This window comes from Oncorhynchus masou, chromosome 5, assembly GCF_036934945.1.
Source record: "Oncorhynchus masou masou isolate Uvic2021 chromosome 5, UVic_Omas_1.1, whole genome shotgun sequence".
NCBI classification, from domain to species: Eukaryota; Metazoa; Chordata; class Actinopteri; order Salmoniformes; family Salmonidae; genus Oncorhynchus; species Oncorhynchus masou.
This window is the reverse complement of record NC_088216.1, coordinates 34,738,070-34,857,991: the sequence shown is the minus strand read 5'-3', so window position 1 is coordinate 34,857,991 and position 119,922 is coordinate 34,738,070. Positions and strand designations below refer to the sequence as shown.

Below are 119,922 nucleotides of genomic sequence, written 5' to 3'. Positions count from 1 at the left end.
CCATGGCCTCTATTATGGTACACCATAATCTACACAGACGATTAACAGATCACAGTCAACACTAAGTCAAACTGAGATCAATGGACATGTTGCTGCCTAAAATGTAAAAAATATTTCAAGATTAATTCCAGTGAGTGCAGTTTAAAAAAAACTATTATCATGTGCAGATAAACTGTTTCTATCATTCAGAAGTGGGCATACTGTTTCCACATAATGGAAGCTGCTGCTGTGATGTGACATACCTCCGTGGCTCTGTCGGGACAAATGGTGGCTGTAGGGCATCTATGGGTGGGCTCTAATTAGGTGCGCTTGTGGTGGATAACCAGAGGCGGAGGGGGGGGGGGGGGTCCTCTTCTTGATGCTGCTACTGGTGGTGGGGATGATGACATCACACAAGCCCTCAGGTTGGCTGACTGGGTAGGAGGGGGAGGGACGTTTGGACCTGGAAAACACAAGTTACATCTTTATAATATATAACATGGTTTAACATTGGCCATCCGTAAAAGACAGAGACCATCTGGATATACGTTAAGAAAACTGCACAAGACAGTTTTATTTAGAGGCATTGTTGAAGTGCATTGTTGTTGCGCTAGGAGCTAAAAGGACTTAACCCAGTCATTCACATAAAAGAGTGTCCCATTTGTCTATGCCCTTGTGACTGTCCAATAATATTGCTGTCAAGGAGTGTCTCCTGTCAAGGAGTGTCTGTCAACTACAAGGCCATGCTAGGTAAAGCTCCGCCTTATCTCATTTCACTGGTCACGATGGCAACACCCATCCGTAGCACGCGCTCCAGCAGGTGTATCTCACTGATCATCCCTAAAGCCAACACCTCATTCGGCCGCCTTTCGTTCCAGTACTCTGCTGCCTGTGACTGGAACGAATTGCAAAAATCGGAGACCTTTATCTCCCTCACCAACTTCAAACATCAGCTATCTGAGCAGCTAACCGATCGCTGCAGCTGTACATAATCTATTGGTAAATAGCCCACCCGTTTTCACCTACCTCATCCCCACAGTTTTTATTTATTTACTTTTCTGCTCTTTTGCACACCAATATCTCTACCTGTACATGATCATCTGATCATTTATCACTCCAGTGTTAATCTGCAATATTGTAATTATTTGCCTACCTCCTCATGCCTTTTGCACACATTGTATATAGACTCCCCTTCTTTTTTTTTTGTCTACTGTGTTATTGACATGTGTAACTCTGTGTTGTCTGTTCACACTGCTATGCTTTATCTTGGCCAGGTCGCAGTTGTAAATGAGAACTTGTTCTCAACTAGCCTACCTGGTTAAATAAAGGTGAAATAAAATAAATAAATAAAATAAAAACTAAGCACATTGGTGTATTGTCTAGATCACGGGTGGGCAAGTAAGGCCCGTGAGCCGAATAAATGTGGCCTGTGGTGGCTTGATATATTTATATTTTCTGGGCTACAATTGAACTTCTAAAACCAGATAAAAGTATGAAGCCTTTTTCCGGCTGGCAAACTAATCGGTCCAAAAAATGTATTTGCGTCCGATTTATTTAATTATTGCCCATCCCAGGTCTAGATCTATTTTCTTTTTATGCATCTCAATGGTATAGACAGTCAGTTCCTAAATCCTAGAAAACTACAGTCTGGGTTGAAGGAGAGAAGACTGAGTGTGACTCACCTTTGACTCTGGGAGGGAAAGGGGGAGCAGGTGAGGAGGGTGAAGGTGACAGGGAGCTGTCCATGCTGCATGTGTGAGCGCTGGGAATGGCGTAAACTTCACGCTTCTGATCACGGACCAGGGCCAGCCTGCGACCCACACTGAAGAGTCCATCTCCTCCTCCTCCTGCTAGTCCTCGGTCCTGGCTGGAGGAGCTGGTGTGGGTCTGGTACAGACTGAAGGGCCGGATCCATCCTTCTTCACCGGACCCGTCTAAGAGAGTCACAAACAAACACACTCTAAACAGCAGACATAACAAACAATCTATTTCTGATCAACTAACACCTCCCAATCAGGATCTCACCAGATACCATAGAGTTGTGAACGACTGGGTTGATTATTAGAGCATGCAACAGAAAACATTTTCAAATGTTTTGTAACAAGAATAAAAGTGTTTCTTATTGGACAAGTTCAAATAGTTCCTCCCTGTTTAATCGGTGTTCTTCCATTTGGTGCCTAATGAACAAGATCGAGATGTAACATAATGTTGCTGACCTTGTCGTCCAGGTCGTCATCACTCTCGTACAGATCATCCTGATGCAGCTGTACTCCACGTGCATGTTGAACTGGGACTGGTTGATCTGGTACACAACACACAACAGGAGAATTGTAGTGTGTCAATCATCATATATCATACAATATAGGGAAAGGAGGATACCTAGTCAGTTGCACAACTGAATGCATTCAACTGAAATGTTGATTATGGCAGCCCCCAACACCTCTCTGAATTAGAGAGGTGTTGGGGGCTGCCATAATCGACATCCACGTCTTCGGCGCCCGGGGAACAGTGGGTTAACTGCCTTTTTTCAGGGGCAGAACAACAGATTTTTACCTTGTCAGCTAGGTTGATTTGATCCAGCAACCTTTCGGTTATTGGCCCAATGCTCTTAACACTAGGTTACCTCCCGCCCTAAACACAGAAACGTATAGAAACACAGACAGTGCATACTATATATCATAGTTGATAGCATGAACTGGGACTGGAACCGTCACTGCTTCTGCACTGAGCACTTTTCATTTTTTGTCTACGCTATGGAAATCTATTTATCATTACAAAATAAATCTGCTTAAGTTCGGTGTCCACAGACGAGGGAGCAAAAAACTATACTGACAAGGAGGTGCTGCTGGCTATGAATGACAAGTGAATTGGTTTAGTTGATTACTTTAAGTGTCCAGTCCTCGAACAGTCTAGCTGTGAGAGAATGACATCCAGCTGTAGGCAGGTGTGTTGTCAGGTGTGTGTTATTTAACCTCCAAGCTATGTTCAGCCCTGTCTTACCCACCTCATTCTCTGAGAGAGAAACAAAAACAAAACAGCAGGCACTAATGTCTGGAAAACAAACTTCACACATGCAGAGCCAAAATATGAAGCTCTCACGATCACACTGTGGCAAAATACAATACAATTACAACACTTGCTTAATTGGTCCATTTGTACAGATATTTTAATTATTTGCAAGATTGATGTTTATTGGGATGAGTCTTGTCCTTGAGGCAGAACTGAGGGATTTCCGCGAGATGGGCCAGCTGCAAAAAATCATGAAATGAAAAAAATATTTAAGTTTTGAGTTAAGGCGCCTGCAGACTAGGTTCTTGGGGCCAGATTCAGATTTAAGAAATGTATGCCTTTGCTATGCACGCCTTTCCAACGCACATCTCAGTGGTTGGTATTCAGACTTACCTTATTCAGGCTTTGCAAGCGTGGTTCTAATTGAAAAAAATAAACTCGCGTTGAATAAATTGAATTAAAGCGCTGAAATACTATGATCTTGTAAATTATTTAGGCACATTTCTGGGTTAGGAAATCTGTGAATCATATAAAAAAAACTAGTTTGGAGAGTTTTACGCACAAAATATATTGATTCATTTAAAAAATACATTAGACGTTTGATTCATCCTAAAAGTTGTCATATTCAAGTTCAATTCATGAAATATTGGAAGGTGGAAAAAACATGTACAATAGGGGGTTGAACAATAGTCCTATAAATCTACCCTAATCCTCACTAATCATGGAACTGACAATGGATCAGTCGTTGCGAACCGTGCGCCAGGCTCTAGGTTTAGCCTAGTATGTGAGTTCCATAATGAAGGCTACATGTCCTAAATTATTGCACAACGTTAGCCTAATATGATCCATTAATGCTTAACAACCTTCAGGAAAGTATATGGACATGACAGTCTAAAGAAAGGTAAAAGGAATGGAATAATGCAAATTGAAAGAAACAAACACTGAAGTGACAGTTATAAATCTATATGGGTATTACTGATGGCGGCTCCCGACATATCTAGACATAACTGATATGGATTTATAAAAATAAACATGCCAAATACATTAAAAGGAACAGAGACAAATTAACATGGATTAGGCCATGACTAGGCTACTTTGATTGGATTAGAAACAGTGCGGTCTTAGTCAGCGACACACACATCGGACATCAACACCTCCCTCCGTTAGGGTTAGCTAACTTGAAAATGTATCAATAATCCAATTAGGCACATTTGGGCAGACTTGATACAACATTTTGAACAGAAATGCAATGGTTCAATGGATCAGTCTAAAACTTTGCACATAACCTGCTTCCATCTAGTGGCCCAAATCGAAATTGCGCCTAACCTGGAATAATACATTCAAATCAAATTTGACTTTTCGCACATGTGAATACAACAAGTGTAGACCTTACAGTGAAACGCTTACTTAAGAGACCCTAACAAACAATGCAGTTTAAAAAAAATACGGATAAGAATAAGAAATAAAAGTAACAAGTAATTAAAAAGCAGCAGTAAAATAACAATAGTGAGACGATAGATAGGGGGATACTGGTACAGAGTCAATGTGCTGGGGCACCGGTTGGTTGAGGTTATATGTACATGTAGGTAGAGTTATTAAAGTAACTATGCATAGATAATAACCGAGAGTAGCAGCGGTGTACAAGAGGGGGGTGGGACAATGCAAATAGTCTGGGTAGCCATTTGATTAGATGTTCAGGAGTCTTATGGCTTGGGGGTAGAAGCTGTTTAGAAAACTCTTGGACCTAGATTTGGCGCTCCGGTACCACTTGCCGTGCAGTAGCAGAGAGAACAGTAGTGTCCTCTTCAGGTCTCTGACTTCCACCCTATAGGCTGTCTCATCGTTGTCGGTGATCAGACCTATCACTTTTGTGTCATCGGCAAACTTAATGATAGTGTTGGAGTCATGCCTGGCCGTGCAGTCATGAGTGAACAGGGAGTACAGGAGGGGACTGAGCATGCACCCCTGAGGGGGCCATGTGTTGAGGATCAGCATGGCGGATGTGTTGTTACCTACCCTTACTACCTGGAGGCGGCCCGTCAGGAAGTCCAGGATTCAGTTGCAGATGGAGGTGTTTAATCCCAGGGTCCTTAGCTTATTGATGAGCTTTGAGGGCACTATGGTGTTGAACGCTGAGCTGTAGTCAATGAATAACATTCTCACATTGGTGTTCCTTTTGTCCAGGCATGAAACGGCAGTGTGGAGTGTAATAGAGATTGCATCATCTGTAGATCTGTTGGGGCGGTATGCAAATTGGACTGGGTCTACGGTTTCTGGGATAATGGTGTTGATGTGAGCCATGTCCAGCCTTTCAAAGCACTTCATGGCTACAGACGTGAGTACTAAGGGTCGGTAGACATTTAGGCTTGTTATCTTAGTGTTCTTAAGCACAGGGACTATGCTGGTCTGCTTAAAACATGTTGGTATTACAGACTCGGACAGGGAGAAGTTGAAGATGTCAGTGAAGACACTTGCCAGTTGGTCAGCGCATGCTCGCAGTATACGTCCTGGTAATTAATCTGGCCCTGCAGCCTTGTGAATGTTGACCTGTTTAAAAGGTCTTACTCACATCAACTGCGGAGAGTATGATCACATAGTCTTCCGGAACAACTGGTGCTCTCGTATGTTTCAGTATTATTTGCCTCGAAGCGAGCATAGAAGTAGTTTAGCTCGTGTAGGCTCGTGTCACTGGGCAGCTCTTGACAGTGCTTCCCTTTATAGTCTGTAATGGTTTGCAACCCGTGCCACATCCGACGAGCATCAGAGCTGGTGTAGTACAATTCGATCTTAGTCCTGTATTGACACTTTGCCTGTTTGATGGTCCTTCGGAGGGTATAGCGGGATTTGAAAGCAGCAGCTCTAGCCTTTAGCGCAGTGCGGATGTTGCCTGTAATCCATAGCTTCTGGTTGGGGTATGTATGTGCGGTCACTGTGGGGGCGACGTCATCGATGCACTTATGTATTGATGAAGCCAATGACTGATGTGGTGTACTCCTCAATGTCATCGGAGGAAGCCAGGAACATATTCCAGTCTGTGCTAGCAAAACAATGCTGTAGCTTAGCATCTGCTTTAACTTTTTTTATTGATCTAGTTGCTAGTGCTTCCTGCTTTAATTTCTACCTCAGGCGAGCAATAGCTTAAGACTTCCTTAGATATTGTGCACCAGCTGATATTTACAAAAATAAATTGTTTTCCGCACCTTGTCTCACCTGACGCCGCTGTTCTATCCTGCCGGTGCAACGTATAACCAGCCAGCTGTATGTTGATAGTGTCGTCATTCAGCCATGTCTCGTGAAGCATAAGATACAGTTTTGAATGTCCCGTTGGTAGTTTAATCTTCTGTGTAGGTCATCTATTTTATTTTCCAAAGATTGTACGTTTGCTAGTAGAATGGAAGGAAGTGCGTGTTAATTCGATTGCCTACGAATTCTCAGAAGGCAGCCCACCCTTTCGCCCCTTTTTCTCCACGCATATCACGGGAATCTGGGCCTGTTCCCGGGAGAGCAGTATATCATTCACGTCGTGCTCGTCAGACTCATTAAAGGAAAAAAAGTATTCTGCCAGTCCGGGTTGAGTAATCACAGTCCTGATGTCCATAAGTTATTTATTTTCGGTCATAAGAGACGGTAGCGGCAACATTATGTACAAAATAAGTTTAAAAATAAGTTACAAATTTGGGTATGTCATTTTAGGCCATTTTTTATTTAAAGGGTCCGATCCTTAAGAGGTTTTAAGAGAAATAAATAATAAGGGGGTCATTATAAATTGTCCAGGTAGCCATTTGAATAACTCTTCAGCAGTCTTATGTTCAGGTGCCTTTTGGTCCCAGACTTGGCACTCCGGTACCGCTTGCCATGCGGTTAACTAATCCCAGGGTTAACTAGTCAACATGCCCCATTACAGAGCCAGGGGGGTCAATGTTGTTTTGAAACCAACACGCTGTCACAGCTGTACCAAACACAGGGACCTTAAAGACTTTTACTGTTGTTACATCCAGAATCATAATCTCTTGTCTCTCTGTCAAAATCCAAATGGTCTCCAACTAATGTGATTTGTGATGGCTAATGTGATGGCCCATGGGAATTCCTGTTCAAAATCACAAGTTTTCTTTTCCTGTTAGCTTGAGTGTCTGCGTAATAATTAACAGAATAATATCCTGATTGAGTTAGGAGAGGGCCATCCAAAATAGAAACTTGTCAGTTTGCGAAACAAGGCGAATGGTTCATGCAGCAGTCTGGACAGCGGGACAGCTGGAATTGGTTCCGACCAGACCTTGGGCTAGATTCAGGGCTTCATTAAATCTGGATCACAGAAGTTCAGCGTTATAGTGCGATTGAAATGTAAAGGTAGTTTATGATTAAGCCGACAAATGCAGCGTTTACCGTGAATGCAGTCTCTTCTAATGCGGTAACATTGCCTTTAAATTTCTATTGTGCTATAACGCTGAACTTGGTTTATGAATGTAAAATGTGGTCCCGGTGATTCACTATAGGAAGATAAAAAATGTGCACCCGTAATATGGGTCTTTCACTCCATACATTTTCCTTGACACCCCAAAGTACTTGTTACATTTTGAATGCTTTTAGCAGGACAGGAAAATAGTACAATTCAAGCACTTATCAACCGAACATAATGGTCCTCCCTACTGCCCCTGATCTGGCAGACTCACTAAACACACATGCTTTGTTTGTAAATTATGTCTGAATGTTGGAGTGTGCCCCTGGCTATCCGTCAATTTTTAAAAAACAAGAAAATGGTGCTATCTGGTTTGCTTAATATAAGGAATTTGAAATAATTTATACTTTTGATACTTAAGTATATTTTAAACCAAATACTTTTAGAATTTTACTCAAGTTCTACTCAAATTTGACTGGGTGACTTTTACTTGAGTAATTTTCTATTAAGGTATTTTAACTTTTACTCAAGTATGACAGTTGGGCACTTTATCCACCACTGCGAATTGGACAGATAGGCTGGGCTCTAAATAAAATAAAACAATTGGTAGCACTGGTGCTCTCAACTCAAAACAGTTAGAAGAGCCCCAGCAATCCACTATAAGAAGATAAAAATGTTGCACCGGTAATAATATGGGTCAGATCTTTTAAACTGGTTGGGCCAGAAGCAAGTTTTCACTGTGGTAATGGTGCAACCATGACGCTATCGAATCTGCACTCACTTTGTTATCTAGGGCACTCGGGAACAACGCTACTGCGAAGCCTTAACATTTATACAATTATTATCTGGGAGATTTGTTTTCATAGTCTCACAGTGCTCCAGAAATAAAACTCTTGGTCGCACTCAGAAACATATTTCATTGCACTTTAGAGACCTGCTGATAGGCCATAAATCCCCCATCTAAATTATGGATTGGATTCAATCCATATCGCAGATGATCAGCGTTAAAATGTAAAGGTCATTTCTGATTGAGCCGACATATGCAGCATTTACCGTGAATGCAATCTCCGCGACCGTGGGAACATTGCCTTTTATTGTCAATAAAAGCAGGTCTTAGCGCTATAAACACTGTTCTTCAGCGCTACGGATTGAATAGGGCCCCAACATAAAAAACATGCATTAACCTAACATCAATGGTTTGACTTGTGAGAGTCATTATTTCTAAAATCGATAGAGCCTACACTTTCTAGCACCACTTTGAACTAATGCGGTAGGGATAATAAGGAGGCGGTCTGTGACGCACAAGAGCAGCCGCTCACCGATATGTCAGGTCATACTCAGTTACACTTCTAACACCTCCAAAACATCTGCTATGTGCTCGATCTGATTCAATCTTGGCCCTTGTTCCATTCAGTCTCCATATCTGCATCAATGAGTCACCCACAACCAGGCCCTGATCATGATTTCCAGATTAGGTTTTTACCCTCAACAATATCCCTCGGCAGGCCCTGGCCAAGACGTACATCGCACAAGATGTAGAGCAGCAGGGAGAGAGAAAGAGAGAGGTAGATAAGAGTATGAGCACAGTGAACGAGTGAGGGAGAGCAAAGTTACTTAGGAAAGAAAACAATGGAAAGGAAGATGGACAGACAAGTATTGCGGGTCTAGTCCAACCTAAAGATTCCCTTTTGTACATGATATCATGTGATATAACTATCCCAGAAACCCAACGTGGGGGGAGGGGGTGGAATAGTAGTTGCACACACTACACAGCCTTTGTAACAAGTCAAGTTTTGCCCAAAGATATTGTGTCAAATTACACTGCCAGTCAAAGGGGTCACTGTATTTACCTACACAAGCATTTCACGTTGTTATAAAAACGTAGGCCAGGATTCAATCCGTTTCAAAATTAAAAAGGGAGGCGGTGTGGTGATTGTTCAGTATGCTTTTATTTAATGATTTTAAAGACACCACAGCTTCATCATAGTCAATCACACACATACTCACAAATACAAAAAAGGTATGATTTCTTATGTTTTATTAAAAGTATTGTATTGGGTACCAATCTACTTTTGTTTTAAAAATCCTAAATGGTTTTGAGATTTTATTTAAAATAGGAGCCGACTTTGAAACAAACAAACTTAATGTTTAGTTAATGATGATATTAAAGTTGCATTCATTGTTTCTGGTTTTAATTGAAGGTGTTCATTTTTACTCATCGGGTCACAACTGTCTTATCAGTGGTCATAGATCATAACTCTAATAACAGCGGGACTCAGTCTTTGACACAAAGGTTCATACATCCGTATAATTTTTTTTAATAAAAACTCCCTGTTAAACTGGCTCAGAAGGCACATCACTGGAATCGCTCTTATTGAAGTGTAAGAGCGTCTGCTAAATGACTTAAATGTAATGTAAATGTGTTCATTCTTTTTTAGAAATTAATCAAAGACATCTGGCTAGCCCGCCCCGCATCCCCCCCAAACAAGAATGTGGTATCATAGTGCAACATTAAGCAGACTGTTAATGACCACATCGTGTGTTCCCTCCATACACAGCGTTCAATATTTGTATTCCTTGGGATGGCAACACAAGTGACATTTCCATAATCTAAAACATGTTATTAGATCAAGTTCAGAGCAACATAATAATAGGCAACATAATTGGGTGTGAAAGCTGTACATTAATATGGTTTCATTGACTATTATGGCAGCTCAAAACTGTTTCTACAGAGACATTAAACCAATCCTTATAGTTCCAATGCAGTATCAAGTATTGAATAAATTTGACTCTAACTGTGCCCTTTTCCATCATCGCAAAGAAAAATACACGCAGATGTGGTTTTTACACCCTTTCAACACAGGGCTTCTGTCCTTAATGCGGATTCTGTGGTTTACCCCTTCAGTCAAAGGCTCTCAGGTTCTTGAAGGGTTCTTCAGTATAAGGCTATTTCGGTGCAGCATGCCAACACGTACAGAACAGGGAAGAAACTAAATAAACTGGCTCAGCGTAAGCCGCTCCGCATACTTTCTATGTTCGTTTTAATGATCTGTCTAAAACGTGCATGTGTGGAGGTTATCCGTCCCTGTTAAAATGTATTTTCAGCCATTTATTATGCTGTTGACATGCAGCGCATGCTCAAATGACATGATTCAAGTTCTTGTTTTGGTCTGAGGACTTCTGTTTGTGGTTTTGGTTGTATGTGTAGCTCACAGTGCTAGTTTCAGAGACCAGGGCGCATCACAGGTTTCATGTCCCTCTTTGACGGTCTCTGACCACCACACCCAACACTAATGGCTTCGTCCTGTACACACCACCCTAGCTCATTCTCATCTCTTGTGCAGTTTAATTTTGCCCTCTGTGTCCAGCTTTTGGATAACCTCCGTCTCAAAATCAGCATTGTGCACCCCAGTTTTCCTAAACGCACCAGCGTACTGGTTGTCCTCCCAGTAGTGGTGCCAGTTCCCCTGTCGGTCAGCTCCATAGCCAAACACAGACACCTGGAGAAGGACGGCAATGTTTAGCATTACTAGTGTTATTAGCATTCTGTTTACTTTCAGCCAGCCTGATACTAAAGAGAAGTCCATTTCCACTGAGAATTTATCCCCCCAAAAAATCTGACCGTTTCCACATCTATGTCGCAGCTCGAGTGATTCATTGGGCTATGGCCTCAGTGGACCTGTTCTGACAAGGCGAGGCTAAATATACTTTTCAGCTCGCATTTACATAACAATGGCTTAGTATGAGCTTTTTCATTTTATTTTACCAGGCTAAGTTGACTGAGAACACATTCACAGTTACAACAACGACCTGGGGAATAGTTACAGGGGAGAGGAAGGTGGATGAATGAGCCAATTGGAAGCTGGGGATGATTAGGTGGTCATGATGTTATGAGGGCCAGATTGGGAATTTAGCCAGGACACCTGGGTTACACAAAGGCAATGTTCCCAATCACTGGGGCATTGGGATATCTTTTTTTTTAGACCAGAGGAGCTAATCACCTTCCACGGTTAACACCATCTCACAAAGTAACTGTGTTGATATTGCAAAGGTTGTTGATTCTGCTCTTCACAAGTCCTCAGTATCAGCCCTGGTTATGAAAACACAGTTCCCCCCCAAAAATGACACTAGAGCTTACATTAACATAATCACTGATGCTGCTATGGAAAAACCTCTATTGATGTCAAAGGATTACTCACCTCATCGCAGATGTGAAGGGCAAATATAACTGCCAGCATGCCCGTGGAAGGGTATCTGCCATGGCGCTCTGTCCACCGGTCATGGGTGTACTTAAAGAACGCTGGATTCACCACTATAACCTGCAAACGAGAGGGTGATTAGCTTTAACACACAAAACGAATCAACATTCATTCAATAGTTTTGCCCACCATGATAAGCCTTACCCTGTCCTTGTCAGCCTGTACCCGACCTTTCACCCTCATGTATGTCCTGAAGAAACATGCAGGGAAGACAACTATTTTATTTGACCTTTATTAAACAAGGTGGGTCAGTTGAGAACCAGTTCTCGTTTATAATGATGGCCTAGCCAAGAGGCAAAACATTGTCACCATAAAAACATGAACATTCTAAATATAGACTAAAAGACCATTGTACTTGCCTACGGAGCAGCAAGAGGAAATGCCCCTCCCTAAATTCAGGCTCTGCTTAAAACCTACACCCCAATCCGAGTACTTCGTTCTGCTACCTCTGGTCTCTTGGCCCTTCCACCCCTTCGGGAGGGCAGCTCCCACTCACACTGTGATATGTGGTTGTCCCACCTAGCTATCTTAAGACGAATGCACTAACTGTAAGCTGCTCTGGATAAGAGCATCTGCTAAATGGCTAAAATATCAATGTATAGACAAAGACAACAGTCACATCAAAAACAGACTACGACAAGGTCAAAAAGCTCAACAATGAATTACGCCATCTGTTGTAGTCAGTCAGACCCATACCATGCATTAGTCAGTTGAGTGTTGTTGTGGTCGGCAGATGTGTGTTTGTAGTCATTAATTGTGGTCAGTATTGTGTGGTTGTCGTCAGTAGTTGTACATTTGGGAGTGACAGTGAAAAGCTTGGGATTGGCAAAGAGTGGACCTACGTTTTGATCTCTCCCGTCGAAAGGGCACTGGCCACCCACTGTAGATCGCGGAGTTTAAAGGGCAGCAGAACTAGGTGGACCCCAGGGGCGATGTCCACTGCACTCTCAGGGTACATGAAGTGGTGCGTCGTTCTGTTGCCCACGTCGGCTTCAAACCCTGCTGTGGTGGCTTTATTCATCCTTTACAGCAAAGAGAGAACCATTGTTTCAGTTCACAGGCAGGTCATGAACCAATCTGTGCCGATGTGGCGTGCGAGGCAACAATCAGACACTAAATTAGATTTAACATGGTAGCCCTGCAGCTACTGGACTGTAGTGTATGTGTGAATTCATTCCAGACAGTCAGTCAACCACCTGATTTAATTAAGTATAGTCTTAATTGAATATGAATATGGTAATTGGGTCAGGTGGTTTGACGAGTGTCTGGAACTGAAGCCTGGTCACTGGTTCCTCAGGCTCAGTATGGCCTAATCCTGCCAAGGTGAATTCGTGTGGGTTGTTTGGATCATGGTGGGGTTGTGTAATGCCACCTCCACGCCTTTTAGACTATTGGTGTTAAGGCCATTTTACTGTGGTAATGGCCATCATGTGATAATCATGCTTGTTTGGACTATGTATTTGCATAGAAGTAGTTAAGGTTATTTAATTGTTGTTTTGACTGATGGATTGGTTGTGTTGGGTCTAATGTTGCACGGTATACCGATACGTCGGTGCTTTTTCATACTAGAACATGAAAACCGGTTTGGTACTAAAATTTGTGTTACTTTAGGTACTTCTGTCAAATGTGTCTCACGGATCAAGTCTGTCTACAGCGCACCTAGCCTGCACTGGGAGTCTAGGCTGTATCATGTTAGCTTCTCACTCATGCTGAACCGAAGTTAATACACTTCAATAATGCGACACGGCATCTTAAAACTGTTAACTACTGTTTATAAAACAATGTCCATATAGGCTAGAACACTTTACAATGCAAGATACCGGTAGCTTCCAGCTCTGTTAGGTCAACTTTTCTTGCTATCTTACAGCTGAATCTACTGTAACGTCAATTCACTACCCTAGTACTTTGTGTGCAAAACATAACGCAAAATGTTGGATTTCAAAGCTGATCGCTACCAAAACGTTATTCATTCACTTGGTCTCTAACTTCTCTCCAAAAGACTATCTATTCCCTCAGCGAACTGAAACGGTGTGTGTAGGGCTCTGATGTGCCGCCCCCCCTATTGCCTCATGAATGATGTCATTACTGGTTATAGAGACAGTGCACACTTCTTTAAAATAAGCTACTTCTATGCAAATGCTGTTGATCAGTACAATAAATTAAGTCCCAAATAGAAGGGAAACAGATTGCTTGTCAACTGTTCCTCCATGAAATCAGCCAAAATTAGTTCAATGCATGCACACTCCTATTGAATATGCATGCACCTGTATTGTGAATAGGCCTAGGCTACATCACAATTTACCCTGTTTATCAAGAGGTGTATCATTCAATTAAATTATTACAGTTATGTAGTTATTGTTTTTACAAAAGTCAAATTAATTGTATGATTGTATAAATTATTAATTAATGCATACATACATTGCTGTCTCTGAAAATGTTTTACATACATCTTTTTGAATGTAATGTTGTTGAACTCAAAACATGCCCAACGATTGAACAGAGCAGTAGCAGAGTTTATCTGTCTGGCTCAAGTGCCAGGATGTGCCTTCTTTTTTAGCCGTGGTATCGAGTATTGTGATGGTATCAAGTATCGGGATACTAAACCTGGCATCGGTATAGAAGTCAAAATTCCAGTATCGTGAAAACACTAGTTAGGTCATACCTTATGACACGGTTATGTGAGTCTATCAAGGAGCCGTATTGAGAGCCGAGCAGGTTTCCTGAGTTCCCCACCACTGCACACTTCCTGCACTGAGCTTGTTTGGGTTGGACATCCACGGCAGGGGGAGCGATGACCTGGAACATCTTCTGGATCACGTCATATATCGTCCGCTCATCGGTGGACCGCTGCAAAGCCTGATGGGAATGTTTAAAATTCACTTTAGGTGTGGGGTGACAATGATATCTCACAGGACTAAAGCCTGAGGTCACATTTGGCAAACAAACAAAAACAGAGCAATATATACAGTTGAAGTTGGAAGTTCACATACACTTAGGTTGGAGTCATTAAAACTAGTTTTGCTCCACAAAATTCTTGTTAACGCCACCCGGGGCCTCCCGGGTGGCGCAGTGGCCTAGGGCACTGCATCGCAGTGCTAGCTGTGCCACCAGAGACTCTGGGTTCGCGCCAAGGCTCTGTCGCAGCCGGCCGTGACGGGGAGGTCTGTGGGGCGACACACAATTGGCCTTGCGTCGTTCGGGTTAGGCCGGTAGGGATATCCTTGTTTCAACGCGCAATAGCGACCCCTGTGGCGGCCCGGCCACAGTGCGCGCTAACTAGGTCGCCAGGTGCACGGTGTTCCTCTGACACATTGGTGCGGCTGGCTTCCGGGTTGGATGCGCGCTGTGTTAAGAAGCAGTGCGGCTTGGTTGGGTAGTGTTTCGGCGGACGCATGGCTTTCGACCTTCATCTCTCCCGAGACAAGATAGTAGCTACTAACAATTGGATACCACGAATTTGGGGAGAAAAGGGGGTAAAAATAAATAAATAATAAAATAAACTATAGTTTTGGCAAGTCGGTTAGGACATCTACTTTGTGCATGACACAAGTCATTTTTCCAACAACTGTTAAGACGGATTATTTCACTTAGAATTCACTGAATCACAAATCATATGGGTCATACACTAAGTTGACTGTGCCTTTTAAACAGCTTGGAAAATTCCAGAAAATGATGTCATGACTTTAGAAGCTTCTGATAGGCTAATTGACATCATTTGAGTCTACCTTCAAACTCAGTGCCTCTTTGCTTGACATCATGGGAAAATCAAAAGAAATCAGCCAAGACCTCCAAAAATTGTAGACCTCCACAAATCTGGTTCATCCTTTGGAGCAATTTCCAAATGCCTGAAGGTACCGTGTTCATCTGTACAAACAATAGTACGCAAGTATAAACACCATGGCACCACACAGGCGTCATACCGCTTAGGAAGGTGACGCTTTCGGTCTCCTAGAGATGAACGTACTATGGTGCGAAAAGTGCAAATAAATCCCAAAATAACAGCAAAGGACCTTGTGAAGATGCTGGAGGAAACAGGTACAACAGTATCTATATCCACAGTAAAACGAGTCCTATATCGACATAACCTGAAAAGCTGATCAGCAAGGAAGAAGCCACTGCTCCAAAACCGCCATAAAAAAAGCCAGACTACGGTTTGCAACTGCACATGGTGTAACGATCTGAGTGTAGTGGGTGAGGAGTCAGGCGCAGGAAGCAGAGAGTTCAGGGGAGTGCTATTTTAATGCACAAAGAAACGGCGAACATAAGCCAACCCCACGAAAACACAGGGTGTAATGAACAAACAAACGCCCCAAACAGGGGGACTTAAACTGTCCAGGAAAAACCACTAAATGGGAAAACACGAAACCCATAGACGTGCACACAAGTACACCAAACAGACGGTCACAATAATTAATCCCGCACAAGGAACCAGGCGGGCCGGCTGACTAATAAAGCCTCACTACTATATTACCTAACACAAAACAGGTGCACTCAATAAACACATAAGGAGGGGGGAGGAAATAATCAGTGACAGCTAGTAGGCCGGCGACGACGACCGCCGAGCGCCACCCGAACGGGAAGGGGAGCGTCCTTCGGTCGGAGTCGTGACACATGGGGACAAAGATCGTACATTTTGGAGAAATGTCCTCTGGTCTGATGAAACAAAAATAGAACTGATTGACCATAATGACCGTCGTTATGTTTGGAGGAAAAAGGGGGAGGCTTGCAAGCCGAAGAACACAAGGTAAAACCGTGAAGCTAGGGGGTGGCAGCATCATGTGTGGGATGCTTTGCTGCAGAAGGGATTGGTGAACTTCACAAAATAGATCGCATTATATGAGGAAGAAAAATTATGTGGATTTTTTGAAGCAACATCTTAAGACATCAGTCAGGAAGTTAAAATGGGTCTTCCAAATGGACAATGACCCCAAGAATACTTCCAAAGTTGTGGCAAAATAGCTTAAGGCGAACAAAGTCAAGGTATTGGAGTGGCCATCACAAAGCCTTGACCTCAATCCTATAGAAAATGTGTGGGCAGAACTGAAAAAGCGTGTGCGAGCAAGGAGGCCTACAAACCTGACTCCATTACACCACCTCTGTCAAGAGGAATGGGCCAAAATTCACCCAACTTATTGTGGGAAGGTTGTGGAAGGCTACCCGAAATGTTTGACCCAAGTTAAACAATTTAAAGGCAATGCTACCAAATACTAATTGAGTGTATGTAAACTTCTGACCCACTGTGGTGAAAGAAATTAAAACTGAAATAAATAATTATCTCTGCTATTATTCAGACAGACATTTCACATTCTTAAAATAAAGTGGTGAACCTAACTGACCTAAAACAGGGAATTTTTACTTGGATTGAATGTTAGGAATTGTGAAAAACTGAGTTTAAATGTATTTGGCTAAGGTATATGTAAACTTCCGACTTCAACTGTACACTGGCATGGCATTCTTATCAGACCAACTATGGCAACACAGTGTGTGTATGTCCTGACCACTGCTTTTCAGTGCCACGGGAGCCATCACAATGCCAAGCTTATTTTAGTGTTGCTTTCGAAACCTTGAATGCCTCAAATTATCTTTAAATAAAACATATTGAAACATGCTCAGACTGGTGAACGGCTTAAGGATGGCGAGTTCTCCTTTCTTTGCTCAGTCCCTTCAGGGAGTTTCTTTTGGAAAGTAATCACCCTAACAATTACAGTGCATGGAATCCACCGCAGTAGGTTTTAATGACATTTGGCCATGGAATGATGGTAGTAACAGAGAACATTTAGTTTTCACTGTGCAGCACAGAGGCTGTCTTTTCCAGATGTACTGGACGTTTGCCACGGAAGAAAATGTTGACTTCAAACATTGATATTTGCAGCATGCTTGAGAGATAAGTGTAGGACTACTAAGTCCCTCATAGGAATAAAATGATAACAGATGAGTATGTCTGGGAATACACACATTTCTCATGCATGTCAGCAAATTTTTGCTGGCCACGTCTTGATTTTTTTCTAATGACTGATTATTGAATGGTGGTGAACAGGACATGCAGTGTGTAACGGATGTGAAACGGCTAGCTAAGTTAGCGGTGGTGCGCGCTAAATAGCGTTTCAAATCGGTGACGTCACTTGCTCTGAGACCTTGAAGTAGTGGTTCCCCTTGCTCTGCAAGGGCCGCGGGTGACTGTTGCTGATGTGTGCAGAGGGTCCCTGGTTCGCGCCCGGGTATGGGCGAGGGGACGGTCTAAAGTTATACTGTTACAAGTGCAATAAAAAAAGTATTTACCCCCTTTCAGATTTTCTCTTGTCTTGTATATTTTTTTATACTGAATTTAAATCAGATCTTCAACCAAAACCTAAACTGAGTGAACAAATAACAAAATGTTGATGCTTATTTAATTCATTTAATAAACAACACCCAATGTCCCTGTGCGAAAAGTAAGAGAGTACCACAGTATGTGTCATAATACCCATAAAACTTAGCGGTGAAAAACAATGAATAAATGAGCTACATTTCGTTAAATTGAAAATGCTGTGAACTGTATTGTGCAAGTTTTAAAGTGACACAAAACCTGTTAGCAAAGGTGTCAGCGAAAGATGACGTGCAGGAGTTTGCAGGGATTTGTCTACTTTGATGCTTATTAGAGCACATTGATAAAAGTCACCTTGTCTGAGACAGATAAACAGGGTACATACATAAAAAACAGTTTCTAAAATTCCCTATGGGAAAAATGAATGGTGGAAAAACGAGTGGAACCATTTCCCTGTTTGACCGCTAGGTTTAATGGGTATTATGACACCTCCACTGTTGGTCTCTATAGCCCCCTTACTCTCAATAACTGGTTGTACCACTTTTAGCTGCAATGACTGTAACAAAACGTTTCCTGTAGTTGTTGATCAGTCTTTCACATCGCTGTGGAAGAAATTTTGCCCACTCAGCGACATTTGTGGGTTTTCGAGCATGAACAGCTCGTTTCAGGTCCTGCCACAACATCTCAATCGGGTTTAGGTCTGGACTTTGACTAGTTCATTCCAAAACGTAAAATTGCTTTTCAGGCTTTCTGTAGATGCACTTGTGTGTTTTGGATCATTGTCTTGCTGCATGACCCAGCTGCACTTCACAGTGGCGACCCATCATTCAGTGCTGTTTTGAGCAACACACTTTTAGGTAAAAAAAGAAATAATATTGGCCAATATTGCTCATTGGCCATTGTACATAAAGATTACACAACAAGTTGGCAATCGCAAATTCAACAATGAGCCACTTGGAAGGAATCCGTGGCTAACTTGCAAGCGTTACAAAGAAACCACTAAACTAGCCTGCTATTCAATGGAGTGGTTGTGTTCCCCCCCACCCCAAGTTTCCACCATAAATTCAGAGAATGACAGACTTTGATGACGAAATTTGCGCACAAAGGACCGCTGCGCCACCTTCACAAGGTGAGTCCAAAAATGTATTGTATGTTGCTCCATAAATTATGTAATATGCAAGGGAGAAATCTATTCTGTAGCTAAGAAAGTAATACTAAGTATATATTGTGTAGTAAGCTGTTAGTAGCCCATGTGCCTCACCCTAATGATTTGGTCTATTTTCACCAATGCGGTATTGTAAACACATCGTTCGTGGCCCGGTTTGTGCTTGTTTGGCTACAGCTTTGACAGTGCTACTGATAGTATTGGTGGTGCTTGGATTGCAAGTGCAAATTCAGCATGCACAACATTCTATAATTGAATTGTGTTATTTGATGTCTCAAATTAAAAGCGTATTTAACGTGTCAAATAGTGTTATATGACGTGTATCTTTTTTGACCCAAACGGCGTTCAATGTACCTCACCCTAATAATTTGGTCTATTTTCACCTCTTAAATTTCACCTACTGTTCTAACTTGGTGGTGCACAAATCGCCTATAACCTGTTTAGAGAAATGTAATCATTGAATATGGTAAGAGCTTTCACTGTCTGTTTATATGTCCCAATTATTTATCCTACGGTTCTAACTTGTACAGGGAGTAAACTGTAAGAACGGCCCATGTACTGAATTCTGTCGTTGTACATTTCAAAAGTGCTGACCAAATAGTTATTGACTATGTTCGTCGTCGCTTTCTCATTGTCTTAAATCGAAATGACGGATTTTTGATTGACGTCCCCTTATGCCATAGTTTGTACATCTCAATTGTCAGTAGAAACTACATTTGTTTAAGCAAGTCTGTCATTTCAGCTATGTTTTTTTAAAAGGCATTAAATTAGGCTGAATTAACTGTTTCGATGCCAGACATGGCTCAGATGAAAGCCAGGTGTAGCAGTGGTAAGGTGTTGAGACTGCTGTTGGGACAGTTTTATGTAGGCCCTACAGTTTGTGGGCACCATTTGTCACCGTTATCGTGCAATTAATGTATTGTTTAGTGTTGTGTAGTGGCTTTGCTGGCATGCATCCCACATTTTTTGTTTGTTTGCCCCACCAAGATTTACATGCTAAAATCGCCACTGGCACTTCAGCTCATGGACGGATGGCCTGACATTCTCCTGTAAATTATTTGATACAGAGCAGAATTCATGGTTCCTTCAACGAATACATGGTTCAGAATTCATGGTTCCTTCAACGATGGTCCTGAGGCAGCAAAGCATTCCCAAACCATCACACTACCACCAACAATTGCATCCACAGCGATGTGCGGGACTGATGAACAACTACAGGAAGCGTTTGGTTGAGGTCATTGCAGCTAAAGGTGGTACAACCAGTTGAGTGTAAAGGGGGCAATTATTTTTTCACACCGGATCTTGGGTGATGCATAAGACTGTGTATTAAATAAAGGTAATTAGTATTGTGTTATTTGTTCATTCGTGTTCCCATGATATAATATCTAGAGGGTAGCAGCAGTGTCAGGGGGGGGGGCATAGCAAATAGTCTGGGTAGCTATTTGATTAGGTGTTCAGGGGTTTCATGGCTTGGGGGTAGAGGCTGTTTTACAAGCCTCTTGGACCTAGACTTGGCGCTCCGGTACCGCTTGTCATGCAGTAGCAGAGAGAACAGTCTATGATTAGGGTAGCTGGAGTCTTTGACAATTTTTAGGGCCTTCCTCTGACACCGCATGGTATAGAGGTCCTGGATGGCAGGAAGCTTGGCCCCAGTGATGTACTGGGCCGTACGCATTACCCTCTGTAGTACCTTGCGGTTGGAGGCCGAGCAGTTGCCATACCAGTCAGTGATGCAATCAGTCAGGCTGCTCTCGATTGTGCAGCTGTAGATCCTTTTGAAGATCTGAGGACCCATGCCAAATCTTTTCAGTCTCCTGAGGGGGAATAGGTTTTGTCATGCACTCTTCACGACTGTCTTGGTGTGCTGGGACCACGTTAGTTTGTTGGTGATGTGGACACCAAGGAACTTGAAGCCCCATCAATGAGAATGGAGGTGTGCTCTGTCCTCCTTTTCCTGTAGTCCACAATCCTCTCCTTTGTCTTGATCACGTTGAGGGAGAGGTTGTTGTCCTGGCACCACATGGCCCGGTCTCTGACCTCCTCCCTATAGGCTCTCATCGTTGTCGGTGATCATCGGCAAACTTAATGATGGTGTTGGAGTCGTGCCTGGCCGTGCAGTCATGAGTGAACAGGGAGTACAGGAGGGGACTGAGCACGCACCCCTGAGGGGCCCCTGTGTTGAGGATCAGCGTGGCGAATGTGTTGTGACCTACTCTTACCACCTGGGGGCGGCCCGTCAGGAAGTCCAGGATTCAGTTGCAGAGGGCGGTGTTTACTCCCAGGGTCCTTAGCTTATTGATGCATTTTGAGGGCACTATGGTGTTGAACGCTGAGCTGTAGTTAATGAATAGCATTCTCACACAGGTGTTCCTTTTGTCCAGGTGGGACAGGGCAGTGTGGAGTGCAATAAAGATTGCATCATCTGTGGATCTGTTGGGGCGGTATGCAAATTGGACTGGGTCTTGGGTCTCTGGGATAATGGTGTTGATGTGAGCCATGTCCAGCCTTTCAACGCACTTCATGGCTACAGACGTGAGTGCTACGGGTCGGTAGTGGTTTAGGAAGGTTACCTTAGTGTTCATGGGCACAGGCACTATGGTGGTCTGCTTAAAACATGTTGGTATTACAGACTCGGAGAGGGAGAGGTTGAAAATGTCAGTGAAGACACTTGCCAGTTGGTCAGCGCATGTCCTCGTAATCCATCTGGCCCTGCGGCCTTGTGAATGTTGAGCTGTTTACAGGTCTTACTCACATCGGCTGCGGAGAGCGTGATCATACAGTCTTCTAGAACAGCTGATGCTCTCATGCATGTTTCAGTGTAAATTGCCTCGAAGTGAGCATAGAAGTATTTCAGCTCGTCTAGTAGGCTCGTGTGACTGCGCCGCTCTTGGCTGTGCTTCCCACTCTTTGAAAGAGGCAGCTATTGCCTTTAGCTCGGTGTGGATGTTGCCTATAATCCATAGCTTCTGGTTGGGGCATGTACTGTGTCACTGTGGGGACGACGTCATCAATGCACTTATTGATGAAGCCAATGACAGATGTGGTGTACTCCTCAATGCCATCGGAGGAATCCTGGGAACATATTCCAATCTGTGCTAGCAAAACAGTCCTGTAGCTTAGCATCTGCTTTAACTGACCACTTTTTATTGATCTAGTCACGGGTGCTTCCTGTTTTAATTTTTTGCTTGTACGCAGGAATCAGGAGGATAGAATTCTGGTCAGATTTGACAAATGGAGGACGAGGGAGAGCTTTGTATGCGTCTCTGTGTGTGGAGTAAAGGTGTTTTTTCCCCCTCTAGTTACACATTTAACATGCTGATAGAAATTTGGTAAAATGGATTTAAGTTTCCCTGCATTAAAGTTCCCGGCTACTAGGAGTGCCGCCTCTGGGTGAGCGTTTTCTTTTTTGCTTATTGGCGGAATACATCTCATTCTATGCTGTCTTAGTTCCATCCTCTGACTGTGGTGGTATGTAAACAGATACAAAGAATACAGATTAAAACTCTCTAGGTAGGTAGTGTGGTCTACAGCTTATCTTGGGATACTCTACCTCAGGCGAGCAATAGCTCGAAACTTCCTTAGATATCGTGCACTAGCTGTTATTCACAAAAATACATAGTCCGCAACCCCTTGTCTCACCATCACTCATCCTGCCGGTACAGTGTATAACCAGCCAGCTGTATGTTGATATTGTCATCATTCAGCCACGTCTCCGTGAAGCATAAGATATTACAGTATTGAATGTCCCGTTGGTAGTTTAATCTTCCACGTAAGTCATCTATTTTATTGTCCAAGATTGCACGTTTACTAGCAGAATGGAATGAATTGGGGGTTTATTCGATCGCTTACGAATTCTCAGATGGCAGCCCGCCCTCCGGACCCTTTTTCTCCACCTCCTCTTCCCGCAAATCATGGGGATGTGGGCCTGTTCTGGAGAAAGCAGTATATCGTTCAAGTCGGCCTCGTCAGACTCGTTAAAGGAAAAAAAGGATTCTGCCAGTCCGTGGAGAGAAATTGCAGTCCTGATGTCCAGAAATTATTTCCGGGCATAAGAGACAGTAGTGGCAACATTATGTACAAAATAGGTATTTTATTTATTTATTTACAAACAACGCAAATAAACTAACAAAAAAAACACACTCGGTTGGATACCATCTTACCATTTTGTCATAACCAGACTGACTTTAGTTGCAGTATAACATTAGCTAGCTAGCTAAGATTGAGGGGAGACCTCCAGATTTTTGCTAGCTAACATTATCTTGCTATTTTTGATGAACTTTGCTAGCTAATGACAACATTGCCATCTGTCTAAAGTAAATTTGACAACATGATGATGCTGGCAAAGTTGTTTCCTACGAAATATGTGCCTACTATGTCATAGTATTCCCAAGCCCCTATAATGTAATTTAGACTAAACAGTCATTAGCCCTGTTTAAAGTCATTAGCCCCCGTTCCACATTAGAGCATCAATATGGCTGCGGCGTCTTTAGAATGTTGATAACAAAGACAACGACACGACTGAGTGACCCATAAATAGTGATACAAATGTATTACATTGTACTGATGTACTAATATTAATGTACTGGACAGATATTGTTTGGGAAAGTGACAGATTCATTCATATTTTTGCTTAATTTGTCATAGAATTTTTTGCTGTATAATCCTACACCTTTAACAATTGGTTGACCGTTTTTGGCCACATACAGTATATAACCACACTATTTGGCCCCTCTCATCAATAATAAACGTCTTACCAGCCACCACTTCAGGGCCAGGGGGTCCATGTTGTTGTCTCCGTCTGTGAGAAAGGGCTGCTGCTGGGGGTCATAGTGCTGAGCGAACCACTCCGAGACCTCCATGTCTGCTATGCAGGACGGACACCCACATATCCTGTCCGGGCTGGGCACCGTGGCACTCGGTGGAGCCCATGTTCGGTTAACAGCGTGCCCATGCACAGTCCTGGAGGTGGCATGGGTCTCCATCAAAGTCAAAGACAGGATGTTGTTCTTCTGAATGGTGTGGGTGGCAATCATGACAAAGAGGATCCCACCAAACAGAGCAAACAGGCACAACTTCCTCTTGGAGAGCATGACTGGACTGTTTGAGCCAGTGCCCTGGGTAAAAGGCAACCTAGACAACCTAAAATTAAAGCAGGAAGCAGTGTTGATTTCTTGGCACCACTGCTCTGTGAATATACTTTGTCAGTGGAGTCGAGGGTAAGAACCAGACACATTCAGCAAATATATCAGGAATCTCCCTGTTTTTCCAGCCAGAGGGAAGGTACACTTCTTAAAATTACTGGCAAGTTATACATGTAACAAACATGCAGAAAATTAGTTGATACCAGAGTTTATGAAGGAAAGAGGGGGTTTGCTGGATTGTGACCTTGGCCTAATGTGTCCTATTTGGCCATGCTGGTCTGCCACAGGAAGAGGAGAGTGAGTTTGAGTAAAAGACTTGACCGAATACTTTTGTCTGCCGCTTAAGAAGAGACACTGCCTTGCCCTGCTCAAGGTCGATCAGCGAGGAAATTAAAAAGAGGAAGGTTAAAAATAGAGCCTTCGGTTTCCAAACACCCTGTCCAGACCAAAGGTGGCCCCTCATTGGTTCAACCTCATGTTTCTCTCCAGAGCTCTGGTCTGCATGCGCTGCACAGCTTCCTGCTCCTAGAAGACAAACACATACAGATATCAGCATCTGAAAAAAAAAGTCAAACCAAGATGCTTAGGAAATAAATAAGACGGGGAGAGAAATCAATTACTCCAACAATCACATACTGAACAGTCACCGCAGCCTTTGATTAAACTCCCCATCCATGCAGGGCTCAATACATAATCTTGAAAACATCTATCAAATTCATGCTGTGTGGATGGCCATACTGTGTGAGCCTTCTGTTGTTAGAACCTTTCTCCTGTTGTGGCACAGAAAGATGAAGCCTCTTTCTTCACATTGAATTCTCAGAGCACAACACGATCATCTATGGAGAAGAAAGCCAGAACAACTTGCCTCTCCGCGGGCAGTAGAAACACAATGACTAAGCCGGAGTGTCCGCTCTGCACACACGTTCATGAATAAAGTCACACGCTGGCTCTGCATTAATGCAACTCCTACAGATACACTGCCTGCATAAACTGTAGCTACAGCTGTCAGGAAACACAAATAGAAACCTTCTTGCCTTTGTTAAGAGACCATTAACCATTAAGCAAAGCTTTCAAATTGATGCTAGTCAAACATACCAACTCCCGTGGCTCCCTTCCAGTGGCTTTGAATCAATACTGAGCCCCCCCTTTGGGGCCTGACTCAGTGGTACCAGGGATGCAGAATCACTTGCATTGCAATAAGCCAGCTTGCTTTGGGCTGCTGCTGCCTCTGGAGTCAGACCAAGTTCTGAGCCTGCTCTGGAAGTTGACTTTGCCTGGGCAGCCTGTGCCAGAAGCGTCAGCAGCCTTCTCCAATACTCATAGACTTCTAGGTTGTTTCACAAGTTTGAACATCACATTATGGCAGTTTAGCACAGTACAGGACAGTAGTATTATTCCGTAGAGAAGAGTACAGTACGAAACAGTAGAGATAAATTCAGTGGAATACAGTACATTAGAGTAAAGTAAGGTGCAATACAGTACACTAATGTATATTTCCTTATTCTACTGTGTACTCTAATGTACTTTACTCTGCTGTGCTCGACTGTACTGTGGAAATCTAAACCAAATATAGACGTCCATGTTTGGGCCAAATATAGGCCGATCTGGACCGGATATCTGTGGACGTTGAAAATCAATGCCGGTGTGGACTGTACCAAAAATAAATGGCTGGTCCGGACCAAAAAAAGTCGCTGCCGTCGGTAAATGCTTAGTGGGTTAGGAATATCTCATTTCAAAGCAGGCCATCATAAATTATAATTCTTCACGTTTTACCAGTGAAATGTCCATGTCAATCATTTGATCTCAATCAGTTGCATGGGAATATGCATTTAGATCTTAAATTACTGTTTTGTGAGTGAATAAATGCAGATTGTGTTACACTATAAGCCTTTCTTTGTAAGCCTACTTTGTTTCAATCATCGCATATATCCTGCCTATTGGTGAGCACTGTTCAGTTTTGGCCGCATGAGAAAAACATTGACAGCTTCAGATAAGAAATGACTGAGGATTCTTTGGTGTAACATATTAGAGGCCTATGGGAGACTATATGCTATTATATCAGGTTTTGTTTGGTAAAATACTAATTCATCATTGTGATCTTGCGAGACATTGATTCAGCTTTAATCTAACTTTACTAAACAAGCACCATTGTGAGAAGTGATAATCTTCCACTTTTAATAATAATAATAATAATGTGATGAGTAGGACTATTAGGTGCAGGCAACAGATGTTGATGATGAGGGTTATTTTAAGCGATTTGAGCGCCCTTCGAATTGTGGTGCTGAAAGGACAGCACCATAACCAAGTGATCACATACAGTGGTTCCGCCTTTAAAAGTTGCGAGCTTATGCCGCGGGACTTAGAGGTACCCAGCGTCATGGCTTCATTGCGCCAGACCACAGCAGGGGGGAGTTAGAGCACTCATTATGCATTTGGGTCCCAAGGTTTTTATATAACCAATCATATTGAGTGGTTCCAATGACGAATTATACGTTATGCCACCCGTCACTGTTGACTTTCTTCAGCAAAGATGTCTGACAAAAACATTACGGTGGAAGCAAATGTAAGTAATTATAACGTCATAACGAGTCAAGCAAAACATGTACAATTGAGAGGAATATGTTAGTGAGTGTAGAGAAACTATTGTGCATATTTTTTTGTCAAAAAGTTAACTTATGAAAATTGCTATTTAGCAAGTATTTTTTCAGTCTTATCCAATACCAGGTGTATCAAACTCCATTCTATGAACTATGCTGTGTCTGCATGTATGTATTACAATTATACACTTAAACAATGTTTACCACTACCACACATTAATGATTACACATTGTAACTACGCAATAGACTAGAACCATGATTTAAGTAAAGGCTGATTTGTAATTCATATATACAGAAAAAAACAGTACACTACACTTCCTATGCATATCTAACTCCATCTGCATTAATCCGAGGAGGGTCTCCCAGCCACGTGGACAATTGAAAACAGGGCAGCAAACTTTGTTTGTCACCACAGTGGTTTAGAGCATATTACTATTTGCCTGTGAATAACCAGACCTTCCAACAAACTTGCTATGCTGAATTATTGACGTACAACCGATGGTGCTGCCATATCCTGTCAGCACGCCCACAAGCGAGCCACTCAGATGGAGAATGATGTATGGAAGAGGGCGAGGAACGAGATGGGAATAACAATCCAGGCTATTTGCTCTGAGACCGGCATAACAATGTAATGAAACAAGCAGGGAGCAGGTTTCGAACCCTCAACATTCTAGCCCAAAGACCGGCACGCAATCGACTGTGTCCAAATGTATTAATTGGGGTTGGGGCCGATTGTGGCTAAAAACACTATCAATTGTAATCTTTATCAATGTTTCTAGGATGGGCTATTAGCTGAACAATCGACTATTCAACCTTTACTAAAGAATTGTCTAATAGCCAAGCTAGGTGTGAACCCCCCCCCCAACTTGAGCTAGGTGTGAAACCCCCTCCTCCCCAAGTTGCAACAAATCATTTGTACAGTTGAAGTCAGAAGTTTACATACATTTAGGTTGGAGTCATTAAAACTTGTTTTTCAACCACTCCACAAATGTCTTGTTAACACACTATAGTTTTGGCAAGTCGGTTAGTACATCTACTTTGTGCATAACAAGACATTTTTTCAACAATTGTTTACAGATTATTTCACTGTATCACAATTCCAGTGGGTCAGAAGATTACATACACTAAGTTGACTGTGCCTTTAAACAGCTTGAAAAATTCCAGAAAATTATGTCATGGCTTTAGAAGCTTCTGCAGGCTATTTGACATCATTTGAGTCAATTGAAAATGTACCTGTGGATGTATTTCAAGGCCTACCTTCAAACTCAGTGCCTCTTTGCTTGACATCATGGGAAAATCAAAAGAAATCAGCCAAGTCTTCAGAAGAAAAAATGGTAGACCTCCACAAGCCTGGTTCATCCTTGGGAGCAATTTCCAACTGCCTGAAGGTACCAGGTTAATCTGTACAAACAATAGTACGCAAGTATAAACACCATTGGACCATGCAGCCGTCATAGAGCTCAGGAAGAAGACACGTTCTGTCTCCTAGAGATGAATGTACTGTGGTGCGAAAAGAGAAAATCAATCCCAGAACAGCAAAAGGACCTTGTGAAGATACTGGAGGAAACAGGTACAACAGTATCTATATCCACAGTAAAACGAGTCCTATATCGACACAGCCTGAAAGGCCGCTCAGCAAGGAAGAAGCCACTGGTCCAAAACCACCATTAAAAAAAGCCAGACTACGGTTTGCAACTAGACATGGGGACAAATATCATACTTTTTGGAGAAATGTCCTCTGGTCTGATGAAACAAAAATAGAACTGTTTGGCCATAATGACCATCGGTATGTTTGGAGTAAAAAGGGGGAGGCTTGCAATTTGAAGAACATCATCCAAACCATGAAGCACAGGGGGGGCAGCATCATGTTGTGGGATGCTTTGCTGCAGGAGGGACTAGTGAACTTCACAAAATAGATGGCTTCATGAGGAAGGAGAATTATGTGGATATATTGAAGCAACATCTCAAGACATCAGTCAGGAAGTTAAAGCATGGTCGCAAATGCGACTTCCAAATGGACAATGACCCCAAGCATACTTCCAAAGTTGTGGCAAAATGGCTGAAGGACAGCAACATCAAGGTATTGGCGTGGACATCACAAAGCCCTGACCTCAATCCCATAGAAAATGTGTGGGCAGAACTGAAAAAGTGTGTGCGAGCAAGGAGTCCTACAAACCTGACTCAGTTACACCAGCTCTGTCTGGAGGAATGGGCCAACATTCACCCAAATTACTGTGGGAAGCTTGTGGAAGGATACCCGAAACGTTTGACCCAAGTTAAACAATTTAAAGGCAATGCTACCAAATACTAATTGAGTATACGTAAACTTCTGACCCACTGGGAATGTGATGAAATATATTTCACATTCTTAAAATAAAGTGGTGATCCTAATTTAACTAAGACAGGGAGTTTTTACTAGGATTAAATGTCAGGAATTGTGAAAAACTGAGTTTAAATGTATTTGGCTAAGGTGTATGTAAACTTCCGACTTCAAATGTATCTACCTTTCCACATCTACCTACACACAGTTAATGTTCTGGGGAGAAAAAATATATATATATATATATTTGGTCATGGCTCCCGAGTATCCACTCGGTCTAAGTCACTGCATCTCAATGCAAGAGGCATTACTACAGTCCCTGGTTCGAATACAGGCTGTATCACATCTGACCCTGATTGGGAGTGCCATAGGGCGGTGCACAATTGGCCCAGCGTCATCCGGTTTGGCCGAGATAGGCCGTGATTGTAAATAAGAAATTGTTCTTACCTGACTTGCCTAGTTAAATAAAGGTTCAATTTAAAAACAACTGATGGAAATGCAGCGCAATCATTAGGAGGCGAACAGTGGCTGGTGCTGAAAATGTAGCTAACTTGTTATGCAAGTGTTGCACACCAACAGATGGAGAAAACCTACACCAGTCGAGCAATTCGTTTCAACAATAATCTTCATTTTAATTTGACTTTACATACAACAAGAGGGCTGAATTGGAGTCTATTTCTGCGGAGCCTAGAATATAAAATAACTTAACTGGCTGAGGTAGCCTAATAGAAGTATGATTTTTTTATTTTTTATTACTTACAATTGCAACTTGTCAAACATTTTGCATCCTACATAAAACAATAATTTAAAGAAAAAAAGTCTGCACGTTCAAACTAAAACAATGTAACTAATAATGAAAAGTGCACATTGGTAAATCCCAAAGTAATTGGAAAGGTAGATACAAATTATTTGTGACATTGTGGTTACAAGAAAGAACGTAAACAAGATGCTGTGTTTTTATTTACAGTAGCGATGGACAACTGAAGGAATTTTGAAAACAGGATTACAAACACTTGTTTTTCACATGTGTAGCCCATCATGCAAATGTTTCCTATTAGCAGGACAATAGACTTTTTATAGCCCGGCTACAGTAGTGAAAATCCCTCAACTTGCAATGTATTCGATGCGCAATAACTCTAAAGTGTTACATTTCTAACTCAAAACAGCAGTACAGTATTTCTTAATCAACATCTTTATACTTTTGTTAATAAAATAACGACAAAAAAGACATTCAAATGCGGATGTTTATTTAAACTACATTTTAGTCGCACTTCCACATGTAAAACCTTGCTGAGATGAGCAGCATTTGTGGAGAGTCAGGCGGCATTGGCGGAGAGCCAGGTGGAGAATGACACATTGAAATGGGCGAGGAATGAGATGCTCACAATCCATGCCAGGCCCCCCTGTGAGCTCTGGAACTTCACCTCCGACAGGCAGAGTCAACATACGTGGCGGGTTCGTCAGGTCGTCGGTTCACCCTGACATTTCCATTCCTCTTCTGACAACAGACCAACTGCTCACCAGGCACAGCAAGGGCCACCCGGACCATTATGCTGTTCTGTCATTCCAAGGACGTGTAACCAAAGAGATAACACAAATGGGCACAGAATACAAACTAGGATGGATCCTGAGGCAAATGTGGCTTACCAGTGAACCTCCATATGTTAATCATTAATATTGTGTCTCGGACGTTTCTGTCCATGACTGATGCAACCCGAAAAAGCATTAAAGACGGAGTTAATGAGTGCTTGAGGTCACTGAGAATGTCTGGACATGGCCTGCTCTCCCTTATGTAAGGAATTAGGCACTTTCCCATGTTTACTGCAGTATGTACTGTAAGCTATGTTTACTTGTCTGACTGCACAGTAGCCTAAAACTAATGCAGGTGGCTTATATCTTCAAAATCCTTTAAATGCTTTATTATTCAAATGTAAAAGTACAGTACAGTATGTATACTGTACAGTATTTCTTCAGCATCTATGCTTTCATTAATAAAGTAAAAATACTAATTCAAAATGCTGATGTTTATTTAGTTATGGATTCATAACAAATAACTATGGGAATAAATATCACTGAATGACAGAAATATTGGAAACAAATGGTTGCTTACTGGAAAATACTCTTTCAAACACATGGTCACGTTGTACAGTGCCATTATGGCTATTAGCAGAGCTATATTTTGGCCTTTATAAATATTATTTTGGCCTTTATTCAGATTACAATCACTCACTGTTTTTTAAAACAAAATAACCTCCAAAATATCGTTATATATAGCCTTCCAGCTGACCGCTTTGCGCTGCTCTGAGACAAGCATGGAGAAATTAAAAATGTTCAATTATTATTATTCCTTGATATTATTAACTTGTGTGGGATAGGGGGCAGCATTTTCACTTTTGGATGAATAGCTTGCCCAGAGTGAACTGCCTCCTACTCAGTCCCAGATGCTAATATATGCATATTATTATTAGTATTAGGGTCGACCAATTCATCGGAATGGCCGATTATTTAGGGCCGATTTCAAGTCTTCATAACAATTTTTTTTATACCTTTATTTAACTAGGCAAGTCAGTTAAGAACACATTCTTATTGTCAATGACAGCCTAGGAACGGTGGGTTAACTGCCTTGTTCAGGGGCAGAACGACAGATGTTCACCTTGTCAGCTCAGGGGATCCAATCTTGCAACCTTACTGTTAACTAGTCCAACGCTATAACCACCTGCCTCTCGTTGAATGCAGTAGCCAAGGTAAGTTGCTAGCCAGCATTAAACTTATCTTATAAAAAACAATCAATTAATCATAATCACTAGTTATAACTACACATGGTTGATGATATTACTAGTTTATCTAGCGTGTCCTGCGGTGCATATAGTCGATGCAGCGCTGGGGGATGATTTAACAAAAGCGCATTTGCGAAAAAAGCACAATCGTTGGACGACTGTACCTAACCATAAACACCAATGCCTTTCTTAAAATCAATACACAGAAGTATATATTTTTAAACCTGCATATTTAGCTAAAAGAAATCCAGGTTAGCAGGCAATATTAACCAGTTGAAATTGTGTCACTTCTCTTGCGTTCATTGCACGCAGAGTCAGGGTATATGCAACAGTTTGGGCAGCTTGGCTCATTACAGCAGGGTAGCCTAGTGGTTAGAGCGTTGGACTAGTGACCGGAAGGTTGCAAGTTCAAATCCCTGAACAGGCAGTGACTGTTCCTAGGCTGTCATTGAAAATAAGAATTTGTTCTTAATTGACTAAATAAAAGTAAAAAATGGTGAACTAATTTGCCAGAACATTATGTAATTATGACATAACATTGAAGGTTGTGCAATATAACAAGAATATTTAGACTAAGGGATGCCACCCGTTAGATAAAATACCAAAGGGTTCCGTATTTCACTGAAATAATAAACGTTTTGTTTTCGAAATTATAGTTTCCGGATTCGACCATATTAATGACCTAAGGCTCGTATTTCTGTGTGTTATGTTATAATTAAGTCTATGATTTGATAGAGCAGTCTGACTGAGTGATGGTAGGCAGCAGCAGGCTCATAAGCATTCATTCAAACAGCACTTTCCTGCGTTTTGCCAGCAGCTCTTCGCAAGCATAGCGCTGTTTATGACTTCAAGCCTATCAGCCTAATGGCTGGTGTAACCGATATGAAATGGCTAGCTAGTTAGCGGGGTGCGCACTAATAGCGTTTCAAACATCACTCGCTCTGAGACTTGGAGTAGTTATTCCCCTTGCTCTGCAAGGGCCGCGGCTTTTGTGGAGCGATGGGTAACGCTGCTTCAAGTGTGGCTGTTGTCGATGTGTACCTGGTTCGAGTCCAGGTAGGGGCGAGGAGAGGAACGGAAGCTATACTGTTACACTGGCAATACTATAGTGCCTAAAAGAACATCCAATAGTCAAAGGTATATGAAATACAAATTGTAGAGAGAAATAGTCCTATAAATACTATATTAACTACAACCTAAAACCTCTTACCTTGGAATATTGCTTTCTTACTTCTCCAACATTTTGTTTTTGCATTATTTAAACCAAATTGAACATGTTTCATTATTTATTTGAGGCTAAATTGATTTTTATTGATGTATTATATTAAGTTAAAATAAGTGTTCATTCAGTATTGTTGTAATTGTCATTATTACAAATAAATAAATAAAAATCAGCCGATTAATCGGTATCGGCTTTTTTTGGTCCTCCAATAATCAGTATCGGCGTTGAAAAATCATAATCGGGTGACCTCTAATTAGTATTGGATAGAAATCACTCTGAAGTTTATAAAACTGTTTGGATGATGTCTGTGAGTACAACAGAACTAATATGGCAGGCAAAAACCTGAGAAAAAATCCAAAGAGGAAGTGAGAAATCTGGGGTTTGTAGTTTTTGAACTCATCCCTATCGAATACAGAGTGGGATATGGGTTATTTTGCACTTCCTAAGGCTTCCACTAGATGTCAACCGTCTTTAGAACATTGTTTCAGGCAGCTCATGTGAAGGGGGGCCAGATGGGAGCTGTTTGACTAAGGGGTCTGCCTACAGCCTCGTTCTCAGTCACGGGCTTTCACTTGAGAGGTAGCTCTCCGCTAGTTCCAAAACATGCAGTGATATTGCAGAGAGCCACATGAATTCACAGAAATACCCATAAAAAATGTTGATGAAAATACAACTATTATACATGGAACTTTCCCATGTTTACTACAGTATGTATTGTAGTCTATGTTTACTTGTCAGACTGCACAGTAGCCTAATAAACAAATGCAGGTGGCTTATATCTTATATCTCCTTATATCTTAAAAGCATATACGGTACAGTACTGTATTTCTTCATCAGCATCTTTATGCTTTCTTAACCTGTTGAAACTCTAGGGGCGCAATTTCATTTTTGGATGAAAAACGTTCCCGTTTTAAACAAGATATTTTGTCACAAAAAGATGCTCGACTATGCATATAATTGGTAGCTTTGGAAAGAAAACACTCTGACGTTTCCAGAACTGCAAAGATATTTTCTGTGCGTGCACTAGAACGTGAGCTTCAGGCAAAACCAAGATGAGACGGCATCCAGGAAATGAGCAGGATTTTTGAGGCTCTGTTTTCCATTGTCTCCTTATATGGCTGTGAATGCGAGAGGAGTAAGTCTGCCCTTTCTGTCGTTACCCCAAGGTGTCTGCAGCATTGTGACGTATTTGTAGGCATATCATTGGAAGATTGACCATAAGAGACCACATTTACCAGGTGTCCGCCCGGTGTCCTGCGCCGAAATTGGTGCGCAAAAGTCAGCTGCAAGTATTTTTCCACAGAATTCAGAGAAGAAGAATGCAGGCTTCCACGAACGATATATCAATGAAGAGATATGTGAAAAAACACCTTGAGGATTGATTCCAAACAACGTTTGCCATGTTTCGGTCGATATTATGGAGTTAATTCGGAAAAAGTTTGACGTTGTAGGTGACTGAATTTTCGGTTCGTTTCGGTAGCCAAATGTGATGTACAAAACGGAGCGATTTCTCCTACACACAGACGCTTTCAGGAAAAACTGCGCATTTGGTATGTAACTGAGAGTCTCCTCATTGAAAACATCCGAAGCTCTTCAAAGGTAAATTATTTTATTTATTTGGTTATCTGGTTTTTGTGAAAATGTTGCGTGCTAAATGCTACTCAAAATGCTAAGCTAGCTTAGCATACTCTTACACAAATTAGTCAATTGCTATGGTTCAAAATAATATTTTGAAAATCTGAGATGACAGTGTTGTTAAGAAAAGGCTAAGCTTGAGAGCAGGCGCATTATTTTCATTTTATTTGCGATTTTCAGAAATCGTTAACGTTGCGTCTTGCTAATGAGCCTGAGGCTTTAGTCACGATCCCGGATCCGGGATGGGGAGTTTCAAGATAAAATAATGATACAAATACTCTTTCAAAATGCAGATGTTGATTTAGTTATGGATCCATAACAAATTACTATGGGAATAAATATCACTGATTTACAGAAATATTGGAACAAAGTTGTCTAATGGAGGCAAACAATTTAGAATCCTCCAATCCTCTTATGCTGTAGCCCATTTCCGACCGTCACATTGTACAGCGCCATATTTTCCATTCCATCCTAATGGAAACCCTGAGGGTTTCGTATATCGTTTTTCTAAAATTAGAAACACCATAATATTAATCTAATTAATTTAGCCACATTTCTTAATAATTAATCCCATAAACTATGTTATTACAAAAAAAGGTTTTAAATTCTCTGGTAATGCCAATATGGAAGACTATCAAATGCTTCTCAAAGATGCCCTCTGGTGGTCAATAATAAATAACACGCAACCACTATCGTTCTGGGTTCCACTGCACAAGAGGGGGTCCATAGACCTTTATGAACATCAAGGCAGACACTGTGAATTTGTATCCTAGATCGCATTGGTGTGATAAGGTTCATGCGGTGGATGTTTCTCTTCATACGCAATAGGAGGTGTTATGTTTCTGTAAGCTAAGTACTCGGACAATTGGGCGAGTTCAAGTGTGTCGTACATGAGTCCCAAGTCCACAACAAACTGTTTTGAGGACAGCCGTTTTAGCAGCCCCTGGGAGTTCCGTCTTTGGCAGTTCTTGCTACGTCGGATTTGGACCGCTCAAAGTCAACGGGCCTCTGCACATGCCTACTGTTATTCATCATTCATGGCACCAACAGAGAGAGAGAAGAGGTAAAAGGTGGTTTCTTCCCTACCTATAGGCTACTATAGCCAACATATTTACTTTGTTTCTCATTCTACTGTTTTTATGACATTTTTGTGGTAATTAAATCAAATTTAAGATGTATAAGAATACATTTTCCAGAAATATTTTACCAGCTCTGTGTATTCTCTAATTGAACAAATTGAGGGAGTGCTGCTCCCCCGCGCTACTGATGCACTAAATCCCTGCTCCCCACCTAGCCTCTGGCTGCCAGGCTAAAGTGGGGTTGCAGGGATAATTCGCAGAGATCAGCTGATCCTCAGCTGATGCAGTGGAAGAGTTCTGTTAGATGAGATCATATCGGTTTATGTCTGTCCTCTCTGGTCCTGCTGGAGACCAAACTCCTGGAGATCTTATCCTCAGAAGAGGAGCAAAAGTAACCCAGTCAGCAAACCAGCAGGCCCACACACTTCACAGGAGGTTGGTGGCACCTTAATTTGGGAGAATGGGCTAGTGGTAATGACTGGAGTGGAATTGTAACAAATACATCAAACAAATGGTTTTCAGGTGTTTGATGCCATTCCATTTGCTCCATTCCGGACATTTTTATGAGCCTTTCTCCCTTCAGCAGCCTCCTGTACTTCACATTCATTATGCAATCAAATGAAGGCAGGAAACCCTGAATTACAGGGCCAGGGCAAGAGAAAACACCCACATGGGCATCACAGCAGTCTGCTCTCTATGTGCCCAGGAATATACACTTATGCTTAAAAGCAGTAGTTACTACAAGATTATAGGATATAAAAAAATACTATATACAATTCTGATTATCCCTAATCTGCAAAAGTGTGCTTATTTTGCAGACTATGTTGGAGTGGCAGCTATCATACAAATGTGTGTTTTGTAATTTGATCTGTTCCACAGAAAAGCAGATATGGGGAACGTTTTCTCTCAGTCTAACAATGCTGGTGATAACTAAGCACTAAGTTCCCAGTGTAGGGTAACGTGTCTGGTGCGTAGTTATCAACAGTACAGATCTGCAAAACTTAATCTAGGCTTCTTTTGCAGTTGTTACCAGGGCAGGATTAAGAAATCATAGGCCCTTCCCGGCACACCATTTTCTGTAAACAAATCTGCACACCCAGATGCAACTCGATGGATGGTCAGGTTACTGTTGAAGAAAAAGGGCCTTTATAATAAAGCCATAATAACATTTGCCATGTGGCAAAGGCTACAGTTGGGCAGAGGCGATTTTATGATTTCCACACATGGGGAACATTTGTTAGCATGGTCCGATATTTGTTTTTGGCTTTAAAAAAAACATTTCATGCAATTCTACATGAAAAAAGACATTAGCCAAATCTTTTTTAATACCACATTTGACCAACATTTTGACACTGACGAACTGAGATCAAGCTGGTCTTGAATTCAAACAAACACTCTTAGCTATTGCCCATGCCAATGAAACACATTCTTGTGGGAAGCTGCTATAGATCACCAAGTGCTAAGAGTATCTGGAAAATGTGTGAAATGTTTGATAATGTATGTGAAATCAACAGAGAGGTATCCATTCTGGGTGATTCAAATATTGACTGGCTTTCATCAAGCTGCCCACTCAAGAAAAAGCTTCGAACTGTAATCCGTGCCTGCAACCTGATTCAGGTAGATCAGTCAACCTACCAGGGTAACCTGATCAGTCAAACTACCAGGGTAATTACAAACTGCACAGGAATGAAATTATCAACCTATATTGATCACATTTTCAGTAATGCTGCAGCAATTTGCTTTAAATCAGTATCCAAATCCATCACATGTTGTGATCACAATTTGGTAGCTATATCTAGGAAAACCAAAGTTCCAAAGGATGGGTCATACAATAAGTTTTGTAGTGATTCCTATGTTGTTGATATAAAGAATATTTGTTGGTCTGTGGTGTGTAATGACCAACCAGATGCTGCACTTGACACATTTATGAAAATGATTCCAGTTACTAATAAGCATGCACCCATTAAGAAAAATTCCTCATCAATCCCCATGGTTTGCCTCATCACCATGAAAGGGATGAGGCAAAAGGAATGGCAAATAAGTCTGTCTGTACAACCGATTGGCAAACGTACTGCAAATTGAGAAATTATTTGACTAAACTGAATAAAAAGAAGAAGAAACTATACTATGAAACAAAGATACATTCTATAAAGATTGACAGTAAAAAGCTTTGGAGCACCTTAAATGACATTTTGGGCAAAAAGACAAACTCAGCTCCAGCATTCATTGAATCAGATGGCTCATTCATCCCAAAACCCACTGATATTACCAATTACTTGAATGATTTTTTCATTGGCAAGATTAGCAAATTTAGGCATGACATCCAGCAACAAACACTGACTCTACACATCCAAGTATGACTGATAAAATTATATAAGAAAGGCACTGTAATTTTGAATTCCGTAAAGTGAGTGTGGAAGAGGTGAAAAATGTGTCTATGAACAATCACAAGCCACTCTTATTTGCCATATCTTCAATCTAAATCTACTAGAATGTGTGTGCCCTCAGGCATAGAGGGAAGCAGAAGTTATTCTGCTACCCAAGAATAGTAAAGGCCCATTTACTTGCTCAAAAAGCCAACAAATCAGCCTGTTACCAACCCTTACTAAACTTTTAGACCAGATACAATGCAATTTTACTTAAACAAATTGACAACAGACTTTCAGCATGCTTATTAGGGAAGGACATTCAACAAGCACGGCATTTACACAAATGACTGATGATTGGCTGAGAGAGAAATGTTATGTTAGAGTTCAGTGAGGTTTTTGACATTATCAATCATAGTCTGCTGATGGAAAAACGTATGTGTTATACTGTGGATAAAGAGTTACCTGTAACAGAACACAGAGGGTGTTCTTTAATGGAAGCCTCTCCTAGATAATCCAGGTAGAATCAGGAATTCCCCAGGGCAGCAGTCTAGTCCCCTTACATTTGAATCTTTACCAAATTTACCAATTTGTGTAAAGCCAGTATGTCTGTGTATGCGGATGACTCAACACTATACACGTCAGCTACTACAGTGAGTGAAATGACTGCAACACTAAACAAAGACCTGCAGTTAGTTTCACAATGGGTGGCAAGGAATAAGTTGGTCCTAAATATTTCAGAAACTAAAAGCATTGTATTTGGAACAAATCATTCACTAAACCCTAAACCTAAACCCTAAACCTAAATCTTGTAATAAATAATGTGGAAATTGAGCAAGTTGAGGTGACTAGCACGGCTGGCCCTTGGATGTACACAGAGAGCAAACATTAATAATATGCATGTCAACCTCTCCTGGCTCAAAGTAAACTGTCAAAACATGGTAAAAACATGTTGATACAACAGTAGCTAAGATGCAGAGAAGTTTGTCCGTAATTTAACAACACTATCAACAAGGCAGGTCCTACAGGCCCTAGTTTCTACCTTCTTAACAACACTATCAACAAGGCAGGTCCTACAGGCCCTAGTTTCTACCTTCTTAACAACACTATCAACAAGGCAGGTCCTACAGGCCCTAGTTTCTACCTTCTTAACAACACTATCAACAAGGCAGGTCCAACAGGCCCTAGTTTCTACCTTCTTAACAACACTGTCAACAAGGCAGGTCCTACAGGCCCTAGTTTTGTCGCACCTGGACTGCTAAGATTGTATAACTGCCTTAATTTTGCTGGACCCCAGGACGTTTACAATTGGCTCAGAACAGGGCACCCCGGCTGGCCCTTAAATGTACACGGAGAGCTAACATTGATAAAATTATAAAAGAGACGGACTTCATCACTACTTGTTTTTGTAAGAAGCGTTGACTTGCTGAATGCACCACAGTGTCTGTTTAAACTACTAACACAGCTCGGACACACATGCATACTCCACAAGACATGGGTTGGCGCCCCCCCCTTGGGTTGTGCCGTGGCGGAGATCTTTGTGGGCTATACTCGGCATTGTCAGGATGGTAAATTGGTGGTTGAAGATACCCTCTAGTGGTGTGGGGGCTGTGCTTTGGCAAAGTGGGTGGGGTTATATCCTTCCTGTTTGGCCCTGTCCGGGGGTGTCATCGGATGGGGTCACAGTGTCTCCTGACCCCTCCTGTCTCAGCCTCCAGTATTTATGCTGCAGTAGTTTATGTGTCGGGGGGCTAGGGTCAGTTTGTTATATCTGGAGTACTTCTCCTGTCCTATCCGGTGTCCTGTGTGAATTTAAATATGCTCTCTCTAAATCTCTCTCTCTCGGAGGAGGACCTGAGCCCTAGGACCATGCCTCAGGACTACCTGACATGATGACTCCTTGCTGTCCCCAGTCCACCTCCAGTTTCAACTGTTCTGCCTGTGATTATTATTATTTGACCATGCTGGTCATTTTATGAACATTTGAACATCTTGGCCATGTTCTGTTATAATCTCCACCCGGCACCACCAAAGGTCTTTTCACAATCCCCAAGTCAAGAACAGACTATGGGAGGTGCACAGTACTACATAGAGCCATGTCTACATGGAACTCTATTCCACATAAGGTAACTGATGCAAGCAGTAGAATCATATTTATAAAACATACACCTTATGGAACAGCGGGACTGAAGAGAAAAACACACACAGGCACAGACACACATACACATGATAAGACACGCACTCTACACATACTTACACCTGGATTTTGTATTGTAGATATGTGGTACTAGAGTAGTGGCCTGAGGGAACACGCTTAATGTGTTGTGAAAAGTGTAATGAAATGTAATGTCATGTAATGTTTTAAATTGTACACAGCACAACTACCTTAATGTTGCTGGACCCCAGGAAGAGGAGCTGCTGCCTTGGCAGGAGGGCTATATTAGGTTGTAATAAATATACACTGCATTCGGAAAGTACCTGGACTACTCACACCTTCACTTCTTCCCCATTTTGTTGCGTTACAGCCTCATTCTAAAATGTATTAAATATATTTTTTCCCTCATCAATCTAAATACAATGACATGGTGAAAACAGTTTTTTAGAAATGTTTGCTAATTTCTGAAAAATAAAATATCCTGGGAATATATATCTTATTTACATAAGTATTCAAACCCTTTGCTATGAGACTCTTAATTGAGCCAGGTGAATTCTGTTTCCATTGATCATCCTTGAGATGTTTCTACAACTTGGAGTCCACCGGTAGTAAATTCAATTGATTGGACATGATTTGCAAAGGCACACACCGGTCTATATAAGGTTCCACAGTTGACAATGCATGTCAGAGCAAAAACCAAGCCATGAGGTCAAAGGAATTGTCCGTGGGAACAGATCTGGGGAAGGGTAAAATATCTGCAGCATTGAAGGTCCCCAAGAACACAGTTGCCTCCATCATTCTTAAATGGAAGAAGTATGGAACCACCAAGACTCTTCATAGAGCTGGCTGCCCGGGCCAAACTAAGCCATTGGGGGAGAAGGGTGTTGACCAAGATCCCAATGGTTACTCTGACAGAGCTCAAGAGTTCCTATGTGGAGATGGGAAAACTTCCGGAAGGACAACCATCTCTGCAACACTCCACCAATCAAGTCTTTATGGTATGGTAGAGTGGTCAGGAAGCCATTCCTCAGTAAAAGGCACATGACAGCCAGCTTGGAGTTTGTCAAAAGGCACCTAAAGGACTCGGGACATCAGACGGGGGCAAAGGTTCACCTTCCAACAGGACAACAACCTTAAGCACACAGCCAAGACAACGCATGAATGGCTTCGGGACAATTGTCTGAATGCCCTTGAGTGGCCCAGCCAGAGCCCGGACTTGAACCCGAACATCTCTGTAGAGACCTGAAAATAGCTGTGTAGTGACGCTCCCCATCCACACTGAGAGCATCTGCAGAAGAGAATGGGAGAAACTCCTTAAATACAGGTGTGCCAAGCTTGTAGCGTCATACCCAAGAAGACTTGAGGCTGTAATCGCTGCCAAATGTGCTTCAACAAAGTACTGAGTAAAGGATCTGAATACTTATGTAAATGTCACATTTCAGGTCAGTATTTAAATACATTTGAGAAAAAAAATCTAAAAACCTGTTTTTACTTTGTCATTATGGGGTGTTGTGTGAAGCTTGATGAGGGGGAAAAACTATTTAAATAATTTTAGAATAAGGCTGTAACATGACAAAATTTGGAAAAAGTGGGGTCTGAATACTTTCCGAATGCACTGTATGTGTATTATTTTTATTAATACAAATAGAAGATTATCACTTCTCACAATGTTGCTTGTTTAGTAAAGTTAGATTAAAGCTGAATCAATGTCTCGCAAGATCACAATTTATTAGTATTTTACATAACTGAATATAATAGCATATACTGTAGCATTGTATACCTATAATATGTTACAACAAAAACACCTCCTCAGTCATTTCCTATCTGAAGGTTTCAATGTTTTCCTCATGCAGCCAAAACTGAACAGCGGGCATCAATAGGCAGAATATATGCTTGGATTGGAAAAAATAAATAAAAATAGGTCTACAATAAACTATTATAGACTACAATAGGCTACTAAATACAATTTCCAGTGGCACACTGACTCACCTAATGATGAAGACATAGGCTACTACTCACGGTGATGGCCAATAGGCTATTAGCAAGTGCGGCGTATCTCAAGATGAGCGAGCTACTTTGACAAACAGTGCTGCTTTTCGGAAAAAAATTGAGAGTTGAGAAGAAAGAATTCTATTGGTTCTACAGACAGATTAGTCTTCTCTTTCCAGCAGTAGGCATTTGCTTTCCAAACTCTACGTTTTCCCACGATTGTATTTTGTATTTTGACATTTGAAAAAGGCAAACAGACAGCCACAACCAACCATAGAAATAAAATCTATAGATAGCAGTTCCCATTCAAGTGCACCCATTAGTTTAACACTCAACTTGGCAGGGTAAGAGGTTACAAAATCTTTTTATGGACTATATGTCTACGGCCACAACGCAACAAGCTGTATATTTGGCGCGCATGCTGCCCAAATTGCAGCCTCCCCGACTGCAGGCAACCGGTAACTGCCAAAATAAAAAAATAACATGCTTGAGTAAATGAGGGATACAGAGTTTGTTGTGTGGGGTGCATTTTCCTCCCATACCATAACTTCACCGCCACTATGGGGCACTCTGTTCAAACATTAACATAAGCAAACCCCTCATACCCCCTAACACTCACACACACAACACCATACACGCTGTCTGCCATCTGCCCGGTACAGTTGAAACCTGGATTCATCCATGAAGAGTACACTTTTCCAGCATACCAGTGGCCATCGAAGGTGAGCATTTTACCCACTGAAGTTCGTTACGTTGCCAAACTGAAGTCAGGTCAAGACCCTGGTGAAGATGACAAACACGCAGATGAGCTTCCCTGAGACAGTTTCTGCAAAAAAGATTCAGTTGTGCAAACCCAAACTCATCAGCTGTCTGGGTGGCTGGTCTCAGACGATCCCGCAGGTGAAGAAGCCGGATATGAAGGTCCTGGGATGGCGTGGTTACACGTGGGCTGTGTTCGTGAGCCCAGTTGGACGTAATGCTAAATTCTCTAAAACGCATGGGAGGTAGTTTAAAAGCTCTAGTGGACATTCCTGGCGTCAGCATGCCAATTGCACACTCCCTCAAAACTTGAGACATGTGGTCTGTGACATAACTGCACATTTTAGAGTGGCCTTATTGTCAGGGGATACAAGGTGCACCTGTGTAATGGTAATGCTGTAATTTGTGCACAAAATTGAAGAGAAGTACTTTTTTTTGCATATGGGATATTTATTTTGGCTTATGAAACATGGGACTAACACTTTACATGTTGTGTTTATATTTTTGTTCGGTATTCTATTAAAACCTCTTATGGCTGCAATCCCCGTGCAGGGATCAACATCAGGGTAAATTTCAGAGGGACAACTAGAAATACAACGACATAACATTAAACATTCTTGAAAATGCAAGTGTCTTACATCCTTCAAACTACGTTTTCAGATTTAAAATAGCTATTACAGAGAACATAGATACCATGCTTTTGTTTGAGAAGAGCAATCAACAACAGAAACATTTTCCACCATGACAGTTTTTACACATTCACATCTGAAGGTAAAATTATGACATTCTGATATCTTGCTCTTGTTTCTCTTCCTGAGGGTCCCAGTGATCAAATGAAGTGCCGTTTGCTTTGATAAAATCAATTTTTATAGCCGAAATCGAAACATTTTGTAACCCGTTTGTGCCGTGAATTCCATTTCTGTCAATTTTTTACGGAGCATTCGACGTAATTACACACAGTAAACCATGGTTTATCTACCGTAATTTCCGGACTATAAGCCGCGACTTTTTTCCCACAGGTTGAACCTCGCGGTTTATACAATGACGCGGCTAATTTATGGATTTTTCCCGCTTTCACAAGATTCATGCCGCCAAAAAACTGAGCACCGTCACATAATGTGACGTAAATCGAGCACGCTCAAACTTCCCATCATTCTGATTACGGTAGTCATTTTGTCACCCTCATCATGGCAAAGACACGGAGAAATGCATATGATGCAGCTTTCAAGTTGAAGGCGATCGATCTGGCTGTTGGAAAAGGAAATAGAGCTGCTGACAGCGTGGAGCATTGTCAAAAAATCCACTATCATCAACAGGTTTCGAAAGGCTGGACTGCTGCGTGTTGAAGAGGGCAGCGATCCAACATCGGATGAAGCAATTCTGAGGCTATTCAACTCCGACACCGAAGGAGATGACTTCAGTGGTTTCAGTGCACAGGAGGAGGAGGAGGAAGATAGTGACCAATGACTTTCTTGGTAGGCTACTGTTGTAACAAAAATTAAAGCCGTGTTTCGTTAAAGCCTATTTATTTTTGTTACAAGCCCTGTTTCGTTAAAGCCTATTTATTTTTGTTACAAGCCGTGTTTCGTTTAAAGGCTGTGTAAAGTTAATTTGTTTCAATGTACCGGTAGGCACCTGCGGTTTATAGACATGTACGGCTTATTTATGTACAAAATACATATTTTTTTAATAATTCAGTGGGTGTGGTTTATATTCAGGTGCGCTAATAGTCCAGCAATTACGGTAGTCATGGTTGGTTTCAGTGCATTCCTCTGGATGTTTGCAACACAGCCAAACGTCAGTGTTGTTTTTGCGTGGAGTATTGACTGAAGTGAACTGATTTGAAGACAACGAGCAATGACTACCTTGCGCACCAATAATTTTAGCCAAGCTTCGTTGATTGACTGTATTTCTACCCCATGACCACTGATCTACTTGAAATCTAGCTGGGTAGATAGCTAATGAGCTGAGGTAAACGCCAGTATGTAATGGTTTTGGGTTGGACACGTAACGAACTCCATTCTCGCCTTGACTATCAGAGGAGTTGCTGTGACGCTTGTTATGCACAGCAGTATTTTGTAAAGTTGTATTTTCAACGATTTCATTGAAGATATCATGGCGAATAAATCAGGAAAAGTGAAGTCAAAGTCTAAGTATACAGATTTGCACCAGATTATAGAAGAGATTGATCTGGAAAGTGAGACAGATTTTTTGTTTGAGGAATCTTTGAGTGTTATGATTAAAAAATATATATATACTGTATTTTGCAATTTGCAATGAGATGTGTGGTTTGTGTGTGTGTGTTTGTTGGTTTGTTTGGGTGTGTGTGTGCATATATATGTATGTGTGTATGTGTATGTGTATATATATATATATATATATATATATATATATATATATATATATATATATATATATATTCATACACTGCTCAAAAAAATAAAGGGACCACATTTGGGCAACTTGTGTGGAACACCTGGGTGACTTCATGCTAAATGTCATGTAGCTCGCCCATTCCTGAAGTTATCAGTTTGAAACTTTGCACACCTACAGTTGCCCTCTTGTGTTATCCATCAAAATTATCGCCAGCATCCTATCTGACTGTTTGGCTATTCTAGTACATGTGAAAGATGATGCTACAACAATACAAAACAGAAAACGTATGCTCTTTCTTTCTCTTTTCTTCCACCAGATCTACTGTGTTATATTCTTATATTCAATTAACATTTCCACAAACTTCAGAATGTTTCCATTCAAATGATACCAAGAATATGCATATCCTTGGCTCTGGGGCTGAGCTACAGGCAGTTATATTAGGGTATGTCTTCAGGTGGAAATTGAGAACAAAGGGATGCAGCCATAACAGGTTTTAAGGAGATCCTCCCCTACTTTTGTCCACGTTGGCTTGTGAACCCACAACCGTCTGGGCGCCATAAAAATTCCTGCATTGCCATGTAATGCTTACAAGACCAATAAGAGTTTCTAAACAGCATATCTAAGGCTCTAGCCTGTCCAGGAAGTGAGGGTAAATGGTAGACATGTTCTCTGCTATCCACTTTGTTTTAATTATTATTTTGGGTATAGGAGAGGGTGTTCAGGGAGGATTTAGGTAAAATATATTTAGCTGAAGGGAGGTCCATCCATTTCATTTCAGAAAAGGTCCGATATTCTCCATGTAACCCTTATTATAAAAAACGTTCACTCCCTTATAATTTCCGTCCTTTGTTAGTCAACTTGTCTATAATTAGACACATGCAGCTTCTCTTCTTCTATTATACACTGAATGTACAAAACATTAAGGACACCTGCACCTTCCATGACACACAGACCAGGTGAATCCAGGTGAAAGCTATGATCCCATATTGATGTCACCTGTTAAATCCACTTCAATCCATGTAGATGAAGGGGAGGAGACAGGTTAAAGGAGGACCGATTTAAGTGCCTTTGAACAGGGTATGGTAGTAGGTGCAACGGTTTGTGACAAGAACTGCAACGCTGCTGGGTTTTTCACACTCAACAGTTTCCTGTGTGTATCAAGAATGGTCCACCACCCAAAGGACACCTATAGCAAACTTGACACAACTGTGGGAAGCATTGGAGTCAACATGAGCCAGAATCCTAGAAGACTAAAACCCTTGCTCACCTGAATGTCATAAATTGATAGAATGAATGCTTCAATCTAGTTAACATCTGTAAAGTTATGTCATCCATGCTTCTTTTATGGAGCAAAGACGTTTGGGACCGGGGAGAAAATGCAATTAAAAACTTTTTTTTTTATGAAAGATGTTCTGTGCATGACAATTTGATCGGTTGGAAGGAAATAGAATGCTGTGAAAATGACCCAACATCTGAAAAGATTTCAGTTTGGCTTGGATGCATATTTAGTCAGTGTCCAGAGTTCAGTTTCCATGATGTGCCATAGGCCTATTTGAAGTCCACATCTTTTGACTCTCGAATTTGTATAGCTCCTCACAATCCTGGTTTTTGGTTGATATCTGATTGAACTACTGACCAGTTATCTAAAAGATACTCAATTAATAGACACCAATCTATATAAACATGTACATAGTGTTTGTGGCCCCTACATGCATTGCATAGAAAACATTAGAACCATTACAATTAAATGAATGTTCTTTTTCAGCAGGGGCTGCATGATTCAGCTTAGCACAGTTGGCAAACAACAGCTGGCAGAGCACAACAAATTGCGTTAGGGTCTCGTAGCATATTGTACCCAGTCAACTCTCTGGTCTCCGGCCTATTCCGTTTGAGACTCAGGGGACTCTGATTTGGGGGGCTTCTTGCGGGCCAAGTCTGGCAGAATCATATTACTCCGGGATCCGGCTAATTGTACTCAGGCCGAGGTCACTTCAGGTAATGTCAGATTAACTTTTCAGGAGTAGGGCCATTTTATTCGGCAGGTGATGAAATACCAATTTAAAAAACTAAGAATTTGATATTTCACCTCCAAGTCAGATTTTGATAGGTAATTAAAAGCTATAATTTGTGACTGTCTCTGCAGTCATATAGCTATCAGAGATGGTCTCTAATTTAGAGAATCTCCGAATCTATGCTTTTACTACAGGCTATGGCAATGTTTTCTGTTGTTGCAGTCCACCACAATTGAAAAGTGCACATTCACTTCCATTACATTTGTTCTAGGCTACCAGCCTGTAAAATAATCATGCACAATAATACAGGATTCCCTTACAAAAATTCACTGCTGTTAAAATACAGTAAAACTGCAGTACAATTAAATAATGGTTGTTTAATTAATGATATCTGGTAAATTGCTGTGTGTGTTGGCTTCCAATGACCATCTTTCGTTGATGTTAATTTCTCAGTTTATTGTGTTGCACATTTTCTTCTGTTCCACTGAATGCAATTTTGATGTTCTATTAAGTCCAACTACATTTGTTTTCTGATTTTTTTAAATTATAAGTAGGCCTGTCTTTTATTTCAATATCATATTACAATCTACCAGAATTTACAGAATCCTATTTTTATTCCATTTATTTCCATCAATAATTTGTACAAAATTATTGCACCCGAATTTGACCCCGAGAATGACAATTATATTTTCCCTTAAAGATTGTAATGAATTAACAATGCCTGCAGTAATTATATTTTACATTCAGTAGCTAAATAAGGAGGTAGGCATATCAGTTCCAGCTAAAACTTGTATTGGAATCTGTTCCTCACACAACAATAGTTCTTTGCTCGCAAGCAGCCCGCTTTTATCAACATTCCATACAGCATGTCGGGACAAAGCACCGAGTAAGCTACACAACACTGCTGGGAAACAACACAGTTTCTTGAAATGTATGTTGTTGGGTTTTTATAGATTTGACTGCTAAATGGTAGTCTCTGTTCTCCAGCATTCTTGTTTTATTTTTTGTAAGTAAAGTGCCAGTTTGTTGGGGAGAAGAGCATCAAGGAAAGTTTTGCTAGCTGGCTAATTTTAGCTAGCTAACATTAGCTCTCTGGCAAATCCTCCACTTGTTAAGTTTTCATTTTTACCTGTTGTAACTTATTGACATTTTGATCTGTTTAGTTAATGACAGTAAATATGTGTGTTTCTCTCTTTCTGTGTGTGTGTGTGTGTGTGTGTGTGTGTGTGTGTGTGTGTGTGTGTGTGTGTGTGTGTGTGTGTGTGTGTGTGTGTGTGTGTGTGTGTGTGTGTGTGTGTGTGTGTGTGTGTGTGTGTGTGTGTGTGTGTGTGTGTGTGAGGGATGATCATAGCTTCTAGAAAAGATTGTGACCATGTCAACATTGTGTCATGCTAGCTACTGTATGTGTGTGAGAGAGATGGTTAATGATTACACATACACAACCGTTCAAAAGTTTGGGGTCACTTAGAAATGTCCCTTGTTTCCCATGAAAACATACATGAAGTTAGTTGCAAAATGAATAGGAAATAGAGTCAAGATGTTGACAAGGTTATAAATAATGATTTTTAATTAAATAATAATTGTGTCCTTCAAACTTTGCTTTTGTCAAAGAATCTTCCATTTGCAGCAATTACAGCCATGCAGACCTTTGGCATTCGAGTATCAATTTGTTGAGGTAATCTGAAGAGATTTCATCCCATGCTTCCTGAAGTTGGATTGGCTTGATAGGCACTTCTTACGTATCATACTGTCAAGCTGCTCCCACAACAGCTCAATAGGGTTGAGGTCCGGTGACTGTGCTGGCCACTCCATTATAGACAGAATACCAGCTGACTGCTTCTTTCCCTAAATTGTTTATGCATAGTTTGGAGCTGTGCTTTGGGTCATTGTGCTTTGGGTCACTCCAATTAAGCACCTTCCACAGGGTATGGCATGGCGTTACAAAATGGAGCGATAACCTTCCTTCTTCAAGATCCCTTTTACCCTGTACAAATCTCCCACTTTTACCACCACCAAAGCACCCCAGATCATCACACCATGCTTGACAGATGGCGTGAAGCACTCCTCCAGTATCTTTTTTCTTCTTCTGCATCTCACAAATGTGTCTTCTTTGTGATCTGAACACCTCAAACTTAGATTCATCTGTCCATAACACCTTTTTCCAATCTTCCTCTGTCCAGTGTCTGTTATTTTGCCCATCTTAATATTTTATTTTTATTGGCCAGTCTGATATATGGCTTTTTCTTTGCAACTCTGCTTAGAAGGCCAGGATCCCGGAGTCATTTCTTCACTGTTGATGTTGAGACTGGTGTTTTGCATGTACTGTTTAATGAAGCTGCCAGTTGAAGACTTGTGAGGCATCTGTTTCTCAAACTAGACACTAATGTACTTGTCCTCTTGCTCAGTTGTGCACCCGTGCCTCCCACTCCTCGTTCTATTCTAAGTAGTATACAGTATTGTACGAGATTTTCATTTTCTTGGCAATTTCTCACATGGAATAGCCTTCATTTCTCAGAACAAGAATAGACTGACGAGTTTCAGAAGGTCTTTGTTTGTCAATTTTGAGTCTGTAATCGAACCCACAAATGCTGATGCTCCAGATACTCAACTAGTCTAAAAGCCAGTTTTACTGCTTCTTTAATCAGGACAACAGTTTTCAGCTGTACTAACATAATCGCAAAAGGGTTTTCTAATGATCAATTCACCTTTTAAAAAGATGAACTTGGATTAGCGAACACAACGTACCATTGGAACACAGGAGTGATGGTTGCTGATAATGGCCCTCTGTACGCCTATGTAGATATTCCGTTTAAAAAATCTGCCGGTTCCAGGGACAATAGTCATTTACAACATGAACAATGTCTACACTATTTTTGATCAATTTGATGCTATTTTAATGTACCAAAAAAATTGCATTTATTTCACAAACAAGCACATTTCTTTTTTTACCCCTTTTTCTCCCCAATTTCATGGTATCCAATTGTTTTTAGTAGATACTATCTTGTCTCATCGCTACAACTCCCGTACGGGCTCGGGAGAGACGAAGGTTGAAAGTCATGTGTCCTCCAATACACAACCCAACCAAGCCGCACTGCTTCTTAACACAGCGCGTGTTTCCTCCAACACATTGGTGCTTACGGGTTAAGTGGGCATTGTGTCAAGAAGCAGGGTGGCTGGGTTGTGTTTCGGAGGACACACGCCTCTCCGTACGGGAGTTGCAGTGATAAGACAATACTGACCAATTGGATACCACGAAACTGGGGAGAAAACTGGTTGAAAAATACATAAAATAAAAATTTAAGAATATGTTGTAGATATAAACTTTATATTGGTGACTACGGAAACAAATATAAAGTTCATGAGTAATGTTTTCAATATCTACATTTTTCCTCTGCAATACATTTTACAGTAGGTAAGTAATAAGCTGTGGTCATTACCAGGTTATGATGAGGTCTTTAACTATGACCAGTAGGCTACATAATATAGCACATAAGATAGTGGTCAGAATTATGACCAGCTGGTCATATAGTGGTCTGAAAAATATGTCATATTCTGGCCAATAAAAAGACAAAAAACCTGTCCTTTTTCAACCAGTTTGCGACCAGAATAAGATGTCATACTGATGTCTTTTCAACCAGGTTTTGCCCACTGGGTTCTCGGTGTGGCCAGTCTACTTTTCTTGGGTAAAATGCTTGATTAACTTTAAGCAAAACATTAGGAAATTTTACATTCTTTCTACGATAAACATTAGAAATTTGATGGCCATGCCTCGTTTTTGCCACAAAGACCTTGCTTTTTCATTGTAAGTTCATTTACTTCTGTGGCTGCCAGCCAAATAGAATTGCATTTCTGTTGTCATCTGATGAAAAGGAAGCTAATTGTCTGCCAAATTTTATGCAGTAATGTATTTTCTGTGAAGGAAACCTATAGTTGCATGTCCCTGATCACTCTACTGAGGCAAAAAAACAACAACTTAGCTTTCAATATAAAATGTGACCCTTTCAATAAACATCTGGACTCTCCTGCTCCCACTTTCTCCTATCTACAAACACACGGCTGGCTCAACTGTTCTGGGCAACTATGGTAAGCTTCATAAAGTAAAATAATGTGACAGGTGAAAAGAAGAACGCAGTCTTGCTTTATCTCCTAATGTATTGCAAAGTTTACTGCAGGCAGCAACAAATATAGACATTTATTGAATAACGTAATAGTTTCAATGGTATTGAAAAACCATCCCGTGGCTATTTCCAAATACTCCGGTATACGGTACACCGCCCAAGCCTAATCAGTGATTTTTACCCAAGTGCCGCTAGGGCTGGGCGATATTGCCAAAATATTATATCACAGTATTTTTTAAATTGGACAGTAATGGTGGTATTTTACTGTATTTTAAATTTTTGAATAATACAAGTTCTACATTTGCTTTATGAGTAGTGAGTGATCCTAGGGTGGCAACACATACATTCTAAGTGATATCAATGAGTCTTTCTCCATTCTGATTGTATTATACTGTTCAATTCGATTTTAACCAAAACAAATTTCAGCACTTTTATCATTTCTGCATTTCCTGCACTCAATTGCAGTGGTGGAAAAAGTACCCAATTGTCATATTTGAGTAAAAGTAAAAATACGTTAATAGAAAATTACTCAAGTAAAAGTCGCCCAGTAAAATACTACTTGAGTAAAAGTCTAAAAGTATTTGGTTTTAAATATACTTAAGTATCAAAAGTAAAAGTATAAATAATTTCAAATTCCTTAGATTAAGCAAACCAGGGGGCACCATTTTCTTGTTTTTTTTTATTGACGGATAGCCAGGGGCACACTCCAACACTCAGACATAATTTACAAACAAAGCATTTGTGTTTAGTGAGTTCTCCAGATCAGAGATGACCAGGGATGTTCTCCTGACAAGTGTGTGAATTGGACCATTTTCCTGTCCTGCTAAGCATTCAAAATGTAACGAGTACTTTTAGGTGTAGTACTCTTGGGCTAGTAGTAGTAGTAACGAGTACTCTTGGGCTAGTAGTAGATTATTGTGGTGGACAATATGGAAAGGCTTGTGAACTATACTGCCATTGTATCGGAGTGGAGGAAGGACAGAATAAAACCTGTGATGTAATTTTTAGTATAAAACCTGATGTAAATTGTACTATGATCAGTACTCTCGAGAATAAACTCTATTGATTGATTTTGAGACTGGTCTCTGTCCATTTTAAGTATCTTACAAATTCTTAGAAATGGGCAGTGTTTTAATTGAATTGGTTGTTAAAAATATAGGAATAGAATTCCTTTAACAAAAGTACAGTATTTTGTTAAAGGAATGTAGTGAAGTAAAAGTTGTCAAAAATAAAAATAGTAATGTAAAGTACAGATACCAAAAAAAAATGTAAGTAAGTACTTGAAAGTATTTTTACACCATTGCTAAATTGAGATAAATTCCACACGGCCACGTAAGGCTGCACGATATGGGCAAATAATCTAGGACTTATTTTTAACCAAATGTTGCAATTGAAATTTGACTTGCAAATTAGAATTAAAGCAAAACTGTTGGACTCATGGAAATAGTATGACTATTCTAATTCTATAGTTAAGACTATAATAGTGGGCACTTTGAATACAGTGTTTGAGATGACAAGGAATTAAAATGCCAGGGAGGAGTTATTGTGACAGGGTAGGAAATAAAGTGCTGATAAGTGTTTCATAGGGGACCCTATAAACTTTGGCTACATTGCATGTTCTCTTAGCTACTTCATGTCGCTAACATATTCTTGCTTTGCATAGTCCTCTTTGATTTAGAAGATACTGTTGCACAAACAACATGCTGATTTAGGTCTCCACCATCCCTGGTATTATCAGGATATATTAGCTAGCTACGTTTGCTCTTACTCAGTACATTTATTTGCTATCTAGCTAGCTAGCTATTAGCATTAGTGGCTAACAATTAGCATTTCACAAGATTTAGGGCAACTTGCTAAGAAAATACAAACTAGCTGTTTGCTGATGTAAGAGTAACCGATGTGATATGGCTAGCTAGTTAGTAGTGGTGCGCGCTAATAGTGTTTCAATCGGGTGACGTCACTCGCTCTGAGACCTGAAGTAGTTGTTCCCCTTGCTCTGCAAGGGCTGTGGGGCGATGGGTAACGATGCTTCGTGGGTGTCAGTTGTGTATGTGTGCAGAGGGGTGCCTGGTTTGAGCCCAAGTAGGGGCAAGGAGAGGGACTGAAGCAATACTGTTACATAAGAAACAGACCAATATTGTCATTATAGAATGCTAGTGGATTTATATTAAAAAGCAAAGTGAAAACAGCATTGTCCTCATCAACATTGTTGCATGTGCTGCATTGACCTTTCAGACTGAACGCAAGTATCTGTGGTTGAGGAACATCAAATGCGCTCCTTATTGTGACAAGGGGTGTGGCTAGGTCTGTGTGGAAAGTACCACAGAGAGAAAGAGCGGAGAGAGATGACTCAAGTAGTGAAGTAAACTAGAACAATTGACATTACACCTGACGTATCACATTTAACAACCAAACATTCAAATACCCGTATAGAAGGTAAAGTAAAAACCCAAACCGGTCCCTGCATCAATACCGGTATATCATAAAATACGGTATACCGCCCAGCCCTATACAGTGCCGCTACTGGACAAAGCCTGGAGCCTATAGAAAAAGTTTCTGAGTCTCACATTACTGAAACCAGAAACCCACAACTGTGCTCTACCAACAATATTAAGTTGCATTGGTTCACCGGGGTCTTAGCCAAGCAAATTCATATTCAATTCAGGAGGGGGGAACCTTTGTCTGACTTTGCATTACAACTCACTTTTTAACAGCAAAATATAGATAAGTGAGCTTTGTGAGTTCTGTAAAAGGAGTCTCTTAATTTCACACAAGTTAAACTGGCAACTTAGGGGGGAGAAAAAGTAAGTAGGACCAACATTTTCACAGAATTAAAGTAAACAACTAAAAATGAGAGCTGAGGAAGGGGATAAACAAGAACAACAAATCCCCTCTTAGAAGATTTAGACTAGAAGCGGAGCTGAGTAAATAATACTCAAATGCCTGTTATTTCCTGTGGCATGCAGGATGGTGTATGTCGGAATTTAGGAGAGAGCTTCAAGAGGGTGATGGAGAGGTTTGTTATCTTTTGGGCGGGTAGGACAGTAGCAACATAGGTCTTGGTTTCCAGCAGTTGCGTCTGTATAGACCACACACAAAAGACAGAGTGGGCCTTCACCTTCCAAATACAGGAAAGCCCACTCCACACTCAAATTGGAAATATGCTTGCAACCAACCATCACCAGCCCAACACTGCATGACTACAGGAATGTTTACCTTTATTTAACTAGGCAAGTCAGTTAAAGAACAAATTCTTATTTTGTAACATGTAACAGCTGTTACTTTGTGATGTGCTTATTAGTCCATAGTAAAAGGACGCTCTGGTTGTAAATGTATAACAATAGGCACAATACCATTCACCAACCACATCCTCTCATTGTTGTTATGACAAGTCACTATATGTTACATGAGCACAGAACATACAGATTCTCTACAATGGGCTATAGTGGGTGTGGAGAGATTAAATACTATGGCTTTACTTGCTAAAACCAGCTACCTTGCATTCATTGCTAATGAGGAGTGAATGGATTTGAGAACCATAACTTGTGTAGATTCAAACAACAGCTGGCAGAGCACAACAAATTGCGTTAGGGTCTCGTAGCATATTGTACCCAGTCAACTCTCTGGTCTCCGGCCTATTCCGTTTGAGACTCAGGGGACTCTGATTTGGGGGGCTTCTTGCGGGCCAAGTCTGGCAGAATCATATTACTCCGGGATCCGGCTAATTGTACTCAGGCCGAGGTCACTTCAGGTAATGTCAGATTAACTTTTCAGGAGTAGGGCCATTTTATTCGGCAGGTGATGAAATACCAATTTAAAAAACTAAGAATTTGATATTTCACCTCCAAGTCAGATTTTGATAGGTAATTAAAAGCTATAATTTGTGACTGTCTCTGCAGTCATATAGCTATCAGAGATGGTCTCTAATTTAGAGAATCTCCGAATCTATGCTTTTACTACAGGCTATGGCAATGTTTTCTGTTGTTGCAGTCCACCACAATTGAAAAGTGCACATTCACTTCCATTACATTTGTTCTAGGCTACCAGCCTGTAAAATAATCATGCACAATAATACAGGATTCCCTTACAAAAATTCACTGCTGTTAAAATACAGTAAAACTGCAGTACAATTAAATAATGGTTGTTTAATTAATGATATCTGGTAAATTGCTGTGTGTGTTGGCTTCCAATGACCATCTTTCGTTGATGTTAATTTCTCAGTTTATTGTGTTGCACATTTTCTTCTGTTCCACTGAATGCAATTTTGATGTTCTATTAAGTCCAACTACATTTGTTTTCTGATTTTTTTAAATTATAAGTAGGCCTGTCTTTTATTTCAATATCATATTACAATCTACCAGAATTTACAGAATCCTATTTTTATTCCATTTATTTCCATCAATAATTTGTACAAAATTATTGCACCCGATTTGACCCCGAGAATGACAATTATATTTTCCCTTAAAGATTGTAATGAATTAACAATGCCTGCAGTAATTATATTTTACATTCAGTAGCTAAATAAGGAGGTAGGCATATCAGTTCCAGCTAAAACTTGTATTGGAATCTGTTCCTCACACAACAATAGTTCTTTGCTCGCAAGCAGCCCGCTTTTATCAACATTCCATACAGCATGTCGGGACAAAGCACCGAGTAAGCTACACAACACTGCTGGGAAACAACACAGTTTCTTGAAATGTATGTTGTTGGGTTTTTATAGATTTGACTGCTAAATGGTAGTCTCTGTTCTCCAGCATTCTTGTTTTATTTTTTGTAAGTAAAGTGCCAGTTTGTTGGGGAGAAGAGCATCAAGGAAAGTTTTGCTAGCTGGCTAATTTTAGCTAGCTAACATTAGCTCTCTGGCAAATCCTCCATGGACTTGTTAAGTTTTCATTTTTACCTGTTGTAACTTATTGACATTTTGATCTGTTTAGTTAATGACAGTAAATATGTGTGTTTCTCTCTTTCTGTGTGTGTGTGTGTGTGTGTGTGTGTGTGTGTGTGTGTGTGTGTGTGTGGGTGTGTGTGTGTGGGTGTGTGTGTGTGTGTGTGTGTGTGTGTGTGTGTGTGTGTGTGTGTGTGTGTGTGTGTGTGTGTGTGTGTGTGTGTGTGAGGGATGATCATAGCTTCTAGAAAAGATTGTGACCATGTCAACATTGTGTCATGCTAGCTACTGTATGTGTGTGAGAGAGATGGTTAATGATTACACATACACAACCGTTCAAAAGTTTGGGGTCACTTAGAAATGTCCCTTGTTTCCCATGAAAACATACATGAAGTTAGTTGCAAAATGAATAGGAAATAGAGTCAAGATGTTGACAAGGTTATAAATAATGATTTTTAATTAAATAATAATTGTGTCCTTCAAACTTTGCTTTTGTCAAAGAATCTTCCATTTGCAGCAATTACAGCCATGCAGACCTTTGGCATTCGAGTATCAATTTGTTGAGGTAATCTGAAGAGATTTCATCCCATGCTTCCTGAAGTTGGATTGGCTTGATAGGCACTTCTTACGTATCATACTGTCAAGCTGCTCCCACAACAGCTCAATAGGGTTGAGGTCCGGTGACTGTGCTGGCCACTCCATTATAGACAGAATACCAGCTGACTGCTTCTTTCCCTAAATTGTTTATGCATAGTTTGGAGCTGTGCTTTGGGTCATTGTGCTTTGGGTCACTCCAATTAAGCACCTTCCACAGGGTATGGCATGGCGTTACAAAATGGAGCGATAACCTTCCTTCTTCAAGATCCCTTTTACCCTGTACAAATCTCCCACTTTTACCACCACCAAAGCACCCCCAGATCATCACACCATGCTTGACAGATGGCGTGAAGCACTCCTCCAGTATCTTTTTTCTTCTTCTGCATCTCACAAATGTGTCTTCTTTGTGATCTGAACACCTCAAACTTAGATTCATCTGTCCATAACACCTTTTTCCAATCTTCCTCTGTCCAGTGTCTGTTATTTTGCCCATCTTAATATTTTATTTTTATTGGCCAGTCTGATATATGGCTTTTTCTTTGCAACTCTGCTTAGAAGGCCAGGATCCCGGAGTCATTTCTTCACTGTTGATGTTGAGACTGGTGTTTTGCATGTACTGTTTAATGAAGCTGCCAGTTGAAGACTTGTGAGGCATCTGTTTCTCAAACTAGACACTAATGTACTTGTCCTCTTGCTCAGTTGTGCACCCGTGCCTCCCACTCCTCGTTCTATTCTAAGTAGTATACAGTATTGTACGAGATTTTCATTTTCTTGGCAATTTCTCACATGGAATAGCCTTCATTTCTCAGAACAAGAATAGACTGACGAGTTTCAGAAGGTCTTTGTTTGTCAATTTTGAGTCTGTAATCGAACCCACAAATGCTGATGCTCCAGATACTCAACTAGTCTAAAAGCCAGTTTTACTGCTTCTTTAATCAGGACAACAGTTTTCAGCTGTACTAACATAATCGCAAAAGGGTTTTCTAATGATCAATTCACCTTTTAAAAAGATGAACTTGGATTAGCGAACACAACGTACCATTGGAACACAGGAGTGATGGTTGCTGATAATGGCCCTCTGTACGCCTATGTAGATATTCCGTTTAAAAAATCTGCCGGTTCCAGGGACAATAGTCATTTACAACATGAACAATGTCTACACTATTTTTGATCAATTTGATGCTATTTTAATGTACCAAAAAAATTGCATTTATTTCACAAACAAGCACATTTCTTTTTTTACCCCTTTTTCTCCCCAATTTCATGGTATCCAATTGTTTTTAGTAGATACTATCTTGTCTCATCGCTACAACTCCCGTACGGGCTCGGGAGAGACGAAGGTTGAAAGTCATGTGTCCTCCAATACACAACCCAACCAAGCCGCACTGCTTCTTAACACAGCGCGTGTTTCCTCCAACACATTGGTGCTTACGGGTTAAGTGGGCATTGTGTCAAGAAGCAGGGTGGCTGGGTTGTGTTTCGGAGGACACACGCCTCTCCGTACGGGAGTTGCAGTGATAAGACAATACTGACCAATTGGATACCACGAAACTGGGAGAAAACTGGTTGAAAAATACATAAAATAAAAATTTAAGAATATGTTGTAGATATAAACTTTATATTGGTGACTACGGAAACAAATATAAAGTTCATGAGTAATGTTTTCAATATCTACATTTTTCCTCTGCAATACATTTTACAGTAGGTAAGTAATAAGCTGTGGTCATTACCAGGTTATGATGAGGTCTTTAACTATGACCAGTAGGCTACATAATATAGCACATAAGATAGTGGTCAGAATTATGACCAGCTGGTCATATAGTGGTCTGAAAAATATGTCATATTCTGGCCAATAAAAAGACAAAAAACCTGTCCTTTTTCAACCAGTTTGCGACCAGAATAAGATGTCATACTGATGTCTTTTCAACCAGGTTTTGCCCACTGGGTTCTCGGTGTGGCCAGTCTACTTTTCTTGGGTAAAATGCTTGATTAACTTTAAGCAAAACATTAGGAAATTTTACATTCTTTCTACGATAAACATTAGAAATTTGATGGCCATGCCTCGTTTTTGCCACAAAGACCTTGCTTTTTCATTGTAAGTTAATTTACTTCTGTGGCTGCCAGCCAAATAGAATTGCATTTCTGTTGTCATCTGATGAAAAGGAAGCTAATTGTCTGCCAAATTTTATGCAGTAATGTATTTTCTGTGAAGGAAACCTATAGTTGCATGTCCCTGATCACTCTACTGAGGCAAAAAAACAACAACTTAGCTTTCAATATAAAATGTGACCCTTTCAATAAACATCTGGACTCTCCTGCTCCCACTTTCTCCTATCTACAAACACACGGCTGGCTCAACTGTTCTGGGCAACTATGGTAAGCTTCATAAAGTAAAATAATGTGACAGGTGAAAAGAAGAACGCAGTCTTGCTTTATCTCCTAATGTATTGCAAAGTTTACTGCAGGCAGCAACAAATATAGACATTTATTGAATAACGTAATAGTTTCAATGGTATTGAAAAACCATCCCGTGGCTATTTCCAAATACTCCGGTATACGGTACACCGCCCAAGCCTAATCAGTGATTTTTACCCAAGTGCCGCTAGGGCTGGGCGATATTGCCAAAATATTATATCACAGTATTTTTTTTAAATTGGACAGTAATGGTGGTATTTTACTGTATTTTAAATTTTTGAATAATACAAGTTCTACATTTGCTTTATGAGTAGTGAGTGATCCTAGGGTGGCAACACATACATTCTAAGTGATATCAATGAGTCTTTCTCCATTCTGATTGTATTATACTGTTCAATTCGATTTTAACCAAAACAAATTTCAGCACTTTTATCATTTCTGCATTTCCTGCACTCAATTGCAGTGGTGGAAAAAGTACCCAATTGTCATATTTGAGTAAAAGTAAAAATACGTTAATAGAAAATTACTCAAGTAAAAGTCGCCCAGTAAAATACTACTTGAGTAAAAGTCTAAAAGTATTTGGTTTTAAATATACTTAAGTATCAAAAGTAAAAGTATAAATAATTTCAAATTCCTTAGATTAAGCAAACCAGGGGCACCATTTTCTTGTTTTTTTTTATTGACGGATAGCCAGGGGCACACTCCAACACTCAGACATAATTTACAAACAAAGCATTTGTGTTTAGTGAGTTCTCCAGATCAGAGATGACCAGGGATGTTCTCCTGACAAGTGTGTGAATTGGACCATTTTCCTGTCCTGCTAAGCATTCAAAATGTAACGAGTACTTTTAGGTGTAGTACTCTTGGGCTAGTAGTAGTAGTAACGAGTACTCTTGGGCTAGTAGTAGATTATTGTGGTGGACAATATGGAAAGGCTTGTGAACTATACTGCCATTGTATCGGAGTGGAGGAAGGACAGAATAAAACCTGTGATGTAATTTTTAGTATAAAACCTGATGTAAATTGTACTATGATCAGTACTCTCGAGAATAAACTCTATTGATTGATTTTGAGACTGGTCTCTGTCCATTTTAAGTATCTTACAAATTCTTAGAAATGGGCAGTGTTTTAATTGAATTGGTTGTTAAAAATATAGGAATAGAATTCCTTTAACAAAAGTACAGTATTTTGTTAAAGGAATGTAGTGAAGTAAAAGTTGTCAAAAATAAAAATAGTAATGTAAAGTACAGATACCAAAAAAAAATGTAAGTAAGTACTTGAAAGTATTTTTACACCATTGCTAAATTGAGATAAATTCCACACGGCCACGTAAGGCTGCACGATATGGGCAAATAATCTAGGACTTATTTTTAACCAAATGTTGCAATTGAAATTTGACTTGCAAATTAGAATTAAAGCAAAACTGTTGGACTCATGGAAATAGTATGACTATTCTAATTCTATAGTTAAGACTATAATAGTGGGCACTTTGAATACAGTGTTTGAGATGACAAGGAATTAAAATGCCAGGGAGGAGTTATTGTGACAGGGTAGGAAATAAAGTGCTGATAAGTGTTTCATAGGGGACCCTATAAACTTTGGCTACATTGCATGTTCTCTTAGCTACTTCATGTCGCTAACATATTCTTGCTTTGCATAGTCCTCTTTGATTTAGAAGATACTGTTGCACAAACAACATGCTGATTTAGGTCTCCACCATCCCTGGTATTATCAGGATATATTAGCTAGCTACGTTTGCTCTTACTCAGTACATTTATTTGCTATCTAGCTAGCTAGCTATTAGCATTAGTGGCTAACAATTAGCATTTCACAAGATTTAGGGCAACTTGCTAAGAAAATACAAACTAGCTGTTTGCTGATGTAAGAGTAACCGATGTGATATGGCTAGCTAGTTAGTAGTGGTGCGCGCTAATAGTGTTTCAATCGGGTGACGTCACTCGCTCTGAGACCTGAAGTAGTTGTTCCCCTTGGAGAGGGCCTTGGCTTTTGTGGAGCGATGGGTAACGATGCTTCAAGGGTGGCTGTTCTCAATGTGTGCAGAGGATCCCTGGTTCGAGCCCAGGTAGGGGCGAGGAGAGGGACAGAAGCTATACTGTTACATTGATGCTGTTGACCCGGATTACTGGTTGTCGCGGAAAAGGAAGAGGTTGAAAGGGGGGTGAGTGTAACCGATGTGAAATGGCTAGCTAGTTAGCGGTGGTGCGCGCTAATAGCGTTTCAATCGGGTGACGTCACTCGCTCTGAGACCTGAAGTAGTTGTTCCCCTTGCTCTGCAAGGGCTGTGGGGCGATGGGTAACGATGCTTCGTGGGTGTCAGTTGTGTATGTGTGCAGAGGGGTGCCTGGTTTGAGCCCAAGTAGGGGCAAGGAGAGGGACTGAAGCAATACTGTTACATAAGAAACAGACCAATATTGTCATTATAGAATGCTAGTGGATTTATATTAAAAAGCAAAGTGAAAACAGCATTGTCCTCATCAACATTGTTGCATGTGCTGCATTGACCTTTCAGACTGAACGCAAGTATCTGTGGTTGAGGAACATCAAATGCGCTCCTTATTGTGACAAGGGGTGTGGCTAGGTCTGTGTGGAAAGTACCACAGAGAGAAAGAGCGGAGAGAGATGACTCAAGTAGTGAAGTAAACTAGAACAATTGACATTACACCTGACGTATCACATTTAACAACCAAACATTCAAATACCCGTATAGAAGGTAAAGTAAAAACCCAAACCGGTCCCTGCATCAATACCGGTATATCATAAAATACGGTATACCGCCCAGCCCTATACAGTGCCGCTACTGGACAAAGCCTGGAGCCTATAGAAAAAGTTTCTGAGTCTCACATTACTGAAACCAGAAACCCACAACTGTGCTCTACCAACAATATTAAGTTGCATTGGTTCACCGGGGTCTTAGCCAAGCAAATTCATATTCAATTCAGGAGGGGGGAACCTTTGTCTGACTTTGCATTACAACTCACTTTTTAACAGCAAAATATAGATAAGTGAGCTTTGTGAGTTCTGTAAAAGGAGTCTCTTAATTTCACACAAGTTAAACTGGCAACTTAGGGGGAGAAAAGTAAGTAGGACCAACATTTTCACAGAATTAAAGTAAACAACTAAAAATGAGAGCTGAGGAAGGGGATAAACAAGAACAACAAATCCCCTCTTAGAAGATTTAGACTAGAAGCGGAGCTGAGTAAATAATACTCAAATGCCTGTTATTTCCTGTGGCATGCAGGATGGTGTATGTCGGAATTTAGGAGAGAGCTTCAAGAGGGTGATGGAGAGGTTTGTTATCTTTTGGGCGGGTAGGACAGTAGCAACATAGGTCTTGGTTTCCAGCAGTTGCGTCTGTATAGACCACACACAAAAGACAGAGTGGGCCTTCACCTTCCAAATACAGGAAAGCCCACTCCACACTCAAATTGGAAATATGCTTGCAACCAACCATCACCAGCCCAACACTGCATGACTACAGGAATGTTTACCTTTATTTAACTAGGCAAGTCAGTTAAAGAACAAATTCTTATTTTGTAACATGTAACAGCTGTTACTTTGTGATGTGCTTATTAGTCCATAGTAAAAGGACGCTCTGGTTGTAAATGTATAACAATAGGCACAATACCATTCACCAGCCACATCCTCTCATTGTTGTTATGACAAGTCACTATATGTTACATGAGCACAGAACATACAGATTCTCTACAATGGGCTATAGTGGGTGTGGAGAGATTAAATACTATGGCTTTACTTGCTAAAACCAGCTACCTTGCATTCATTGCTAATGAGGAGTGAATGGATTTGAGAACCATAACTTGTGTAGATTCAAGCCAGGGGTCTGTTCCTTTTTTATAGTGCAGCGCTTTCCTTTTGTGTAGGAAGAAGTGCTAGAAGGGCACTTCCTTTAACTCTTCTTGCAGCTGTTGTGCACTTCTCTTAAAATTCAGCCTGGATGATGGAAACAATTCACCAACATACAGTATCACTAGAGCTTACATTAATATAAATTCTGCAGTGACTCCAGTGCTGAGTATGGGGGGGGGGGGGGGCTGTGTGTGCATAAACGCATTACTGACAAAAAAACAGGATGGCGACGCCTCATACTACGTTAGTAGCTCGTAATAAAAACGGCTCTATTTAACACAGATTATTCCATTGTAGTAGTTTGTTCATGGGTCATGTGCTAATCTCATTTCACTTCAAAATAGATACCTCGGTGGTGCTGTTCGTTTTTTGCGTACAACTAAAAAACGGAGGGGATTACACAAAATATTGTTTTTTCCAATACAGCACAATGTCGTATAGCTTTGCAACAATTTTCCCAACGTTCGCTAACGGGGCCATCCAATCTTTCTTTTCAAGATCCTCGAAGAAAACTTTTATGAACACGTCATTCACATAGCGGGTTTCTCGTAACTTCTATGCAGTTGACTATCTCCCATAGGCGTTCATAGGGCGGATACATTTTGAAAAGTCGAATGAAACTAATATGAAACTAATATACCTATAGTTTACTTACTATAATCATTTGTTTTCTTCCGAAATCGTATATAGTAAGTAAACTACGTGACTTCTCAAAGTTGATACATTGTAACTTTGTATGAAAACGTTCTACCCTTTGTATGATGGCTACACAACACATTCGATACCACGTCTTCCCCGTTTTTGAGTCATTTCTATAAAGGCAAATAGTCACACGAAAAGGAGACATACTTACATAGTGCGGGACGACAGCTCAGCAGCCTAACTGTTTTTGGTAAAGCATGACCAGAAGGTACATGAGGTCGGGGTGCTTATTTGCCCTGCCTCCAATTTCGTGTGCGAGCGCTCACGCGTGCGTGGATGTTTCAGAAATAGCCATTGAGAAACGCAAAATGTTTATCATGGTTTTACGACTGACTAATTTTCCCTTGGTAGCCTAACGTCTGAGTTAGGTTATTTAAGTAACTTTTCCATGAGTCTCACAAAAAAATACAGTTTATAACTGTGGCAATGAACACAACAAAATCCACATTTTGAACACAGGGTATCTTTTGTCTGGCAGCAGCAAACATTTACTACAGGCTATGGTGTATCCATTACCATATCCTCACTAGCATCACTTGTTTTCTCAATTCCTTTAATCACTTTTGCATAGGAGATTCGATTGATGGGCAAAAGGCAGAGCGGGCAATCTCCTTCACCCTTACAGGGCACTCCAGGAACTCAGGATCATGATCCCCACCACAATTGCAACACCGTCATCCTTCTACACACCATTCTTCAGTATACACTGTTCGCCTGCACACACTTGAAACATGGCCAAATCTTTTACAATTCTTACACTGCATTGGTTTGGGGACTAAATCTCTTACAGCGTATCTTACTGAACCAAGCTTCACATGTGTAGGTATTTGCTCTTTATCAAAGAACAATATTCACCCAGCAGGTCAGACGCCGGGCACTAACCCCACCAGGAATTCTATTCAGGTATTCAACCTGAGTATCTGTCGTCACCACTGAGATGACTCCTTTAACGGGTGCTCCACTCCGAAGTTCAAAACACAACACTTCTGTTGTTTTTTGAGGCCCACTGCAATCTTCCTCTACTCTTAAGAAATACAATTAATCAAAATAAAGTCACTGGGACAGACTCCACTTTTCCAAGCGCATACTTCACCATTTTCAATACCTCAAACGTGTTTCACACAAATGCATCCTTACTCAATGAACCCATCCCATCAAGAAGCGATTCATTATCACTCACACACATATCCTCCACTCCAACAGTTCCAGTACTACTGTTGTTCATTGAGGACATTCGTCTTCGCCAAATTTGCTCGACGTGGTGCTTGATTCAAACTCCGCATTCACTTCTGCCATCTTCCCACCAAGCTTCCTGAAATAGAGCTTTCATACACAGCCCTTGATAGCTAGCCTGTCTCTTATTCCACTCCTTCCATCCTCCATGCTCCTCTCTCACTTGGCAGATCGCATCCAACTTTTAGGTGCATACACCGCCACCTACTGAACTATGACTGTGTGAGGTCATACACCGCCACCTACTGAACTATGACTGTGTGAGGTCATTCATGGCCTACCTACATTAAATTCTTGATACAGTAATACAATATTGGGAAAAAAGGAAAATTGCCCTTCTAACTATTAACCCTCTCTAAAAAAACATCACCGCATTCCACTATTTAACCCTATCTAATCCTACTCCAGACCAATGGTCTGAGAGGACTGAACACTACCACTCAACCCCCCCCCCCCCTGCTACTGTTCTGCAGTAAATCCTCACAATCCCAAGTACTTCTCTATGAATGCTAAAAAGCCTACATTAATGAAGGACATGATCTTCCCATCACTCTCTCTTGGTCGCTGCCTATCCACAGGAATACTCTCAGTATCCCTCACCCTGACCCCATCTTCCTCTACCTCTCTCTTCAATGCTTTGTCATATAACACTTTCTGTACTACTCTTGCAACCTCAACCTGACTTTCTCTCACCGGACACCACGGAGCTCCAGCCACATGGGCACTCCCACATCTATCACAAACAACTTTCTCCAACGATACTGCACATTCCTTCGTCTCATGCCTCCTTGCACACTTCTCACATCTAGGAATCTCCCTCCTACACACTGCTGTAACATGCCCATAAACTTGACAGCTAAAACACTGTAGTATTTTCGGAACAAAAGCTCTCAAGGAATAATTTACACTTCCTTACTTGACCTTGTCCGGCAAACTAACTCAGCAGGACAGACATTGTCTTCTCCGTTTCCCCACCCTCTCCAACGGATCTGTGTCGCACCAAACGGCAGGCATCACAGACACCGGGACTCTTCCATTTATACTGATCCTCCTCAACACTTAATGCCACCCTCGTTGTTACTCCTTTCAATGGTGCCCTGCTCCGGAGAGCCAAAGCAAGTCACATTTCTTGTCCCTAATCATGTGGTCCAGAGTGCCCTCTCCCTCTGGACTGAAGAAACACAATAAATCATCAATAATCAACTCTGAGTTACTCTCACCAACTCAACAGTCCCCAACCTCTTCTCCACCCAACCTGACACCACATATGGATCAGCCAAAATGCAAGGATCCATTCTCTCCACAAACCTCACTCCCACTGTGCCATAATTATGTCAACAAATCATGGCCACTTTTGCTAAGCTCTATGTGCAAATCGCCCCTCTGCCCCCTTCGCTTCACTTCATTGAATGGGGCTTCATCGCCCCCAACGTGTTCAAAGGATCACGGGCCCTACACGGATTGACGATGCCTCCACAGCCAAAGATCCTGTCGAAGGACCCTAGAGCTAGTGTGTGGTAGGTATAGGTGCTTGGAGTTCGTCGGTCCCCAAGTCTGCACCAATAACGCTAGCTTGGTGTGCAGTGACCGGTGGTGGTGAGTATAATCAGAGATACTGGAATATATTCACCTCTCTGGTATAATTTAGCTAGCAATGTTAGATAACATTATTATTGGTTATGTAGGTAGCCATCTTTTGATAAAGCTAGGCAGGCTAGCTAACATTAGCTAGCGAGGCAGGCTAGCTATCGTTTTAGCTAACATTAGCGTAGCTAGCTACCTCGTTATAACTTAGTTAGGTCATAGCTCATACTTTTATTGTGTATTGTCTAGATACTGCTGGTTATGTAAAATTATCATTTGATAATGCTAGCAAGACAGGCTTGCTAGCTAACGTTTGCCTACAAGTCAGATTTGGAAGTTAGTTCATAGCTCATACAAGTGTATTCTGTATTGTCTAGAGCAAAAATAAATAATTGATGCAGCTACGGTGGCAGCTAACTCATGTCTGAGTCTGACTAATACAGTGAACTAGGAGCAACAAACCCTAATGGTGTTACCAGTCTAAATATAACCCAATGTGGAGCTACAGTCAATCTACATGTGTAAAGCATATAATTAGGGGTTCCACTAGTTACCACAGCCACAAAGTCAAAATTGTACAAATGTTGTAAAAAATAAATGTAAACAAAAATGTGCTTTTTGGTATTCATTTAAGGTTAGGCTTAAGGTTAGAAGTGTGGTTTAGGTTAGGTTTAAAATCATATTTTAAGAGGAGAAATTATAGAAATACGTTTTTTTATAACTTTGTGGCTGTGGTAATTAATAACGACCTAGAATTAGCTTGACCCAAGTTACTGCCCTAATGACACAGATGGCTTCATCAACAATAGTAATATGTGTTATGTGAAAAGTTGTATAAAAAAATACCCGGTTTGATAAACTAGTAGGTTAATTACCCAGCCAAGCAGATACACCAAGCAGATGGTTGTAAAGTGCATTATCAAAACTCTTTGTCCTTTCTTTATAACAAGATGCAATTTACCACGTGGTTGTCTATTGTATCACCCTGTCACAGGCCCTCAAAGTCAACACCACCTCATAAGATGAGGAAGTACATTGCTTATGAGGATTGCCTTCTGCAGTTGTTTGAGAGATGTCCAGTTTGCAGCTGAACATGCAAGATAGAGAAGACCAACAATGGGACCCTCTGCATTTTAGTTGTTCAGTTTGTGTCATTCTTTCGTTTTTTTTATCATATGTTTGTTGTGTAGTAAATACGTCAGCTTTTATTTTCATTGTTTTTTATAGTTCTTTAAATTTATTGTAAAGCGCATTGCATTCCAAGTCTGAAATGTGCTGTATAAATAAAGTTTGATTTGATTTGATCACGCAGACATGCCCTCGCTGTGAGCATTCCTATAAATGGAACAGGGTGGCATCTGACCTGGTCAAAGGTCAAAACAGTTTTGAGTTTTGTCCCAACTCACCTTCATAACCTAGCCTGGTGGAACCAGCCTGATCACTACGTTTGCCATTCTATTTCACTTCACATATCATGATATCTGAAGTGAAATAGAAAGGTGAATGCAGCAATCAGGTTGGTTCCACCGTGCTAATCATAACTACGTTGCCATGCCCATCAATGGGGAGCTGGCAAACACCTCACCTTCTGCCTCACCTCTTGCCTACTCACCAATGGTAGTCACTGGGGAGACCAGAATTAGGTAGGTTCAGTCTGACCTGTTCAAACTTCAACATAGTATATGTTTGTTTGTCAGGTATCAGCTATCTTAACTGCCATTGGTAATAGAACAGTGACTGTGTGTGGAGACATCGGTTGGAGACTTGCAAGACAATGTGATGAAATCCTGACCGACATACAGGCTTAATACTGACCTCTAACATGTTTGCCAAGGTGGCCCTATTACCACCCCAAAAATGCCCATAGGCACAGTATTTGTATCATCTGGGAATGACAATGAAAGTGAAAGGTTCAAATGTTTAAACGAGCAGAACAACGTTTTATGGTGTTATGTAAAGGTTTGTTTATTCTACATGGACCTGTTACAAAAAATTGTGTTTAACCAGATACAATGCTATTTCACAGTAAACAAATTGACAGACTTTCAGCACACATATAGGGAAGGACACTCAACAAACACAACAGTTACACAAATGACTGATGATTGGCTGAGAGAAATTAATGATACAATTATTGTGGGGGCTGTCTTGTTAGACTTTAGTGCAGTTTTTGACATTATCGATCATAGTCTGCTGCTGGGAAAACGTATGTGTTATGGCTTTACACCCCCTGCTATAATGTGGATAAAGAGTTACTTGTCTAACAGAACACAGAGGATGTTATTTAATAGAAGCCACTCAAACGTAATCCAGGAAGAAGCAGGAATTCCCCAGGGTAGCTGTTTAGGCACCTTGCTTTTTTCAATCTTTACTAACGACATGCCACTGGCTTTGAGTAAGGCCAGTGTGTCTATGTATGCGGATGACTCAACACTATACACTTCAGCTACTACAGCAACTGAAAAGACTGAAACACCACCGGAATGGGTAGCAAGGAATAAGTTAGTCCTAAATATTTCCAAAACTAAAAGCATTGTATTTGGACCAAATCATTCACTAATCCCTAAACCTCAACTACATCTCGTAATGAATAATGTGGAAATTGAGGCGACTAAACTGCTTGGAGTAACCCTGGATTGTAAAACTGTCATGTTCAAAACATATTGATACAACAGTAGCTAAGATGGGGAAAAGTCTGTCCATCATAAAGCGCTGCTCTGCCTTCTTAACACTATCAACAAGATTGTGTCGCACCTTGACTACTGTTAAGTCATGTCGTCAGGTGCCACAAAGAGGGACTTGGAAAAAATTGCAATTGGCTCAGAACAGGGCAGCACGGCTGGCCCTTAAAAGTACACGGAGAGATAACATTAATGACATGTATGTCAATCTCTCCTGGCTCAAAGTGGAACTGAGATTGACTTCCTCATTACTTGTTTTTGTAAGAGATGTTGACAAGCTGAAGGTACCGAGCTGTCTGTTTAAAATACTAGCACACAGCTCGGACACCCATGCATACCCCTCAAGACATGCCACCAGAGGTCTCTTCACAGTCCCCAAGTTCAGAATAGACTATGGGAGGCGCACAGTACTACATAGTGCTATGACTACATGGAACTATATTCCACATCAGGTAACTGATGCAATAAGTAGAATCAGATTTAAAAAGCAGGTAAAAATACATCTTATGGAACACCTTATGTCTCCCGAACCCTCCTCTCTCAGCCTCCAGTATTTATGCTGCAATAGTTTGTATGTGTCGGGGGGGCTAGGGTCAGTCTGTTATATCTGGAGTATTTCTCCTTTCTTATCCAGTGTCCTGTGTGAATTTAAGTATGCTCTCTCTAATTCTCTCTCTCTTTTTCTCTCTCTTGGAGGACCTGATGACGGCCATCATGGCCTGATGACTCCTTGCTGTCCCCAGTCCACCTGTTCGTGCTGCTGCTATAGTTTCAACTGTTCTGCCTGTGGCTATGGAACCCCGACCTGTTCACCAGACAAGCTACCTGTCCCAGACCTGCTGTTTTCAACTCTCTAGAGACAGCAGGAGCTGTAAAGATACTCTGAATGATCGGCTATGAAAAGCCAACTTACATTTACTCCTGAGGTGCTGACCTGTTGCACCCTCTACAACCACTGTGATTATTTTTATTTGATCCTGCTGATAATCTATGAACATTTGAACATCTTGGTCATTTTCTGTTATAATCTCCACCTGGCACAGCCAGAAGAGGACTGGCCACCCCACATAGCCTAGGGAGTTTTTCCTAGCCACCATGCTTCTACACCTGCATTGCTTGCTGTTTGGGGTTTTGGGCTGGGTGTCTGTACTTTGTGACATTAGCTGATGTAAGAAGGGCTTTATAAATACATTTGATTGATTGATGAAACAGCGGGGTCTGTGAAGTAACACAAACATAGGCACAGATACATGCATGATAACATATGCACTAACACACATGTACACATTAATTTTGCGTTGTAGATATGTTGTAGTGGAGTATGGGCTTGAGGGCACACACTTAGTGTATTATGAATTCTTTAATAAATGTATTGCAATGTTTTTAAAATTGCATAACTGCCTTAATTTTGCCGGATCCCAGGAAGAGTAGCTGCTGCCTTGGCAGAAGCTAATGGGGATCCAAAAGAAATACACAAACTACATTTGAAAGTTATCAAAACACTTAGTTTAGAATATCTACATACATTCAGCAATTGCATTATTCTCATAATCCTTTGTAGGCTAATAACCTAGTCAAAGCTTCCTCTGGCATCTCACCATACATCTGCCTGTAGTTATTGAACTTGACTTGCAGGAGGTTAGTTTGTTGTGTTTGAGTGGGGGGAAACAGCTGTGGACAAGGTTCTGACAGATGGGTGTGTCTTGGTGGTGGCAAGGACACACCCACATCAAACCACACCCCAAAGCCAACTCACATTTGGCTTCAGTCATAGCCGCCAGCATTTCTTGAGGAGCAAGCCAAAAAATCAGGCCAAATCAGCAGGTGCTGTTCCCCTTTAAGGCAACAGCAATGAGGAAACAGTCAGTGGTTGTATTTGATTAATATTTTATAAAAAAGTTTGGATTTCAGCTAACAAAGAAAGTCACGCAGCTACAGAGGACAAGCATAGGAACACGGTAAGTGTTTAAGAATTATCAACTGCACAGCAACTCAAAGGAGTCGGAGGTTCACTCCAAAAACTGTAGTCTACATTCAACTCGTGGATGAATCATCATGGAGAATAGATACTTGGCTAAAGTTAGCAGTGGCTATTGGAACAAATTCAAACAGCTTATTGAGGTCTGTAGACTAATTCCAAGGTAAAATAAGAAATATAAAAATACAAAACTTGTCCTTTAACCATCTACAGAAAATGTTAATAATTTGTTTTTAAAAGAATTTAGTCCGCACAGTGAAGGACCTCCACAACATACAATATTTTAGCGATCCTCGCTACATGAGCCTCATTACCATTCCGACCAAGTGGTTAACACTATTGGTGTGAAACATAGGGCATTTGTCTTTCAATCCAGAGACAAGGGTTTGCTTCCTGCTCTCTCCATTTGCCAGTGGTGTAAAATACTTAAAAGTACTAATTAAGTCGTTTTTGAAGGTATCTGCACTATTTATATTTATATTTTTGACAACTTACTTTTACTTCACTACATTCCAAAATAAAATTAGGTACTTTTTACTCCATACATTTTCCCTGACACCCAAAAGTACTTGGTACATTTTGAATGCTTAGCAGGACAGGAAAATGGTCCAATTCACTAATTCACTTCACGCCCTATGGGACTCCCAATCACGGCCGGTTGTGATACAGCCTGAGATGCAGTGCCTTAAGACCACTGCACCACTCGGGAGCCCATTTGCTTCATTGGTGTTAAAAGTGGAATGGTGGCTGTGAGGCCATCGGAACGCTTTGATGTGTGAGGGGGCTGAGGTCAGTTAAAGCATGTGGAGGGGGCAGTGAAGCGCTTCTCGCTGTATGAGTCACGTTACAATTCCCATCAATTGTGTTAATCCTATTGGCACAATGTGTAGGGGGTTTGCCTTTCCCACCAGAAACCCTGGTTTGCTTCCCAATCCCTCTGTTCGCTACAATATCATTGAACTTTCTTTGGATATATCTACCCCAGTTTGGTTTCAGAATTTAGAACCGTAGAGCCTGAGGAAATTTCCTAACCTATTCAGTTGTCAGTCAAAGTGCAAAACATTCTTGACATGCCTTCTCCATATGGTTCTGAGGTCATACAGCATACTGTAGGATGGGCCCATCAGGTTACTGGAAATACTGAGCTATAAACCAGCATGCAAAGGACATAGGCACAATTAGGTTATATCTTTGTTTGGCTTCCTTCCTGTGTCTGGCTTGTGCGGTGCCCAGATAACATTCAGTTAAATGGAATGGGGTCGTTACAAGCCAGGCAGTCTGTTCTGAGTGCATGGCTTACCCAAAATGAATTAGCTTGATGCTAATTGGGAAGATAAAAGGACTGTTGGGTTAATGTAACTGCATAGAGAAGTACACCAGGCCATGTCTGACCAGTAGATCTTCTCTGTAATGAAGTACCATGCTATACAGTTTGGGGTACACGGGTTTGTATTACATTTTTGGGAAATCATGTCCTGTTTTTTGTGTTTAACTTTGAATTTGCATACAGCTGTTACACACTGATGAAAAGTATGTCTGCTTTCTCATAACTTTATGATGGAGGTAATATGTACATGTAGGTAGAGTTATTAAAGTGACTATGCATAGAAAATAACAGAGACTAGCAGTGGCGTAAAAGAGGGGGTGGGGTGGGCAATGCAAATAGTCTGGGTAGCCATTTGATTAGATGTTCAGGAGTCTTATGGCTAGGGGGTAGAAGCTGTTTAGAAGCCTCTTGGACCTAGACTTGGCACTCCGGTACCACTTGCCGTGTGGTAGCAGAGAGAACAGTCTATGACTAGGGTGTCTGGAGTCTTTGACAATTTTTAGGGCTTTCGTCTGACACTGCCTGGTATAGAGGTGCTTGGCCACAGTGATGCACTGGGCAGTAGGCACTACCCTCTGTAGTGCCTTGCGGTCGGAGGCCGAGCAGTTGTCATACCAGGCAGTGATTGCAACCAATGCTCTCGATGGTGCAGCTGTAGAACCTTTTGAGGATCTGGGGACCCATGCCAAATCTTTTCAGTTTGCTGAGGGGCAATAGGTTGTGTCATGCCCTCTTCACGACTGTCTTGGTGTGCTTGGACCATGTTAGTTTGTTGGTGATGTGGACACAATCATCTCCTTTGCCTTGATCACATTGAAGTAGAGGTTGTTGTCCTGGCATTAAACGGCCAGGTCTCTGACCTCCTCCCTATAGGCTGTCTCATCATTGTTGGTGATCAGGCCTACCACTGTTGTGTCGTCAGCAAACTTAATGATGGTGCTGGAGTAGTGCTTGGCCACGCAGTCGTGAGTGAACAGGGAGGACAGGAGGGGACTAAGCACGCACCCTGAAGGGCCCCCATCTTGAAGATCAGCGTGGCGGATGTTGTTGCCTACCCTTACCACCTGGGGGCGGCCTATCAGGAAGTCCAGGATTCAGTTGCAGAGGGAGGTGTTTAATCCCAGGGTCCTTAGCTTATTGATGAGCTTTGAGGGCCCTATAGTGTTGAACGCTGTGCTGTAGTCAATGAATAACATTCTCACATAATGTTCCTTTTGTCCTGGTGCACTTGCTCGCAGTACACATCCTGGTAATTTGTCTGGCCCTGCGGCCTTGTAAATGTTGACCTGTTTAAAGGTCTTACGCACATCGGCTGCGGAGAGCCTGATCACACAGTCATCAGGAACAGCTGGTGCTCTCATGCATGTTTCAGTGTTATTTGCCTCAAAGCGAGCATAGAAGTAGTTTAGCTCGTCTGGTAGGCTCGTGTCACTGGGCAGCTCTCGTCTGTGCTTCCCCTTGTAGTCTGTAATGGTTTGCAAGCCCTGCAACATCCGATGAGCGTTGGAGCCGGTGTAGTACGATTAGATCTTAGTCCTGTATTGATGCTTTGTCTGTTTGATGGTTCGTCTGACGGCATAGCGGGATTTCTTATAAGCTTCCGAGTTAGAGTCCCGCTCCTTGGAAGCGGCAGCTCTAGTCTTTAGCTCAGTGCGGATGTTACCTGTAATCCATGTCTTCTGGTTGGGGTATCTACATATGGTCACTGTGTGGACAACGTCATCGATGCACTTATTGATGAAGCCAATGACTGGCATGGTGTACTCCTCAATGACACCGGAAGAATCCCAAAACATGTTGGAGTCTGTGCTAGCAAAACAGTCCTGTAGCTTAGCATCTGCTTCATCTGACCACTTTTTTATTGATTGAGTCACTGGTGCTTCCTGCTTTAATTTTTGCTTGTATGCAGGAATCAGGAGAATAGAATTATGGTCAGATTTGCCGAATGGAGGGCGAGGGAGATCTTTGTACACCTCTCTGTGTGTGGAGTGAAGGTGGTCTAGAGTTTTTTTTTCCCTCTGGTTGCACATTTAACATGCTGATAGAAATTTGGTAAAACGGATTTAAGTTTCCCTGCATCCGTAGCACACGCTCCAGCAGGTATATTTCACTGGTCACCCTTTCCTTCAAGTTCTCTACTGCCAATGACTGGAACAAACTGCAAAAATCACTGAAGCTGGAGACTCATATCTCCCTTACTAGCTTTAAGCACCAGCTGTCAGAGCAGCTCACAGATCACTGCACCTAGCCCATCTATAAATAACCCATCCAACTACCTCATCCATACTGTTATTTATTTTATTTATTTTGCTCCTTTGCACCCCAGTATCTCTACTTGCACACTCATCTTCTGCACATCTATCACTCCAGTGTTTAATTGCTATATTGTAATTATTTCACCACTATGGCCTATTGATTGCCTTACCTCCCTTATCCTACCTCATTTGCATACACTGTATATAGGCATTTTCTATTGTATTATTGACTCTGATTGTTTATTCCATGTGTAACTCTGTGTTGTTTTTTTGTGTCGTACTGCTTTGCTTTATATTGGCCTTGTCGCAGTTGTAAATGAGAACTTGTTCTCAACTAGCCTACCTGGTTAAATAAAGGTTAAAAAAAGCAGTTTTTTGTGAAAACTTTTAAATTAGATAAATGTATGGTTGTTTATTCCATGTGTAACTCTGTGTTGTTGTTTGTGTCGCACTGCTTTGCTTGATCTTGGCCTCCAGGACAAGGCAACCCTTGGAGTGCAGCAGGCACTTTAACCGACCTGGAAGACCAAGTGTGGTAAATTTAGGCAATCACTGAACTGATCAATTAGCTCAGTTGGTTAGGTGGGGTGAGAAGATTAAACAAATTCCTGCAGTACCCGCTGCACTCCAGAAACAGGGTTGCCTATCCCCAACTTGGGCTAAGGTTCAGTGGGCTATCAATGTTATGTGGCGTCCACACGTTTTGATTAAACGGCATGATCATTACACAGAGCCAGAAATCTTGCTTGTTTGTAGATGACCAAATACTTGTTTTCCACCATCATTTGCAAATAAATTCATTAAAAATCCTGCAATGTGATTTTCTGGATTTTTTTTCTCATTTTGTCTGTCATAGTTGAAGTGTACATATGATGAAAATTACAGGCCTCTCTCATCTTTTTAAGTGGGAGAACTTGCACAATTGGTGGCTGACTAAATACTTTTTTGCCCCACTGTAATTGCAAAATGGTTTTCTAATGATCAATTCACCTTTTAAAATGATAAACTTGGATTAGCTAACACAGCGTGCATTGGAACACAGGAGTGATGGTTGCTGATAATGGGCCTCTGTACGCCTATGTAGATATTCCATAAAACATCTGCCGTTTCCAGCTACAATAGTCATTTACCACATTAAACAATGTATACACTGTATTTCTGATCAATTTGATGGTATTGTAACAGACAAAAAATTGTTATTATCTTTCAAAACCACAAATTTCCAAGTGACCCCAAACTTTTGAACAATAGGTTATATTTCTGCTTTTCAGATTTAGCCATTTCTGTGTGCTCTTTTTGTTCACTTCGTTGAGAATTCCCTGTAAGGAGAGAGACACGGAAGCCCAGCTAGCCTTGCTAGCCAGCAGTCTCAAATCAAGGTCACTATTGAACATTTTCAACGCTCCAGGAGCTGTGTTTATTTTGCCCTATGTGGACCGTCTGGACTTTCAATGTAGCAACTGTTTGCTTGCAGAGGACTACAAGGGCAAAGTGGCTACTCTTAGCAAACATGTAGTGAATTTACACAATCTACTGGGGAATCCACACCTGCCTACTTTTTCTTTCTCCTTTATTCCAATACCTGGGCACCACTCTGGCTTGGTGGAAGTGTCGCCACCAAGTGTCGGATCCATACCCAAAGATGTCTCTCTCTTCCTTGGAGAATGAAGTAATTAAGCTGCCTCTGGACGTTCCCCTTGGCCCCCTTGGCAATGGGAAGCACGGATCGGACACAGACTTCAAACAGCTTCGCCACCCTGGATCCAGAAGTGCCGGCGCCTTCATCCTCTGTTCTGTCTCCCTCTCCAGTGGCTTCTAAGTCGAAGAAGATGCTCTACAGGTATGGCGGAGTCCATCCAGATCATCTTGCCTACTGGACTCTGCCCATGCATTTCAAGGCTGTGTTGAGACAATGACTTATCAATGACCCAAGCCCTCTCAGATAATCCCTACCATTGTGAGGTTGAGTTGTCATAGTGCTGCAGCAAATGTACATTGTCCCCGGAGTGTTTGAAGTCATAATGTAAGTAACCTAATTTAGGTTCCTCTCTAAGTCCCTGAATGCCTCTGTCGATCCTATAGCTATTGTGTATATGAACCAGAGTTATACTGTTAGCACTGAGGCAGTGTCCTGGTAGGAAGTTCGCTGTGTGCAGCTCACCCGGCAATATCAGCTCAAACATAAATATCACTGTCATGTCTATTTCTGATAAGCCGCTCAGTAAAACAATCAAAACAATCAAGCATCCCAGAAAAGTGCAAAAAAAATAGCCCACACTAACATATGTTGCCCAAGAAACAAGGTTCATAAAATCGATAACTTGCTAGTAACAGACGACATTCATATACTGATTATCTCTGAAACTCACTTAGATAATTCCTTTGATGATATAGTGGTATCAATATGGTTATAACATCTAGAGAAGAAACAGAAATACCAAAGGAGGTGGTGTTGCGGTCTATATTCAGAGCCATATTGTCACGTTCGTTGTATGGAGGAGACCAAGGCGCAGCATGGTAAACGTACATAACTCTTTTAATGAAAGAATGAACACCGACCAAAACTATACAAAAAAAATACAAAAAAAATGTGACGCTATATGACTAGTGCAAACAGGCAACTAAACATAGAATAACAACCCACAAACTACCCAAGAAATATGGATACCTAAATATGGTCCCCAATCAGAGACAACGATAAATGGCTGCCTCTGATTGAGAACCAATCTAGGCAACCATAGACATATAAACACCTAGACTACCAAAACCCCTAGACACACAAAAAACCCTTTTGTAAATTAAAAAAAACTTTTTTTTTACAATAAAAAAAAACTTAACAAAACACCCTCGTCAACCCCCTGACCTAACCAAAATAATTAAGAAAACTAAAGTCAGGGCGTGACACGCATTCCAGTAAATCTTCGAGAGGATCTCATGTCAAATATTGTTGAAGTAATATGACTTTATTCAATAGTGACGTGCGCAGGGGAGACCTTTTCTGGACGCAGCCAACATTGGACTCTCTTAGACACAAATACATTTTAGCTTATATAGGCAAGGATCATCAGATCAGCACACTCCTCTCTATCTGATTTCTCTTGGTAAGCTTAACTACTATGTACTGGAAGACCCCCCCCCCTTCAATGTATAACACATGTGGGATTGCCTCGTTTCATACTCCCCTTTAACGTGGACAATAGCTTTAAAGCACACAGTACAGTTGTGTAACACAATTGTCATTCATCTTAGTTTCCCCTTTTGTGCTATGGAGACTTTCATAAGCACAACTACACCAGCAATGTTGTTTATATTCATAACCACATTGCTGTAAAGCTTAGAGACAATCTAATGTTAAATACTGTTGAAGTAATATGGCTACAGGTTCATCTGCCTCATCTAAAGCCCATTCTTGTGGGAGGCTGCTATAGACCACAAAGTGCTAACAGTCAGTACCTGGATAACATGTGTGAAATGCTTGATAATGTATGTGATATCAACTGAGATGTATATTTTCTGAGTGATCTAAATATTCATTGGCTTTCATCAAGCTGCCCTTTCAAGAAAAAGCTTCAAACTGTAACCAGTGCCTGCAAACTGGTTCAGGTTATCAGTCAACCTACCAGGGTAGTTACAAACAGCACAGGAATGAAATCATCAACATGTATTGATCACATCTTTACTAATGCTGCAGAAATGTGCTTGAAAGCAGTATCCAAGTCCATCGGATGTCGTGATCACAATATAGCAGGCATATCTAAGAAAACCGAACATCTAAAGGCTTGGCCTAATATAGCGTATAAGAGATCATACAATACGTTTTGTAGTGATTTCTATGTTGTTGATGTAAAGAATATGTGTTGGTCTGTGGTGTGTAATGTGGAGCAAACAGATGCTGCACTTGACACATTTACAAAATGGCTGTTCCACTGGATGTCAGAAGGTGAATTCACCAATTTGTAAGTCGCTCTGGATAAGAGCGTCTGCTAAATGACTTAAATGTAAATGTAAATAAATTGCTTATCACAGTTACAATTAGGTATGCAACCATTAAGAAAATTACTGTAAAAACTGATAAATCCCAGTGGATTGATGAGGAATTGAAAATTGTATGGTTGAGAGGGATGTGGCAAAAAGAATGGCAAATAAGTCTGGCTGCACAACCGATTGGCAAACGTACTCCAAACTGAGAAATCATATGACTAAACTGAATAAAAAGAAGAAACTATTCTATGAAACAAATTACATAAAGAATGATAGTAAAAAGTTTTGGAGCACCTTCAATGACATTTTGGGAGAAAAGGCAAACTCAACTCCATCTTTCATTGATTCTGATGACTCATTCATTATCAAACCGACTGATATTGCCAACTACTTTTTTAATTGGCAAGATTAGCAAACTTAGGCATGACATGCTAGCAACAAACATTGACACTACATATCCAAGTATATCTGATCAAATTATGACAGACAATAATTGTAATTTTGAATTCTGTAAAGTGAGTGTGGAAGAGGTGAGAAAAGTATTGTTGTCTATCAACAATGACAAGACAGTGGGATATGACAACTTGGATGGAAAATGATTGAGGATAATAGCAGACAATATTGCCACTCCTATTTGCCATATCTTCAATTTTAGCCTACTAGTCATTCCGCTACCCAAGAATAGCCAACCAATCAACCTCTTACCAACCCTTAGTAAAGTTTTGGAAAAAATTGTTTGACCAGATACTACAAGGCTATTTTACAGTAAACAAATTGACAACGGACTTTCAGAACGCTAATTGGGAAGGACATTCAAATGACTGATGATTGGCTGAGAGAAATTGTTGATAAAAGGATTGGGTGGCTGTTTTGTTAGACTTTAGTGCAGCTTTTGACATTATCGATCACAGTCTGCTGCTGGAAAAACGTATGTGTTATGGCTTTACACCCCTGCTATATTGTGGAAAAATAGTTACCTGTCTAACAGAACACAGAGGGTGTTCTTTAATGGAAGCCTCTCCAACAAAATCCAGGTAGAACCAGGAATTCCCCAGGGCAGCTGTCTAGCCCCCTTACTTTTTTCAATCTTTACTAACTGAAATAACTGCAACACATAACAAAGAGCTGCAGTTAGTTTCGGAATGCGTAGCAAGGAATAAGTTGGTCCTAAATATTTCAAAAACTTTTGTATTTGGGACAAATGGTTCACTAAATCCTAAACCTCAACTAAATCTTGCAATAAATAATGTGGAAATTGACAAGTTGTGACTAAACTGCTTGGAGTTACCCTGGATTGTAAACTGTCATGGTCAAAGCATATTGATACAACAGTAGCTAAAATGGGGAGAAGACTATCTATAATAAAGCACTAGTCTACCTTCTTAACAACACTATCAACAAGGCAGGTCCTACAGGCTCTAGTTTTGTCGCACCTGGACTACTGTTCAGTCTTGTGGTCAGTTGCCACAAAGAGGGACTTTGCAATTGGCTCAGAACAGGGCAGCACGGCTGGCCCTTGGATGTACACAGAGAGCAGAGGAGAGACTGACTTCATCACTACTTGTATTTGTGAGAGGTATTGTGAGAGGTATTGACATGATGAAAGCACCGAGCTGTCTGTTCAAACGACTAGCACACATATCAGACACCCACGCATACCCCACAAGACATGCCACAGGAGATTCTCTTTACATAACTGTTTTGGATGAGTGGAGAAAAAGAGTATCAGTGTAAGTGTGGGATGAGGTTGGGAAAGGTTCTGCAATTGGGGTTGGGCTAAGGGAGTCACTAAATATAATATATAATAATATATCCCATTTAGCAGACGCTTTTGTCCAAAGCGACTTACAAGTCGGCTGGGGCCACTACTTTTACATATGGGTGGCCCCAGCGGGAATCAAACCCACGACGCTTGGCGTTGCAAGCGCCATGCTCTACCGACTGAGCCACACAGGACCCAATGAATGAATGTGTAGCTGTGGGGATGGGTACATAATCGCCTTCTCTTGAGCTCCCTTCCCTGGGGAGCACACGATTTCCCGGCGGAGTGACTAAGACTACAGTTTCAGCCCCTCCCGGCCCTGCTTCGCTGGACACTAGTAATATAAAGAGGGGCAGGCATGATTCCAGGCCCAAAATTACTGCAGTGCCTTTGCCGCTTCCAGCAGCAGTCGTCTCTGGTTCCTACGGCTCTGGGAATCTCTTGCATTGGGAGGAATTGATCCAAGCATTTTGGCACTTCACTGCAGTCTGGGTGGTCAGCAGGATCTGTAACAATCCCTACCACCTGGGATCCAAGGCCCGTCTCAAACATGCTGCTTGATCAAGACCCAATCACCAGGTTCCAATGAATGGTGCGGCTGGTCTCCTGGAGGGGTCTGGGCTGCTAATACCTGTGTGTGGACAGCTCGAATACAGTCAGTTAGTGCTTTGCAGTATTTCATCATGTTCTCATCCACCCAGTGTAACTCAATGTGTGAGGGAGGTGGAGATGCAGGGGCAGTGCTCTGTCTCCTTCTTGCACCTGGAACTATTGAACAATTATAAAGGGTAAAAATACAATAACAAAATGAGGAAGCAAATACAAACATACAAAAACAACAATACTTCTTTCCCTTTGCTTCAGACTCATTGTTTTAAAACATTTAAAACATTTTCTGTACCAGGTTTACATTGTTTTTCAGTACCCTTTTCATCAGGAGAACTGACATGCACGGTATGCACCCAAAATTCTGACAATAGATATTGTACTTCAGAACATTTAATTTGTGTGCCCTTTAAGGTGCATCCTTTCTCACCCGTGAAGAACATGCTAACCCCCCTCCCCCCAAATAATAGTAAACCACACAATAAATCAGGCACCGTATTAACATTATTGTAACGGTTTTCTTCTGGGGAAAGAGAGGCGGACCAAAATGCAGCGTGGTTAGTTTTGTCCATCTTTAATAAAGATGAAAATACAACAATCTACAAAACAAGAACCGTGAAACAACCGAAACAGTCCTATCTGGTGCCACAAACACAAAGACAGGAACAATCACCCACAAAACCCAACACAAAACAGACTACCTAAATATGGTTCCCAGTCAGAGACAATGACTAACACCTGCTTCTGATTGAGAACCATATCAGGCCAAAACATAGAAATAGACAAACCAGACACACAACATAGAATGCCCACCCAGCTCACGTCCTGACCAACACTAAAACAAGGAAAACACACACGAACGATGGTCAGAACGTGACAATTATTAACAAATATTCCTAATGGTTGGGTTGTGTGTGTGTGTGGTAAAACATAGGGGCAAAAACTAACAAATGGCCAGGCTGTACTAAATCGGGAGCTCCCTTAACAGCCAGATCCAGGTACCTTTATACTTTATAGAACTGCAGAATGTCACTATCCGCTCTCCAAAGGCACCATCCTCAGGAAGTATTTCAAAGGTAGAGACACAGAATCATTGATCAACTCATCAGAATACTTGGCAGGTGACACCCCATCCTCTACTGGAAAATGAAATAAACATTCTTAGTTTTCACTATGCAAAACATTAATCAGTCCTAAAAGTAAAAATAAATAAATGGTACATTCCATTTTAACATTATATTTAACTTTCCATTTAATTTCTTTCTCACTTTTACTCGTCTACATATCTGTTTTCTTCAACTCCGACTCTTCCATCCCTTTCCAACAAGAAAGCCCTCAATCACCATCACTTACATCTCTCGTCCACTCTAACACTTATTTCCCTCTACAATCTCTACTATACTCTAGCTCTCTCGGGTGTGAGTCGCCTCTCACCCAGTGAGATGAGGTGTCCGAGGTATGAGACGGTTGTAACTTCTTTTCGGAGGCGTTGTGACCGTTATTCAATACTTCAGTTAGGACGGTGATAACGTCTCTCTCATGAGTATCTTTGTCTATATAAGTTCCATCCACTTGCCGGACAGCTGTGACAACTGGCACGATTCGCTGTGGGTTGAGACAGTTTTTCCTTGTCTGAGGATTGGCTAGATCTAGTATTATATAGTCTAGGTGTGTTTTTAGTGCTACCTATTTGTGTTTTAACTTCTTCCAGATGTTCTTTGAGTTGTTCATATGAGTTCTGAATGTCCTCATAGTTTGGCTGGGAATCTTTCAGTAGATCTAGGTTTGGGTAGACTGATTGGATTTCCTCTCCTCCTACTGCCTCATGGGTCTGGAGCTGAGCTTGGTGTAGAAACGGATTCCTATTGGAATGAGATCTCTGGCTTGCAATAAGATCCTCTGTTGCTGGAGAGAGAATTGCCAGGGGTGCTGTGTGTGTGTGTGTGGGGTGGGGGGGGGGACAGCCTGACACATTTTTGGCTCAGCATCTTTCTTTTTCTCTGGGTTTAGTTCCTGTCTCAGTTTCTCTTCCCTACGCTGACGTTTTGTTCACATTTTGCACAGAATGTATCTACTAATAAGTAGTCCAGAGATGTGGAGCCTTTTTGTATCTGCGTTGTGTTTCTCTAAGGCTTTTATATCTTCCTCTCTTACAGACCCTTCAGCTGGCCATGCAGAACTTTTTTTATCAATCAAATATATTTATAAAGCCAATTTTACATCAGTCGATGTCACAAAGTGCTATACAGAAACCCAGCCTAAAACTCCAAACAGGAAGCAATGCAGATGTAGAAGCATGGTGGCTAGGAAATCTAGGATACAGGAACCTAGGAAGAAACCAAGAGAGCAACCAGGCTCTAAAGGGTGGCCAGTCCTTTTCTGGCTGTGCCGGGTGGAGATTATAACAGTACATGGCCAAGATGTTCAAACGTTCATAGATGACCAGCAGGGTCAAATAATAATAATCACAGTGGTTGTAGAGGGTGCAACAGGTCAGCACCTCAGGAGTAAATGTCAGTTGGCTTTTCATAGCCAATCATTCAGAGTTAGAGACAGCAGGTGTGGTGAACAGGTCAGGGTTCCATAGCTGCAGGCAGAACAGTTGAAACTGGAGCAGCAGCACGACCAGGTGGACTGGGGACAACAATGAGTCATTAAGCCAGGTAGTCCTGAGGCATGGTCCTAAGACTCAGGTCCTCTGAGAGAAGAGAGGGAGAAAGAGAAAGAAAATTAGAGGGAGCATACTTAAATTCACACAGGACACCAGGTAAGACAGGAAAAATACTCCAGATATAACAGACTGACCCTAGCCACCCGACACATATAATATTGCAGCATAATTACTGGAGGCTGAGACAGGAGAGGTCGGGAGACATTGTGACTATACCCTCAGACAGGGCCAACCAGGCAGGATATAACCCCACCCAATTTGCCAAAGCACAGCCCACACTCCACTAGAGGGATATCTTCAACCAACTTACTTACTACCCTGAGACAAAGCCGAGTGTAGCCCACGAAGATCTCCCCCACGGCACAAACCAGAGGGGGGTACCAACCCAGACAGGAAGATCACATCAGTGACTCAACCCCTCCTAGGGACGGCATAGAAGAGCACCAGTAAGCCAATGACTCAGCCCCTGTAATACGGTTAGAGGCAGAGAATCCCAGTGGAGAGAGGGGAACCGCCCATGCAGAGACAGCAAGGGCGGTTCGTTGCTCCAGAGCCTTTCCGTTCACCTTCCCAGTCCTGGGCCAGACTACACTCAGACATAGGACCTACTGAAGAGATGAGTCTTCAATAAAGACTTACATTTTGAGACCGAGTTTGCGTCTCTCACATAGATAGGCAGACCATTCCATAAAAATTGACCTCTACAGGAGAAAGCCCTGCCTCCAGCTGTTTGCTTAGAAATTCTAGGGACAATAAGGAGGCCTGGGTCTTGTGACCATAGCGTACATGTAGATATGTACGGCAGGACCAAATCCGAAAAGATAAGTAGGAGTAAGCCCATGTAATACTTTGTTAGCAGTAAAACCTTGAAATCATCCCTAGCCTTCCAGGCTAGCACTGGAATAATATGATCAATTTTTTGGGTTCTAGTCAAGATTCTAGCAGTAATTGAAGATTATTTAGTGCTTTATCCGGGTAGCCATTGCAGTTGTCTAATCTAAAAGTGACAAAAGCATGAATACATTTTTCTACATCCTTTTTGGACAGAAAGTGTCTGATTTTTGCAATATTAATGTAGATGGAAAAAAGCTGTCCTTGAAACAGTCTTGATATGTTCGTCAAAGGAGAGATCAGGGCCAGAGTAACGCCGGGGTCCTTCACAGTTTTATTTGAGACGACTGTACAACCATCAAGATTAATTGTCAGATCCAAAAGAAGATCTCTTTGTTTCTTGGGACCTAGAACTAGCATCTCTGTTTTGTCAGAGTTTAAAAGTAAAAATGCATGCGTTTGCACAACTGTTTGCACAACCGTTTGCACCACTTACATCTACAGTGCATTCGGAAAGTATTCAGACCCCTTGACTATTTCCACAATTTGTTACGTTAATGCCTTATTCTAAAATGGTTTCAGTAATAACAAATCATCATCAATCAACACTCAATACCCCATAATGGCAAAGCTAAAACAGGTTTTTAGATATTGACAAATTTATTAAATATAAAAAACAAATACCTTTATCTACATAAGTATTCATACCCTTTGCTATGAGACTCAAAATTGAGCTAAGATGCATTCTGTTTCCATTGATCACCCTTGAGATGTTTCTACAACTTGATTGGAGTCCACCTGTGATTCATTCAATTGATTGGACATGATTTTGGACGGCAAAAACCTGTCTATATATGGTCCCACAGTTGACAGTGCATGTCAGAGCAAAAACCATGAGGTCAAAGGAATTGTCCGTAGAGCTCCGAGACAGGATTGTGTCGAGGCACAGATCTTGGGAAGGGTAACAAAACATTTCTGCAGCATTGAAGGTCCACAAGAACACAGTGGGACTCCATCATTCTTACATGGAAGAAGTTTGGAACCACCAATACTATTCCTAGAGTTGGCCGCCCGGCCAAACTGAGCAGTTGGGGAGAAGGGACTTTGTCCGGGAGGTGACCAAGAAACCAATGGTCACTCTGACAGAGCTCCAGAGTTCCTCTGTGGAGATAGGAAAACCTTCCAGAAGAACAACCATCTCTGCAGCACTCCACCAATCGGGCCTTTATGGTAGAGAGGCCAAACGGAAGCCAGTCCTCAGTAAAAGACACATGACAGCACACTTGGAGTTTGCAAAAAGGCACCTAAAGGACTATCAGACCATGAGAAACAAGGTTCTCTGGTCTGATGAAACCAAGATTGAACTCTTTGGCCTGAATGCCAAGCATTACGTCTGGAGGAAACCTTGTACCATCCCTACGGTGAAGTATGGTGGTGGCAGAATCATGCTGTGGGGATGTTTTTCAGCGGCAGGGACTGGGAGACTAGTTATGATCGTTGATGAAAACCAGCTCCAGAGCGCTCAGGACCTCAGACTGGGGCAATGGTTCACCTTCCAACAGGACAATGATCCTATGCACACAGCAAAGACAACGCAAAAGTGGCTTCAGGACAAGTCTCTGGATGTCCTTGAGTGGCCTAGCCAGAGCCCAGACTTGCACCCGATCGAACATCTCTGGAGAGACCAGGAAATATCTGTGCAGCAACGTTCCCCATCTAACCTGACAGAGCTTGAGAGGATCTGCAGAGAAGAATGGGAAAAACTCCCCAAATGCAGGTGTGCCAAGCTTGTAGGATCATACCCAAGAAGACTTGAGGCTGTAATCGCTGCCAAAGGTGCTTCAACAAAATACTGAGTCTGAATACCTATGTAAATGTGATATTTCAGTTTTTTATTTTTAATAAATTACAACAATTTAGAGGGAGGGAGAAAGAGAGCCAACTCACTGGGCAAAAACTGAGTAAATCAACGTTGTTTTCAGATCATTTCCACCAAAACATTCTATGTGATTTTTTGAACATCTTTGATGTTTGAACACCTTTGATATTTGAACATCTTGGCCATGTTCTGTTATAATCTCTACCCGGCACAGCCAGAAGAGGACTGGCCACCCCACATAGCCTGGTTCCTCTCTAGGTTTCTTCCTAGGTTTTGGCCTTTCTAGGGAGTTTTTCTACACCTGCATTGCTTGCTGTTTGGGGTTTTAGGCTGGGTTTCTGTACAGCACTTTGAGATATCAGCTGATGTAAAAAAAAAAATGTTATCAATGTAAGGGAATTTTATATTTTTTTCAGACAACTTTTAACCTAAATCCACTGGCGTTGTGACATTTTTTATTGACAACCCAAACAAATGTAAATAAAACTATAAGTTGAACTGACGTCTGTGCCCAGTTGGATGGTTACTTGTTGAAGCCTGAGAAAGGGAGTCCTGGCTGTAACTCCAGTCTGGCTTTACGCCCCATTCCTTGCACTGTGGCCTATCATCTGCACAAGATGGTTTAGATTATGACGTATGTGAGAGGCTCTTTTTTTCTATCCAAAGAGGTAGAGGAGAGTTTTTTCCATCAACTTTTAGTTCACTTTCAAAAGACTAATGCACTTCCCAGTCATAGTAATTTGGTTCTTACAATTTGTCAATGTCACTGAATGCATTGCTTTTATAGTCATTAGCAGTGCCTTTGAACTCATTTCCTAAGGAAAAGACTGACACTGTAGAACCAAGATTAATACATGAAGATGAAAACAACATTTTGCTCCTAAAATGTTCAGTTTACAATAATTATTTCATCATAAAAAAAGTTATTAATTATATATTTTCATCAGTAATCACCTTTCTCTTCTAATTCGGTTTAGAATTGTGCAATTGAGTAAATCAGCTACAGTAATGACCATGTTTTTGTGAGAGTCCAGATGTGAATGCTGTATGATAAGCTGGGTGAAGAGGAGCAACAACCTCTCAGTCATACTGTATCAGTTTTAGTGCCCAAACATGGGGAATGGTTGGAGGTTGGGTCGACAGAGACAGTATTTGCCTGGGCACCTTTTGAACTGACAGACAGGATGCATGGGTGAACAAAGCAGGACATTACTTTAGCCACAGTTTTCAAATAACGTTTATTTCTTGGGAGGGAACTTCCATGTGTGGTGACAAATTGGTACATACAAGACACATAGCAAAATAGAACATATTAGTTTCAAACTTAAATGCCCACGGTGTCAAGATGTTTTGGTGCAGTTTTAGGATTTGCCACTAGCCCAATGGAAGAAGGTACTAGGGTGGTTATGGCTAAGATGTGTTGTTCTTTTGTGTGGAGAGACGGCAACATGTACAGCCATGTCTGTGTCGATGCGATACGTCTGTCAGTCACATCACACAACTTGCATCCTGCTCTTTATCTCTCCCTCCAGATCCATAGAGTCTTGACATGCTCTGTCCACTCTGGCACATTGAGGGTTGGCATTGACTGAAAGAAAAACAGACTTGATCAACACTTAGGCTTATCATTTTTCAGTCATGATTTATTTTTTGGCCATAATACAAAGACTCACCCCAATCCAGAGAGGGATATCTTCACGTGCCATGATCAATGAGTTCCCAGGAGTGTGTGCACGTGCGTGTGTCTAGTTTGTGAAACTTCTGGTTGTGGCCAAACAAAGCTCTTTCCACATAGGAGCTGTAAAATCAGTATCTAATAAACAAACATCGACATGTTTCAACAAATCTTGGCATCCAGTTGTATAACCATAAGGAAATGGGATTATACATGATGTCTGGTAATGTGTCCTTAAATTGACGATAATAAGGATTAGGTGAATTTCTCATAACTCATCCCATAGAGCACATAGGAAACCTTTTCTATGTTCCTAAAGGAATGTACAACAGAGATGAACAACAAGGGCGATAAATGATTCAAAACACATTGGTATAAGTTTGTAAAACTTAATTGCCATGCTGATTTACTGCTTGTGTGTTTTCTTCCATTGAAAAAGGGTAGATACCACTTAAAACCCATAAGCTACACTTATTCATAACATGTTCATATCCAGGATGTGAACCATACTGTACATGGATTTGAAGCATTGTATATCATCTCTGTAATTATTGCACAGAAAAACCTGAGGGAAACATTAGGGTGTGATGTTGACTTTACATCATCAACTTTAATTCACTCGGACCTTTATTGTCTTCCTTCTTATACACTGTACAGTTTCCCTTTGGTTCCATGTCTTCTGCTCAACCATGACTGTCATTGTTTTTTCACATTTTGGAAGGGCTAATGTAACCCAGGTAACTGTAAAATGCTCTCCAGAGCACTTGGAAGGGGTAAGGAGGTTTCAAGGAGGGACCTCTGCTTAAACGAGGACTGCTCTGTAGTATTTTTGCCGCTTGTGGGACGGAAGATACCCAAGCCAAGAGCTCAAAAGTTGAACACTACAACTGATATAACTTTTCTCCCAAATGAGAATTCCTCTGTTGATGGGTGTGGAAAACATTCTGTTTCCTCTTCAAAAAGTCCATGGTCTATACCACTTTACAAAATCTGATGGAGATCAATCATTAATTGGACCAGGGAGAACCTAAGATTCTCAACATGGGAGAGGGCAAGAAAACATGAGTGTTTGTCCTGAGGGAGTTTGAATTCACAATAGCAGAGACATGACAGATTTCCCTGTGCTTCCTCTGCTCCTTAATAATTTATTTGCCAAAGGAAGATCTCCTCCAGTGCAAATGTAGAGGTCACCTGATGGAATCTCCTAAATGAAACACACAAAAAATTTGAAAAAACGACCATAAAAACATGTTGGTGCTACCGAAAAGATTTGCAAGAATCTTCATATAAGGCGGATTCAAGCAAACGTGTCATTGGGTCTAACGATTGTTTCACAACAAACTGTGCATGTGCAGACAGTCAAATCAAAGCCACTCCTTCAATATAAATTAGTTTTTGACGTAAATTAAAACGTGTCAGTTTGTCACTTTCACACAGTTTGAGTAATAAAATGTTCAGCTACTTAAAACATTGGCTCAATTCTAGGTTGTGCCTTATAAACATTTTGAAAATTAACAACTAAAATAATGACACTTTTTGACTTCTCAAACCCCAAAATCCAGCCGGCCTGGTCTGCCTCGCAAGCTTTCCTGGAAGTCTCACGATGTTGTGTCTCTGGGTTTAGAAACTGTGGCTATAGTTTTATGTCAATAGAAACAGACAGAAACAGCCAAGCTGCCTTTTGTGTCATACTTACTATCCCACTGTCTGTCATCACCTGTACATAGCCCACCTATAATTTAGCCCAAACAACTACCTCTTTCCCTACTGTATTTAATTTATTTATTTATTTTGCTCCTTTGCACCCCATTATTTTTATTTCTACTTTGCACATTCTTCCATTGCAAATCTACCATTCCAGTGTTTTACTTGCTATATTGTATTTACTTTGCCACCATGGCCTTTTTTTGCCTTTACCTCCCTTATCTCACCTCATTTGCTCACATCGTATATAGACTTGTTTATACTGTATTATTGACTGTATGTTTGTTTTACGCCATGTGTAACTCTGTGTCGTTGTATGTGTCGAACTGCATTGCTTTATCCTGGCCAGGTCGCAATTGTAAATGAGAACTTGTTCTCAACTTGCCTACCTGGTTAAATAAAGGTGAAATAAAATAAATAAATAAAATGAGAATGGTGCATTTAAGCGACAGTAATAGCTAGTAACAGCCTCAGAGATAGGATATTGAGACATAAAGAGAGTGAGTGGTGAGGTACTGACAAAGAGGGAGAGGTAGTATCCTGGGGATTTTATGAGCGAGCCAGTGAGCTTGGTGAATGGGAAGGAAGGAAAGTTAGGAAAATTGCCACATGAACCACAAATAATTTGTACTGCTACAGTGGCAAATATTAAAATAAAAGCTTATTCCAAATTAAACAAAACACTCACACCTTTGTGTCATGGTTTAAACAAACAAAAAATCTCCATGTGGCTGCACTTCTCATCCTGGTACAGTCCCGTTTTTCAGCCCCTTTTCAGGTGTCCCAACTTTTCTTTCTACAAAAAAGGTCATTTTGTCAGCAAGACACATAAAATAATTCAGCCTACAAGAATGTAGACCCAATCACAATCACCGTTTTTGATGCTGGAATTATTTAGGAGTGGACAAACATGCAGAGGTAGCCTACTTTTTTGAAGTGATTTGTTGACAATAAGATGAAAACATCTTATTGTGTTCATGCCAAATAAAAATGTAATTACATAGATTTTCCCCCCCAAAAAATAAAAACTGTTTTTGCTTAGTCATTATTGGGTATAGTATGTAGATTGATGTGGAATTATTTTTTATTTAATACATTTTAGAATATGGCTGTAATGTAACAAAAATTGGAAAAGGGAAGGGGTCTAAATACTTCCCGAATGCACTGTATGTAAGCACTCCTGATTGTAATGTGAACCCGGCTAAATTCTGGAAAACTGTCATATCCCTGAAGAGTTCTACTTCCTCCTCTTTGCCACAACAAACTAATTCAGACACTGGCCTCATTACCTAAGACAATGCCATCATTGATGCATTTAATCACCATTTTATTTCAACTGGCTATCTCTGAGAAATAACTTCTAAGCCTATTCACAATCAAATCAAATCAAATTTTATTTGTCACATACACATGGTTATGATACTGGGCTGGATACTGATAGGGGAAACTTGCTGAATGATCAGAGAAATTATATTCCAAACTTTTCATTTAGTCTATTTAAAGAAAAAGAAGTCCTGGATTCTTTGCTAGCAATAGACAACAAGAAATCCACAGGGGCCGACCAATTGGATCCTGATCTGCTTAAGTGTGCTGCCCCAGCATTGTTGGCTCAACAACCCACATTCTTTATTTAACATAGTTATCAGGAAAAATTCAAAAAGTATGGAAATCAAGTCTTCTGCTGCCACTTCATAAGGGCGAGGATAGTTGTGATCTTAATAATTATTGCCCCATTTCAAGGCCTACTTGTCTAGCTAAGATTCTTGAATCCTTGCTAAATGTACTACTTTGCTTTTTTTAAATCTGAGAAATGTATTTTGAATGTAAACCAATCAGGGTTTAGGCCTGGGCATAGCACTATTACAGCAACCACTTTAGTTGTTCATGCTTTAGACAATCAAATGAAATGTGCTGCTTTGTTTATGGAGTTGTCAAAAGCATTTGATACTGCTGATCATACTATTTTATTGAATAAATTGTCCCCGATAGGCCTGATCTCTCTGACACCTGTTAATGGTTTCATGATTATCTTAGTGACGGAACAAAGGTAATCATGATTGATGGGGTTAAGTCTGAATTTCTTAAAGTGCATAATGGTGGAACCTGTTCTCTTCACTATTTATATAAACACCATTGGTCAATCTGTTAAAAATTCTAAACTTCATCTATATGCGGATGATACTATGATGTATGCTATTGCCCCCACTGTTGGACGCTGGAGCAGTGGAAACGCGTTCTCTGGAGTGACAAATCTGGGTTTGGTGGATGCCAGGAGAAGGCTACCTGACCGAATGCATAGTGACAACTGTAAAGTTTGGTGGAGGAGGAATAATGGTCTGGGGTTGTTTTTCATGGTTCGGACTAGGCCAGTGAAGGGAAATCTTAATGCTACAGTATACAATTACATTTTAGACTATTCTGTGCTTCTAACTTTGTGGCAACAGTTTGAGGAAGGCCCTTTCCTGTTTCAGCATAACAATGCCCCGTGGACAAAGCAAGGTCCATACACAAATGGTTTGTCGAGATCGGTGTGGAAAAACTTGACTGGCCTGCACAGAGTCCTGACCTCAACAGAACTGAACACCTTTGGGATGAATTGGAACACCAACTGTGAGCCAGGCCTAATCAGTGCCCAACCTCACTAATGCTGGTGGCTGAATCGAAGCAAGTTCCCGCAACAATGTTCCAACATCTAGTGGAAAGCCTTCCCAGAATAGTGGAGGCTGTTATGGCCACAAAGGGGGGACGAAATCCATATTAAAGCCCATGATTTTGGAATAAGGTGTTCGACGAGCAGATGTCCACATACCCATACTTTTGGTCATGTAGTGTAGCTGATGGTAGTACTGTTGGCCTTGCAGTGGGTGAACGAAATTAAGCCGGACAGGGTTGTTGTGTGTTCTGATTCATGTGCTGTATGGATGAGTCTGAAATCTTTTAGTTCATGGAGAAGACAGCACATGCTATATGAGGTACTCCAAATTCATGCCCAGGTGAAACAGATGTCCAGATAAGTTTTGCTTGGGTCCCAGCCCGTGGGGTTTGGGAGGAGTAGATATGCTTGCTAAACAGGCCCTTAGGAGAGAGGTGGATGTGCCAATGAGCAAGGCGTAGGCTAAGGAAATGATATGGACAATGGTGGTGCAGAGATGGCAGGAGCAGTGGAACAGAGACATTAAGTCAGGTGTCTTTTTGAAGTACAGAGTAAAGTCGGGGAGGATGGAAGGAAGAGATATAAGAGCGGAGGCCATCTTAACAAGGATACGGGTGGGACACAGACAGTTGAATAAGACATTAAATGTGATAGGAAATCATCCAACAGAAAGGTTGATTACTACCAGGAGAGACAGTGCATGTGCTGATACAGTGTGGGCAGTATCATAGGGAAAGAGGGAGACGGATCCAGTATGAGGGAGAAGGGGATACAGGAATTGAGTTGAAAGAGCATACTGAGTAGGACACTAGATACAGTCTCAAATAATTTATATTTTTAAGAGAAACGGGCCTGGCATGTACTGTAGGATTTACTTCCACTCTGTCTGTGGCCCACACTCCAGTGCAATAGGTGGCGGTAATGCTGCACCATAACGTTGGATGCCTAGTGCCAAAAAACTAAACAACAGTAGAAAAGTGCGCATGAACGGTTGTGGAGTTGTCTGACGACACGAACCTCTACCGTTTGGCAGTTAGCTAAATAGCTACATTTCTTGGACGCAAGTTACAACCTCGCCCCAAAAATGGCAAGTGCATTGAATATTATGTGAATACCTTGACATTTACATGCTTTTTATAGTTCATATCTTATAACGCTAAGTATTTAGCTAGCTATATAGGCTACATGATGCTGGGCGTTGCCATAGCTAGTTAGCTTGGCTTAGACGCTGGTGGCGAAAATTATTTTCGTAGAATAGCAGAAGGCAAATGCCGCGTTCAAAACAACTAGGAACTTGTGCAAAATTAACTCCGAATTGGAGAAGGTTTTGAACGGTCAACAATTTCGGAATTCCAAGTCGGAAACTCGTATTTTTCAATATCTCCGACTTTTTTTATTTGAAAACTGACGTCGTGATTTGGCCTCTCTTCAAATTCCCAATCTGACAACGCTCTGAAATTGACGATCATTCAGAGCGCACTCTGGCACGACAGCTTGAATTTACGAACACACCCATAATATTCCCTCATCTCAATACCTTTTGTTGCTGTAGAGGGCTTGTTACATAGCTGCAGTGTTTGTCACCTCCGTAGGCTGGACATATGACATTAACTACATTTTTTTCTAATAAGTAGTTCATTGCAATCGTCATGGAGCCCAGTTCCATTATATTACCATATGTCTCAGCTGCCTGCCGTAGTTTTGAAGTAATCGCGAAAAGCTGGTGGTTCCTTTTAACACGGGTCTTCAATATTCCTAGGTAAGACGTTTTAGGTTGTAGTTATTATAGGACTGTTTCTCTCTCTACCATTTGTATTTCATATCTTTGACTATTGGATGTTTTTAATAGGTACTTTAGTATTGCCAGCCTAATCTCGGGAGTTGATAGGCTTGAAGTCATAAACAGTTCAATGCTTGAAGCACAGCGAAGAGCTGCTGGCAAATTCAGGAAAGTGGTTTTTCAATGAATGCTTACGAGCCTGCTGCTGCCTAGAGCAGTCTGACTGAGCGGTGCTATCAAATCATGGACCTAATTATTATATAATAACACAGAAATACGAGCCTTAGGTCAATTAATATAGTCCGGAAACTATAATTTCGAAAACAAAACGTTTATTCTTTCAGTGAAATACGGAACCGTTCCGTATGTTATCTAACAGGTGGCAACCCTAATTCTAAATATTGCTGTTCCATTGCACAACCTTTAATGTTATGTCATAATTATGTAAAATTCTAGCAAATTAGTTCGCAACGAGCCAGGCGGCCCAAACTGTTGCATATACCCTGACTGTGTGCAATGAACGCAACAGAAGTGACACAATTTCCCTAGTGAAAATTAATGTTAGCAGGCAATATTAACTAAATATGCAGGTTTAAAAATATACTTGTGTATTGATTTTAAGAAGGGCTGTGATGTTTATCGTTAGGTACACATTGGTGCAACGACAGTGCTTTTTTTCGTGAATGCGCTTGTTAAATCACCCGTTTGGCGAAGTAGGCTTCAATGATAAATGAAAGGCACCGGAATCAATTATATGCAACGCAGGACAAGCTAGATAAACAAGTAATATTATCGACCATGTATAGTTAAGATTGTTTTTATAAGATACGTTTAATGCTAGCTTGCACCTTACCTTGGCTGCACTCGCATAACAGGTAGTCAGCCTGCCAAGCAGTCCCCTCGTGGAGTGCAATGTAATTGGCCATAATCGGTGTCCAAAAATGCCGATTACCAATTGTTCTGAACTTGAAATTGGGCCTAATTAATCGGCCATTCCGATTAATCGGTCAACCTCTAATTTATGTAGTCAAGCTACCCCATGAAAGTATCTGCAAAACACATGACCCTATGTATGTATGTGTGTGAGGGGAGACAACTGGGTGAAAAGGTTGCCTCAGTCTGTCACAATTGAGTGAGGACAATAGGGTCCAGAATGACAGGAAGTTACTCCAATCAATCAAATGTATTTATAAAGCCCTTTTTACTCCAGACATACTTCCTCAAAAGTTGAGCAAGCAAGTGCCTTTGACTGTTGGCCCAGATGATGTAAAGCTGCATGGAGAGAGATGACTCAAGTGTTGGGGCGGCAGGGTAGCCTAGTGGTTAGCGGTGGACTAGTAACCGGAAGGTTGCAAGTTCAAACCCCCGAGCTGACAAGGTACAAATCTGTCGTTCTGCCCCTGAACAGGCAGTTAACCCACTGTTCCTAGGCCGTCATTGAGAATAAGAATTTGTTCTTAACTGACTTGCCTAGTTAAATAAAGGTTAAAAAAAAGTAGCGAAGTAAACTATAAAAATTGACTAAACACGGCGTATCACATTTTAACAAACCAAACATTCAAATGCTGTTATAGAAGGAAGTCAAACCCAAACTGGTCCACGCATCAATACTGGTATTAGAGGTCGACCGATTAATCGGCATGACCAATTAATTAGGTTTGTTTTCATAACAATTGTTAATCTGTGTTTTTGAACGCTGATTACATTGCACTCCACGAGGAGACTGTGTGGTAGGCTGACCACCTGTTACGCGAGTGCAGCAAGGAGCCAATGTAAGTTTAATGCTAGTTAGCAACTTATAAAAAAAACAATCAATCTTAACATAATCACTATTTAACTACACGTGGTTGATATTAATAGTTTAACTAGCTTGTCCTGCGTTGAATATAATCAATGCGGTGCCTGTTAATTTATCATCGAATCACAGCCTACGGGTGATTTAACAAGCCCATTAGTGAAAAAAGCACTGTCGTTGCACCAATGTACCTAACCATAAACATCAATGCCTTCCTTAAATCAATGCACAAGTATATATTTTTTTAAACCTGCATATTTAGTTAAAATAAATTAATGTTAGCAGGCAATATTAACCAGGGAAATTGTGTCACTTCTCTTGCGTTCTGTGCAAGCAGAGTCAGGGTATATGCAGCAGTTTGGACCACCTGACTCGTTGCGAACTGTGTGAAGACCATTTCTTTCTAACAAAGACCGTAATTAATTTGCCTGAATTTTACATAATTGTGACATGACATTGAAGGTTGTGCATTGTAACAGCAATATTTAGACTTAGGGATGCCACCCATTCTATAAAATACAGAACAGTTCCGTATTTCACTGAAAGAATAAACGTTTTGTTTCCAGATTTGACCATATTATGTATGTTAGGCATATTATGTATGTCCTAACAGGCTGACGACACTGCTTGCGTCGCATGCACGAGCTTGCAAAATGAATTTAGAAATCAAGTCCTGCCTCTCCCATCTCCTCATTGGTTTATAGAAGCAGGTACCCATGTGCCATCTCCTCATTGGTTATACCCACGTGAGTGACTGAAAGACGAATGATGTCAGTGGCGGTAATGCACCTAATTTATGAAAGTTGCCAATCGCAATATAAAGTCAAGAAGAAAAGGCCTGGAAGGAAGAGGGATGACTAGAAACGATTTGGTTGACCGGAGTAGAGGACCTTGTGCATTTCAGTTAAAATAACAACTCAATGTTTATATCGCAGGACAAATTAGCTAGCGACAGCAAGCTAGCTAAATAGGATAAATTAGCTAGCAAGTGCAAGCTAGCTAGCTAAATTGCCATAAATGTTTAATGCCTTTCGACCTGTCCCCAAATTAATATAATTGGTTCAGAGTTTGTTTTTATATTTTAACCTGCGTGTCGTGATCGCATTTGGTGTGGGGGGACAAAATAAATGTATGCATGATGGCGCACACACACAGCCGGTTTGGGTTCTGTGTAAGGCTCGTATTTCTCTGTTTATTATATTATATTATAATTGTCTGTGATAGAGCAGTCTGAGCGGTGGTAGGCAGCAGCAGGCTCGTAAGCATTCATTCAAACTGAACTTTCCTGCGTTTGCCAGCAGCTCTTCGCAATGCTTGAAGCACAGTGCTGTTTATGACTTCAAGCCTATCAACTCCTGAGATTAGGCTGGCAATACTATAGTGCCTATAAGAACATCCAATAGTCAAAGGTAAATGAAATACAAATAGAGAGAGAGAGAGAGTCCTATAATTCCTATAACTACAACCTAAAACTTCTTAACTGGGAATATTGACGATGTTAATAAAAGGAACCACCAGCTTTCATATGTTCTGAGCAAGGAACTTAAACAACTTTTTTTATATGGCACTTTTACTTCTCCAACGCAGTGTTTTTGCATTATTTAAACCAAATTGAACATTCATTTCATTATTCGAGACTAAATTGATTTTATTTATGTATTCTATTAAGTCAAAGTAAGTGTTAATTTAGTATTGTTGTAATTGTATTACAAATATATAAAATCGTCCAATTAATCGGTATCGGCGTTGAAAAATAATAATCGGTTAACCTCTAGTATGTGTGTATTAAATCCTGTAATATTCATCTGTATGCCGACGATATGGTTATATATGCCATTTGCAAGGACTGTTGACCAAGCTGTTAGCTGCAATCTGATTTTGTTACATTACAGAAAGACCTTGTTGAATTAAAACGTAAATATGTTCTCTAATTCACGGCAAAATGTCTCAGATGAGCTACATATTCACTCATTGAATGGTTCTCTCGTCGAGTAGGTTCCCACCTATACATATCTGGGCATTTTGATTGATAAATAACGTTTAAAAAACATACTGATGAGCTACTTAAAAAGCAAAGATTTAAAGTGGGCTTATTTTTGTATTTTTTATTATTGATCTTGCCTTCACAAACAGCAGGAATCAGATTGCACAGTCAACTTTTCTGCCAGTTCTTGGCCATGGTGACATAATTTACCTGAATGCAGCAGCCACTACTCTTAAACCTTTGGATGCCTTCTACCATTGGGTCCTTTGCTTTATTATAGGTGACAGTTTTAATACTCATCACTGCATCCTGTATAAGAAGGTTGGCTGGACATTACTAAAGTCCCGTAGATCACTTCATAGGACAATTATAAGCACCCAACAAATGTATTATTGTTGAAAGGAAATTTCAGGCCGCTGGCTAGCCAAGTTAGCTAACAACATTCTGGTTTGGTTCGATTTCATGAAGGGAAATCATTTTAACTTAGCTAACTAACCCTACAAACAGTAGATTAACTGCTGAGCAACCACTCCAGTCTAATACTTTGTCACTTTGTTGTTGTTCTGCTAACGTTAGCCAACTAGTCACTGGCTAGCTAGCTACAGTTTTTTTTCTTCTTACTTTCTTCTCTTCCTTCCTGTCTTGTTGCAATCTTGATGATAATGCTTTTAACTTAAAGGAAGTGATTTTTAAATTATATTTAAAATAACTGCTGTCTTTTAGGCTGAGGTAGAGGAAACCCTCAAGCGAATTCAGGGTCAAAAAGGGGTTCAAGGAATCATCATTGTCAATGCTGAAGGTAAGCCTAATGCAATGATAACCATAGTTTAAACTGGTTAGCTATTCCGTTAACAATATCCTTTATTATGGTAAATCATGGCACAATTAAGTTTCTTTCAAATGTATTTAAGACCGCAATGATCTCCCGCAGACTCAATGCACAATGGTTCCCTCTGCATTCCCCTCTGACATTCTCCAGGCATCCCTATCAAGACCACCCTTGACAACTCCAGCACAGTGCAGTATGCTGGACTCATTCACCAGTTAGTGATGAAGGCACGTAGCACAGTTAGGGACATTGACCCCCAGAATGACCTCACCTTCCTCAGGGTCCGCTCCAAGAAGAATGAGATTATGATTGCTCCAGGTAACGTACAATGATTGTCACATATAGCATGGCTTCTGAACATCGGTGTCCCCTGTAGTTGCATTACCCCCACATTTCGCTTGGATGTTGAATTTTGTCAAATGCGATGTTGCAGTAGTAGTAATTTGTTGTAGAGGACACTGACACTACATACATGATTAGAATCTGTAGAAAGTTAAGATTAGGGTTTTCAAATCAACTTTTATTTGTCACGTGCACAGGATACAGCAGGTGTAAACAGTACAGTGAAATTCTTACTTGCAAGCTCTTCCTCAACAGTGCAGTGTCAATATCAAAATTGAAAAAAAGGGTTGATAAAAAAATAAAATAATAATTAACACAACATGCAACCATATCAAAGATTTTTCTGAATTACAGATTATATAAGGAAATCAGTCAATTGAAATATATGGGAATACAGATAGTATGTTGGTCACAGAATACAGTAACTTTAAAAAAAGGTAGTTGCATGGATCAGAAAACCAGTAAGTGTCTGGTGTGACCACCATTTGCCTCATGCAGTGCGACACATCTCCTTCGCAAGGAGTTGATCAAGCATTTGATTGTGGCCTGTGGAATGTTGTCCCACTCAACGGGCTGTGCGAAGTTGCTGCATATCTGTATTCTCAGTCATGTGAAATCCATAGATTAGGGCCTAATTTATTTATTTAAATTGACTTATTTACTTATGAACTTTAAGTCAGTAAATTCTTTGAAATTGTTGCATGTTGTGTTTTCTATTTTTGTTCAGTGTATATTTGTTTAGAATAATACTCCTTTTGCTTTCCCCTACAGATAAAGACTATTTCCTCATTGTCATTCAGAACCCTTCAGACTGAGAAGATCACCTACACCATCTCTTTGCTGTATTACTTTTTTCTAGTTAATGGCCAAATGTTTATTATATTGTTTTAGCAAAATGATAAGATGTACAATAAGCTTTTGGGAGCTTGATTCATATCATCATGGGTGGGTTGATATGTATGTTCATGTTTGATCATCATTGCAGTTCCATCTCCCCTGTCTGAAACACACTTTATTGGCACATAACCTTATTGAAGGATCGCTGACTGTCATTTTGGGGCGAAGTCCTTAAACCATTTGAAACTTTCACTTATCTATTTTTTTGAATCCAATAGGTTTTAACAATATTCTTTGTAAACATTGAGCATCATCTGCTTCATCATTTCATGTTGGTACCTTGTAAGGATAAGATCTATACAATAAACATTTATCATACAAAAGAGCCTAAACTCGGTGACATTTCAAATGTTTATTCAGCAAAGATGTACAGCTGAATAAATCAATGCAGTGTCCACTTATATCCTGAGCTCTCACCCCCTCCCTTCCAAAGATGTACTTTTCCATCACCCAGGATTTCTTTGTTCTCCTCCGTGCATATCACAGAACTTCTTATCAGTCTAGAGGCCTTGAATTATTGGGAGTACACATTCCTGCAGTCCACTAAATAATTGTATTTCTCATACACTAAGAACTTCCGCCATTGCATAATTAAATGCAAAAATCAACCAATCAGCGCATATTATGCGAGAGCTCGCAGTTTTGACTAATCGCTGCACTGTTACTGGAAAATGGCCCAATCTAACCTCACGTCAACAAAGTGTTTCCCCCCTGCCCTGTCAGTGTATTCACGTGCGAAGATGGGTGATAGTTGATGGCTGGACAGGCAGTACAATGAACAGAAATCACGGCTAACGACTGCGAAACAATTTCCAAATGTTTTTCGAAACTAGAGAAAGTCGACAATCAACAGTCCCTTCGAATCAGCAAATCATATGAAAATGTCTGAACAGTTCCCACAGCAGCGGAAAATCACCATGACTGAAGTGGTAGCAGGGAAGACTGGCAAGCGCTGAAAGAATCAAGGTGAGTGGCGTTTTACTCAAACTTTTACTCGGCTAACCTTGGCCTTACTTAGTAGGGTGGTCGGCACACTGCTCTAACTATTGAGAGCGCTGCTCAAAGCACTGAGTAACTTTGCCTTTTAAACTCAAACTTAATACGGATCACGAAAGCACAGGATGTTTTTTTTAGAAATTGAATAGTGCATAACCACAATACTCTACGACCCTTTTTTTTTGCGAGACCTGCATCTCGTGTTGATAGCAAGCCCCAAGCCTGATGGAGAGGTCTGAGTGGATTGTTTTTTGTTAAGGAAAATAATCAACATTGAGCACTTTTAGATGTTTCTAATTGTCTTTTTGTATTCTGTTTAAAATCGTCTTAAAACTGAGAACATTACTTTTGATTGCTTTATGAAATTAACGGGGGTGGGGGGAGAAGCATTTTTGGCCGCAGAAATCACAAATGTCGAAATCCAGGAGGGACTGCTGATAGGATATAATGATGTAATTTACAATCAGGCTTATAAAAGTAAAAGCTAGTGCTGAGCGAGTAGGGATTTTTAGGTCATTTCGGTAAAAAAAAATATTTTGAAATAATGACATTTTAAAATGATTTTTGCGCATTTTAAAGCCCGGAAGAGCGAACAATAAATTGCAAAAACATTGAAAATATCCCATTTGTCTCGTCAGGCCCACATTGGGTAGACAAAAAGGAAATTACTATCAAATTATACTATTTCAATGGTGTATATTACTTAGTTTTGATTTTTCATTCCTTACAGTCATCATCTCATCTCTCGTCAGGCTGTAGCAGCCATCCAGACAATGTTATCTCTGCTCCCCATACTGTCTTGTCATCCTGTGTTGCTGCCATGCTGTTGTCTTAGGTCTATATTTTATGTAGTGTTGTGGTGTCTCTCTTGTCGTGATGTGTTTTTGTTGTTGTCCTATATTACATTTCTTTCTCCACCATTTTTAATCCCAGCTCCTGTCCCTGCAGGAGGCCTTTTGTGTTTTGGTAGGCTGTCATTGTAAATAAGAATTTGTTCTTAACTGACTATCGTTGTTAAATAAAGGTACAAAAAAAAATAGAATATATAGAATATATATATTTCTATTTAGCTAGCCTGGGTAAGCATGCTGCAGAGCTGTCTGAGTAAATAATTTGACTAGTTCTTCAAGGGAGATAACGCATAATTACACGAATTTGCCATATTCATCTCATGTGTTGTGTACATTCCTTGCCTATGCTGTCAGTGTTATCTAGCCTAAAATGTAGCAGGTGTAAAAGCAGACAGAAGGGGAATCCCAAACACGTCACGGGGGGCTGTGAACCCGAAAAGACTTCGAGCCTCCACGTTTTGTGCTCTTGTAGGAAGCAGTAACTCCCTATTGCTGACCTATACTCATAACTGGGCAAATAATTTGCTAATTAGCAAAGAATATCAACATGGCAAATTTGAGAAAAAGGCTACCTCAATTCTATCAGCATATTGATTGTAGTATTCATGCTGGCAAAACGCTGGATCACTGCTGCGACGCATACAATGTCCTCCCCCGCCCTCCCTTTGGCAAATCCAACCATGACTCCATTTTACTCCTCCCTTCCTAGGCAGAAACTCAAACAGGATGTACCCATGACAAGGACATTTCAATGCTGGTCTGACCTATCGGAATCCATGCTTCATTGTTTTGATCATGAGGACTGAGACATGTTCCGGGTCGCCTCGGAATAATATTCATTTTATACGCCGATTCGGTGACTGAGTTTATGGAAGTGCATAGAAGATGTTGTACCCACTGTGACTATTAAAACCTATCCAAACCAGAAACCATGGATAGATGGCGGCATTTGCGCAAAACTGAAATGCATTTAACCATGTAAAGTTGACTGGGAATATGGCAGAATACAAAGTGTAGTTATTCCCTCCAAGGCAATCAAACGAGCGAAATGTTAGTATAGAGCGCAGTTCAACGGCTCAGACATATGTGGCAGGGTCTACAATCACCGACTACAAAAAGAGAACCAGCCACATCACGGACACCATCTTGCTTCCAGACAAACACATCCACTTGGGAGCCAAATTAGAGAAGCTTTTTGTGCGTATGAAACATGGGACCCGCACTTTAGGTGTTGAGTTTTATATGTCTGCTTTATGCTTGCTTCAGAATACAAACCCTGTTGGTTAAATTTAAAAGATGGGTCATATTCAGGCACTGGATGGACTACCTGAACATTGTTAATTCTCAGTTAAAATGTTTTACTATTGTGCCCTAATGAATGCAAATATGGTGTAGTGACCAGCCCTGACCCCCCCTGTATACCCATACAGGCACAGCTCAACCTCACGCAGGCCACCTTCCTCCTGGTCAACCAGCACAGCATGGTGAGTGTCTCCACACTCATCTGAGATCCACATGCAGGAGTGCGACGAGGATGGCTTTCTCTACTGGTCTACGCCTCTCAGGAGACCTTCGGCTGCTAGGGAGTGAGGGAAGTCTCGGCAGAGGAAGGGGTGAGCAAGAGGGAGTTGGGGTTGGGTAGAGGTAGGTTTTGCCCAGCTATGTGTTCTCGTTTGCCCCTCTTCGTGGATGGTTTGAGTTCCACTTAAGGGTCATTAAACAGACAACATAACTGTCTTTTTTCATGACACTAGTAAACAGGAATGCATGTGCAACATCACCCTTCCCTTTCTCCTAATTAAAACTTAGTAAAATTGGAGGTACAATTAGGATATTTTTTTTCTTTAGTGATCTTGGCCCCCATTTTATCTCTGGAGCAGTTTCACATTAGTCATGAGTTTTGCCCTGAAGTCAGAACTGAGCAGTTATCGCTAGATGGGCCAGCTGCAGAGTCAAAATTGGCATTATCGTAAAAATGATTGAAAACAGCTTTTGTCTTAAATTAAGGTTAGAGGTGTGGTGGCTGTGCCAGCTAGGGACCACTGCAGGAGCTGCGTCCAGTACGAGTCATCTCAAATGCCAACCTGTGCCGAGTTCTTTCTTAGCAGACTTGCCTAATTAAAGGTTAAAAGAAATCAATATACAAGGACAAACTAAATATTTAATTTTTACCCAGTTGTGTTATTGCCTAAAACTATAGTGATCGAGTATTCCTCTTGATACAGCTTATGGACATTTAATTCAATTGCACTGTTGGCAAACTACACAAGGAATGCTACCATAGGCTAAGCAAGCAATGGCTGTTTAGGTTCTTCCCTCTATTGTAAAAGTACTGTTTTAATCAAATAATTGATGAAGGCTTATTCAGTTGTCACCTTTTGAATCACAAGTCTGGGGTAGCTGACTGGTTCCATGGGCAAGATGAACGGCCATGATCGGGAGTCCCATAGGGCGGCGCAAATAAGACTTGCCTAGTTAAATAAATTGTAATAGCTTGTTTCCACTAAATACTAGCCTTCTAAGCACAAATTTATACAAGACTAAGCGTTGAATTTAACAATGACTGTCTCCATATGCCTTTGGTAAATTTACTTTTGAAATGAAGGGCTTTGACGCACTACATACCTAACGTTTTGACTTTACACAAGTTAACGTGAAGTTTATTAAAATGTTAATTGTTTGAAACTGTGGGTAAAATCAATTGTGTATAAATTCAAGCAGCATCCGTACAAATAAAGATTCCTTGAGCCATGAAAGCAATTTGGTTTACAGGTGTCACATGGGTACGAACAATGATTAGAAACAGATTGTGACAAATGCAACGTATTAAAGGGTACATTCCAAAAATTCCCATCAACAGTTTGCCGTGTGTGGCTTTACTGTAATGTACATATCCTGCTTCACATAAGGAACATTAACATTGTCACCGTTTACAGTAAACTCTAGATTTAATATTGCCAGAACATAAGTAGATTTAAGGAATTATGAAGTCTAGCATTGATATACCATACAAAATTCCAATAAACATTGAAGGTTTAACCATATCGGGAGAAATGTCCAGCTTCTTGCATTCTGCAGCAGTTTTCCACCCCCCAGAGGTACCTCAAACCTTTCAAGGTAGAATGGCATCTTATGCGAGGCTGGAAAAAATGAAATATTATAAAAAAACAGTATTGTATGTCAAAGGCTCCAGTAAATCTCCATGAACATCTTAATGTGTTGTAAAAAAAATAAACTATCCTGTTAAACTATAAATACAGTAATGTTGAGCAAAATGGCTTCAGACTTCTGTGCATTCAAAATAACCACCCCAAAAGAAAGGGTTTACAAAGGTGATTTGCTATGTCATTGGCCGTAACTTCTGTAGGACCGGGGTTCCCAAACTTTAGGCTCAAGACCATGTGAAAAAAGTGATGTAATAAACTGCCAATGTTTACTCAATTTGGGTCTATCATAAAATCACTCAACAGTATTTCATAGGGTTGGACAGTTTCCAGATTTTCATACCGTCCTCCCATTTATGGGATTACCAGTTTAGTATACAAGGGGGCGCCAAAATGTGAAGACCATTGGGCACCTTACCAGAATGCTAATAAAATTAGCACAAGTAAAATCAAATTTCCAGTGAGGCTGCTAGCTAAATATACTGATGAGCACAAATGAAAATAAGTGAATTGCTAAGATATACAACTGAGCTGGATTGCCTATGTAGGAGCTACCAAATGTAACTTTTGAGTTTAGATAATTTACAAGCAAATGGAACAAGAGACATTGTTCATTTGCACAAAGTTGACGCGCTTGTCTGCTCTAAAGCAGCATGTGTACAACGGGCCTGTATGCTCAGAGGAGGAAGGAGCAGACGGCAGAGAATGGAGAAAAAAGGCAAGGAAATCAAGAGTGGCAGCTGTGCATAACTCCTTCAAAGGGTCTTGACTTCTCAGATACCCCACAATACGATACCCCACAATACGATACCCCACAATACGATACCCCACAATACGATACCTTATTCATCCAGTTAGACTAATTCAGACTAATTTTGTGCTTCTCCACTTTGATGAGAATTGACAAACAGAAATTCTATCAGCAGCCAGTAGCTTTTTTCTCAGAGGTAAAATTTAAGATTAACTTAAAGCAAAACATTAGGAAATGTAGCTGGCTACATTTTTTTCTATTGATAAACAAATGGCCATGCATCGTTTTTTCAAAAAACATCTTGCAAGCTCATCTACTGTGTGGCTGTCAGCCAATATAGTTTTGCGCCTCTCATCTGATAAATTATTATTTTATTTACCGGGAGAAGAAGTACCTCCTGGACGGAGCCTATAATAACTGAGTTTCATGTTGTCAGAAGTGATCACTCACCTGTCAATTAGAGAGTCTCTCATTGTGGTAGCGATGGCGCTAGGCTGAGACTCGCTTAGTCTGAACACACTCTCGATGACAGACAGCTCTGTGCTGGTGGTGTCCAGCCCAGTGAAGGCACACCAGTCGTTTACCACCATCCCCGCAGCGATGACCTCACTACCACGGTTCACCGTTCCTGCCTGTGGAGTACGGAGAGTTGGGAAATACTCAAGCACTTATTACCAACTTGATGCAATGTGCCGTGCCCCCCCGTGCACTTCAGTAGATCTGAGAATAACCAATCAGGGGGCAAGGTAGCTGTATTACTACATTGCTTATATGTATCAGATGTATTTAGGTCTACTTAAATATTATGGGATAGAGACGAAGTAGAAATGAGCTTAAGCAGCACCATGAACACTAACCACCAGAGGCACTTGGAGTAGGGAGGAGAGCTCATCCTGGTCTTCTATGGAGGTCTTGGGGTGTACCAGTCCCCCCTGGTTGCTGAAGGCACAGTAGCTCCCCACTAGAACTTGCTCTGCTACTGTCTGACGAAACACCTCCACCTTCAGACTGTCTGCCAGGATCTCCTCTGTCTCCTAAACCAAGATGGGAAATGTGTTAACATCCCCTACATCAGACAATGTCCTAGGGATGGGCATTTGAAATAATTTCGGTTTGAGTAATCATGAAAATGATTAAGGACTCTAATGTTAAGGTTTTAAATGTGGCTGGATAAGGCAATGTTTGCAGTATTCTCCAATGAATGGTTGTTGTGATAAAACTCAATGTAACATTTACACTACACAACATTTTTTTGTATACATTTAACCTGCTATATTTGCTATTGAAAGTGGAGTGCTCATTGTAATCAAATACAAACAAGGGAAATATAACTGATGAATTAAGGTATATAGCAGCTAGTCAGACTGGTTATCCACTCATAACTTTTACTAGCCCAAAACAATATTTAGACAGTCTCATTGTTGCCCCTCACCCTGTCCAGATCAGGATGCACCAGAGCCACATAGTCATTACAGGCAATGACATTCCCCAGTGCTGAGAGCCTCTCCTCTACCCTCTGAATCTTCACTGCGTCTGGGAGACAATTCCTAATGTGCTGCAGCTCTTGGTCCGTGGTGTTGTTGGGCACCAGGAGCCCATGACGATTCCCTGGTGAGCAAAGTTACAAGGTAAAAGTAGTCGTTAGCTGTACGTTAAGTTATCACAAGTCATTTACCTAAATCATTTATAAAATATCAAGTTGGGTATTAATATACCTAGGATAGGATAAAGTAATCCTTCTCACCCCCCCTTAAATGATTTAGATGCACTATTGTAAAGTGGCTGTTCCACTGGATGTCATAAGGTGAATTCACCAATTTGTAAGTCGCTCTGGATAAGAGCGTCTGCCAAATGACTTAAATGTAATGTAAATGTAATTTATTAAATAAAGCATAATTAACGCTTTGACGCATACGATCACATATTTGTGATCATTGTTAAGTGGTCCCTGCAGCGTAACATCGCAAATATGTGATTGGAACATATGAAGCAACATTCACATCTGAAAAGCATCTAAACAATGTTCTGAGGTCCTCAACAACTTTATTCCTCAATTTCACCTTTTATTGTAAAAAAAGTGAAATTCATCATCCACTCACACTGAACCACACACTCTAGGAGCTCAGATGCAATACCTTAACCTAATAACCAAAGTTGAGTCAGACAAGATATATGAAGACCGCTTGTCTGTCGAAACATTGGTTATTAAATTATTACATCTGAGCACCTAGAGTGTGAGGCTCTCTTAATTTTTCAAATCACCCCACAGATCATCACCCCAAATACAAGCCTACTGCTGAGCCGTAGCACGAAAGATAACAGGGATGAAACCATTTCAGGAGGGTTTAAGTACATGGAGGAAGATGTCGTGGGGATATGATGCAGGAAATATAACTACGATGGGGGGATTTAACAAAAAAATGTGGGTCAAAGAAGTTTATACACTAAAGAAAAGAGGGGTCTGAGCTGGCAACCCCGAGATACCAGTTGCAATCTGATGCTGCGTTCAAAACGGTCAACTCGGAAATCAGACGTCCAACTTCAGTGCGTTCAAAAAGTATCACACACTATTACAATCTATACAAGAATTGGAATGCATGATTTGTCACCAGTACTTACTGGTAAACAGTAAATACATTATGGTCCATACATACGGTATACGACAGTAGATAAGACAACACGATATACTGAAAATAAGGCACTTTGATAGGAACACAAGCATAACCATACGTTATTTGTAAAGAAAACCATGCAGCAGGGAGGAAAGTTTGGAAGGCCTGTTCTGACTAGAGATGTGCAATGACTTCATACTTGATCCAGGGAAACACTGGGTAAGTGCATGGGCTCTTGTCAGAGAGAATTAAAGTCTCAAACAAATTGTCCGCAACAGTGAAATGGGCTACTTATGTGAATTAATGAGGCAGAACACACCAACTCAAACCGTTAAAATATAAAATTGAAACAGCCTATAGATAATTAGTGTGCCTTGTTTTGAGGGCAGCACAGGTTAACTGTCCTACTGTGTAACAATCACATTTTGGAACAGTTGAGTGCATTGTCATCACAAGCAGAAAAAAAACCCTCACGCTTGGGCGACAGATATTTGGAACTCACACACGTGAATTAAGTATAACATTCTCCTGTTGAACTATTCCATTCTCCTGTGCACTTGCAGAGGATAGCTGTTTGACGTACAATGTTGATCAATTACAGAGCCATACTCACCCACACACATTCTTCCAATTATCCGACATCCTGCTATTGAGGCATGTACAACTGGGATGGTTTCGGACAACTCGCCTTCGAAGACACTAATCATAAATTGCATGTTACCATGACAACAATGCTGTTTTTTTTATATAACAAACACTCCCCAGAGAAGGCTGACATTACTGTATGTAAGCTTTCAATACAACTTTACTTGTCCATTAATGGAAGTTACTCATGTGCTCTGTTTTCAGTCCCCAATTAGACAGACAGTGAGAAGAATACTGGGTTAGCCACAGCGCAGCTATTTATGGGGTTTAATGGTAGACAATCTGACATCAGCAGCCCTCTAGTTGCCAGTACAGTCCCCACTTTGTTAGTGTCATACAATCACACCAGGAACACTTGTGGTATTACATAACTTCAGTCCTCCATTTTACTTGTCATCATAAATATGCTCAAAATGTAGTCTCGATTAGCCTCAATGCCTTGTAGACCATTATTAGTTTCCCGTCGCTGAACGCTATATCCCCCATTTAAATAACGGTTACCCCACAAAACACACACCAGCCCACTGGTTTACCTGTTTCAAAAAAATCGTTTCCCGTCAAAAGCATGTGCATAAACCGGAATGCTTTCCCAGTCAAGTAGAGGTTAAATGTGTGAACCACTAAAATGAACAAACATTGAAATACAACTTTTCCAGAGCTCAACGCACTCCATTCTGCATCACCATCTCGGATCACGCGGTAATCCGTGAGCTTTGGAAAATGTAGATAAACGTTTATTTGTAGTGGTTCACACATTTTACAACCCGTACTGGGAGGTAAAGCTTTCCGGATTCGGTGACAGGAAGCTTTTTTCGGAAACACTTATTCACTACATCTTGTAACTGAAACTGTTTAAGAACCAAACCGAGAGGGGCCTATCTGAATCGGTCCAATATAAAACTAGTTTTCGTTGCAAAACGTTAAAGGCCTGGTAACGGGGTACTGGAATATAGCGTTCCGCGACGGGATACCAACGTAGCTAACGTTCATGGTCGACCGCACGTAGATGCTCGTCTCGATAAGAGATCTTACCTGTAGAAGTTCTCTGACCCGCCAATTGCAACTAGGCAGTATGTGTTTGTTAATTTGGCGAAGCAGCCTATTTCGTTGTTCTTCTCGAAAGATGCCCTGACAGCCATGTTGAAGTTTTACAGTTGAGGCAGTACGTTTCTTAAACAAAATACAATGGATGTGAAGATTACGCACTTAACAAGTTACTGCTAGTCAAGCCTAGCTATTAGTACTAGCCAAGCGAGCTAGGCATCAGTTAGCCCAGACTGACAAATTATATTCTTATAAGATTGTGGCTTTCGATGGCTGTATCACTACAATGGCACATACAAACGTGACAACTACCATGTTTCCTTGCAATATATTACGAGGCGATACATTAGTTTAGCTAGCTAGCCGAGTGGCTCGCTGGAAGTTGCCTCAAATTGAGTAAAGTTTGCTAACTAACGTTTTAAGAAAATCCAGTATCACTGGCGAGTACCCATACAAACTATAGCTATATACCTGTTTAAATAGTCACCAGATCTTTTCGACATATCGGATAATGTAAATAACAAGAACGTTACCTACTTACGTGTGACCACTCCGCAAGCGTGGATCCCTTCCTTTCCCCACACGTGTTCACTTAAACATCTACGTTTACGTCTTCTTCTATGATATCATGGCGGTCTGCAAACAAACGTTTAAAGTGCATGCCGCCACCTACTGTGCTGGAATGTACGATCAATCATGATCAGCCCATAACTGTACTTCCATGAAAATACAATTCAAAACCAAATAAATCCCAAACTTTTCCTGGAAAGACTTTCTCAAACTTCTGCATCACTGATAAGCTTTCACTTGTTTAACCCTCTTTACTACTGATCAACCTTTTGGCCTCAATCACTCACTCTCCCTCCCATTACATTTTCTTTAATATCATCTGTGGACATAGATATTGGGACCCCAGTGATGACTCCCCTCAATCTAGCATAAGCACCGGGGACATGGCTTTTAATCTTCTTCCCATTAAGCTTTTCCATTTTTAGAAATCTTATCTTGCTGAGCCTGGCTACCACACAATATTAACAATCTACCATTTCACTTCACCTACCTCTTCCTCTACTGCATTAGTTAAGTCGGATAGGGTGTGGTCTCATCCAACACTATCACCACTTTCCACCCCAAATACTCTTGCTTCCTACTTCGACTTTCTTTACTAGACACTTTCTGTATCATGATCTCTCTTCTTCCTACGTCTTTCCACTACCGAACATTCCGGTCCTTGACCCTCAATTCTATTATTTTGTCATTTTCAAAACATTGTTGCCATTTGTACCTCTGATTTGCCTACCCCTTTACTTGTAACAAAAACCGAGCTATGAAGAGTAAATGACTGATTTAGATTTTTAAAATATATTATATGGTGTAGGCTATACATCCGGTGTACTATACATTTTATCCATCATGGTGCATCTAAACAAACATACAGTTTTTTTTATACATCAGTAGCTAGGTTTCCATCCAGTTGGCGACAGACTTTCATACAAATATTTTTAAAAAATGCACATTTTCCCACCACAGATGTGTTTCCATCAAATTAACTTGTTTCAGATAAATCAAATCAAATGTTATTGGTTGCATACACATATTTAGCAGATGTTATTGTGGGTGTAGCAAAATGCTAATTTACATGTTATGTATCACTAGATTTGATTTATTACAAGATTAAAGGTGTACTCTGCAACTTTCATAAGGTATGGATGCCTTATATGGAATACAGTACAACTAAAGAAAGGAGTGTATTGAAAACATGCCCACGTCAAGGGAGATACCCATTTAGGCAATCCCTGGCTACTCAGTCCTGGCCCTGGGGGTCTTCTCTCCTGTGGGTTGTCACTCTGGCCTTGGCCTAACAAACCCAAAACCAATAATAAATGCTTCATTAAGATCCTAAAGCTGAGTGGGGTGCTGCAGGGTGGTGGACACCTAGAGACAGTACGGGTCAACCCAGCTGTATTGTGTGCAAGTTAAAACAGCTCTACAGTACTATTAGTCCTATGAGATTACTTATATGGAGGATTTGCTATTTCTGTGTGTTAATGTATATTTGAGGTGTAAAGTCAATCAAATCAATCAAATTTATTCATAAAGCCCTTTTTACATCAGCCGATGTCACAAAGTGCTGTACAGAAACCCAGCCTAAAACCCCAAACGCAGATATAGAAGCACGGTGGCTAGGAATAACTCCATAGAAAGGCCAGAACCTAGGAAGAAACCTAGAGAGGAACCAGGCTCGGAGGGGTGGGGCTACAAGACCATGGTGCTTGCCTACGGAGCTGTGAGGGGAACGGCACCGCAGTACCTCCAGGCTCTGATCAGGCCCTACACCCAAACAAGGGCACTGCGTTCATCCACCTCTGGCCTGCTCGCCTCCCTACCACTGAGGAAGTACAGTTCCCGCTCAGCCCAGTCAAAACTGTTCGCTGCTCTGGCCCCCCAATGGTGGAACAAACTCCCTCACGACGCCAGGACAGCGGAGTCAATCACCACCTTCTGGAGACACCTGAAACCCCACCTCTTTAAGGAATACCTAGGATAGGATAAAGTAATCCTTCTCACCCCCCCCCTTAAATGATTTAGGTGCACTATTGTAAAGTGGCTGTTCCACTGGATGTCATAAGGTGAATTCACCAATTTGTAAGTCGCTCTGGATAAGAGCGTCTGCCAAATGACTTAAATGTAAATGTAAATGTGGGTGACCAGTCCTCTTCTGGCTGTGCCGGGTGGAGACTATAACAGAACATGGGACCAAGATGTTCAAACGTTCATAGGTAACCTGCAGGGTCAGATAATGATAATCACAGTGGGTGCAGCAGGTCAGCACCTTAGGAGTAAATGTCAGTTGGCTTTTCATAGCCGATCATTCAGCATTAGAGACAGCAGGTGCGGTAGAGAGGGTCCAAAACAGCAGGACTGGGACAAGGTAGCACATCCAGTGAACAGGTCATTGGGATTTTATTTTTGTTTCCAAACCTTTCCCTTGGGAATTACTTTTTTAAAGGTGTGAACTGGGAAGGAAATTGTGTTGGGTGAGTTGAGTTATTGACAAGATTGGTGGGGGTCGGGAGGGCAGGCAGGCAGTTCAGGCTGGCTGAAATTTGATTTAGAGGATGTCTTAATAAAGACAATCAAAAGTCTATGTATACTTCTTAATTTCTCAAAGGAAAAACATCAACCAATTTCTAAAGACTGTTGACATCCAGTGGAAGTGACAGGAACTGTAAGCAACTGCCTTAAAATTCTAGATTCCCATTGAAAACTCATTGCAAAGAGAGTGACCTCAAAAAAAAGAAAATCCTGGTTGGTTTGTCCTCGGGGTTTCGCCTGCCAAATAAGTTCTGTTATACTCACAGACATCATTCAAACAGTTTTAGAAACATCAGTGTTTTCTATCCAAATCTACCAATAATATGCATATCCTAGCTTCTGGGCCTGAATAGCAGGCAGTTTACTTTGGGCACGCTTTTCATCCGGATGTGAAAATACCACCACCTAGCCTAGAGAGGTTAAGAGTTAAGGAGAGTATGGTTAGTGTTTTCCCTGTTGGTAATGCTGGTGTGATTAACAATGAGGCTCAGGGGAAGTGAGATGGGTCTCATTAGGTTCTCTGAAAGTCAAAGTGAAGCAGCTATGGCTAACTGTGCCCCTCCAGTGAGTGCTTAGGGCTGAAACAAAGAGGTGTTAGTGGAACATGGATTGTGTTCCAAGTGAGTGTGCTGAAGTTGTGGTCGATATTCACTTGTCCCTGGTGGTGGTTGCTCCAAGTCTCACATTGTTGCTTACATATCAGATGGAGCTTGTTGCTTGTGACCATGGGCCTAGTGAAGGAAGTCAGGCTCTTTGCATTTACATTTACATTTAAGTCATTTAGCAGCCGCTCTTATCCAGAGCGACTTACAAATTGGTGAATTCACCTTCTGACATCAGTGGAACAGCCACTTTACAATAGTGCATCTAAATCATTTAAGGGGGGGGGGTGAGAAGGATTGCTTTATCCTATCCTAGGTATTCCTTGAAGAGGTGGGGTTTCTGGGTCCTGTGTGGCTCAGTCGGTAGAGCATGGCGCTTGCAACGCCAAGCGTCGTGGGTTCGATTCCCGCTGGGGCCACCCATATGTAAAAGTAGTGGCCCCAGCCGACTTGTAAGTCGCTTTGGACAAAAGCGTCTGCTAAATGGGATATATTTATATTGTTTCAGGTGTCTCCGGAAGGTGGTGATTGACTCCGCTGTCCTGGCGTCGTGAGGGAGTTTGTTCCACCATTGGGGGGCCAGAGCAGCGAACAGTTTTGACTGGGCTGAGCGGGAACTGTACTTCCTCAGTGGTAGGGAGGCGAGCAGGCCAGAGGTGGATGAACGCAGTGCCCTTGTTTGGGTGTAGGGCCTGATCAGAGCCTGGAGGTACTGCGGTGCCGTTCCCCTCACAGCTCTGTAGGCAAGCACCATGGTCTTGTAGCGGATGCGAGCTTCAACTGGAAGCCAGTGGAGAGAGCGGAGGAGCGGGGTGACGTGAGAGAACTTGGGAAGGTTGAACACCAGACGGGCTGCGGCGTTCTGGATGAGTTGTAGGGGTTTAATGGCACAGGCAGGGAGCCCAGCCAACAGCGAGTTGCAGTAATCCAGACGGGAGATGACAAGTGCCTGGATTAGGACCTGCGCCGCTTCCTGTGTGAGGCAGGGTCGTACTCTGCGGATGTTGTAGAGCATGAACCTACAGGAACGGGCCACCGCCTTGATGTTAGTTGAGAACGACAGGGTGTTGTCCAGGATCACGCCAAGGTTCTTAGCGCTCTGGGAGGAGGACACAATGGAGTTGTCAACCATGATGGCGAGATCATGGAACGGGCAGTCCTTCCCCGGGAGGAAGAGCAGCTCCATCTTGCCGAGGTTCAGCTTGAGGTGGTGATCCGTCATCCACACTGATATGTCTGCCAGAAGGATGAAGGATGAGAGCAGAGGAGAGAGAGTTAGCTTTAGCAGTGCGGAGCGCTTTGTTTAGAATCAGAGGGGTTACAGGTTGTCCCTTGGTTTGTTCAAGTCAGAGACTTTTGGCAGGAACAAATTACCTGAGTGTAGAATTTGATGGTTTTGGTTTTTCAGAATGGCTTTATCTCAGAGTTGAGTGTTTCTGTAGTCAGGTTGTGTAACTGCAGCGCTAGTGTTTATTAGTGATTGGAAACCAAGGCTTTCTGAGGGCTTCAGTGCTGTCACCAAATTCTGACAAAAAAAAACGGTTCATTACTCAGAGCTTCATTATCTGCTGGTAAGCAATAATTGATCAGATAGACATTTTTTTCTCTCCACTTTTTCAGCAAAACTCCATGGCGCAACGGTAAGTTGTTGGCTTTAGTAGCCTATAATCAGTTGGAATACCAGGTTTGCATCTTACATCATTCTTCCTTTTTTTTGCCTTGAAGTTGACTATTTAAAAAAAACGGAATATATGGCATTATTTAGAAAGTGGTCTCATGTCAAGCTAAAGTGTACTGTTAGCTAGCGTTAGCTGGCTGGCTCCCTAGCTAACGTTAGGTGGCATGACGTGATGTGTGCGATCTTACATGTTGTTTACCTAGCTAGGTTAATTGTTTATCTAGGTAGCTAGCTACATGTCTTAAGCTAAAGTGTACAACACCCGTTGAATATGGCCGGTGTCAGTAAAAGTCTGCAAAAAAGCATAATGAAATTGTTGCCAGCAGAGCTGTTTTCATGTTATCCAGAGGTAAACAAATCATCGGCCAGAGTCAAGTGTGTGCTCTGAATGCAAGGAGATGGGTGGTGCTAAAGCTTAATAAGAGGGTGTGAACAATGTTGAACGGGTGAAGACAAAGAAGTGCTCTCTCACCGAAACACGAAATTGACATTTTCTCAAAAGTGATTTTACAAGTTTATCAACTTTCAAAGCAGAATAACGTTCCCATTGTACCTCAAATGCAGTGTATGATATACCCTTTTGTAGCTCTGAGTGTCTACTTTTATCCAATGTAAAAAACTGAAATTCTAATTTTGCTACGTAAGACCGAATCCATGTGATAAGTCACATATTTGTAAGTACGGTGTCCAGTAGAGGTCGGTGTTTGAAAGCAGCTTGGAATCGAAGAAAGCACCATAACCAGTGGGATCTTGCACGATTTGAAAAAGCACGTGATCAATCAAAGCTTCGGACATCATTGAGGGCTCCCGAGTGGCGCAGTGGTCTAAGGCACTGTATCGCAGTGCTAGAGGTGTCACTACAGACACCCTTGTTCGAATCCAGGCTGTATCACAACCGGGCGTGATTGGGAGTCCCATAGGGCAGCTCACAATTGGCCCAGCGTTGTCCGGGTTTGGCCGATTTAGGCCGTCATTGTAAATAAGAATATGATCTTAATTGACTTGCCTAGGTAAACAAAGGTTACATTTAAAAATATATATAAAATAAAGACATACTTCTGATAAAGTGATACACGCATCGCCACACTACTTCAATGTTTTGATGCATGCCTTGGAGCTCCAGTATCAAAAGTAACATCACTAGTGCTTATAGTGTCCATATCTTGTCTCTTCAGTTAAGGACGTTTTATGGAAAATAAATAGGGGGGAAAAATATCAAAGTTAGGAAAATTCAAGAAAGTAGATAGTGGTGAATATGAGTTTTTGATGTTCATGTTAAGACACTATCCAGGATACACTTCCACACTCTATCCCCAGATGGCAGCAACTGGATCTAGGTGCTGAGCTTAGCCTTTATAAGCACATCAACTGCAGCCAATTAGGGTGATCATCAGTCCCATCTGGAATAGCTGTTGGTTTTGTTTGGGCATGCCCTTTTCTACATATTTATGTTTCGTCATCATCTGAACAAATAATAGTCCGCTTGGACTGGCTTACCAAGAGATCAACAAGGAGCTGGCCCTGGACATAAGGTAAGGTGGCTGTTTCCTGGGTACATATAGTGCATTCAGAAAGGATTCAGACCCCTTGACGTTTTACCACATTGTTACGTTAGCCTTATTCTTCTAAAATGTATTAAATAAGTATTCAATCTACACATATAATGACAAAGCGAAAACGGGTTTAGACATTTTTGCAAATTCTATAAAAAATAAAGAGCATACTTTATTTACATAAGTATTCAGACCCTTTGCTATGAGACTCGAAATTGAGCTCTGGTGCAACCTGTTTCCAATGATCCTCCTTGATGTTCCTACAACTTGATTGGAGTTCACCAGTGGTAAATTAAATTAATTGGACATGATTTGGAAAGTTAAACAGCAGGAACCACCAAGGCTCTGGTGACCAAGAACCGGATGGTCACAATCATCTAGAGTTCCTCTGTGGAGATGGGAGAACCTTCCAGAAGGACAACCATCTCTGCAGCACTCCACCAATCAGGCCTTTATGGTAGAGTGGCCAGACGGCACACACACTCAGTAAAAGGCACATGACAGCTCGCTTGGAGTTTGCGGAAAGGCACCTAAAGACTGACTATGAGAAACAAGATTCTTTGGTCTTATGAAACCAACTTTTTGACCTGAATGCCAAGCATCACGTCTGGAGGTAACCTGGCACCATCCCTACGGTGAAGCACGGTGGTGGCAGGATCATGCTGTGGGGATGTTTTTCAGTGGCAAGGACTGGGAGACTAGTCAGGATGGAGACAAAGATGAACTGAGCGAAGTACAGAACTCCTTGATGAAAACCTGCTCAGGACCTCAGACTGGGGCAAAGGTTCACCTTCCAACAGAACAATGACCCTAAGCACACAGCCAAGACAATGCAGGTGTGGCATCGAGACAAGTCTCAATGTCCTTTAGTGGCCCAGCCAGAGCCCGGAATGGAACCCATATCTGGAGAGAACTGAAAATAGATGTGCAGCAATGCTCCCCATACAACCTGACAAAGCATTCACAAGAAGACTCAATGCTATAATCGCTGCCAAAAGTGTTTCAAAGTACTGAGTAAAAGGTTGGAATTATTATGTAAATGTAATAGTTTATTTTTAATAAATTAGCAAAACATTCGAACCCTTTTTTCCTTTGCCGTTATGGGGTATTGTGTGTAGATTGAGGGGGGTGGGAGGGAGAAACAATTTAATCATTTTTTAAAATAAGGCTGTAACAAAATGTGGGAAAATTCAAGGGGTCTGAATACTTTCCGAAGGCACTTTAAATGAACAGTATTTTATTTGGACGGGCAAGGAGGTACAGTAGGGCGGGCCAGGCCCCCTAAGGCCTGCCAATAACGGCCCTGCCCGTAGGGATATATCATAGGGAGTGAGCGACTCTTCACTGGTTCATACACACAGGATAGAGCCTAATTAATACAACACTATAGAGATAGAAATGGCGTCTTTTTGGAGGCTCTAACTCCACTCTATGGGGAAATTAATGGCGTTTTTGTAGAAATGCAGAAAATAAGTTTGGTGGTAAACACAGGCTTAGGAAATCGTATGTTTTGTTATGATAATCTTTCAGCCAACATCACTGTGTATATCGAAGCGTTTATGTAATCATAAGAAGCACAAAGGCTTCAATTCATAAAGGTGATGTTAACTGACTGATTATCTCATAGAACAAAATGTATAAGATCTCCTAAACCTGTGTTGACCTCAGACCTTATTTTTGGCATTTGCCCCAAAACCCTATTCTTTCCCCACAGGAATGTGCTGAACAAACCAGAGGTAACTCATTTCCATTTTTTAGGACTACAAGCTGGTGAGTTCAACACCATGCATATGTGCGCGTGGGAAGATTCATTAAGTTGTAATGATTTCAATGAAAGATACAACTTCAGTTTCACAGACAACATTGTCAATAAATGTAGTGTATAACAAGCGGTATTGTGTTATAGGTTTGATTATGATAATGCCCTCTCTTACCTATCCAGATTGAGTCTGGGTCCGGTCCTGATTTCTGGGCCACAGAAGCAACCTGGGTTGGTATTGCCTGAGAGGGTACAGTCTGCCCTTGGATCTTCCTGAAGGTCAAATCTGTTTCTTCATTGGACAGTTGATTCATCAGTGAGAGCAGCTCCTTGGTCTCCTCATCCCGAGGAAAAGAAACACTGAACACATCCTTCCGTGTCCTACACAGGACTCCTAACAAGGCAGTTATAGCCTACTGTAGGGGTGTGCCTCAGTCTCCAGTGGCTTCCTCCATCTTCTCCTTTCTTTCATTTGCACTGATCTGAACAGCAGATAGGTGAAAGCAAACTCGGACAGGTCAAAGTAGTGTGAACAGCTCTCATCGTGTGACAATACTGTACCTGAGCGTAGCGCTGCATCA

At 41.1% G+C, this 119,922-nt stretch overlaps 3 protein-coding genes and 1 long non-coding RNA gene across 7 annotated transcripts; 1 reads left to right on the top strand and 3 right to left on the bottom strand.

The window, feature by feature from the left end:
• Window positions 1–360: 360 nt before the first annotated feature.
• On the bottom strand, window positions 361–2,313 carry LOC135539515 (uncharacterized). Its single transcript, XR_010455625.1, has 3 exons — window positions 2,196–2,313; window positions 1,662–1,913; window positions 361–442 (listed from the first exon to the last, which is right to left on the bottom strand). It is a non-coding gene; the product is annotated as an uncharacterized LOC135539515 (long non-coding RNA).
• A 6,998-nt stretch (window positions 2,314–9,311) lies between these two features.
• Window positions 9,312–64,399, bottom strand: LOC135539514 (CMP-N-acetylneuraminate-beta-galactosamide-alpha-2,3-sialyltransferase 2-like). Its single transcript, XM_064965428.1, has 7 exons — window positions 64,295–64,399; window positions 23,867–24,778; window positions 14,306–14,499; window positions 12,486–12,665; window positions 11,788–11,833; window positions 11,584–11,703; window positions 9,312–10,884 (listed from the first exon to the last, which is right to left on the bottom strand). Exons 2-7 carry the CDS (start codon window positions 24,200–24,202, stop codon window positions 10,714–10,716), a joined length of 1,047 nt encoding a protein of 348 aa, XP_064821500.1. The 5' UTR covers window positions 24,203–24,778; window positions 64,295–64,399; the 3' UTR covers window positions 9,312–10,713.
• A 29,536-nt stretch (window positions 64,400–93,935) lies between these two features.
• On the top strand, window positions 93,936–100,915 carry dynlrb1 (dynein, light chain, roadblock-type 1). Its single transcript, XM_064965426.1, has 4 exons — window positions 93,936–94,050; window positions 99,246–99,321; window positions 99,502–99,669; window positions 100,465–100,915. The coding sequence occupies exons 1-4, from the start codon at window positions 94,048–94,050 to the stop codon at window positions 100,506–100,508; spliced, it is 291 nt and encodes a 96-aa protein (XP_064821498.1). The 5' UTR covers window positions 93,936–94,047; the 3' UTR covers window positions 100,509–100,915.
• A 4,144-nt stretch (window positions 100,916–105,059) lies between these two features.
• On the bottom strand, window positions 105,060–119,670 carry LOC135539510 (eukaryotic translation initiation factor 6). Of its 4 annotated transcripts, none has more exons than XM_064965422.1 (7): window positions 111,187–111,291; window positions 110,642–110,779; window positions 109,578–109,663; window positions 107,785–107,960; window positions 107,210–107,386; window positions 106,803–106,984; window positions 105,060–105,577 (listed from the first exon to the last, which is right to left on the bottom strand). In XM_064965422.1, exons 2-7 carry the CDS (start codon window positions 110,746–110,748, stop codon window positions 105,568–105,570), a joined length of 738 nt encoding a protein of 245 aa, XP_064821494.1. In that variant the 5' UTR covers window positions 110,749–110,779; window positions 111,187–111,291; the 3' UTR covers window positions 105,060–105,567. The 4 variants fall into 4 exon arrangements, with proteins under 4 accessions (XP_064821494.1, XP_064821496.1, XP_064821495.1 ...); XM_064965424.1 differs by having other exon boundaries at window positions 111,195–111,283; XM_064965423.1 differs by having other exon boundaries at window positions 111,191–111,280.
• Between the last annotated feature and the right edge of the window lie 252 nt (window positions 119,671–119,922).

What these genes read in the sequence shown, in the direction of transcription:
- dynlrb1 (XM_064965426.1), top strand. An exon ending in CATCATTGTCAATGCTGAAG is followed by an intron (nt 99,322 to 99,501) that starts GTAAGCCTAATG and finishes GACATTCTCCAG; the next exon opens with GCATCCCTATCAAGACCACC. An exon ending in TGAGATTATGATTGCTCCAG is followed by an intron (nt 99,670 to 100,464) that starts GTAACGTACAAT and finishes TTTCCCCTACAG; the next exon opens with ATAAAGACTATTTCCTCATT.
- LOC135539510 (XM_064965422.1), bottom strand. Translation starts at nt 110,748, where the DNA reads ATGGCTGTCAGGGCATCTTTCGAGAAGAACAACGAAATAGGCTGCTTC. An exon ending in AATTGGAAGAATGTGTGTGG is followed by an intron (nt 107,961 to 109,577) that starts GTGAGTATGGCT and finishes TTTGCTCACCAG; the next exon opens with GGAATCGTCATGGGCTCCTG. An exon ending in TGCATCCTGATCTGGACAGG is followed by an intron (nt 107,387 to 107,784) that starts GTGAGGGGCAAC and finishes ATCTTGGTTTAG; the next exon opens with GAGACAGAGGAGATCCTGGC.
- LOC135539514 (XM_064965428.1), bottom strand. Translation starts at nt 24,202, where the DNA reads ATGCTCTCCAAGAGGAAGTTGTGCCTGTTTGCTCTGTTTGGTGGGATC. An exon ending in TCACATAACCGTGTCATAAG is followed by an intron (nt 12,666 to 14,305) that starts GTATGACCTAAC and finishes TTTGCTGTAAAG; the next exon opens with GATGAATAAAGCCACCACAG. An exon ending in CCCTTCACATCTGCGATGAG is followed by an intron (nt 10,885 to 11,583) that starts GTGAGTAATCCT and finishes GTCCTTCTCCAG; the next exon opens with GTGTCTGTGTTTGGCTATGG.